Source organism: Acinonyx jubatus, chromosome F2, assembly GCF_027475565.1.
Source record: "Acinonyx jubatus isolate Ajub_Pintada_27869175 chromosome F2, VMU_Ajub_asm_v1.0, whole genome shotgun sequence".
Lineage (NCBI taxonomy): Eukaryota > Metazoa > Chordata > Mammalia > Carnivora > Felidae > Acinonyx > Acinonyx jubatus.
The window spans coordinates 67,956,695-68,100,873 of NC_069394.1; the positions used below are offsets into that span (position 1 = coordinate 67,956,695).

The window sequence follows — 144,179 nt, forward strand, 5'->3', positions numbered from 1 at the left end:
CACAAGAGCAGACACTCAGATCAATGGAACAGAATAAAGAACCCAGAAATGGACCCACAAACGTATGGCCAACTAATCTTTGACAAAGCAGGAAAGAATATCCAATGGAATAAAGACAGTCTCTTCAGCAAGTGATGCTGGGAAAACTGGACAGCAACATGCAGAAGAATGAACCTGGGCCACTTTCTTACACCATACACAAAAATAAAGTCAAAATGCATGAAAGACCTAAATGTAAGACAGGGAGCCATCAAAATCCTCAAGAAGAAAGCAGGCAAAAACCTCTCTGATCTTGGCCATAGCAACTTCTTACTCGACACATCTCTGGAGGCAAGGGAAACAAAAGCAAAAATGAACTACTGGGACCTCATCAAAATAAAAAGCTTCTGCACAGCAAAGGAAACAATCAGCAAAACTAAAAGGCAACCGACAGAATGGGAGAAGGTATTTGCAAGCCACATATCAGATAAAGGGTTAGTATCCAAAATCTATAAAGAACATATCAAGCTCAACACCCCAAAAAACAAATAATCCAGTGAAGAAATGGGCAAAAGACATGAAAAGACACTTCTCCAAAGAAGACATCCAGAGGGCCAACCGACACATGAAAAAATGCTCATCATCAGGGAAATACAAATCAAAACCACAATGAGATTACCACCTTACACCTGTCAGAATGGCTAACGTTAACAACTCAGGCAACAACAGATGTTGGCGAGGATGCGAAGAGAGAGTATCTCTTTTGCATTGTTGGGAATTGAAGTTGGTGCAGCCACTCTGGAAAACAGTATGGAGGTTCCTCAAAAAAACTAAAAATAGAACTACCCTATGGCCCAGCAATTGCACTACTAGGTATTTATCCAAGGGATACAGGTGTGCTGTTTCAAAGGGACATATGCACCCCAATGTGTATAGCAGCACTATCAACAATAGTCAACATATGGAAAGAGCCTAAATGTCCATCGATGGATGAATGGATAAAGAAGATGTGGTATATATACACAATGGAGTATTACTCGGCAATCAAAAAGAATGAAATCTTGCCATTTGCAACTACGTGGATGGAACTGGAGGGTATTATGCTAAGTGAAATTAGTCAGTCAGGGAAAGACAAATATATGACTTCACTCATATGCGGACTTTAAGAGACAAAACAGATGAACATAAGGGAAGGGAAACCAAAATAATATAAAAACAGGGAGGGGGACGAAACATAAGAGACTCTTAAATATGGAGAACAAACAGAGGGTTCCTGGAGGGGGTGGTGGGAGGGGGGATGGGCTAAATGGATAAGGCGCACTAAGGGATCTACTCCTGAAATCACTGTTGCACTAAATGCTAACTAATTTGGTTGTAAATTTAAAGAAAAAATTAAAAAAAAAGAAATGCCTAAACAAACAAAAAAGGAATAGATTCATAACCATGGCCTTAGAAAGAATGGAATAGATTCCATAATTAGTGAGGGGTCAAGAGACGATAATTGATTGGGCAGTTTCTTATGTTTGACTTAAGAATCAGGATACTATCAGGGAACCTGGGTGGCTCAGTCAGTTAAGCGTCCAACTTCGGCTCAGGTCATGGTTTCATGGTTCATGAGTTCAAGACCTGCGTCAGGCTGTGAGCTGACAGCTCAGAGCCTGGAGCCTGCTTCAGATTCTGTGTCTCCCTCCTTCCCTGTTCCTCCCCTACTCCCAGTCTGTGTCTTTCTTTCTCTCTCAAAAATAAACATTAAAAAAAATTAAGAAACAGGGTACTATTCTCAGAGAGAAGGATAACAAGAGGTGCAGCAAATATAAGTGAGAAATCAAGTTGCTTATATCAAATTAGAGATGCCTGTAAAAAATAAATCAGGAAATATTTAGGTAAGAGTCATGATTCTAGCACTCATGAAAAATGAGCCTGCTGTTGAGATTTCGGGAGTCATTCAGTCAACAAGTGGTCATTTGTCACTTACTGTACGTCAAAATACATGCCAGAATGCTTCTGAATGGTCCTGATCCAGTCTATTGCCCTCAAGGAACTTACAGTTCAAGAAATGCAGATGATAGCCAAGCCAGAAAAGTGGGAAACCACTTTTTCCCCCCTCAACTCTTTTCTCATGTTATTTCTTACACAGGTCTTTTGGATACTCTAATGTGCATATGAATCACTTGGGAATTTTGTTCAGATGAAACTTGATTTTGCAGAAGGTCTGAAGTAAGGCCTGAGGTTCTCCATTTCTGACAGACTGTCATACAATGAGGCTGCTCTCTGAACCACATTGTTCTTTCCTTCAGGTCACAGGAGCTAAGGGTCATCGTCGAGTGAAATATGTCAGAAAAGTTAAGTGAGGGAGGGTCTGGCTGCTGGGAAAACAAGTGGAGAGAACCAGTGGCCATAGAAGGGAAACCAGTTCTTGACTGAAGATGACCACTGCGTATTGGCCACCCTGATTTGGCAGGTAATTCTCACCAGACTCCCTGAGCCCACTCAAAGTCACTTTGGATAATGATTCTACTAAGAAGTGGGATGAATTCTAATAACACCTTTTCTTGGTATGAAGTTTTTAAAATTTAATATGAGGAGCCCAACAGAGAGGTCTGCAAAAGGTGCCCTCCACCATGGGAAGCGCCAGAAACAGAGTCAGAGTTTCACTGTGAACCTCAGGCCTGCAGCTTAGTCACGTCACTTGGGTGGTGTTTGTTCTTTCTCTCTGAAACCTGGTTTCTTATTCTGCCAAAATCTGGTAATGCTTCCTTTCTCACAGAGTGCTGCAAAGACAAAGGAGAAGATGCCTACTGAAGGGCCTGAAGGACAGTGTTTGCAGCTTCTCTTTATTTTATTTATTCTTTCCTTTCTTTGGAGAAAGGCTTTTTTTTTTTTTGCTAAACATGATTCCCTGATGCTCTGGGCACATGTGCTCACAATCTGGAAACAGAGTTCTCTCAGAGTGGGATTCTCAGACCAGCAGCACTGATGTCATGGCAAACTTATTGGAAAGGCAATTTCTTGGGCCCAACCTAACCACAGAATTAGGATCTCTGGGGATGGGGCTTAGGAAAATGTGGTACAACAAGTTCTCCAAACGATTCTCATGTATATCGAAGTCCAAGAACCACTGCTCTACACGATCCCAACCTCTTACCCCAGTATTTGGGTAACAGGAGACCTCAGGATATTTCCCTCAGCTAAAAGATCAGAGACCCAAACAGGCCTATGACATAGACCTCATTACATCCTTCCCAGCCTTCACGTCCTGTGATCAAAGGCCAAGGGGACCAGAACTTCGCCAAATTCTGTCACCCAGGTTTATTAAATCAAACTTTATTTTCAGGGAATCTGACAATCACAGTTTACACACTTAGATATAAAAAAGATTTCCCTTCGTATTTGTGAGATTTAATCAGAGGTCTCAGAGAAGAAAAATAACTCTGGTAAGTGGCTGATCTGGGGTTTGAATCAACACTCTGACTCCAGTTTTTTTCCTACTTAGAAAAGATTCTTGATAATGGCTTCCAAGGTTGAACCCCACCCTTTTTTCCCCCAAAGATGTCTCTTAAAAAATCAATACATTTTGTGGACCAGACTGTATATGGTGTTTGTTTTGACAGCCTATACAATTTGGGCTATCTTCAGAAAAATCTCTTAGCTTTATAGAAATTATCGTGCACACATCACATTTTCCCTCTAAATTAGCAAAAGATCTGCTAATGTCTCAGTCACCAAAAACAAACAAACAAACAAAAAAACAATGTATGTCAGAAAAACGAAAAGCTATTGTTCTCCCTTGGCCACGGCAGTATTGCATAATAAGCACAGGGACAATAGAGAATTCTCCAGAAAGTCCTGCAGATTCCTGCATAGAGACAGGCCAAAACCATTACCCAGTATTAAAACTATAATCCTAGGCTACTTTTAAAATATACTTCAACTTCACTGCTGTGATAAACAAAACTCTGTTTTAAACAAGCCACCAAGCTCCTAATGCATAATAAGGAAAGTATTTAAGGAAAGAGTCTGTAAGACATGTGTAAATGGTTCTCTCTGTCTCTCTCTCTCTCACACACACACACACAAACACAATACACTGTCCCTTTCTCTTTCTCTCTCACATACACACACAGTCTCTCTCTCACACGTACTCACCCACACACTCATACGTGCACTCACATACATAGACCATCACTGAAAGGAAAAATTACCACTTATTTTCTCCTCACAAGATTAAATTCACTTCCAGTCTTAAGGCAATAGAAAGGGGTTGAAAACTTCCTCAGAGATCAGTGAAATCTTTCAAGATTCCTTATGATTGAGGAACTGAATGCTTTTAAGGCTAACAAATTCTGTTTTGCAAGCATATGGAAGCAGAAAACACCTGGGTTGGTTTAGATATTTGGTAAAACAGAGGATTGAGATCGTTCAATACCTTGTATCATAGTCATTGAGTATCGTATGCATGTAATATTTTACATTGTTCTTAGCTTTCTAGAAGACAAGTGATAATCTTTACATAATAAAATATAATATTTCAAATTATAAATTTTATCCATGTGTTTTATTAACCAATTTATATATAATCTTGACAATTAAAACAATGAACATATATGTTTTTACTTTGAAAGTACTATATATATATGTATGTGTGTATATATATGTTTATATATGTATATGTATATGTGTGTGTGTGTGTGTGTGTGTATTTCATTTCAAACCTCACCCCTAAGTTACTTTTAGCCAGTCATATTATCACCACTTTATATATGAGCAAATTAAAGCAAAAAGGGATTAGGTGAATTTTCTACATTTAGAAAAGGAGCTAGTGCTACACTAGGGCTATAGCTCAGGTTGCCTGGCTCCCATTTTCAACGTCATTATCCCAACATACCGTCAAATTACATGAAGACTTTTGGTATGCATACTGCTGCACACACCAGTCAGAATTGTGTTCTGTTGTAACTTTAATCATTTCAGACAATCTTTAATTCCTGAGGTCAATTGCATCCTACATTGGTTAAGAGTAAGAATCAAATTCAGAAATTTAGACAAATAAAATATACTTGAAGAAGAAGAAGAAGAAGAAGAGGAAGAAGAGGAAGAAGGAAGAGGAGGAGGAAGAGAAGAATCCTAAGGATGCCTGAATATGACACTCAAACCACATTTGAGAACAAAAACGGAGAGATCACCATCTCTACTATCATGTACTCATTGAAGTTAACTTAAACTAAAAATATGACATATCAGCCACTTCTAGATACTGAAAATGAAATTGTTCCAGACTGTAAGGGGCTTCTAATATGAAGTGGATATTAGATAAAATTAGAGGTGCGGAGTATACATATTTTAAACAAGCTATAATCAATATTCTATGATGACAATTTGTTTTTGTGGTAGTTATCAGTCCATAGTGATAGCAACTAGATGTCGTGAATGTTTTTCTGCTTCAGTTGAAATACACAAATTATTAAGACACTGTAAATCGAAAAGTTTGTAGATAAATCAAGTAGATGTATTTAATATAAAGATTTAAATCATAGAAAAAGTATGTTTGAGCATTTTAATTCTTTTAGGAATCAAAAGATTAAATAACTAAAACCATAAGAAAAATATAATGGGCTTCACACAGCATTCTTTCATACCCAATACGCTGCTGTGCTTTTTATGGGAAATTACAGCTGCCAGAGTTAATTTAATTTAATGTAATTTAATTGTTGAATTTGTATTTTGTACACATCATTGGAGGCCCTAAAGCAAAGATATGTTTTTCTTTAAATAAATAATTTTTCCTAACAGTTTAAAGAAATGATTGGCTTAAAGGACATTGGTAGGCTATAGAGAACAACGAAAATATGCAAAGTATCATGCGGAAAGATTTCTCTGACAGCAATTCACCAATGAAAGCACTGAAATAATTAAGTAGTCTCTTTTTCTCTTTTATAAAAATGTAATTGAATCTTAAATTCTCACCAAATACAAATGCCACAGTTACAGAGCTTGGAACAGATGTTATATGCCCTTCACAACTAGCCTTCTTTTTTAAAAACAATTTTTTTTAAGTTTATTCATTTATTTCAAAAGAGAGAGAGTTCCAAGCAGGCTCCACACTGTCAGTGAAGAGCACACCAGAGCCTGACTTATGGCTTGAACTCATGAACCATGAGATCATGACCTGAGCTGAGATCAATTATATTTAAGATATATTTTAAAAATTATATATTTTTATGTATTTTATATATTTACATATAAAATCATATATTTTTAAGATTCTTACTGTGTTTTGGGAACCATACACTTATTTAATCATCATTACATACTAATATAAGCAACATCATTATTTGCATTTTATCAATGGGAAAACCAAGGCAAGCAAAGTTAATAACTTGCCCAAAGTCACACACAAAGTAAAGGCACGATTTTAATTCCCTCCTTGGTTATGATTAACCATGAACTGATTTTTTTAAGTTGCCATACCTTGGTCTTTGTGCTGAGTTCTATGCAGGCATTTATTGAGCCATCCGTGACCAAACTTGATTATATACACACCTGCATACAAAACTCATGCCAAATTCTGCTCTCATGTTTCCTCTCCTGACATCAAGTTTGCTTTGGTATCCAGACTTTCCCTTTCAGCCAAACGTTCATCCCTTCTCAGAAGCAGAAGGAAACTGAATTTCCTCTCCCCTATGTTTACGACTGAGGTGACTTGGTGGACCTGAATAGACACTTTCCAAAGAAGACATACAAATGAACAACAGGTACGTGAAAAAATTATCAACATCACTAATTATCAGGGAAATGTCAATCAAAGCCACAATAAGATAGTACTTTAAACCTGTTAGAATGGAACTATCAAAAGCAGAAGAGTTGGAGAGAATGTGGACAAAAGGGAACCCTCGCTGAATGTGGGGATGTAAACTGGTGCAGCCACTATGGAAAATAGTATAGAGGTTCCCCCCAAATTAAAAGTGGAACTACCATATGACCCAGAAATCCCATTTCCAGGTATATTTCTGAAGGAAATATAATGATTACCTTCAAGACACAGCTGCACCTCCATGTTCATTGAAGCATTATTCACAATAACTGGGACATGGAATAAACCTGTGTCCACGATAAGAAAAATGTGATATAGACAGAAATTAGAATATTATTTAAAGATAGAGATTCTCCCTTTTGTGGCAACATAAATGGACCTTGAGGGCATCATGCTAGGTGACATACGTCAGACAGAGAAGGACAAATGCTGTATGATCTCACTTATATGTAAAATCTAAAAAACAAACAAATGAACTTATAGTAATGAGGAAAAGACAAGCAGTTGCCAGGAGTGGGAGGACAGGGGAAAGGAGAAGATGTTGGTCAAAGGGTGCAGACTTCCAGCTATACAATAATTTCTGGACATCTAATATACGTTATAATAACTATAGTTAACAATTCTGTAAGGTAAACTTGTATTATATATGCTGTATTGTATACTTATATTGCTTAGAGAGTAGTACTTAAATGTACTCACCACACACACATAAAAGGTAATTATGTAAGATGATAGAACTGTTAACTAACCTTATTGTGATAATCATTTTGCAATATATATATGTGTATATATATGCATCAAATCATCACATTGTACACCTTAAACTTACACAATGTTATATGTCAATTATATTTCAATAAATCTGGAAAAATAAAAACGTGTAAGTAAAACAGATGCCAACATCAAGTTGACAGAGATGTTAGAATAATCTGACAAAACTTAAAAGCAGCAATGATAGGATTGATTCAATGAACAATTACAAAAACACTTGAAAGAGATAAAAAGGAGAGACAAACACATCATTGGATATTTCAACATTTCTCACTCAAAAAGTGCTAGGACAACTAGGCAGAAAATCAGCAAGGATGCTGAACTCAAAAACTGTATCTACCAACAGGAGCTAATTGACATTATTGAGCGCTCCATTCAACAACATTAGAATACTTGCTCTTTTCAAGTGCCCATAGAACATACACCAAGATAAGTCTACTTCTTATGCTATCAAAAAACCTCAACAGTTTAAAATAAATTGAAATCATACACAGCATGTTTTCTGACCCAATGAAATCAAACTAGAAACCTGTAATAGAAAGATAATAAGAAATTCTCCAAACATCTGGAAACTAAACAACTCCTTTTCATTGGTCAAAAGAAATTGGTCCATTGGTCAAAAGAAATTGGTCTAAGGGGAAATAAAAACAAAACAAAAACTTCAAACTGGATGAAACTAAAAACACAGCATATCAAAATCGTTGCAATGCAGAGAAAGCAGTGGCAAGAGACAAATGTATCAAAACAAATGCATACGATAAAAAAAAAGAAAACAAATCAATAGTCTTAGCAGCCACCTCAAAAACTTAAAAAGTAGAGTAAAATACACATGAAGCAAGTAGAAGGAAGAAAGTAATAAATACAAAAGGATAAATCGATGAAATTGAAAGCCAAAGTATAATTGAAAAGATAGATGAAACAAAAAGCTAGTTATTTTAAAAGATCAATAAAATTGATAATTTAGCAAGTCTAAGAAAAAAAAAGAGAAGAGACAAATTATAAATATCACAAATGAAATAGGGGATATCACTATAGACTTGCAGACAGCAAAAGGATAAGAAGGAAACCCCACAATAACTCTATACACATAAATTTGATACCTTAAATGGAATGGACCAATTTCTCAAAAAAAAAAAAAAAATCTACCACAACTCTCCCAACACAAAATACATAGTTTGAATTCATTATTTAAAAACTACAAAAAATGATAATTCTAGGACTTGATGTTTCCCCTGGAGATTTCTACCAAATGCTTAAAGAAGAATCAGCACCACACACAAAAAAACAGATTGATGGTCTCCAGAGATGAAGGTGATGGGGAGGTGGGCACAATGGTGAAGATAATCAAAAGATACAAACTTCCAGTTATACAATAAATAAGTCACAGGGATGTAATATATAGTATGGTGACTGTAATTAATTATACTGTATTATATATTTGAAAGTTGCTGAAAAAAGTACATCTTAAAAGTTCTCATCACAAGAAAAACAGTTTGAAACTATATGGTAAATGATGGTAATTAGATTTATTGTGATGATCGTTTTACGATGTGTAAAATATTGAATCATATGTTGTATACCTAAAACTAATATAATGTTCTAGTTCAATTATATCTTAATTTAAAAAACATAAATTTTACAGAATTTCTTTAAGGAAATAGAAGAGAAGGGAACACTTTGCAACTCTTTTTATGAAGCTATATTACTGTTAGCAAACAGTGTACAAAAATAGAGAACCTCATGAAAACCATAGAAAACCAATATGCTCCATTGAATATTTAACAAAATAGTATCAAACAGAATGCATCAATATATGAAAAGAATTAAACACCGTAACCAAATGGGGTTTATTCCAAGGTTACCAAAATGGGTCAATATAATCCAACAGTCATTTTAACAGCCTGAAGAAGAAAAACGCTATGATCATATCAATCGATAAAGAAAAAAAAAATTTTTGACAAAATACAATACCCATGATAAGAACTCTTAGAAAAATAGAGATAGAGAGAAATTTCCTCAATTTGAAAAGAACATGTATAAAAAATCCCTACAGCTAACATTATACTCAGTGGTAATGACATATTCAATGCTTTCTAAGACCAGGAATAAGGCAAGGATGTGCTTTCTTACCACTCTCTTCCAACATAGTCCTGTGAGTTTTAGCCAGTACAATAAAGCAAGAAAAGGAATAAAAGGTATACAGTTGAAAAGGATGAAAGAAAATTGTCCCTATTTGCAAATGACATGATTGTCTATGTAGAAATCCAAAAGAATCTTTAAAAAACTCCTGGAACCACTAAATAAGTTTTGCAAGTTCAAAGAACACATGATAAAATATAAAATTCAATTGTATTCTCATATACTAACAATGAATGTGTAGATACCAAAATTAAAAAATATTTACAACCACTAAAAAAATAATAAATGGAACGCTTAAGTATAAATCTAACAAAATATTCTCAAACTTATATGCTAAAAACTATACAACATTGGCAAAAGAAAATTTTTAAAGATCTAAGTAAATGGAGAATCGTATGGTGATCATGGATTGAAGGATTCAACACAGTAAATATATCAGTAATTCCTAAATCAATATACCGGTATAAATCACTTCCTATCAAAACCCCAGCAAGACTTTTGTAGATACAAAGCTTTTATAAAATTTATATAGAAGGGTAAAAAAGCTAGAAAAGCAAAACAATTTATAGAAGAAGAAAAAATTGGGAGGAATTAGTCTACCTGATTTCAAGACTTATTTTATAATTACAATAATCAAAACTGCAATGTATTGGTAGAGGGATAGCCATATGGATCAATGGAACTCAGAAATAGACCCACACAGATATGTTCAACTGAGTTTTGACTAAGGTGTAAAAGTAATTCTTTGGAAGATAGCCTTTTTAACAAATTGTGCTAGAGCAATTATACATCCATAGACAAAGAGAAAGAAGAGAAGAGAAGGGTAGAGGAGGGGAGAGAAAAGAGAAGAAAAGAGAAAAAGAAAAGGAGAAAGAAAAGAGGGAAAAAAAAGAGAAAAGAAAAAAAAAGAAAAGAAAAGAAAAGAAAAACTTCAATCTAAGTCTCAGGTCTAATTTTAAAAAATGCAAAATGTTGGGGCACCTGGGTGGCTCAGTCAGTTTAAGCATCTGACTTCGGCTCAGATCCTGATCTCACAGTTGTGGGTTAGAGTCATGCGTTGGGCTCTGTGCTGACAGCTTGGAGCCTGGAGCCTGCTTCGGACTCTGTGTCTCCCTCTGTCTCTGTCCCTCCCCTGTTTGTACTCTGTCTCTCTCTGTCTTCCAAAAATAAACAAACGTTAAAATTGTTTTTGAAACAAAATGCAAAATGTTAACACTATAAACCTTTTTGAGAAAGAACATAGGAGAAAACTCCTCAGGATCCACAACTAAGCACGGAGCTTACGTAACCTTGAAAATCCATAAAAGGAAAAATTGACAAGTTGAAAAATTTTGCTCCATGAAAGACCTTGTTTAGAGGCTGAAAAGACAAGCTACATACTGGGAGAAAACATTTGCAAGCCCTGTATCTGATAAAGGGCTAGCGCCTAGAGTACATTAAAAAAAAAACCTCTCAAAACTGAACGGTAAAAACGAACAATACAATTAGAAACTGAACAAAAAACTTGAACAGACATTTCACTGAAAACAAGCACATGAAAAGATAATCAACATCATTAGCCAGTAATGAAATGCAAATTAAAACCACAATGAGTTATCATTACACACCTATTGGTATGACAAAAACTAAAAACAAACAAAAAAAAAACTAAAAAAAAAAAAATAGTGACAACACCAAAAGCTGGTGAGTATGCACAGAAGCTGGATCACTCACACATTATTGGTAGGAAGGCACGATACAGCCGCTCTGGAAAACAATTTATCAGGTTCTTAAACTCAACATGCAGCTATTAACAACCTGGCTTGTATCCTAGAGGAACAACGATTTAGGTTCACACAAACACCTGTATATGAATGTTTAGAAGCTTAATTCAGAATAGCCAAAAACTGTAAACAACCCAGATGTCCTTCAGTGGGTGAATGATGAAAGAATCTGTGGTATGTTCATATCATGAATATTATTTGGGAATAAGAAGGAACAAACTATTGACATGTGCAACTTGGATGGAATTCCAGAGAATTATGTTGAGGGAAAAAGCCATTCCCCAAAGGTTATATACAGTATGACTCCATTATATAACAGACTTGAAATGACAAAGTTATAGAAACTCTTAGAGGACAGGTTAGTGTCACTAAAGGGTAAGAAAGAGTGAGCAGGGGAGACTGGGTGTAGCTACAAAATGGCAGCCTGAAGCATCTGGTGAGGGTGCATCTTCTGCATCGTGACCACCAATGCCGCTATCTTGGTTGTGGTATTGCATTATAGGTTTGCAAAATGTCATCCCTAGGGGAAGCTGCATAAAAAGCACATGAGCTCTTTCTGTAAAACTTTGTGTGCATTTACAGTTATCTCAAAATGTCAAAGTTTCTTTAAAAGAAAGTCAGATATGGGGCGCCTGGGTGGCTTGGTCGGTTGGGTGTCTGACTTCAGCTCAGGTCGTGATCTCTCGGTTCCTCAGTTTGAACCCTGCGTCAGGTTCTGTGCTGACATTTCGGGGCCTGAAGTCTGCTTTGGATTCTGTGTCTCCTTCTCTCTCTGTTCCTCCCCTGCTTGCACTCTGTCTCTGTCTCTGTCTCTCTCTCTCAAAAATAAAGATTAAAAAAAATAAAAAATATAAAAAAAGAAAGATAGTCAAATTATGAGGACACCCAGGGACTGAGGCACTGCCAGGTCCTGTCAGCCTGCCAATCCCACACCCCGGTGATGCCTTGCAAACACCTCTCTACAGTATCTCTGACACCCTCGTGGTGCTCCAGGCATTTGACTCAGACATCTGGTCACAAAGCCTCTCATCCTATGCTTCCCAGAGCCGCCCAGCTTCTGGCCTTCTGATTTGTCTTTCTGTTTATAACTTCAAATCGTTTCTTTATTCTGCCAATTAAACCCCTTGTCTGTCTTTAGTCATTCGCTGATTTCCTGGAAAAACAAGCTCTTTCTCCTGTTGCCTAACTGTGGCCATTAGGGTCCCCCTGGCCATGGGGAGGGAAAGGTCCCCGGTGCTCCAGCTCATAGGTGAGGCTGTGTGTCCTGGGGGAGGGACTATAGAGCTGAAACTGACTGAGATGCAGTAACGGAAGATTTGAAAGTGAGGTATTTTCTCCCTGCTTGCTCTTCATGAATCTTCCCATTTCTGTGGTTAGAAGGATTTTTGAACAAGACAGTGGCTTACGCTCTGTACCAGATCCGGGCAACCCAGTGTTTCCTTTTCCTCAAATCATCCATGTTCCTTCTCCATCCAAAACCAAAGCTAAAAAAACAAACAATAAGCATAAGGACAGAACCGTGAGATTTTCCAATGTAACCTATGAAGTGTCATACTGTTAAAAACGTGAAAGCCTCTCTTAACACACAAATAAATAAACCCCATATTCTCTCTTTCATTAACCTTCAGTAATAGATACAGATACTCCCTAAATTGACGCCCTGATCTCTGGCCCAATGTGCATCACATTCATTGTGACTGAGGGGAGGCACAGGCATCCCGATTCCGTTGGCTTTATTTAAAACAATAAAAATATACAGAGCAAAAGTACCTGTGCTCTGACATCAGTCATTGCCAACAAAGGTTCTCACTGAGGTTATCCCAACGAATGTCATTTTTTTTTCCAGACGGCCCATGATGTTGCAGAGAGAACAGCGGCACACACTATCCATCTTGGCTGCACTGGAACAGGCTTCTCGGGAAGGAGAATTGGATGCCAGAGCCCTTGAATTGCACGATAGCTGATCTCGGAAGAAGAAGAGGCGGTTGCCTCCACTCAGCCCCGCTCCATCAAGCTCCTCACCTCTGTGCACAAGCCACCAGCCTTCCCTGGCAGGCTCTCACTTCTTCAGCCTGATTGGGAGGCAGGTGCCTGCTCTCTGGGCATGTTTTATTTCCTACCGCTACGGCCAACCCATCACTGAATTTACTCTGGTAAGAAGCAATTGTAAAATCAGCTCATGTGGTACAAACGAAGCATGGGAGAAACGGCGGAGCTCCTTTGAAAACCACCTCTGGGCAGAAAGGTTCAAAGGTCAGGAAAAAGAGCGGACACTCCAATAGTCAATGTCCAAAATACCTTGTTTGGATTTCTGCTGAAATCAGAGGCACTTTTTAAAATAAGTCCAGCGGAAAAAATAAAAAATATAAAAATAAATAAATAAATAAATAATAAAAATAAAATAAAATAAAGTAAGTCCAGCGAGGGGCACCTGGGTGGCTTAGTCGGTTGGGCGTCCGACTTCAGCTCAGGTCATGATCTCGCAGTTTGTGAGTTCGAGCCCCGCGTAAGGCTTTGCGCGGACAGCTTGGACCCTGGATCCTGCTTCAGATTCTGTATCTGCCCCTCCCACGCTCGTGCTCTGTCGCTCTCTGTCTCCCAATAATAACTAAACACTAAAAACACATTTTAAAGTAAGTCCAGCAATTGTCCTGGGCGTTTCTTCCATCCCCTCCCTCCAACGTCTCTCCCGCCGCCTTTAATTGCATCAAATCCCATTCTCCTATTTAATGTGAATTTTATTAAAAAATCTCCAACCATCTATGGGAATGTTTACTTTAAAATTTCTTCCCTTTTTGAGCCGCGGAATCTTTGTCTCAAAGGATCATAAAATATTAATCATTTCCCTAAATCTAAAAAGGGAATGAGATCACACAATATTTCAAAGGTCTAGTCAGCATCTGTCCATGTTCCATAAGAGGACAAGGTACAAGAACACCACGCAGAAATAGTTTAAGAATGGTTGTTTTTCAAAAATGTCAGCTGAGCCATAATTTCTGTGTTCATAAGAATTAACATAGGGCACTCTTTCTGAAAAAAAAAAAAAAAATTCAACCAGTCTCCCTGGTTGTTTTACATCTGTGTTTGGAGTCAGCCACACTTGTGGAGATCTTAACTCCTCTCTCTTACAGCTCCCCCTTGCACCCGCATTCAGTGTTTCCATTTTGTCCCCAGATCTCCCTTTTTACTCAAGAGGTGACTCATTTTGGTGGTAAACGATCAAGAATATACCCAAGGCTTGAAATTTTTTCAAATCAGTGTTAAGTGACTGCAGAAGATGATACTTAAAATACCTGTCACAACTCAGGTGGCATCCATTTCAAGAGCACAAATAATCCAATATTTTGTCGTCCCATCACTCATGTCTTTTTGCAAGAAAACAGAAAGCAGAACAAGTTACAAGTGAAATCAAATAAACAAATTTTGGTTTTGACAAGGGGGCCAAATCAGTCTATTTTAAAACCCAAAAATGTGATCACCTTACTTTGCCTGTGTGGAGTGCACGTATTTGGACAAACTTTTAAAGCCTGCATTTTCTGAATTAATATATTTGTCTAAATACCAGTTGATTTAAAGTGAGAACGAAGCTGGCATAGGTGCTCTGCTGTGCATACAAGCTCTCTGTAAAAAAAAACAAAAACAAAAACAACTACGCATTTACATACACACACATATATAGAAACTTTATAAGTGATCAGATAGGGCTTCTCAAATCTGTATAATTAAAACAACTTTAAGTTTTATGTTAGAGACCAGTCAATGCCTTTAGAGAACTTAAAATAGATTAAATATATATATAAATAGTACATTTTGTATCTTTTGTACTTCATTTTTTATTTGTATAAACAAAATAAAATAGAAATGTATATCTTAAAGGTTGCCATGCAAGTTGCTGAGATGCATGATTCTATATAATTCTATCACTCCCATACTCATATCAATATTTAGAAATTTGCTCTTGAGAGAGATTGATTTACCATATGTGGTGATAACAACCATTACAAACTCCCAATATTTCACAAACCATGATATAAATTGACTTTTCTTCACACTCCTGGATGCCATTAGACTCCTCCCCTACCAGGGAAATTGTTTCCATGGTAACCGAAAGGGAAAAAGCACAGGGAGTGGGAAAAAAGGCACAGAAAGCTAATGAAATGAGATATCTATGGAATAAACAAAATATTTGTTGGCAAGTGTTGGCTGTCATGACACTTTTATTGTTTCTAGATCCACAGACTTCTAGAGACACTACGGCCATACTGTCTGGCAGAGTAGACCGTGCCTGAGGATGGTCTTGTTAAAATGTCCAACAACCCGCTGGGCTGCCTGCTATTAGCCAGTGTAGATGACACCTTGTAAATGGAGCCTGCTGAATCTTTCTAGCCACACCACCTCTACAGGACGCATGTGGGCATGGCTGGACTGATTCAGAGTACAGCAGATAGCCTGAAAGTAGAGCTGTTCACAGGGGCACCGAATCGCCCTTCCTGAGGTAGCTACAGCTCTTTTTCCAGCCACACGCAGAATTTTCCAGTGGGCGTAGAGCACTGAAATCCATTCAGACCATTTGGGGCACTCCGGAAGTTCTCTAGAATGAAACATTAGGTAGCACCTGCTTTTATCTTTTTATTCATGTTGCTGAAGTAAAATATGCAGCTAATGTAATTTAATTTTTATTAGATTCTGCATATATGTGGCTTTTAGAATGAACTCGAGGGAACACACATTACTCATAAACATATACTTTTTAATTAATTTTTCTTTGTAATTCAAAGTAGATGTCTAATGCATTCATGGAATGATATGCCCTCCCTCTGGGGGGTAATTTTAATACCTGCAATTCCCCAGCTTGTTAATCAAAGACTTTTTAGCCTTGTAGATAATTTATATCTGCTTAATGTTCAGAAGGTTGAAATTGCAGCCATATGAAAAAAAATTCTTACCTCTGACAAAATCAGAAAAGATAAAAACCTCATGCAAATTCTACAGAAATGGGAAATGGTGGAAATATCCTTTCTTTCTGAGCTGCTTTTTGTGAAAATATTTTGTGGCTTTATGAAAAAAAAGTGGCTGTTTTCTTTCTTTTTTTTTTTTCTTCCCCCTCCCCCTCTCTGGAAGACACAGTGAAACTGCTTGGCTAAAAATGCAGCAATGGCCAGAAATCTCCATCTCAGAACATGCCTATTTCTAGTAGTTTTATATTTTGAAAGAATACTTTTTTTGCTTCTTAAAAAAATATTACTGGCCAAAAAAATTTACATGGGAAAAATTTAGATTTTGTGGGGGTTCAATTTATGTTTAAGTGCAGTTTTGCTAGCTCCGTGGCTCCAAGTGTTAATCTCCTGTTCTGTTACTGTGTTACCCTGTCATTAAGCTCAGTTTTCTCCCACACGTAGGCAGACAAGGTGAGAAGAATAGTTCCACCGACACCCTGGGCAGTGGCTTTAGATCCAGAACTGTGGACAAGACATGCCATAAGTCAGAGAAGGAACAGGGATGGGAGCACCATGTTCTCTCCCCCTGAGATCCTTCCCCACGGTGTGGCATTGTTCCTTGAGATGTGTGCCTGTTGTGTGTGCATCTGCACATTCACAAATACATCCCCCTGGACTCACACACACACACACACACACACACACACACACACACACTTTGCCTTGTGGGTACGTGGCTACATGTTAACTGATAGTGGCATTTCTACAGTGGGGACAAGGAATAGAATGGTGGGCCCTCAGAGATGGAAGAAAGGGTTGAGAACTCTGCATCTGATCTCCCATGCGGGGGGGAGGGGGGTCGCGGCAGGTAGTTCCCTTGTAGTAACGCTGAATTCAGTTTAGCAGCAGATAATTCAGCTTGGGCTTTCACATTCCAGGGAAGGGACACTCACTACTATGTGAGTGCAGCTAGAGCATCGTGAGGCAGCCGAAAATATTAGAAAGGTGCCTTTTATATAATCTTATATCTACCTTTAAAAAATTTCTACTGGTATCGTACTCTGAAACCAAATAGAAGAAGAAGGGTTTTTGTTTTTTTTTCTTACCACTTAGCAGTCCTCAAACATGTTTAACACAGTTACCCTCCCCTCTTCATGAGCTAAACATTCCCCTTTGCCTCATTTACTCCTCCCATGATATGGCTTTGGGAACCCTATTATCTTGGTTGACCTACTTGAGCCAATTTGGCACCCAAACTGGATACAGTATTCTAGATATGGTTGTTATTTACATAGTTGAGAGTGCAGTCGACTGTTTTCATTTATTAGCAGTTTGCTTTTATTGGTGCCGTAGAAAATCAGATGTGCCCACATTTTCACAGCCAGGTCATGCTGCCAGCTCGCGTCGGACTTACAGTTATCTTTATACTCAGATCTTTATAGCGCTTGAAGTCTGGCCTTCCCATTTTGCACTGGGCAGCTGACTTTCCGAGGCTAACTGCAGAACATTATGTTTATCGCAGTTACAATTTATTTCACCCGTTAAGCCTTCCTTTTAGCCTGTTCATATCATTTTCAATCCTGGCTCTATTATTTTAGTATTTGCTGTTAAACTGGGATTTTGAGTCAGTCACAAAGTTGGACAGGATGTGATTCATGACTCAATCTAAGTCCTCAGTAAAATTTTACACAGGCCCACATGAAGAAAGGATGTCTGGGCTGCTGCTAGAGACTTCTCTTCGAGTAACAAGAATATATGTTCTCTGATGTTTAATCAACTGTGAATCCACCTAGCTGTGCTATCAGACCACATTTCTAAACTTCACTTAGTGATGCAAACTATGAAAGAGTTCATGAATGCCTCTGGAGATTAAGGAGTACTCTGTTTCTCATTTACTGTTTTATGTATGTATCAAAAAAAAAAAAAAAAAAAAAGGAAAGAAAGGCAATGAATTTGATGTGACCAGTACACTTTGTGTTTCTTCCAATATTCTTTGCTTCTGTTTATTCCTTAGCTTTACTGGGCATTTTTTCTTAGTAGTATTTCTCTATGATACAGTTATCTTCCTCTATAGATATCTTTTTAAGTTCATTTGTTTATTTTGAGAAAGAGAGAGAGCGTGTGGGGGGAAGGAGGGAGGCACGGGGGGGGGGGGGCGGGGGGGGGGGGGAGGGAGGGAGGGAGAGAGAAAATCCCAGGCAGGCTCTGCACTGTCAGTGTAAAACCCAGAGTGAGGCTCAAACTTACAAACTGTGAAATCATGACTTGAGCTGAAACCAAGAGTCAGATGCTTAACTGACTGAGCCACCCAGGCGCCCCAGCCCCCATAGAAGCTATTTTAATAGTTATATCTGAACGTTTTTTCTCTTTATTCAGAAGCTTTCCACTGTTGTAAGAAAATCTCTTGCCAGATGCATTTTTCCTGATCATCACCAGCCCCTTATCAAGACCCCAGGCCTCAGTGTCATAACCCTTAGTCCATAAAGCCAAATCCTATCACTAAATATCATCCCTTTAGTCTGCTGAAAAGTCATGATGTTCAGTAAGAATGAACTGATAACATCACCTACAACCCCAAGTCCTTTGAAAAGTGTTTTTGTTGTTGTTGTTGTTGTTGTTGTTGTTGTTTTTGCTTATGTTTTAAATATCTGTATCATTTCTTTATGTGTATGTGCAGAAATGAGAAGGGGCTAATGGATTTGATGACTCTCAATAAGTTGTGTATCCTTGAAGATGCTATTTTCAGGAAAGTCTCATGTCTCCAATACGTTAGGATGCTGGTTGTTTTGTGGCCTCTTCACTCTGCGGTGGGAACTCTGCTCCAGCTGGGCAACCGTGCAACTGGGCTGAAGAGACAAGGGTAGAAGAAAAAGCAGGCTGAGGTAAGAAAGCCAGAGAATAATTCTGGATCCTGACTGAGCTCAGCACTCACCAAGCACTACACAGCCATGCACCAAGGCCACCGGGGCCAAACAAGAGATCTCATGACCCTGCCTCACAGGTTCACAGACCCCTTCTGGGTCCCTATGGCAGCCCTGGATGTCCTAATTCTGAACCCTCGTTTCTGTTCTGGGGTTCCAGTTTCCAGCCCAATACCAAATGCCTCGTCTTGGCCCATCTAATTCCCCACCTTGTATGGAAGCTTTCTTTGAACTATCAGGTTTTAATACCAACCTGACTCTAGAAGTTATTTCCTAGATCTGTCAGATGATATTTTGAGAGGCTATTGATATTTTGATGCTATGGGCATTTTGTGTACATGAGAGATAAGTGAGGGGCAGGTAATAATTACTTGGTAATTATTAGTTTACATTTTACTTTTAGAACCAGGAAATATCCATGATACCAAAGTCTGTATCAAAATAGTTATTTCACTACCTTTCTCCTTGCTCTCTGGTTCAGTTTCTGAACGTCGGAAACCCGAGGCTGAAATGGATTCCACATTGTATCACTCCACTCACCTCACACCCAGACTTGGCCCTAGGAACTTGGCCTTGCATCCTGACCCTTACTTGCCAAGGCAGAGTTCAGATAATTGTGGGCATCAGTTGAGCTAGGTTTACACAATTCTGACCATCCTAGCTTCTTCGTACTTGTTATGTAGAGAGAAGATAAACAAATGTTGTTTTATGCTGCTCACCATTTCTTCACCAACCTACACAAGAAAAGAATTATGCGACAACCAGCAGAGAGTAAAATGACTTGAGAGAGCATAAGACTTCAAGTATGGAACCTGGTCATACAAATATGGTAGTAGCGAGGGTTTGGAGCCCGAGAATGTTCCACAGATTTTATACAGTTATTTTTATACAATACGACAACAAGCTTTTAGATGGGTAAAGAAGGATGTAGAACACTACTAGAAATCAGTGATGAACCATTCCAAGAGGAAAGACTATTTCTGTTAAGGATTGCTGTGAGTTTGGAAGGCAAAGGAAGTGAGGACAATAAAAAGATATTTGATTCAGTTCTTGAGAGACCTTAGAATTTTCCAGTGTCCTGGACTTTTAAAGTCTTCAAGTTGGAGTTCTTCCAAATTGCACAGGAAGCGAAGTGACTGTACTGTCAGGCAAGGTATTTCTGTGCTTTTATCCATGGCCCCTTGATGACACAAACATGTGTGTCCAGCCCTGGCCTCTCCTCTGAGCCACTAGGTGATAAATCCAACTCCCATCAATATCTCAAAGGTATCTATAATTTCAGGTCCAAACCAGGATGCTTGATTTACCTTTTTTCCCAAGTCTGCTCCCTATACCAGTAAATAGGGATTCCCTGCCTTCTCTATTTCAGTAAATAGCACCATCATCCATTTGCACACAAAGTCAAAAACATAGGAGTTGTCCTTATGTCCTTCACGACCCACCCCCCATTCAGTAGGAAGGCCTATTAGCACTTCCTTATAAACATGTTCCAAAGTAGCCACCTTCTTTTAGGTCTACTGCCACCGTCTGAGTCCAACCATCATTCCTTAATTAGGCTACTTCACTAGCTTCCTAACAGGTCTATGTGTTGCCCTCTAGATCAGTATACATTTTTTCTTTGTTCAAAACCCTTCAATGGCTTTTTCTCGTAAAGAAACAAAATATTGTGCAAATTCTTTTGAGGCCCATTCAGTCCCATATGACCTGGCTCCTGCCCACCTCTTTACCTTCATCTCTGCCTAACTACCGCCCACCCTCAAACTCTGCTCTCCCTTCCACTGTTCACTCCTCCTAAAACTTTCCCCACCTCCAGCTCCTTTGCATTGACCCTTTTTGCTGCCCAGAGCTTTCTTCCTTTAGATGTGTGCATGACAAGTTCTTTCTTATTCAGGTTTCAGCTCAAATGTTCTTCCTTGAAGGTGGCTTCCAATCACCTGACTTAACATTTCTGAAGGTCACTCTTGATCTCATTGCTGTGTAGTATTTTCTTCATTCTACTTGCCACCTAAAGTCTAACTTACTGATCTACTTACTTCGCTACTCATTTATTATCAGTTTCTTCTACTAAAATGTAAGTTCTTTGAGAACAGAAACCTAATATGTCTATTTCCCTGCCACATCTCTTGTATCTGAAACATAGCACTCAGTAAATACCTGATGAATGATGTAACACAATGAAAATCCACCTCTCCTTTAATTTCTAAATTATCCTTAATCAGATGACTTCAGCTATACCTTCTGAATATTAACAAAATGTATAAAATCTTAGCTCTCAATGACAGTATAGAAAAATGATTCAAATAAAATTTATTTACCTACTGAACTAACAATTATTTATTTATAACAGGAAAAGGTTTCTAGTGAACATTTTCATTAGAAACCATGAGTAAAAAATTATGATGTGAAGTTGAAACTTGATACAAAGTAGAGTGAATGGCCAGAGAAATAGACTCTTCCTTAGTAGTCTTACCTTATGACTTACAGATATCCTTGAAAACATCATAAGTTATAATTAAAAATCAATAAGAAATATTTCTGAATTATAATCTGTGACTCAGGAGACATGATTTAACTTGGAATGATCTCAGAATCCATATTTGAATAGTAGTGTGCACAAGATTATATAAAAAATTATTCATATATCTCTAAACACATATCTGAGAAAAACTCAGTTTGAACATATGTACCAAATTTGCACACAGACACATCAGTCAGCAGAAGCTCACTCAAATAGAATAAACAGAAGACAAAAAGCCAGAAGGCTTGGATGCTAAGGCCAACTTACTAGGCCTATAAAAAGCAAGACAATTAAAGATATAATAGGTAATGTTTACTGAGCAATTACTATATCCCAGGAACTCCGTTCTAAGCACTTTATAAACAATGACCCCATGTCTTGAACCTCTTTTTCAGTATGACCTAAGCATTAATAAGCATTTTTATAATGGATCTAAATAAGCATTTTTATAATGGACCTAATGAAGAGACACATTAATTTTCCCAACTTAAAAAAACTAAAGGTTAGATAGTTGTGGGGGAAGATGATGTTAGAAAAAAAAACCCAACAAACAAAAAACTTCAGAATCAAGAGTAGAATTTGAGGAGTATGAGGAGTATCATTCAAATATTTCAACCTTATAGTTGGGACCAGGTCAGGTTGAGATCTTGGACCAGGTCAGTAGCTGGTTTTCAGAAACCGAGGATCTATAGGACAAACAACAGAAATAGATATTGAGAAATGAGGAAAATGCCAGGCATAGAGGAAGTCCTTCACAACCTTGCAATGTTCCAGGTCTTTACATGGTCTACGAGCCTCCACATATGCTGGACTGTCATGCCTCTGACTCATTTCTTACTATTCTCAGCCACCTGGCTTTTTGCTGGGTCTCCTCCAGTGTTCCTGGCATGTTCTGTCTCAGAGCCTTTGGGCTTTTCTCATCTCTGCCTGGAATGCCTTCCCCAGCTATCCTCATGATGAACTCCTTCATCTCTCAAGTGTTCATTCATTTGTTACCTTCTCACTGCTTACCCTGACCATCCAATTAATAGGGAAACCCTCTACCTCCAGCACTACTGATCTCCTAACTCTGCTTAACTTTGAAGGTTTTCCACAGCATTTACATCTTCTCCTATATTATAGAATTTATTGTTTTTGTCATGTATATCATCTAAATTTCTCCACTCTGAAACTTAGGGTCCAGATGAGCATGGATTGTTACCTGTTGTCATAGAGTCCCCCAAAATGGTCTCTATTTTTTATCCTTCCCTGTGTTAATTTTCTAGGGTTGCCATAACAAAATGCCATGCAATGGGTGGCTTCAGCAACAGAAATTAATTTTCTTATAGTTCTAGAGGCTAGAAGTCCAAACTCAAGGTATTGGCAGGTTTGGTTTCTTTCAAGGCCTTTCTCCTTGGCTTGCAGATGACGGCCTTTTTATTGTGTTCTCACATGGTCTTCCCTTTGCAAGCACGAATCCCCGGTGTCTCTTTGTGTGTCCAAATTTCCCTTTCTTATAAGGATTCCAGTTAGATTGGATTAAGGCCCACCATAACAGTCCATTTAAAAAAAAAAATTATTTTCCATTCATGAATTTTTGAGAGACAGAGAGAGACAGAGTATGAGCGGGAGAGGGGCCAAGAGAGAGGGAGAGAGAATCTGAAGCAAGCCCTTGGCTCTAAGCTGTCTGCACAGAGCCCTATGCGGGGCTTGAACCCATAAACCATGAAATCCTGACCTGAGTCGAAGTCAGATGCTTAACCAACTAAGCCACCCAGGAACCCCTAACAGTCTTATTTTAAATTCATTACTTCTCTAAAGGCTCTGTCTCCAAATATAGTGGCATCTGAGGAAGTGGAGGTTAGGGCTTCAATATATGTGTGGGGGACACAATTCAGCTCATAACATACTATATATCCATTTACTTTGCACACGACTTTGTAGTGCTCTCCCACTCTGCCTCTGGGCTTGGCCTTGAGATTTGCTTTGGCCAACAGCATGTTAGGAAATAGGACACAAACAAAGGTTTGAAAAGTACGTGTATGACTGGGTTTGTTCACCCTTGATCTGCCATGGCTCTGAGAACACGCCTAGATTGGCCTGTTAAAGAATGAATGAGACCTATAGAACAAAATTTAATTTCCCAGTTGTACCAACTAAGGCCATCTCAGATTGGCCACAGGCAATTGCCCCCCTCGCTGTGTGAGAAAACCCAACCAAGATCAACAGAGCCACCAAATGAACCCACAACTGCCTGCAGACACATGAGTGTCCCAGGCGTGACTAGCCAAGCCTATCTGAGATGAGGTGAGCCCTGCAACTCATGGTGCTCTGATTTTGTGGTTGTAAATGTGTTATTGTGGCAATTGGAAAACTGATACAACTGTTTTGTTCATTGATATATCCTAATTAGAAAGAATAATGCCTGGCACATTGCAAGTGATCAATAAATACTTTTTTTGAATGAGTAAATGAGCAAAATATAGTTACATAAAAACAAGTACCTGCTTACAGAGGGCCCCTCTTAAAAATTTATTACATATCTCTCACGAGGATGACTTCCTCTGGCTTAATATCATTGAGTTTATAAGTGGTTTCATGAGCTAGCTGGTAACGTATGATTCACTGTGGCCTAATACATTTACTACTCTTTGAGGACTTCACATTTCTTCAGGTAATATTGCTTGAAACAGAAGAGTAAACGTGTTAAACCCACACATTAGGGAAACATTAGGAAAAAAACTTTTGAGGGTCTTCCTACAGCATCTCAAATTTTATTAGGTGGAAGTGACCACTAATCCACCCATAGGAGCTGTTATCCTCATGACTCTGGCTTAAAGCTATAGGTTAAAGGAAACTATTTGGAGGTGATGAGGGAGTAATTAAAAAAGAGGGAGACTGAGAGTGATTTTAGTAAAAGTAAATAAAAATGTAGCAAAAACTACTTTTTGGAGCCTATGTGATGCTAAACATTACTTTTCCATGCTGTTTCTCTCATTCTGGATAAATCTTTACCTCCCCACCCCACTTCACCGAGCTCAGCCCTATTTCTTTTTTAGTACAAACATCACCTCCTCTGAGTGTTAGGCAAGAGGGGACTGAGCAAGCCTTCCATGTTCCTTTCAACCTTACCCCCAGGACTTCTTATATCTTTTCATACAACTTGTGTTTCTCTTTATAGCATTTTCCACAGTGTGTGATCACAAATTTGTGTGATTAATACTCAGTGCATGTCTCTTGTGCTAGATTTTGACTCCACAAGGTGCCACATCTAGCTCAGTATTATATTCTTAGAATTCAGGACAATGGCCCCAACACAGGTTAGTATACAATAAATACTTGTTGACCGAGTATTATTCATTATCTGTCCTTCCCATTTATTAATAGATGTCACTGATGGAGAGAAATCACAAATTAAACTAAATACCGCTAAAATAAAACATCCAAAAAAAAAGTCTGGTCATTACCAAAAAGTTTCTGAGCTTCCTTATTTAAGGAAGTTTTTCAATAAATATTTGTTAAATTAAATTGACAGATAGCCTCAAAGAAAACATTCTGAAAAAATGAGATTTACGTTCTGAAACCCAAAGTTTTGGATTGATATGTTATTAAAGCTTTTGCAGCCTTTCTCTATTGAGTAAAATTCCAATAACAACCAGCTCACGTTATTGATCAGCCTTTGGCAATCCTATCATGCCTCTCAGAGCATCAAGCCATGGACTGAAATCTAGAATGAAGAAATTCGGCAGAGAGCATCTATAGTTGTTGACATCATGCTTAGATTCTGAGCCACTTGGGAATGAATACAAGATAGATTATAAAAATGCTGTTTTATGGACTTCAGAAGGCCTCATACACAAGCTTGGAAGGTTTGATTCTAATGGAGAATTCAATGTAGAGGGAACAGCATTTGGAACAGCCCTGCCACACTGGATTAACTGAGAAAAAGTGAGGGTAGCTGGAGGACATTGAAGCTGCTATGAGGCTGCAGTGGTGCACAGAGACCAGATTATGCCCGTCTTGGAGGGGCATAGTAAAGATATCTGCGCTTGTCCTAAGTACAATGGGAAGCTGCCAAATATTTCCCGAGCTCTGATCGCTCTGGCTCGCATGGGGAGGATGGATTGGAAAGCAGAGGGGAGTGAAGCTATTGTGATGATCCGGCTGTACTTGACATAGCTTGTAGGAGAAGAGCCTGGCTACAGCTCAGCTATCTGCTCTTTCGTTTTCATGGGCATAATTGGGAGTGTGTTTTGAAATTAGCAAAGTCTTATTTTAAAGAGAATCATAGACTGGACGTGTTGAGACTTTTGCCCGGGGCTCTAAATATCTATTAGCAGAGTCTCAGCAATGAACTGTAATCCCTATGAAATGAGGTTGTGAGCATCAGCAAGACTCTAGCACCCACCTACTACACCTGGCGATAGCACTGTTAATAGATATTTGCTGCGCAAGTGACCACATGAATCAAGGGTTACAAAAAAGGGTTACAAACAATGAGCGACTCTAAGAAGCATGTTGGAGGTAGCAGAGAAAGCCATTTTCCTCTCTAAACCTCGAGTTTCATTCCTCGCAAGAATCCAATAATTTCTTTCATTTTGAAGCATCTGTACACGCACATGCTGAGCCATCAATTAAAATAAAGTGTACAAAATGCCTACTCTGCAAAGTGTGCCTGCCTCTGGCACATGCTCCGTTTCAACACTGGCATAACCAAAATGACTAATGTGGTTGTTCGATTCTAGGGTCGGCGACTCGTTCTCGCTCAGCTTCTAAATCCCAAGGCAAACAGCTTTGCGATACTAGAATGAGAAGAGCTACAGAGAAATTGCCAGGTCTTTTGTTGCCTTATTAAGTCTGGAGTATTCTATTTAATCATACCTTCCTCTAGGAGAAATCAACTATTTGAAGAAAAATACATTCCTGGTCTCTGAATGCTGTCTTTCAGTAAGGAGCAAAGATCAAAGAGGGTGCACTTTCTAATCTTTGAACATTAACAATGTCCCTTGTACTGCAAAATGGAATTACTTAGGGCGGTTATGGAGACCCCTGTAGTTTTGAGCATATAAATGGAATGTCTTAATACAGCATATGAAATTAATTGTAACATATTTAATATCCTTCAAATAAATTTGAAAGAACAAGGTACTTGGCACTTGGATATTTATTTTAAACATTTCACCAACTGTATGAAGCTCTGTAATAAGTCTGAAATATTTAACACAGATAAGATATCTTACCCCAGCTCAGCATTTTCTCCTGATGTTTGTAATTTTTGCTATAAGAAAATTGGACAGTTTTATCACCAGGTAATATTTGTTAACCAGGGTCTGACAAAAGAAAAGAGATGGATGACCGCTAGATCAGCATGTGGCCTGCGAAGAAAATGAAAGGACATTCATAGTAAGTGATTTTAATCTGTTGGTCAGTGCCCTATTCAGGATGTCAGATTTTTTTTTTATGAAAATGCAAAAGAAACGGTTCGTAACACACAGTGGTGACATATATAACTTCTGTTTCATGATTTGCAATGCGTAGGCACTTCACTGACTGTTGGATTTATTCTCTGCTTTTGAAAGACAGCCCTTGGATTGCCCAAAGAGAACCTTCTTGGTTTTGTAATTGTTTTATCATTCCAAGGGGATTCTGGTTGCATGGCTCATCCTTCCCCTCTTTGTCATGCCCCCTACATTCGGTCTCTTAATCAAAGGACACTTTGCCCAAGAATGCATTTACAGAAAATTGAGATGCACATTGTGTATGGATGAAGGCAACTGTGTCATCTACATTTTCCACGATTCAGCCATGCCCTTTGTTCTTGGACATGATAGAAAATCTGTTTTCACTCTCAATTGGAAAGCCAGCATGAGTTAGACCAGATGGCTGTTGACCTTCAGGCAATAGAGAATGGGAGAGATTCCCAACTGTTCTCATTACTCTGGGCAGTGACCTCCTTTGGAGCAACAGCCACAAGAAGCTGACACCTAGAAAACTTACTTTCTCCTTGAATGCTAGACATGTTACTGGTTGTGTATTGAGAGCTCTAGTTACCTAATCTTCATGGTGTCAATGTCTCGTGTCAGTGTTTATATACATTATTCTTTATTCATTGAAGTCAAGCTGCTGGTGTTCTAAATGTCTTGATAAGAGAAGACGGCTGAGTTCAGATGTCTGCTGATGTTAGAAATGTTTTCCCCCTTTTTATATCCCTGTGCACCACACAGTAAATAGATCATAGTATATACTCAGTGTGCGTGTTTAATTGAATGATGGGAAGATAAATGAATGCTAGTCACCATACTTTACACTATCCATAAGGTGTTTTCAGAAAATGTCCCTATATGGAAACCTAATACATTGCAAGCACTTACCTCAATTGTTTCCCAGCAGTAACAGTAAGATACGTTCTGTTATTATTCTTTTTGGCTAGAGGGAAAATTTGATACTATGTAACTAGTAAGTGGAAGAAAGGGGACTGTATCAACTCTACCCGTTCAACTCTGCTGCTCACACGTTTACTACAATGTTCTCTTATTTCCCTTTCTGTTATCATAGGGAGATGACTATCTAGGGTCCAAATTAAATCCCCAAAAGCCGTTTACCTGTAAATTTTCTTTCAGAGCCCATAGATGCCTATTATTCATTTATTTACACAGTTTAAAACAATAAACGGCTATTTGTGAGATGCATCGGTATACTTGCTATGAGATTGAAAGAGCTGATGAATCCTGGGCAGAGGTTGGGATAAGAGTACTTTTCTCTTCTATTTCTATCAGGTTGCCTTTTAGATCTGATGTGATCTGACATCTCCCCCCAGGACATCTGAGTGTGCCGAGTTATCAGTTCTCTGTCTATTTCCTACCGTCTAGCCAAGGGAAAACTGGCATCTTGCTGGGCTGGGTCTCTCACTGTCTGTATTGCATATATTAAAAAAAACAAAACCGAAAGAACTAGGTCATTGGAGCAAATGTATGCATTTATTAAGCCATAGATGAAGGGATATCTAATCTGCGTCCCTCATTATGGAATGTATCTGAATCCAGTATTATGTCACGTATTGGTTGAAACCACAGACAAAACAGTCCTTGTCACCCACACAGCCATACAAATATAGCTTCCTGGCAAACTGCATTCACACACAAGATGGCAGTAAGTAGAATTTTGTTTTCCTGTTGATCTTAAAATTGTCCCCTTTCTTTACATCCTAGAGCCATAATTCTGCCACCTGGCGCAGCACAAGCAACCATTCCTTGGAAGGTAGAGCAGAGTGGGATGGACCTCTATTATGAAGAAAAAGAAAATCCCATGAGGCCAGGTCTCAGTGGGACTGAGAGAGTGAGGGAGTGGCTTACGGCTGTTGTTCCCCATCGTTCAAAACTATTAATACCACAGATTGCTCACTGGCATATTTGTGTTGGTCTTACAGGAAGGTGGCCCCCAGTCAGAACGGCATGTCCATTTTGTTCCCATCCTCACCTCATCCCCCCATAGCAGCACCTCTGCATAAAGCTAAGAAGTTGCCCCTCACACTGTGTCTCTTTCCCGTGGTACCACTTATCCATTGAAGGAATGTCGGTTTTCAAATACCAACCAGCTTAAAGGAAAGATTTTGTTTTTAATTTTGCAACACATTCAGAGGAACACCATTATAAACCTTTGAGGGCTTAGTTTTTTAATCTTAGGAAAAGTGTAATTGGGCAGAAGGTTATTTACTGAGGACTTTCGAAAAGACCAAATAATAGCTTTTCAGCATATCCTACATTAAGCAGCATCAAAATGATGCATGAAAATAGTATCTGACAATGACTTGATAACTATGTGTATACATGGTTATAGCATTTTAATGCATATGCCTGCCTCCTAGACTCCATTCACAAACTCGTTCTGATATACTTAGGGATATTTTTACTTGAACTTGTATTTATTATTTGGTGTCAGCCTAGTCATTTCATAATCATTATTCTAAAGCTAACACAGTTGGTATGAAGCCACGTTACACATGAAAGAAATTATTCAATCGATATCCGAGATACTAAAAAGTAACCCAATTTTTCAAAGTATTCCTCTTGTCGTATTGCTAAGAAAACCCACTTCACAATTCATACATCTCATATTCTCATTCCTAAAAATGTGTAAAGACTGAGCTTTTCTTCTCTGAATTAAAATAGTTGCTTGCAGTGATGCCTTGAAGGAAGAAAAATATCGTCTGCCCTCTTGTAGCTCGCATCCAATCAGAATAATAATAGATTTCAAGGGTCAACTCTTAAGTATTGGTTTTAGCCGCTTGGAAGGTTGAGAAAAATTTAAGGCTCCATCCAGGCACAGAGGAAAAAGTGCTGTTACCAATTAGTGATGTCTGTCTTGGGAACACAAGTGAGGAATTAGGTCCCATATGCTATGTATTCATCATCTGTGCTTTAAGGCTTTCTTAAATATAATCACTTTTATTGAGTTGAACTGTATGAAAAGATAGTTGCACACAGTGAGATTAAATGATCTGGGGTTTGGGGGTATCACATTTTGAGGATATTTACATTTTGTTTTTGCTACATGGTATAAAATATAAGACCTGACAGGAATCTTAGCTTAATAACAGCTTTTGGATTACACTTTCCAGGTTACAAAGCACAGGCACTTTTCACAGCTATGATCTCATATTGTGCCAACAAACCTGTGAAGTAGGTATCACATTTCCCCTATTTGTGTATATTTTCACTGAGACACAAAGAGTTTCATTAACTTTCCCAAATTAAACCCAGGTTGAAAATGCCTCAAAAAAAAAAGCGGCATAGGGAGGTTTTGGGGGGAATATCCAAATAATTCTGAGAGGGGTATATTCTCTCGTCATGAGGGTTCTAAAATCAGTCTGAAAGGAGGAACTCCAGGCCACCCAGGACACAGTTGATATATGATTGCTCCACTATCTGGTCAAGCCAAATCAAACTGCTTCTAATTCCACAGTAAAAAAGAATGGGTAATTTTCTACATCTGTCCCTTTGCTCCTAAATATCCCTGCTCATTTGGATCATCGGGTTAGGTCCTACTCCTCTTTCAAGACAACTCAAGCACTAACTTCTTTTGACTGTCTTACCCTTCCTTCCCAGACTGGAATAAGTGGCCATTTTCTATACATCCATCAAATAAGGAAGGTTCTATCACAAACTCACACCGGGAAGTTTTGACTCTCAGTCTTTTTTTGAAGGATAAAAAGGAGTTTTTACTTAATTATTCTGAATTCCAGAGCATTCATTGGTCCACACCGTCTCATCATGTCTTAAAACACACAAAGATATACCTGATACCCTCTTTTTAACCTCTCTTAAAAATTCCTCTTTTCCTACCCGTATATGGTAAGTGGGATGGGGTTTTAGACAAAAAGTATTTTTTTCCTCTTTCTTTTCTTCCCCCTTACTCCTTCTGTGCTTCCAGAGATTAGCTCCAAGACTCAGACTATGGAGATAAAATGTCTTTTCTAAGAATACCCCTATAAATCAGGCTCAAGAAACACCCTCCACGCCAATTTTCATGGAAACTCTGTTAAATTTTTGTATGCACACAAAACTATGGAAAGTTACCTTGATTCTTATTCTGTTGTGTTTCTTGTCGGGGTAATTCCTCTAAGGATTATTGACCTGGAGACATTTAGGCATTCCAGATTCCTTGGCTAAAATAGCATCTGATTACAATAAATCCCACCACGATAGTACCTCTTACATAGATTTTATTAACACATTTACAAATTAATACAAAATAAAATATTCCTTGTAACTCAAAACCCACTAAATACTTTTGCTTCAGTAGTATTTTTCAGAATCTCAGTCATTCTTTTGATTAAATCAATTATTTGATTCAGTAATTTACTATATGCCACCTCTCTCCACACAATTTTTTAAAGTCATATCAAAGTCTTTGAACCCATTTATTGAAATGGATAAACATAGTTCCCCTGTAGTTTTTGAAGCAGTAAATTAATAATCACATGTTTATTGGAAGGATCACTATGGACAACTACTACTAGTTATTGTCATGAGTTTTGTTTTACTGCATTATTATCATGATTATATAAAACATTGGTGCTTACATTAGGTCCACAGGGCCAAGATATCAAGTCAGTCCTATCATTATATCCTTTCCTTCTATTAAATATCTTCAGAATCATCTGCTTTTGCAATGTGTGTGTGTGTGTGTACACATATATATGGGTACATGTGTATGTGTGTGTATATATAGATATATAAATATATAATATATAAATTATAATATATATTTTTATATATACATGTATAAAGAGAAAGAGAGAGAGAAACTAGATAGGATTCACCACACTTTTACCCTGCTTGTTTCCAGATTCTTTTTAAATGACTAAAAAAGCAAGGAAGAATAATATTGTGAGGGATAAATCAAGATTGAGAACATTTAAGTGTCTGTGGTAATACATGACAAATATAGTTCACTATAGGTAAATGCAAAATAATGAGCTTTCAAGTAAAGAATATAAAATTGGAAATATCTGTTTAATGGAAAGGTGCTGTAGCATACTGATTAGAAACACATTTGAGTAGTTGCTGCAAAATTGTATCCATTTAGCCTTTAGCCCAACATGGAATTGCAGAGAAATACTGAGTAGAATTACTAAAAAAAGAAAGTATTATAAATCAAAAGTAGAATTACTGTAATAAAAAGTAAGTATACATTTGCTCATAGAAAATACAGAGCACAAGTCACCTTGTTTTTAAATCAAGACACCAAAAGAGTTGCAATGGGCCACGTGCTAGGTCCAAATAACTCTGAAGTTCAACACAAGTTCTATGAAACTGAAAGATCAAGTTAGCTCTAGGAATGGTAAAATAATTATTATGGAAACAAATTGAAAAGTAAAGAGACTTTGTGTTTAAATATTAGAAAAAGAGAAGAGAAATGCAAAATTTGTTTTAGAAAATTATGTAAATATGAATGCTGTAAAAATATTTTGAACCCAAATAGTCAGTGAAACAAAGATACAATGAAATAGTTTCTGAGCAAGGGCTACAGAATCCTGAATGAAATAATTCAGACTGCAATGGGAAAATCAGTAGGATCAAATTAACTATCAGTTTTTCCATTTTTTTAGTGAAAATATTTAATGATATAATTTCTGTATATTTATGTGATTTACATTGTAATTAATATCAGTTAACTCCATACATGAAGAAGGCTATCTTGCTAACCTCAAGACTACCGGTTACGTAAGCAAGGATTTATTGAGAAAATCCTTACTCAAAGTACAAACACATTGCCTCAAGTAGAGGGCTTAACATATCGCAAATTTTACTTAATTTGTTCTCCCAGTAATGAGAATATGAGTTTTATAAGACTTCTGTCTCAAAGAGAAAAGCCTAAAGTCTTACTATGTGGTCAGAAGCATTGAGCAAAATTGCTTTTTGATTCACAGAAAAAGAAAAAGCTTCCTAAGCAAAAGTGTCCATCACAAGAGCCCCTTGTTGTGCCTAGATAGTTACTGTATTTTCTTACTTTCAGGAAAAAGATGGGTGACTGAATTAATATGTTCCAATGTAAAAACAAACAAACACAAATCTTTATCAATAAATTAAGAGATTTTTTTTCATTTTCTAAATTATTTTTGTAATTTCCTGAAATCTCACCAGAATTCTCATTCTATCCATTAGTCTTTATACCTAGATAAGAATACTTCACATATACTATACCTATGGAAGCTTATCTAACTACTTAGTGGGCTATTAAACTTCACCTCCCCCAAAACATTTTCTACAACCAGTAGATTTTTCTTTGATGCCCTTGCTGTTCTTTAGATAAATGTCCATTGTTTGCCACCATTGAGTAACACAGTATAACAGTATGGACATTAACAAACACCCCCAAATACATATCTATATACAGTGTGAGAAAAGAGCACCCAACATGTCTGGATATTTGAAGAAGATACAAGACCTCAGTTCAGTTTTATTTGAAAAATTTTTAATGTTTATTTATTTTTGAGAGAGAGAGGGAGACAGAAAGCGAGCAAAGGAAGGGCAGAGAGAAGGAGACACAGAGTCCGAAGCAGGCTCCAGGCTCTAAGCCGTCAGCACAGAGCTCTATGAGGGACTTGAACTCATGGACCATCAGATCACGACCTGAGCTGAAGTCGGATGCTTAACCGACTGAGCCACCCAGGCACCCCAATTTGAATTGATTCAGTGATTTGTTTCCAACATCTATTCTGTACAAAGCTCTCTGATTTCTAAAATGTGCCCCTAACAGTTCACACAGTGGATAATCCTAACTCAGATCATCAAAAGTGAGCAGCTTCATGTCCTTTGCTATGGGGTTATCATGGCCTCTTCAGTGCAACGGAAGTGTCTCCAGAGGAGCTTCCGGGGCTGCTTATCTGGCTCCTGCGACTGTTGAGGTCTAGGGCAGCTGGGGCTCAGGAAGTCATTGGCTGGAATACAAAATGATATGGTAGGTTTGGCCTGAAAATAAAGTCCCAGAGCCTGTACCCCACTTCTTCCATCTGCCCTTCAGAGTCTGCACATTCAGAACGTGGTCTGGAGAGAAGGAGCATTTGCAGAGCATATCCCTCTGCTTCTCAGACTGAATCCTAAAGCAGCTGTTCAGTGCTCTTTTATGTTTATCATCTCTCTGAGCTCCTTAATCCTCCCATCATCTCTATGAGACAGGCTATACTATTATCCTCGGCGTACAAATGGGTAAAGTTTGAGAAAATGAATCATCTGTCCCTGAAAAGCTGTGCTTATCTTCTCACGGGCTTCATCAAGGCCACCTGGTATTTGGTTTAATCTTAGGGGTGGGCTAGCCAATGCCCTGGGGAGAAGGAAGAGATAGGAAACTAAATCTATGTTTTGCTGAAAGGGAAGACTGGCAGGGACTTCACTCCAGAGTTATCTCTTTTCCCTACGAGTGTATGACCTTGACTAACTCTCAAGGCATCTCTCTAACCTTAGATAGAGGGGTAGAATGAGAATCCCCAGTGATTCTCCCCCTGACATTTTTTCTAAATGCCCTCTACAAAGGGAATATTGTATTCACTTTCTAAACCTCCAAATAACTAACTAGGGATCTGACAAACTCAACCTGGTCAGTATCAATCCCCCCAAAGAATCTATCTTAATGTATGTGTTTGGTTAATGTCTATTGCCTTTATTCCTTCATTCAGCAAATGTTTACCCAGCACCCAGTGTTTCCTACACTAAGTTTGACATCAAGGATCTATAAAAGGGATAAACTTCTGCACATAAAATGTTTATTTCCTATTAGATAAAATAACAAATAAATGTGATATGAGGAGATAAATTTCATGATCAAGATAAGCACATGACATAATGGGAATGTAGAGGAATGAAACTTACTCAAACAGAAAAAGGTCAGGGAAGGACTTCCAGTAGTTTGAAGGGTGAGGAAGGGTCGGTAGAGAGAGAAGCATGTGTAAAGGAACAAAGCTGTGGATAAGTTGCTGGTATGCTATTATGAGTGGAGGGACATTAATAGAATCCCAAGAGAAGATGAAAGTAGAAAGGAAGACAGGAGCCCTGATATGAAATATGAATTTTATCCTGCGGGCAGTGGAAAGCCATTGAAGGATTTTAAAAAGGGGATACATTTGATAAAGATCACTCTGACAAGCAGCTTGGAGAATGGGTGGGAAGAAGGGCGACCTCACACATTAAGGAGTAACTGACACAGCTATGATGGAATTAGAAACTTGCAGTCTCCACCCCTGCCCATGAAAATTATTTGTAAGCTGGAGAAAAGGTGATTTTCCTGTCTCTTTTAGAACCGTGCAAACCAGTCTTGATAACTGAGTTATGTATTAGTCATATCTGATTATACTTCGTGTCATATCTTTCCTTCAGGTCAAATGTTAGTTCAAAGTTAAAGTGTGTTATGGCTTCTGAATGTCCTTGTGTCCAAATTCTAATAGTATTTATATGTTTACCAAGAAGAAATATGTTTCCTTTAAAAAAATTACTTGTAACTAGAGACAAAAACCATCAACGTCTTAAGGAGAGAAATCTGATAAGGAGGTCATTATATACTTTGTGCATATTCAGGCAGATATTGTACATTGATTTGCATATAATTGCACATTTAAAAAAATACCTAGTGGCCATAGCATTCCAGCACAATTTGATATGAGTGAAAATGTGTTTTAGTCTGTAAGAAAGCCCAAGGCACTGTGCAAGACATCTTGTTCCTTGCTCTCTAGGTTAAAATTTATCATTTATAAATGGAAAAATAGATTCTACACATGGTCTGATATTTCGGTCTCCGGTTTATTAAGACAATGTCTGACATAATGTGTTCTCTGCATCTTGCAGATGAGCAATTAAGATTCAGAGACATTAAGTAATTTGCTAAGGGTATCACAGTAAGGACATGTGGGTTAAGGATGATCGCACTCTGTATGTAGTCTATGTGCTTTTGTTTGTATCACTTTATTTGCAAATCGCTTTATATCTAACAAAATGCTTTCAACACATATTATGTGATCCATCTTATAGATGTGAAAACTGAGCACAAGGGCTAGAAAGCTTTTACATCCCTTACAGGTATAAGGCTAAGAAATACTCAACACAGACTGAAACCCATCTTCATAATAGAGATTTTGCCTCCTTCCCCCATATCTTGTTCCTCTGGAATATATCCCATAGAAAATAAAGCTGGGAAATTACATGAAAGTGTGCTTAGAAAAAGGCAAGGACAGAGATCTCAAGCCTTTTGACTTTTCTCCCTTTGGGATTCATTCTTGAGACTTGAACCCACACATAAAATCTTTCTTCTAGAAGTAGCTAGTGAAAAGCCCTCTTACATTAAACTCTAGAGAAAAAATGAGGATTGAGACATCAAAGACAGATAGAAAAATTTAGCATTGGTTCTTGATATTTGTGTTTTATATAAAGAAATAGAATCCTGTGTATGTATGGATGAGAATTCAATCATACACACACATACACATGCACCAAGTATGTATGATGTTATTATTGCCAAAAATCCAAAAAGGTGAAAAGCACCAAGATTCCCATAAATCCTATTAGTTAACTATTTATATACTGAAAACAAGCTGTGCAACACTAAGCAAAAGGAAGTCTTAATCTTCCTGGGTTTTTTTGCTAATGACAAAACAAATTTAATTATCTATTTGATGACTTCGACTAACTAAATTTTCCAGGGAGCATTAATGGGAAAATGCATGCGAAGTGAAAATTATAATTATAAAGCAACAACAAAAAAAAACCTGAAGCAACATTAAATGCATCCCCAGTAACTTTATCAATTTATAAAGAGTCTAAAATATTAAGAATAAAATAGAGGTACATGGGTGTTAGTGCCACTTCTGGCACTTATTAACTTATTACCTTGGGCTAGTCTCCTCATGCTCTTTATCTATTAAAAGTAGATGATAATCTCTTCCCATTTCTATCTCATGAGTTGTTTTAATATGTGGTATGATTTATGTAAAAAGTATTTTGAAAACTATGGAATGCCACGGTATGATATGTTGTTATTATATCTATCATTTATTTATTTAGACTGAACTACTCTGCACAATGTGATCTTTTCAAGGGATAAAAGTTTGATTAAAAAGAAGGATAGAAAACGGGAAGAATTTTCATCAAATTGAGGATGACCGTGAGTCAGGGTGTAGGGGCATTAATGCAATCAATGGCAGACAGACTCCATTTAAAAGAAAAGGAGAAACAATCTCTTGTTTCTGATATTTATAGATGGAGATGTGTTTATGTCACACATGTAGCGTCCCTTGCTTTATGATTCCTTAATCTCAATTCTAAAGACCTTCAACTACTCCTTTGTGGTAACCTCCTGAAATATCATCATTACCCCCAAACAACTTAGTTTCTGAGATCTTAATCTCCAAAAGTTTCCTCTTTTACCATAACTTCCCTTCATCCCTACTCACCTGTTTCTTAATGTCACCAAGGCCACCAGTTACTTGGCGCTTTCATTCCTAGTCAATCAGCTTCTTCCTGCTTCGCTATTAAGCAATGAACCCATGGTCGACCTCCAAAATCACTCACCATTGTTCTCAATCCTTTCATTTGCTTTTCTTTCTGTTTTAATGATCCAGCAAACTCCTAATGTTGGATGAAAGCAGTTCTCTAGCTACAGGTGAACAACACTATACCTATATAGCTGCTGGACAACACATATCATAAATTATATTGACCTAATAAGTAGTTCACTAAATGAGCCAAGGCTTTTGTTCAGTCGCTGGAGCTGATTGAACCGCATTTTCTAGACATGGCATAATAATCTGGTATAACATTTGTCATATTATGATCCACACCAACATAGCACTTTTATATATTCCCCCTGTGCTACTACCAGAAGCTTCGTTTCCAGGGCAGCTCTCTTCATGTGCTTCCAAGAGCTGCTACAAGCCCTCTCTTCATGATCCTCTTCCAAAACTTCCCACTGCCCACTAATTTCCCCATCTTTGTCCTTTTGGCTTTGTACCTCTCCTTCTGCTTAATTCTGTTGATAAACCGTTGAACAGCTTTCCTGCTTAGTAAGACAATGGGTTGACCCAACAAACAAAAGGTCAATATTTCACACTTGACTCAGACTGTAGACCCTCATAAGGATGGGAACTTCAGGCCTCCGCTTGCCTGGGAGAGATGATCGGACATATGTATTATGATTACTTCTTTGTACATCTGTCTTATCTAGTAAACAGTGAGGCACCTAAGACCAAAAATGTATTTGAAGGAGTTCCAGACATAGCAGGTAAAGAAATACCCTAAAATAGTGTCCTCCATGAACAACTTGCATTAGAGTCACCTGGGATTTTTAAAAACATATCCTTTCCTGGATCTGACCCAGTACCCCTCATATTGCCAGGTGATTCTTTTGCACCATTTGAGAAGCTCTGCTTTAAAAAGACATGTAAACAGTAATGAAATTTGAACAGAAATTCAAGCGCCCTAGGGGAACAAGGAGGCTGTAAAAAGTAAAATGATGTGTGGGTCCTGCGTTAGGCTAAAAAACTCCTACTCTACACTTCTGGAAAATTGTTATCCCCTCAACAAAGTGCATCCAGAGGTAACAAAATTTAAAATTTTTTGATGCCAGAAGCCTGGATTTTTTTGTAAAATCTGCTGGTTTTTATACAATGGCAAATAACTCTCATTTTGCTAAAAAATGCTTTGAACTACAGAACGTGGGTCTATAATCAGTTTGTAACTTTTACTTTTGAGCAGCCTGAACAAGTATACGTAGAAGACAATTTGAGAGCCAAAAAACTAGAAAACTAGTATTTGAGGGCCAGGTAAGGAAAGGGGAGACACAACTGAAATGGTCTACAGAGAAAGAGAAGAATGAAGAAGAGGTCAAGAGAAGAGAGAATTACAAATGAAGACTGGTCAGCAGTGTCACAAGGCACGGGGAGGCCAAGCGGAAGGAGACTAATGACAGACAATGGACAATTAGGAGGTCATTGGTGACTTTGGTGAAAGCACTTTCAGAGTGGTAGGGCAGAAACCAGACTGTAATTAGCTGAGAATGAGTGGGATTCAAAGAGGGAGAGGGAAAGGGAGAGAGAGGGAAGGGGGGAAAGGGAAAAGGAAAGGGAGAAAGGGTTAAGGTAAGAGGGGGAAGGGGAGGGGGAGAGGGAGAGATATCAAGTGTAGATTATTCTTTCCAGATATTTAATGATGAAGTTAAGGAGGGAGATAACATAGTATATCAAGAGAGGAAGGTGATTCAAAGAAAGTTGCTTTGATAACATTTTTATTGAAATACACATACAGAAACATGCACCAATCCTAAGTGAATTGTCCCAAAGCACACACTTCTGTGGCCATCACCAAGGTTTAGACACAGAACATTAGAATATTACCAGCCACACAGAATCCCTCCCTCTGCCCTCTCAATCTTGTCTTTTTCTTCAGCACCAAAAGTAAGTGCTATCCTGACCTCTGACACCACAAGTTAGTGTTGCCTTTTGTGAATTTTATAGAAATGGAATCTTAGAGTATAACCTTAAGCATTCGCTTATTCATTAAAAAATAATGTTGATAGAATTCATCTTCGTTAATGCATATACCTAGTGTTCATTTATTTTCTTTGCTGTATAGTGTGGATAAATGACAATGTATTTGGTATCCAGTTTTGGCAATTGTGAATAATGTTGCTATAAATACTTTGTATATGTTCTTACGTGCATATGCACGTTGGTTATGTGTCCATGAGTGGAATTGCTCAAATTAATAAATGCTATTCCATTGTTCAAAGCAGTTGTACTATTCATATTTATGTTTTACGTTGTCGCCATCAACATGAGAGCTATTGCTCTGTATCCTTATAGCAGTTAGTATGGTGTGTTTAATTTTAGGTATTTGGTGTTTGTGGTGGTATCCCACTATGACTTCAATTCACATTTCCTTGATAATTAATAAAGCTGGCCACTTTTCATATGTTCGATGGCCATTTGGATATCCCTCTCTTTGTCGAAGTATCTAATCAAATTTGCCCCTTTTTTCCTGTTGAGTGATCCCAATTTGCTTATTGTTGACCTGAAGGAGATCCTTTATATATTTCATACAGTAGCCTCTGTTTAGTTATATGTGTTCAAATATTTTCTCCCACCGAGGCTATCACTTTCACTTTCTTTTTGGTGTTTTTCGATGACCAGAAGATCATGATTTTACACAGTCAAATTTATCAACTTTTTCCCTTTATGGTAGTGCCTTAAAATCCTGTTAGTAAGTCTTGATATCTAGTGGAGTATGGCCTTCCACCTGGCTTTTCTTTTGCAAATATGTCTCAACCATTCTTAGCCATTGAACATCCATGTAAATTTTAGAACTAGGTTGTCAATTTACACATGCACATGCATGAGGCATACACAAATAAAACCTGCTATTATTTTGATGAGAATTTCACAGAATTTATAGGTCAGTTTGAAAATTCACCTCTCTTTAATGCAGTTTTCCAATTTATACACATAACATGTTTCTCCATCTATTTAGGTCTCTTTTGCTTTTTCTCAGTGAAGTTTTATAGTTGTCTGTGTAGAGCTCTTTTAAAGTTTTTGCTAGATTTACCCACAAATTTACTGTATTTTGATGGTCGTATAAATTGTATGATTTTTCAAATGCTATTTTCTAATTATTTGTTAATGAAGACCTTCCTAATGTCACATATTCTAATAATTTATCTACGTATATTAAAAATTTCTACATAAAAATCAAGTTGTTTCAGAATCAGAAGAATATTATTTCTTTGTTCCGAATCCTTATCTTAATAAGTCTTTTCTTGCTTCTTCAAACTAAAACTTCCACACAATGTTGAAAAGAAGGATGATAATGGTCATTCTTTTTGTTTGTTTGTTTTTAATTTTTTTATGTTTAGTTATTTTTGAGAGACAGAGAGGCTGGAGGAGGAGTAGAGTGAGGGAGACAGAAGATCTGAAGCGGGCTCTGGATAGACAGCAGCGAGCCTGACTCGGGCTCCAACCCAGGAACCGTGAGATCATGACCTGAGCTGAAGTTGGACGTTCAACCCACTGAGCCACCCAGGTTCCCCAATAATGGTCATTCTTTTTTAAAAAAAATTTTTAACGTTTTATTTATTTTTGAGACAGGGAGAGACAGAGCATGAACGGGGGAGGGGCAGAGAGAGAGGGAGACACAGAATCCGAAGCAGGCTCCAGGCTCTGAGACGTCAGTCCAGAGCCCGACGCGGGGCTCAAACTCACCGACTGCGAGATCGTGACCTGAGCTGAAGTCGGATGCCTAACCGACTGAGCCACCCAGGCGCCCCCAATAATGGTCATTCTTAATGTTGGTTCTGATTTTGCAGGGAAAACGTTCAACATTTCATTATTAATTATGCTTGGATTATTGATTTTTACTTTTCCCTTCTTTTCTTTTTTTAAAAAAATTTTAAATGTTTATTTATTCTTGAGAGAGACAGAGCATGAGCAGGGGAGGGGCAGAGAGAGAGGGAGACACAGAATCGGTCAGAGAGCATATTATTACAATCTTTGAAATATATTGAGGTTTACTTTATGGTTCAGCATATGGTTAATTTTTGTAAACTTTTTATGTACACTTGGAAAAGAAGAAATGCTTCAGTTTTAGGATGCAATATCCTATATATATCATATTATGTCAACTTTTTTAATCATGTTATTTAAATATATATATACATAGAGCATTTGTGTGATTATTTTATGAGTTATAAAAAGAAGTATATTAAAATCTCCCTCTGTGATTATAAATATGTTTACTTCTTTTTGTAGTTCTCTTAATTTGGGACTCATATAACTTAAAGCCACATTATTAGCTATGTGTGAATTTAGAATTGTTATATATTTCCAAAGAATCAAATCTCTTGGTATCATAAAGGTTTATAAGACACTATTATTTATACTATAAATATTCATTTATATTGTCCAAATAGTTTTTAGTCTGTCCTTTATTTCTTCTTGCATCTCCAAATATTCATCTTAATTTATTTTCTTTTTGCCTGAAGAATTGTCTTTAGATTGCATAAACTGGTGAAAAATTCTCTTAGGTTTTCTTCATCTGAAAAGGTTTTTATATCACCTTTATATTTTAAGGACATATATACATTATGTATAGAATTTGATGCTAGAAATTATTGTCTTTGAGTACATTGGTATTGCTTTCTTTAGCTTTGTTTTTTCATGTTGAGAAATGGACTATCTGTCTGATTGTGGCTCCTTTTATAATTAATGCATCGTTTTACATTTGGATGTTGTTAAGGTACGTGTCCTTGTATTTGGTTGCCAGAAATTGTTCTGTTGTGTACCTAATTGGAATTCTCTTTGCCTTGATCAAGTTTGAATCAGTAGAATTCATGGTGCTTCTTGAATTTATTAGCTTGAATTCAGCTGCTGAATTAGCTTCTTTCCCTAGCTTTAGAAAATTTTCAGTCATTATCCTTGAAATAGCTTTTCCATGTGGAGATTCTGTTATATGCATGTAAGTCATTTTTCTCTATGTCTATGCCTTTTATGTTTTGTGTGTGTGTGTGTGTTCTCCATCCTTTTGTCACTCTGTATTCCATTGTGGCTATGTTCCTTTTTGTTTTTTTAATGTTTATTTATTTATTTTGAGACAGAGAGCGTGTGTGTGCAAGGGAGGGGCAGAGAGAGGAGAGAGAGAAAATCCTAAGCAAGCCCCATGCTGTCAGTGTGGAGCCCAATGTGGGGCTCAAACCCATGAACCATGAGATCATGACCTGAGCCAAAACCAAGAGTTGGTCGCTTAACAGACTGAGCCACCCAGGAGCCCCACATTGTGCCTATTTTCTTCTGTCCTATCTTCTAACTCACTAATTCCCTCCTCAGATACGTCTTTTCTGCTGTTATTCCTAACTCTTGAATCCTTAATTTTGATTACAGAATTTTTCAGTTTGAGAATTTCAGTTTGTTTCCTATTTATCATTTTCAGTTCTATGTAAAATTCTCAAAGTTGTATTCATTTCCGTGATCATAGTAGGCATGTAATTAGCTTAAAGTCATTGTCCAATAATTTTATCATTAGAATGTCCTGTGGGGTTTTTTTCCTGTTATTTGGGGTTTTTTTCTTTTATTTTTTCATCAACTGTTTTGGTTTCTTCACTTGCTTGGTTATTTTTAATTGAGTGCCAGTCATGCTAGAGATAATTTAAAGCCCAAACTTATTTTATCATCCACCAAAGCAGATTCACCTGTATTTCTAGCAGGTGGCCAGGAACATTAGCAAACTCAGATCATCTTAAAACAATCAGGGTATTAGATGGTTCAAAGCTGGATTTTGGTTCCTGTAAGAGCAGATTTATTTCTAGCTTAGCCTTACTCCTAGAATATTAATCTTTGGTTTTGGTTTTCAATCGAAAGCCTAGGTGATATTGCAATAATTCAAGAAAAAAATAATGGTAGTTTGGACAAGGGTGATAACAGTAGAATTTGTTAATAGTGGTCAGCTTCAATATATCTTTTTTTAGATTGAGACAATAGGATTTTCTGGTGGTTTAGATAAGGGAAGAGATGAAAAATAACCCTAAGTCTCTGACATGAGCAATCAAGCATAATGTACTGAGATAAATAAGAATGACAAAAGGTTTTTGGTGGATAAATATAAAGAACTTTATTTCCACACAGACAGCACGTGGTCTTTTCCTCTGCAAGCTACCTCTGGAGCACAAGTCTAGAATACCATTCAAATGGTGGCTGCAGGATTGGCTGCAGTTGTGAAGTTTGAAAACTCACCCAGAAGTCATAATATTGTCTTTTCTGCTTAAAATTCCTGCTAATTCAATTGAGTTTGTTGACAAAGGGTAGAGACATGCCATTTTGTATACTCACTATGTACCAGGTCACAACTCTATAGAAGTTTACCATGCATTATTTCACTATGAGTTGGCTTGTAGTATTCTCAGAATAATACACAATCACCCCATTTTAGGGGATGGATAAATGGCAAAGGCACAGAAAGGTGAAGTGACTTGTCCGAATATCAGTGGGAGAGGTAGATTTGCAGCTAGGTCCATGGGGCTCCAAAGCTCATGCACCTTTTCAGTTCATTACACCAACTCTGATATTCTGTAAATCAAGGCTAATATTAGCTAAAGAGCCTTAAAAAACGATGAGGAAGGAATATGGAAAATGGTTAATTCTGCATTCTTTGAAATCTAAGAGAGTTCTTTCCTGGGATAATTCTTTCGTATTTCTATTTGTATGGCTGGAACCATCTTGGAGATTGGTGATCTGAACCTAAACTAATGTGTTCCTGATGAATGGCAGAGCCCCAGGTCTCCGTGACATCTCTCTCCTGTAATCACCTGATGGCCAAGTTTAGATTTGCCCTAGGACCACATATAGTTCTAGGCACAGAGATGGCACCAAGGGAATATTTGCAGATGGATATAAAAAACAAACAAGCAAACAAAAACATAGTCTTCAGTGTGGCTTTGAAGGCCTACCCCCTCTCCAGCCTTCATCCATCTTCTTGACCTTCTCAACTACTCCACTCCAACCCCTCTCTTACATGGAAAAAAAAGTATTTCATTTTGAACATGTTAAGTTTGAGGCTTTTATTACTTATCATGCAAATACACGAAGACAATAGCATGTCTTTATCATCATATCTACTCCAGGGCATATCTGTTCACAATCATCATGAGAGAATCATCGTTAGCTTGGATTTCCAAGTCTTCTTCTTGCTCTGATGATCACTAAGACTCAAATCATGACAGTACTGGCATGACCTGATGCATATATATGTCTTTCTGAGAAGACCATTCACTCATATCTTCTCAGTGTAACTTCTATCACATTAATTGTTTTTACTATGAATACCTTAGAAGGGGCAGAAATGGAGTTGACTCTTGAACCACCCAGGTTTAAACTACATGGGTCCACTTACGCATGAATTTTTTCCCCATAAATGCAGTACAGTACTGTAAGTGTATTTTCTTCTCCTTATGATTTTCTTCATAACATTTTCTTTTCTCTAGCTTACTTTATTGTAAAAATACAGTATATAATACATAGAACATACAATATACATAATCGACTATTTATGTTATCAGTATGTCTTCTGGTCAACAGTAGGTGATTGGTAGTTAAGTTTTTGGAGACCTAAAAGTTATATGTGGATTTTTGACTGCACAGGAGTTAGCACACCTATCTTGGATTGTTCGAGTCAACTCTACATTCAAGACTGGGAATAGAAAGAGAAAGATTGTGACGTAGACTTTGGCCTATAGGTGCCCAAAACATACGATAGAAGGTGAAAGAGTGCCAAACTGGAGATCCAAGTGCTATCTAACATTAAGCCCTGGAAACGTACCTGGCCAAAGGTACCATCTCACAGAGCATTAAAGGGTAATGAATGACTGCAAATTTGAATTGATGGAACTGTGAAGTCATTTGTATGTTTTTATTTTTACAGACACAAATCCACAGGGTCTTGTATAACATTTCCTCTTAGAGTAACCTTTGAAAAGGTTATATTATTCCATTGTGGAGAATTATCTGAGTAGACTTTTACCTGCCTTTAGGGACTGAGAGGAATATCTCGTCCGAGTTAAATCAGTAGTACAAGTGTATGAATTACATCTTGAGATACATTTCTCACCTGCAATTAGTTCAGACAACCAGAGGGTTCAAAATACACAATGGTTAGCCTTTTCCAAAGCATTTGGAATATTCCTAGCATGGTCAAGAAAAAATCCTGCTAAAGTTCCACACTGAGTACTGATTAACATTTAGAGGGTGTGTGCATGGCTCAGTTGGTTAAGTATTGGACTTTGGCTCAGGTCATGACCTCAAGGTTCATGAGTTCAAGCCCTGCATCGGGCTTCATGCTGACGGCTCTGAACGTGGAGCCTGCTTCAGATTCTGCGTCTCTCTCTCTTTCTCTGCCCCTCACCTGCTCACACTCTGTCTCTCTCTCTCTCTCAAAAGTAAATAAACACTGAAAACAAAGACCATTTAGGGTAACAATATCTTTCAGTATTTCAGGTCCTATAGACATCTTTAAGAAAATTAACTGTTTGAAAGACTAGAAAAATAGCACTCAATCTCTTCATTACTATTATGCTCCTTTTTCAAAAACTATGGAGCTAAGAGGACAACTGATACTTATAGGAGAACCTGATACAATGGAGTCTTAAAAAGGAATAATAGAAAAATATCATGACTTTGACCGACTTTATGAGATTTGCTTGTAAATTCATTCAAATTATAAAATAGTCATTTTAAATATTTCTTTGAGAAAGAGAGACAAAGGGAGAGAAAGAGAAAGAGCATAAGCAGGGGAGGGCAGAGACAGAGGAAAAGAGAGACTCTTAAACAAGTTCCATGCTCAATGTGGAGTCCCACACAGGGCTTCATTGCATGACCTTGAGATCATGACCTGAGCCAAAATCAACTGAGCCACCCAGGGACTTCAAAATAGCTGTTTTAAAATGTCCTGTTATGCCATATATTTTCCATATTTTAATGGGAATATTTGTAATTATATTGGATTAAAACATTATGAATTCAATTATAATGCTATTTGTAACAACATATGACAAACCCACAGAGCTAAACTTTCTGGGGTTGCCTCTCCTCTGCTCACTTCTGACTACTCAGTAGAACTGAATTTAGTGTTCTTCGTATAGGGTCAAATATCATATTTTCTATTTTGCTGTCTTCTGCTTATTGTTTTTTTTTTGCTTTAAAAAGTTTGAAGTTATATATTTATTGGATGACCGTATAAGGTTTAACTTAAAAAATCATGGGGGGATTGGGTTTTCATGGGACTTGCAAACAAAAAAATAAACTTGACTACTGTTCAGATTTGATCAATGTTGGGAAAAATCTCAAAAACCATTGATATTTAATTGCTTGTAGGCGGATGAGTTAAGATTCTTAACTCAGCATTAATAGGCATTTATCTGTGACATAGAATAATCATAAATATTTAGTATATTCTTAGAAAAAAAATCTCCTTCCACTTTACCACCATCTTTAATTTAGGAAAGAGGGTAACAAAGGGTGGAATAGGGATGATAAATCTTTCCTAACCAAGTTCTATCTGTTTAAATTAAGAAATAAACTAAAACAATAAGTGAATTACTCCCTGAGAAATAAGTTCACTGGAGCAGAAAGCAGATAAACAAGTATTTGTACTTTTTACCACAATCTCCAATGTTATAGATATACAACTCATATTTAAAAGAGATACTACAGTAGCAATTAGGTTTAGAAATCCTTCACTAGCATGATCAACTCCATACTAAAATTCTGTAAGGATTCTAATGAATGTGGTTTGAGTTATGATTTAATTAAACCTATTGCTATCAAATCTATTATTGAAAATGTTAAGTCACTGTCGAACATCTCCGCTAGTTGTACACTTTAAAATTGTGCCCTTTCCTGTCAACAATACAGCAAATTTCCATGTTGAATAAAAAAGGGAGAAGAAATATTAACTTTGTTCTTTTTAAAGAAATCATAAAGAAATTATAGTGAAATTAGAAAGATCATAATTATTCCTGTCCCAAAGATCATATTATAGGACATTTATAAAGTAGCTTTCAATTCCTTCTTTCATGATCTTCTCTATGCTAGTGAGAACATATTAGAACAAGAGACAATCTGACATAAGGCAATACAGGCAATAGAATGAAACAATGGCTTTTGTCAAGGACATCTGGAATGAAAGGGTAAAGAAGTTATATGAGATGAAATGAATTTTACCCATGCTGTAACATTCAATCTGAATCTTCTCTGGATGTTTTGATGAGAAAGAGTAAAAAGTATCGGATTATTTTACTACATAAATGTAATTTAAAGGAGAGAGGAAGGGCAACAGACTAACAATCATACTTCTATCATGTGCTGGAGATGTTGTATAATTTAACTCCCAGGCTTATTAAATGAACAATTTTCTCCCTGCGATACGCTTGGAACAATTATTTCCTCCTTCCATTGGTCGAAAGCCAGAAGAAAATTTTGTTGCAGTAATTTGGGTTCATTTTTCTTAAAAGAATGCACACAAATTTGGGGGAAAACCAAGAAAAAGCAGCGTTGTACATATAAAGTATAAGAAGAAGATAGCAGATTTCATGTCTATACATGGGTACCATACATGCATGGGCTCATTTACGTGCATACACCCTGTGCTTGGTGCAGATATGGCACAGAACCCTCACCTGTTCACCGTAAGAATTTTCTGGGTAGCACAGAACTCATCCCTCCTTCCCAGAGGCACAAAATACGTAACTGTTACCCTGTAGGGCAAATTTTATATTGTGTTTTTACAGCTATTCAATTAACCAAAATGCACTTCTAAGATTTTTTTTAAATACCTCACTCAAAATAAGAAGTGAAGGAGAATCAAATAGAATAGAAGACTATCAATTATTTTCCTGTCAATAAAATAGCACAGCTTCCGAACAGAAATATAATGCAGACCACATGTCATTTTAACTTCTAGTAGTTACATTAACAAAACCCACAAACTAAAAACAAACAAGTGGACCATATTAATAATATATTTTATGTAACCCAAAATAGCCAAAATATTTTCATTTCGACATATTGTCAATATAAAAATTATTGAGATATTTTTCCTCATTAAATCTTCAAAATTCACTGTGGATATTATGCTTACAGGGCCTGCACTTTGGACCTGCTCCATTTCAAATGCTCTGTAGTCACATGAAGTTATATGAAGATGGTTGCTGATTCCCAGTCTCTTTCCTAAACTCCTAACACTTATCTCCAATTGCTACCATTCATTTCCAGCTCTACGTACTATACCATGTCTGACAGTAATATTTTTGTCCTCTTCTTCTAATTTCATGGCTTCACTACTTAGATTCTCTATTTTGGGGGATAGCTTCATTAGCCACACTCCTGTCATTGTTCAAATGAGAAATCTGAAGGATATACTCTATGTTTCCCTCTTCCTCCATTCATCTTCCATTGTATAAGGTCAAAAACAGCCTGAGTTTGCACTCTTGTTTCCCCAATGTCTCAACATCATTCAAAGCCTGAAATATCATGTGCCTGGATTATTAAGGACTTCCTAACTCGTCTCTCTACCATCCATCAATCCCCACTACTTCAATCCACCCTCTACACTGAAGGGAAACTGGTCTCTCGAGCACATATGCCTTTAATTAGCTTTTTAAAAAATTAAAATTGAATTACATTGCTCTTTTAAATAAAGATATCATAGAGATTCTTTTGGCTATATTTTTATTAAAAAACACTTGTTGCATTTTCTGTATGTACTAATTATTAGAAATACAGCAGCAAACCAGACAAATTATCTTCCTGTTTTCAAAGAGCTCAAGTGTCGTGACCATGAGATACCCACCGGGACAAAAGGGAAGTTTCTAAAAATATGACCCCATGCCGCATGGCCAGTTTTCCCTGAGCTAGTAAATATGTAACTAGGAGAACTACAAGCCCCTCCCCCTCCAAATCTTTAGTGATTCAACATTTTCAAAATATAGTTTCATCAGAATTATTGGAAGGCTATTCAAACTTTATTTTTTCTTAGGTAACTAATGAGTGCACTAGTTTATCAAAAGCTGAAATTTTATATAAACCTTTCAAGGGAAGAGGAACGGTTCTAACTTACAAGAGTGTTATATACCATTTTCTGATTATATTTTGCCTATGAATTATAATAGTATCGATCTGTGATCTCTTTTACTTCACTTGTTTCAATTCCCTCCTTTCTGCCTAATTCTGATCCCTATTCATTGAACTGTTTCTTGCCTGTTTTCATTCCTATGGATATCTACTAAAAATTACTTTTGGATAATGAGAAATAAGGCACCCTTGAAGGGACATATTCCACTCTATAAAAGCCATACTATAAAGTTGGGTATCATTAAGACACTGAGTTATAGACCTTTGAGTTCCTACCTTGGATCCTTTGGTTCTGGCTAGAGCACAAGGAAATTAGAGCATGAAGGATTGTGCAGAAAGTTTGATGGGCCAGGCATGAAAATGGCAAACTTCATTTCTGCCAAACACTTCATTGGCCAGAACACAGTCACATGGTCTGGGAAATAGTAGTCTTCTTGGATGCCAAGGAGAAAAAAGAAAGGGCTTTTGCCTATTTGCATATATTTGTTACATTTCTTTTCTGTGAGAAAGTGAATATTTCTATCCTCACTTTATAAATGAAGATAGGATGTACTAAGTAGCTTACGTAAGATGGCATGCCAAACAAGAGGGAGAGATAAAATTCATATCTCAGTAGTCTGACTCTGAAACCACTTATCTTTCTACAATTTGTTTCAGGCTGATTGTTCCTTTCTTGGGCCTTTCCAGCATAATGGAGAAGCGGTGGTTGCCCTATTTTCACTTCATTATTCTTTTTAGTAATGCATTTGATTGATACATTTGAAAGAAGCACCCAAGCATGCCCGACTCAGTCCCCCTAATCGCTATAGAGTACCCTGTCTTCAGAAAGCTCCTGTTCATCTTCCTGCTGTATTTAAAGTGCCTGCCTAGTCAGGGACACTTTAAGGCTCTGCCTGAGACTAGTGTTGGGGAGCAGAGAGAAGATTATTTAGGACATGAATCTTAGAGGGACTTGGCCATGGATCCAAAGCACTTCCCCAATAAAACTTTTCACTGATGTAGCTGCTATCTTGACATTTCTCCATCTCCATCCTTTCTTCCTGATGGCTCCAAATTTGTCAGAAAGAATGGAGAGTTGCTGGTCTTATAATAATCTACTATTTTATTTGTTTTCCTAGAGTAGTAATTTATTAGAATACAGAAGAAAGAAAAAAATCAGTGGAGCCTAAAGTGACTAACACTCCCAGAAGGACATGTGGCCATTGGAAAGTATAAGACAATTAAAGCGGTAACAGCTTTTTTGTACTGCATGATACTAGACACTTTTGTTTTTAATCATGCTATTTAACTAATATTGGTTATAACCAGTAATGCAGCAGTACCTTGAAATGGGTGGCTAATAACATAAATGATCCCAAGGATACCTTTGTGTTTCTTTAGAATGCATAGAAGCTTAACATCTCTGGATGACCTGATGACTAATGCAGATATTCACGAGGGGGAAACTGAGCTCAGAGAGATGACACGAGGCAAAAAGTTTATGGCAAAAGAGTAATGAAGATAAAGGACTCCTGGGACTTGATCTAGTTTTCAGTATTTAATTTTCAAGAGCAAATATATTCTTTATTGTGAGTAACTTAATTCATTTGTAGTGAAGGAAAGTATCCTAACATATGCTCAATAGGAGAAGGTTAATATTTCACTTCAGTTAATCCATGAAGTGAATCTAACTGCAATTAATGAGGACTGCGTTTTAGATTATATTTTCTAATAGGATTTTTTAATGAATATCTCTTTTTCCACAGTGGAAAACACATATGAAGGAAACTCTAGTAAACATACTCTAAGTCATAACATAAGTGCATAGCCAAGCTAGAAAATAAGCTAAAAGTCCCTCTCTACTACTTAGAAGTACAACATAATAAAATTCATTATAATAGCATTCTAGTTTTGTCATAAAACCATAACAAACCGTAGTTATTACATGAAAAATAGAGTAGCTAATATTTTGCCTAGTAAAACGATAGTAAATTGGTTCTAGTAATAGCAACACTATAATAATTATACTGAAAAGTAGCTGCAAGTTACGATCTGTATATTTACTATGCTATTATAATAATTATAGTTCTACCATAGATTTCTTCCATACAAAAGCTAAATTTACTCTAGTAATTGCATTCTCTTTTCTCTTCCACATAATTATAAGAATATAAAAGTGTAACTTTTGATTTGAAGTATGAAACCTTCAAATTTTTTTTTACCATTATTAGATGATTGGGAATTAGGGAAGATTATTTAAAGAAGAAAAACGCAAAATGTTTGCAAGAAAAAATATATCTACTTGTATGAGACCAGTGAAGAGTCAGTAAGATATCAAAAGGTAAGTTATTACCAAACTGTAGGCATAAAAAAAGGTTGTCTTAATATATAGAATACACACTAACCCAAAATAACTCAGCCAAAAAGAAACTCTTTATTTTATGTCATCTCCAAGGAAAGTCTCTCCCCCATTTCCTTGAGTGGTGACATGGACCAATGCACCTGGACTTCTCCTGCAACTCCAGCCCTCAGACAAGGGCAAGGGCTCATCACCCCTGAAAGGTAAGGAGTTTCTAAGGAACAATGACCAAAAAGGGCTCGCTGACATTCATCAAGAAATGCAATATACCACTGAATGGTAAAGAGCCTAGGAAGAAATCTAAACAGTTTCTTGGCCATAGCCATTCTTTAATGGATGTGGACATTTTTATTATGAGGATGCCAGTCAAAAAATTTTAATAAGCGACACTTCCACTTCTATAGACAATAAAGCTCTCCTTCCCCATCATTTGCTTCTATTTGTCCTTACACTGGAGTGATCATACTGTAACAGACTGGCTAGCTGTTCACCAAATCTGTTTCCATTTTCAGGACATCGAGTTAAACTATGTTTCCAAGACAGTTTTTAATTAGGTGGGGGCCATATGACTCTGTTTTGGACAAGAGGACATTTGCCACTTCCAGGACTCCCCTTGTGAGATCCTCACTGTACCATCCCTCCTACAGCTTGTAGAGATGAGAAAAACACAATGAAAAGAACACAAGTCCTTGTGTCTCCTGTTCATAGCAGGGCTCCCTGACCCACATAGGCTATAATGTGGGCAAGTAATTTATCTTTATGGTATTAAGCCATTGAGAATTGTTCCTTATAGCACTTAACCTTCCCTGATACAAGCTCAAGTTCCACTGGCCTCTACATTCTGCTTTAACATGATTTTAGAAGCAATCACAGAAAGCAACTTGAACTGTGTTGTTTTCTCTTTCTCTTCCCTCCACTTGCTCCCTCCTGGCTTGCCCGTCCATCCTTCCTTCTTTCCTTCCTTCCTTCCTTCCTTCCTTCCTTCCTTCCTTCCTTCCCTTCCATCCTTCCTTCCCTCCCTCCCCGCCTTCTTTCTTTCCTTCTTTCCTTCCTTCTTCTCTTCCCACTTTTTCTTTGGGCTGATGGAGATTAGTAGGTCGAATACTGTAATTCTCCCTTACCCCTTATTTCCTGGTTTTCCTTTCTTTCATCCCTCAGTACCATCTCTTTGCTGGTGTTTTGAATTCTATTTAGAATAATATTGTAAACTCAAATGTGTAATGTTTTGACTGTAACCTCCTAAGAACCTCTGCTGAATATCTATACAAATCCAGCACTGAGATTTAAACAGTAAAAGGTTTATGTACAAACTGTCTAAATAGCTTGAGGATGTACTGCAACAGTGAATTTCCTGTTATTTAACACTACTTAAAGTAAGGCAGAAAAACACCAATAATTTTAATTTTGAGCTCTATAATTCCTAAGGCAGAAAAAGAATTACGTTTTATTATGTTTAAAGGTGTTTTTTTTCCGTGCTTTCCTGCCAATTGTCTGTTTCCAGAACTTGCATTGTGTTGTCTCCTTCAACCCAGCTTCTTGTGCACATCTCTGCTGTGAGGTTCCAGACAATTGTTTGCACTTCTTGCAAGAGAAGCTGCATTTCCAGCTTCCTAACCCCACAATAATTGCCATATCTTCTAAGAATTGTCTCAGGATATTTCCCAAATTGAAATGGATCACCTCACTGTGTTCCCATTGCCTTCGTTTTCCTAAAAGGAATTCATCTGACTGTATCCCTTACAGCCTATTACAAGATATTACCCAAAACACACAAATATCTGTCTGGGTCTTTCTGCATTTAGCAAATTTTCCTCACAACAAAAAAATGCAAGAAAAGAAAAAGCAGGAAAGCTTCAAGTGCAATGTATGTCCGTGTATTAGATAGGGCTTATTATTTTTTAATTGCCTAGAAGTGAGTGCATTTTTAATAGAAATTGTCAAAAGCAAGTTTTGCTCTAAATGACATTTGGATTGCATTTTTTATACCTTGCTGACATGAGATAATCTGGTTAATTTGTTTGGAAGACAGCCAGCATGGGAACATTTTGCTGCTACTGATCTGTTGGTTTGGGTTGGAAAGTCTCCAACAGCACTGCTGAGGAGATGTCCAGGGCAAGTACTTCTACTCTCCTCCCTGGTCTATGGCAAACATCCGGGGTCATCCTGGAAGTGGCCTCTGAGAGTGACACCAGAATCCTTAACACAGTGTTAAATGCAGTTTTCTGTCAATCGATCAGAATTAAACCTTGAGTTAGAACCTACTTGCTGTCGCTTTATTACATTACCGAACCTGGGTGTTAAGATCAGAAAGGCCTACATTCACAAAGGCTGCCACTAACTTGTTATTAATCAAAAGGGTGATTAATACCACTAAAAGTGAGGCTGGCCCCCAAGTTTCTTCTTGTTTTGCACAGCCCTCTTTGGGCAGGTAAACCGTCAGAGGGTAAAGCCATAGCTGAGTCAGGCACCTGTCATCTCATGGATCCAGAGTCCTGGCAACATCCCTTTACCAAACTCTGGATTTGCTGGCTTTCTTGAAATGCAAAAGGTCTGACTTCCCCCTCTTAATCAGAGCACACTAGTTGAAGGGTGGCTACATTTATGTCCGGGGCATTTACACCTGCCTTTCCTACAGTAGCAACCACTCCTTTCTGGGGCACTTCTCTTGCTGTAGCAAAAGCATATCTACATGTGTTCTTATGTGCATGCATATACACACTTCAGAGCTGGGTAGGGAATCTTGCTAGCTATGTCAGTCGCCCAAAACAATGTCCTGCACATCATTAGGTATGAGATACATGTTAGCTCACTTGTCTTTTGGGGTGGCTGTATTATTTGTTGCTCTTGTAATTATTTCCTACTTTATCAAAGAGACTTGGGGGTGGAGGGTTGTCATATTCAAATAGAAATCAAATGAATTATTAATTGAAATGCTAAGTCTTCTTAGGTTTTATGCATGGAAATTTCTGATCACTAGGAACAGGCCTATTAGAGAGAGTTTTCTTAAAAGTTTTTTTCTCGATGTAATTATAAGGGGTGAATAGCTACGCCTGATATTGAGAGGACAATGGAAAAAGAATGTTCAAGAATGTGTTTGTTTTTTTTAGAATTCCATACCAAAATGTCCATATCCCCTTTGATACACAGAGAATGGAAACTATGAGCAATTTACAAAAGATGCTCAGAATCTTCAGATAGAAGGAGATCACTAGGGTGAATGTGGATGCTCCATTTAAGGTCCAATGGCAAGGAAGAGCAATAATGGTCCTAAAATTCAATTACCAGGAGACAAGGAAGAATCTAGGTTAATGTTCTGCTCTCGCAACAAGGGATTAAGTGTTCATTAGACAGAGTTTGTGCATGTTTGTTCATTTGCTACTGTTAATGCCAGATTCTGGAAGCTTCTACTGACCCAGTGACTCTGGCACGGTCATTGGAGCTTGGGGAACGATGGCCAAGCCTGTGTGTGAATTAGAGAGAGCTGGAACGTGGCAGTCTTGCAACACTGGCAGAGATCTGTGCATGGCAGGCAACTTGGCTGAGTAGAATAGCGTCTCTCAGACACTGCAGTCTACAAAAATGACCCCACGTGGCAGCAGACAACAATGACGGTGCTGCAGTTCAGGCCCTCCTAGACCAGGTAGGTGTTCAAGTTAAGACAGGTTCTGCTTCAGAAGGAGCCACCAGCTCCACCCACGGGGATTCTTAGGCCTTTGGTGCTGGAGGAATTCAAGAGGAACAACCAGGATTTCACTGCTTATATGATTTCCTTGCTCAAGTGACTAATTGAAAACAGTTAAAATGGATGTTTATGAACTGAACTAGAAAAGCAAGATGTTGGATAAGTTTACATGTGCAAGGTCATCTCTTCCCTATCCTGCTTCTTGCTCGATACATAGGAAAGAGGAGAAGCTAACCTATGCTTCCATAAATGGCAAGTCTTATTTACTATTGCCAGCAAAAAAAGAGGCTAGAAAAATCCATCCAAACTCAAATATGTAAATGACGATTCAGAACTATGCATAGAAGGACCTTCAGAATTTATCACTACAGGTAGTGATACTCTTTGTAATAATGTGGATAATTAGATCCAATCCACTGCTGTTAAGCAGCAATTCTACACAAGGCACTATGTTTGAGACTTTAACCTTGAGACACGGTATGGAATCATGAAAAGTATTGATTCAAGAGTCTGACTGCCAAGTTGCTATTGCAGCTTTCACCTGCTAGCTTTGTGCCTTAACTTCTCAGACCCTCGGTGCCTACAGTACAAAGTTGGGGATAGGACCTATCTTAGAGATTGGATGTCAGAGTTGAATGACTATGTGATTTAAAATTCTTAAAGGAGTGCCTGACACATCATAATAATCACACTTTGTTATAGTTGTTATTGTCGCAGTATTACTAGTAGTAATGGCACTAGTATTATCTTACTTGACTTGAATGGGAAGGACTGTTAGACCCTTCCAGGATAAAAGGCATTGAAAAATAAAAGGAAAATAAAGAAAGAGAAAGGAAAAAAAAAATCAAAACGGGACAAATAGTTAAAAGTAAAAAAAATACTGGGGCACCTGGGTGGCTCAGTCAGTTAAGTGTCTGACTCTCGATCTTGGCTCAGGGCATGATCTCAGGGTTCGTGAGTTGGAACCCCACATTGGGCTCTGCTCTGACAGCGGAGAGCTTGCTTGGGATTCTTCCTCTCCCTCTGTCTCTCTGCCCCTACCCCACTCATGCGCTCTCTGTTCTCACAATAAATAAATAAGCTTAAAATTTTTTTAAATGTAAAAAAATACTAATTTGAGACAATTGGGAAGAGAAACCTTATCAAAAAGTTTTAGTCAGTATGCAAAATAAATTCCTGAATCAATACGTGAAACAAACGAACAGACAAAAACTTTGTAAAGTAGAAGTCTAACATCCATTTTGTCTCTATTGGATTCCCCTCCCAGTGTATTAATGTCTTTTTTGGGATCCAAATATGAAATATCCACCAAATAGCATACTCCTTCCCCTTCTACAGCCACAGGGTTGGTGGGAGGCAGGAGCATAGCTTATAGCTACCAGTTGTTGATGGCTGAGCAAGATGATAATTGGTAATAATTACCAGACCTCCAAGACATTAAACAGAGTACAGTTTGCTATCTCATTATATTAAGGAGGCGTGGCCTCTGTTCTGAGCACAAGTGGGAGCTACAGTCACAGAAATAACTTGCAAAGCCGAAAGCAGCAGTGACGTTTTGGTGGCTCGCCATTCACTTCCTCTTTGGACTCATTCTCCTTCTCCATACAATGACTTGTGTCAAAAGTTACAGTTAAAAAGAGGGCAGGCGAAAATATTAGTTTTGTCATTTAAGGGGAAAACAGGGAGAAGATTAGCTTTTGTATAAGATAGAGACACATATAGTTCTTAGAGAAAGATTATTTTTAAGTTGTGTCTACACTAAGAGTCAATACGTATGCTAACTTAATTGTTTTTGTGATTATTACCAAACAATAAGTTAAATTTGGTAGTTCTTTTCTCTCAAGTGGTTTCTTTATTCTTTCTTTCTTTATTTTTTCCTTTTTGATCTATGAGAGGCGGTCCGAGTATCAAAACAATTGCTGATTCAAAAAAACAAACTCATTACTTAATCTTTATTTTTTTATACCATATCAAGAACTCATACAAAGAGTTAGTGTATCCCAACTCAGAAACCAAATGATGACTAATGGTCTGACCACATTCAGAATACAGGAGTTAGTTAATGAATCGTTATGCTCTGGCTTGCGTGGCCTACAACTGGGCCCGTTTTCCTTTCTTTACTTTTCAATCATCTCCGTCAGCTAATTTTAAGTTTTTACACTTTATTGTGTGTAGGGGGGGGAATGGTTTTCATATAGCATTTCAATGACACAAAGGAGTAACTGGAGTTTGTAGTTTAGAAAGTGTTTCAAATTAGTAACTGTGCCTAACATCAGTGGCTACGATTAGAAGCAATCTCCTGCCAACATGACTGATGCCACCAGCAAAGGGGAAAGAGAAGCAGAGGCACCAGTGAAGAGAAAGCCCCCGTGGTAGGGAAGAGGAAAGTCCCAACAGTGTTGGAGAACATGATATCCTATGAGTATCATAGGGTCTTCTACGGGGGGGGGGGGGGGGGGGGGGGGAGGAGGAGGGTTCATTAGTTGGGTCATCATATTCTGGGACCTAGAGGGGGACAAATTGCTTAGACCATTAGACAATATGCCATTTTTCCTTTGTTTTTTTGAATAATTTGTTTATTCTCATTACAAAAGTCAGGTATTGGAGAAAACCTAGAGCTGACAGGAAAGAATAAAGAAACCAAGCGTAATCTCACAATCCAGACATAACCTTTGTTAATATTTTACTTTTTTATCGCACATGTATGTGTGTGCATATGTTGATGTTACAATATAGAAAAACATTTTTGGTTGCTTTGAAAACTGTATTTTAATATAAAAATAGTAAGGGTCACCTGGGTGGTTCAGTTGGTTAAGTGTCTGACATCAGATCAGGTCACAGTCTCATGGTTTGTGAGTTCAGGCTCCACATTGGGCTGTCTACTGTCAACACAGAGTCTGCTTCAGATCCTCTGTCTCCCTCTCTGCCCCTCCCCTGCTCTCTCTCTCTCTCTCTCTCAAAAATAAATAAACATTTATTATTATTTTTTAACGTTTATTTATTTTTGAGACAGGGAGAGACAGAGCATGAACGGGGAAGGGTCAGAGAGAGAGGGAGACACAGAATCCGAAACAGGCTCCAGGCTCTGAGCTGTCAGCACAGAGCCTGATGCGGGGCTTGAACCCATGGACCATGAGATCATGACCTGAGCTGAAGTTGGATGGTTAACCGACTGAGCCACCCAAGAGCCCCTAAATAAACATTTAAAAACTAATAGATGCTTATAATGGGAAATTTAGAAAATTTGGGGGAAATTTCAAAAAAAATTCTTAATTCTACTTTCCATATATTTGTGTTTGTTTGTCCAAGTTATTATTTTTTCTTTATATGCATATGTGCTAATTCTCTACATCCTATTTTAATCTACTCTTTGAACAACAGGACATGTACATCTTGCCAAGTCATCAAACAATGTTTCTGTAATATGTCTCTTCACATTCCACTGAATGGCTATATCAGTGTTTAGTTAACATATTATAGGATATTTGAATTATATGAATGGTCATTTTCTTTTTTCTTTTTAACTTTTTTAATGTTTATTTATTTTTGAGAGAAAGAGACAGAGCATGAGGTGGAGAGGGCAGAGAGAGTGATACACAGAATCGGAAGCAGGCTCCAGGCTCTGAGCTGTCAGCACAGAGCCCGACACGGGGCTCGGACTCACAAACTGTGAGATCATGACCTGAGCTGAAGTTGGACGCTCAACTGACTGAGCCACCCAACACCCCATGAATGGTCATTTTCTAACATTTGTTCAATAATAGGTTTTTGGAAATTGAGAGCCGTGTTCGTATGCGTTTAAGAGTAGTGTCAGATACTAACAACTAACTCATCTTCAACTAGAGAACCAAGAGATCCATGACAGTGTTTGCATCTAACAGTATCAACAATTCTAAACCAGCCCAGCTGCCATTGACTGAATTATTGAAAGTAGAACTTACTGAAAAAAGCGTGACAAAATAGCAGCAGTTTTGACCCAGAGTAGCCAACCTTGGCCAAAACAGGATGGTCTGTATATCTTCTTTCCTACACAACACTGCTGTTATTACTAATTTACCAAACAGAATAATATGAGGGATACTTGGCATTTTATAATCAAACATCATTTCAGAAATGTCCATATGCAAATTCATAGTAATCATTGGAATTAATTGCTATTTACAGCAACTGTATGAAAAAGCTTTTTGTTCGTAAGTTCTGTAAATGGAAATATAAAAAGATATAAGACAATGTGACTTTCATACTACAACAGAGGAAATAACAAGTAAACAAGGCAGAAATCCTTACTTTCCCCCTTGCTTAGTCATTTAGAAAAGAATTAAAACTCAAAGCAGGAAATTCATGTTAAGAATGTTTTCTTGAATAAGATTTATTTATTCCTTATACACATCTGAGGCTACCCATTTTTATAAAAAAGTCTATGCTTTTATAAAGCATCTAGATGGCCAGGGTATCAAACTAAACAGCATATTTAGTCAAGTTTATCAAAACATTAGTTAATTTTAAGTGTATCATCATACTGGCCATTAGTGATGATTAGATGAAACTTCAAAAGAAAGAGGATGTTTATGTAGGTAAATGCTCCACAATTTTTACATTTTACTGCATTTTTTAATTAAACCATTCAATGTTTTTTAATCATGTAAACCAAAAATATCAGTTAAATCTCACATATTATCATAGGTCACAGGTGTTGATCAGATAAAGTCCCCAGGGATGAGGATTACTGTGTCCAAAGATGAATATGTGCTGTATGAATATAGTATAATTGCTTTATTCATTTTAAATGCACATATATCTTCACGTTTGGAAGAAAAATGCTGATCTATCTATAGTGTTGCAGCAGACTATCCTCTCTCCTTTCCAGAATCCTTATGAACAAACTTCAGGCTCTTCTCCATAAAAATCTTGCTAAACAATATTGCTAATACTGACCATTCAACTAAACCAGACAACTATTCAACTAAACAAATAGTAAATACATTCAGAAAGATCAAACTCCTTTTCTTTGGTCAAAATCATTGGTAAGTTCAATTGAATCAGTGGAGCCAGGATACTCAAATAGACAAGACTCTAGAAGTCTTCATAGGTTTTACAGGATGGAAACAATTTTGTTTTAAAAGCGTAATACACAGTGTAACAAAAAATGAAAAGTATATTCACCACAACAGTACCCAACTAAAAACAAGCTGCAGAGATTCAACCATGTGGAAGAGTTTCTACCTTACAAATTCTCGAGGGCTTGAATAAGAAAGCTTAGGATAAGAGGTGTGTGTGGTGTGGTGGGAGAAAGCAACCCTTCGTGAAACAGTGTGTGGTTGGGTTAGAATGTACTCAGTGAAGTTATTATTCCCTTCTTCTCTCAGAGAAATAGAATTCTTGAGCTATAAAAAGAATAAAGAAAGCTAGATAAATATCTGTGCAGTGCTGAAAATGCTAATTATTCTTTGTTCTTAATATACAGAGGCACGGTGCTTCTAATAGAGCATGGGCTTTGGGATGAGATGCTCTGGGTTTAAATCCCAGCATGTCAGCTGTGTGACCTTAGGCTAGCAACTGAATTTCCTCTTCCTCCTTCCTTGTAAATTATAGATAGTAATACTTGCCTACTTTTCAGGGCAGATATAAGCAGAAAATGGCCCACGGCGGGAGGAGTGGGGGGGGTGGGGAGAACAACCTAGGATAGTACCAAGCACCTGCTAGATATTCAACAAATGTTAGTTTTTACCTCTTCCTTTTTTTAAATACTAACACTAGGGTATCTATTTAAAATATACTTTAGCATCTGGGCATTTTCAGTTTTACAAGGCAAGTTCAAAGTCTTCCTTTGGTTCGTCTGTTTCCCATAGTTTTCCCTGTTTTATTTTACTTTATAGCATTTATCATCACTTGGTAAATATTTGCCTATTTTTTTTCTATTTTCTGCTATGAGAATACCAGCTACAAAAGGATGGGAGTTTTGTTCATGTGTGAATCTCCACCACCAAAATGTATTCCTTATATAGTGGACATTTCATACATATTTGGTGAAATAAAAAATAAATGACTTATAAACTTGCTTTATTTGAAGCTGTTTCCAGCTTTTCTTATTGAAAGAGTTGGCAACAGTGCACCAAACTATTTGTAAATTAATATGTACATGAATAGATGGCATCATAATGTATACTTTTGCAGCTCCCCATAAGATTAATAGTGCCCTGACTATAATCAACATTTAATCAATATTTGTTAAGTGCACTAATGTGAGTTTCTTATTCAGCCCATATATATGCATGAGTATGTCTTCAGATAGCAGAAAAATACAATTTCTTATTTTGGTACAGAGAAATTAATGGGGTTTTTCCGGAGATAAAATACCATAATGATATATTTCATAGTAATGTATATTCATGATTTACCATAGCAAGTACTTCAGGAGGCTTGTAAAAACGAAAACAAACAAACAAAAAAAAAACCCCACAAAAAAAAAAAACCAATAATCTGGAATTTGTTAAAAAAAGAAGCAACAGTCTCAAAATAGAGTCACTTGTGCCAAGCTCCATGTGAGCAAACAAAGACTTAACACCTTACCTAACTGCAGTTTCAACCTCTTGGAGGAATGCCACCTTTAACCAATCTACCTGGAATTGCCTGGTCAGCACTAGTGAGGTGATCTGCCGTATAGACCTTTGCCTTCCTCCAAAGGAAAGTGGCCTTGCCTGAAACAATCCACTCTCTGTTAGAAACTTCTTAAACCGTTTGCTGTCCCACTTTTGCCTACAAAAGTCTTCCATTTTTTACAGCCCGTCAGAGCTCCTTTCTACTCAGCAATGGGATGCTGCCTGATTCATGAATCAGTAAAAAAAAGACAATTAGATCCGCACATTTACTCAGTTGACTTTTGTTTTTTAACAGAACTTGGTGGCAGTAGCAGGACCAAATGAGACTTCTAATAGCTTTGGGGATCATGAAAAACACAGGCATGGTATCTGCAAAACTTTTCTCACTGTTTCCGAGGGCCTTGAGGAAATCCCTCTCAGTCCTGAGCTCTTTGTCAAGGCTCCCAATCTGATTGACTTTCCTGTCCCAGGCAGGTCAGCTTGAGCTGACACACAGAACCCAAGCCTCTAGCTGGTAGTTTAGGCCACAACTCCCATTTGATTGGAAACCCCACCCCCTCCTCCTGTCCCCAGATTTCACCCTGGAGATAGCTAGTGGTTCAGTCTTTAGTTTGCACATCCTCATTTGTTTGTAATCAGTCCATACTACCCATTCTTTGGGGTCTCCTGGTTCAATCTTTTTCCCAACCCCCAGTTCTGTGTTAGGAATTGCTGGTAATGCATGTAAGGCCTTCTATTAGCCAGTCTCCAATAATGTCTCTTTGGTTGCTGCTGATATACACAATCCCATGTCTTTACTCACTATTGGTTTCTGTGAATGTACACATGAGGTAAAGGCTATTGCCAATGGGAATCTCAGAAGCCAAAAGCCACGAAAGGTGGTGGGCGTGAATTGAGCATTTAAGAGCTGTTAGAATGCCTGACATCTAACCCAAAATCTCCCCTATAAGAATAAGCTGGTCATAGAATGGATTAGATTGACACTAGGTCACACTGACCAAGGTCAAGAAAATTTCCTTGCAGTGAGATACACTGTAAAACATCACTCAATTCCCAACCCAGTTGCAAATACCTTTTGGGTATTAGTTTGGCTCTGAGAAACCCAAAGTCTTAGCATACAAACAAATAAATAAATATCCTTAAATCCCAAAAAGTTGAATATGCCACACCTTCTGGCTCACCTGCTTTTTAAAATTTGTTTTAAATGTTTATTCATTTTTAAGAGACTGAGTGTGAGCAGGGGAGGGGCAGAGAGAGAGGGAGACACAGAATCTGAAGCAGGGTCCAGGCTCTGAGCTGTTGGCACAGAGCCCAATGCGAGGCTCGAACTCACAAACCATGAGATCATGACCTGAACTGAAATCAGATGCTTACCAACTGAGCCACTCAGGCAGCCCCCAGCTTATTTTATGAGCTGTAGTACCAGAAACTGTAGATATCTACAAAAATGGCAAAGTCTTACTAAAAACTTAGAATTACAATGGCCATTATGGAGAATGTTCCAATTAGACAAGATCACTTATTAAAGAATTGCATTTGAAAGCAAGTGTTCCCAAGTGAAACAAACCAGATGGGACACATACTTTTATTGGTATACAGAAACTTCCAAAAGTTTTCAAAATTCCAAAGTAGCTAAATTTAAAAACTTGTTACAATAGGCTAACGAAAATTTAAATACACAAACTTGTAAACAAAAGTCAGTCAAACTGGATAGCTCCAAAGACTAGGCACTTAAGATAACAGCTGCTCCCCCCCCAGGGGTCCACCATAAAACACTGATTGTTGGTTGATATCTCAGTTATAATAAACTGGGACACTGGAAAAGATTGTCCTCAAAGGGCTTATACAAAATTTTCAACATTAACATGAATGCCCTCATATCTGCACCCAAGTGAGAGCCCCCGTATAGGCCCTGCCCAGAGTTGATGGGACTCTAAAGGCTTCTCCAGGAAACTGCTACCAGTTACTCCCTTAAAACAGCAAAGGAAAAACTAAAATCAAACTTAGTTATAAAACAAAATCGACCAAATTCTAGTAGATACTAATGATAAAATAAAAACTGGCCAAATTCTGGTAGATACCACAGCTGCACTTTTTAACTTCAACCTCACTCGGAACCTACAGATGAAAGATCCTAGGAAAAACCATCAGAAGCTAGCTGAAGGTGACTTCTCACCAGAGTCAGCTTCCCCAGATCTCTGTCTACAGTACCTGCTTGGTCGAGAGAGAAAAATAAAATTTCACATTGTCCATTCTTTTCCAAATCCAGGCCATTGGTTATTGATCTTTGGGAGGACCTCTAGATATTATGAAGACAGTAGATTTTCCACCCTCTTTGCAAATCCATCTTGGGTCCATGGGGTTGTTTAATACTGAAGAAAATATTTACTGTGTTCTCAGCTGAACCCTAAGAAGATATTTGAAAGGGTTAATCAGATATTTGGCCAAATTGGAAGCTGATATTCAGAGCCTAATATGAAATTTTATGAAACCTTCTCCCCTAAGCTAAATGTACTCAGAGGGAAAGAAAAAGTATTCCAACATAATTATATGGGTGTGTCAGCCCTTTGATATCATCCAGGTTACAACCCAATTCTTTGAGGAATTAGAACCACTTATCCTCATCCTAGAGATCTTTGTAAGAACACAAATGCAGCCCTAGAAACAAGTCAAAACCTGTCTATCCTTTTTCATGATTAACTTCACTTATTCATCTCAAAAGGCTTGTGGTATTATAAAACTTCTGGCCTTAGGGAACAAAAGTCCCTGTTGGAGGAATTTGTATTCTTTCCCTATGCCTTTAAGATGTAAATGTTCTACCTGGTCTTCCCAAGGAACTCTTATCTTCTCATCTAGGTCATCTCCTTAAAAAGTAAGCTTTAGGTAGGCAATTACTAAGGAAGAAAAAAAAAGGCAGGAGGTAAGAGGCCTTTTAAAAATAACACTTCTGGGAAAGTTGAAACTGAATTACATAAGATGACTGAGCAAGCCACTTGGCTTAAAAAAGTGAGTTCTTCAAGATGGTTTTTCTTTGACTTACATGATTTTGATTCGTTAGGTCATAACTTCAAAGTGCACTCCCGACATTGGGAATTATCTCACCTATAATCATAGTAATCTCCCAGGTGCACTATAGTTTTTCATAAGCTTTAAATGGATGTTCACCATAACTGCCCACTAAGCAAATGATTCCCTTAAGTCAAAAAGGAATTAAGAGAATGATTAACTCCAAAAAAAAAAAAAAATGTAAACTTGAAGTCATGACCCGTGAATATGACAGATATTCAGCAAAAAATGTCATGACCTAACCTATGATTATCACACAGAGGATCAGTAAAAGCTACAAGAACTACAGCTGGGAGTGGTGCAAATTCCTTAAATTTTGATCACATCTCTCAGTTAAGCTGAGAGTCTGATCAAAAGGGAAAGATTGTTAAAAAAAAAACAAAACAGGTCCAAATGGAGTCACTTGTGCTAAGCCCTATGTCAAAGACTTAATACCTAATGTAACTGCAATTTCAACCTTTCCCAGGAATGTCACTTTTCAGGAATGTAACCTTTAACCCATCAATCTGGAATTACTTGGTCAGCACTAGTGAGGTGATCTGCCTAATAGACCCCTGACTTCCTCCAAAAGAAGGTGACTTTGCCTGAAACAACCCACACTCCACTTGAAACTTCTTAAACTTTCTCCCTCACCCCACTACTTTCAAAAGTCTTCTATTTTGTACAGCTTCTTGGAGCTCCTTTCTATCTCCTACGATGGGATGCTGCCCGATTCATGAATCATTAAATAAAGCCAATTAGGTCTTCAAATTTACTTCATTGAATTTTTTTTTAACAGATTGAGTTGTCATTCATACATGCACAACCCCACAAATATAATGTCATAAATGTTTAGGTGTGTTATGTATGCATATGTGTATGTGCTTGGTAAGTAGATCCTGGCTGTCTATTTGTTGAATAATTCATTAATATATTCACATATGTGTATATAAAACAAGCTATAAAAAATGTTTAGACATTGTGGAATGATACCATAAATGTTGGGATAAATGGTAATTGCCAAATGTCACTAGATTGAATTGTGAAGGAGGAGGAATGTTGAAATTTGATTAAAATAAAAGATAAATGGTGTGAAATGAACTTAAGAGAAGAAAGGTTATATAGCATGTTTTTATTCACCATCCTACTAATATGTATATATATTTTTGCCATAGGTGAGAGAGAGAGAGAAATTAAAATGCTTTCCAGGGGTCTTTGGAAGAGGATACTGGAAATAAGGGGGTGAAAGTTAAGCTTATAGAGAGAATGTGGCCAACCTCCCTCCCCCACACCCTCCACACTTCAATTCCAGCCAGGCAGGAACTGGAATCTTTTGTAGAGCACCATTATAGTATCAGAAAGTAACACAATCACAAAGGAGAGAAGAAAAGCTTGATGTGCACGCCAGGACTCTAAAAGGCCCCCCTGTGAAGACGACTGTGGCAGCACTAAGTCAGAAGAAAAGACCTACCCAGCTAAACTGTCATGTCTAAGAGAAGCTCTGAAGCTGGCGAGGAAAAACATTTCTCCCCCGAAACGCCTTTCATTTATTTTATTTTTTAAAGTTAGTACAAGAGATAATGTAGCACATTTGTGTAATTTCATCCTGAAGCTCGGCTCTTGAGGAAAGGGCTCTCAGATCTCATGCACGCATGTCTGGCTTCTCATCCCACCCACTTCAGGGGAAACTCTCAGGCTTCTCTTGTGAAATATGCTTGAGAGGTGATCCTGAGCATTGGCAGAGGAAGGCAATATTGATAATCTAGACCTGTGTGTGCGCATGCAAACACACACACGCGTACACACACACACACACACACACAGCTTGGAAGCTTCTCTGTTCATTTTCATTTGCTTCATGGGTCAGAATATTCTGATATTGTTCTCATCCCACATCACCTTATCCCATCTCTTTTATTCCTCCAAGAATAGTCTGAGGTCTTCCAAGTTGGTGTGTTACCTTCTCAGGAAGCAAACAGGAAAAATCCGCTAAAATACAGACATCCTCTAACACTGCCTCCCCCGCCCCTGTCGCCCCTGCACAAGCACATGCGCAATGCACACATAATTATCTGCCCCACCTTACAACGGAATTGAGGCGGTTTCATGGGCCTTTGCTGGTGCTAAGGCCCAGCAGGTTTGGAATCTGGAAGCTGAAGGAAAAATAAAAGCTGGGTATGCAGAGGAGCCAGAAGGAATTATTGCCTTTTCCTGGATCGGACCTAGAGAGAACATTCACTTACGTGATTTCCTCGCTCCAGGGTTGTAAAAAGTACCCCTAAACAGGGGAGGTAGGAGAAGGGAAAGAAAAGGTTAAAGAAAATGGACAACCATAAAAAGATTTATAATTTACTTTTGAAATAAATCAGCAAAGGGAGGCCCAATCTGCCATTTGCTCTGAGGGCTCTGGGATCCCACACTGAATAATGTGCCATGGCCCATTTTGATCGGCACTGAAATTAACAATCAGCCAGCCACTTTATGAAATATTATCTTTGTTAGCTTTACCACTAACAAAAATACACTTCCAATTTTTCACATCCACACACTACATCTATTAAAGCAATCTGGGAAATTAGTTTGAGATAAACTGTACAGCAATTTTATTCATAGCTTCCCTGTATCTCACACTGTTAATCTGCATCACAGCTCACTAAATAGTGCCTAATGTTTATTGCATTTAACTGAATGTATACGATTCTGAGGGTACGCCAGGGACCGATTATCATAATTATACATGTTTCTATGGTAACCCACAAGTCTATCAGTTTTGATTCATTATATTGTTATACCTTCTAGCACTTTCTAATTATTAGGTGCCCATAAAAAGTCTCAGTCTTGCTGTTACTATAGAAATGAGCTATAGACAGGCCTCAATTGTTAACCCTTAAAGGACCAAAATATATAGACTCAGACAGCTGGTAGCTATTCACATAACTGAATAGCTAACAATTTTATCTATAACTTAAATTCATAATTGTTTTGCCGTTATTAATTTCTGAAAATATTTCACTTAGACAACTCTTGAATAATGATCTCAGATTTTATAAAATTGTCCTGAGTTTCCCTATCCATGATGTATACCTTCAGGTGTGGTAAAAGATACAAAAACACTAATGCAACACTGAACTGGTAGCACAAAGTGCAAAATCAAGTCTTTCAAGACGGATTTCTTATTTCGTAGGTAAAGAACGCAGTTGTTGGTGTAAACATAGAATTATATGTTAAGGAATAACATGGATAAATCAGAATATAATGGCAAAAACTCAAATGCACTGAGAGTCTTTAAATCAAGCATCTAAAATTGCTTCCCAGCAATATGGCTATTTAGGTATAATTTAATATTGCTACTTAAATTGCAATTTGTAATTTAATATTTTCATTTTACTTTTTCTTCTATAGTCACTAACAGAATCCTGTGAAAATTGAAAGGGACTGAGCAGTTTCATTGTCTCTCTAACCCTCCTGCTATTATAGTTTTCAATTAGAAGTGCCTTTTAATTTAGATCAGGAAAGCTCTCCTAAAGTGACAGCTCGCCCTTCACACTGCATATCTATTTATTTCGGAAGTCAACACACCATTCAATAACCTGAGAACAGCCCTGATTGCTATGCTAATAGTATTCAGAAATATGTCGACACCGATCGAAACAAGTAAACTAAGGCTAATTCATAAAGTGAATAATAAAAGGCAGAGGGAAGCCTTTCATACCTTCTACTACTTCAGCTGGAATCCTAAGCTTACAAATTTAATTTTTTCCCCTCCCTTAGGGAAATGAACACTATATGATAACCAAACTGAAATTAGATTTTACCTAATATTACAGCCTTGCCTATTTGACGCGGCTTGTTTTATTATATAAAGCTGCAGTGGGAAGCAGCGGAGACAATGACCGTGGATGTTAATGCTTGTGTGATCTAGGAGATGCTTGCTTCAGCTGCAGCTTTCTTCAGCTAAGAGCTAAATGCATTTTGCTTTTTGAGGTGGGGGGAGGAGAGGGAAAGCCATAAGAATTTTAAATGTATGCCCACATTAAAAAACAACAGCACATGTTGGGTAACCATTTTCTTCATATTACAAGCCCAAACCACCAATGTCCATAGGAGCTCCTCACCAATTAGGCATAAATCAGATTGTATAAGCAACAAAAGATATGGTCATTTGCATGTTGAAGTTCGAACTCTTTTCATAAAACAGAGAACCAACCAAAGCCTTTTGTTCCCAATTCTTGCATTGCCATTAGCATCAGAGAATAATAGATTTACCACTAAACAGAAAATTAAAGTAGATTAAGAGTAAATTAAATCAGATAGTTTAAAAACTCCATTCATCAGTACATGCATATATTACCACATGTATGTATATAGTCTGAAATTGATTATATCTAATTCACATTAAAATACGTCTCCTCCTACATCTGGATATTGATTATCCAGAATAATTGAACTGTATCTGAGTAATATTTTCACTTGCCATAGAAACTAAACTAACCTTTGATAATAAATATCTTATTTTTCATTTTGTTCATGCTTTCATTCCCATGATAATCAATTAGTTACTCCATCTAATTCACTAGTGCACTCCCAAAATCTACAGATCTTTTTCATGCATTTTAAACTAAGCAAATATATACATACCTTGAAAAAATCTAACAAAATATATAAATATAATGTGACTCTTTCTAGATGAGTCAAAGGAATCTATGAGAAAAACATGATACAAAGGCCAAGATTTCATATACTTGATTAATAAGATTTAAGAGCAACAATAAAACTTCTGAAAGTGACCATAATCTGGTGTGTGCTTTTTGAGAATAACTAAAGATCACTGCTAAGTTTGTGAATCCTGGGGGGGGGGGGGGGGGGGGGCGGTGAGATGGGGGTCAGATACCGAGGTCACCAGGGTGATTAGGCAAAGAACACAGAGAAAGTAAGTCGTTCAAGCAGCAAGCACATTACCACCTGGGATGTCATTTATTTCCCAGAGATAGAGTTGAGTTAGGTCGCTGCATGGTAAAACCATGAATTAATTATATTCTGCCCACCCCCAGTGAGCATAAAGTGCTCAAATTTTCTTTTTGGGTGATAGGGAGAAAGATGACTTATCATTCACGGTTGGATGTTAAAATCCCAGAGGAGAGAGCCAATAAAAGCAGCTCCTAGTGACAAAAATCCAGGAGCTGTACCGTCACTATCCATCAAACTGAAATGTTTTAGGATTCATATTTATTTGCACCACTTTGCCACAGAGGAAAATGTCTAGTCAACTAGAGATTGTATAAATTCTTGAGTTTTTGATGCTTAACAGAAAAGTGAAAAGACATTAGTGGGTTGTGATTTCCTTCAGCAGAGAACGGGTTCATTTGGAGAAGGCTGGCCAGTGGTGAAGGGAGGCTCGCAGCCCCACACAGTGGGCCTCAGGCATTGTTCCCAGCCCCAAGTGTCAGCTCCCTAGTACAGCACCCGCCACGCTCTTGACAGAGGGCCGGGCCAGGCTCCCCTCCTTGAAGTGTCAAGGGTGAAGCAGAAAGATAACGTTGCTTTTGTGGGGTTTTATTCAGGGGCCCTGGGGCAGTGGATTGTTTTCCAGTTTAATTATGAAAAATCAGAAAAGGAAATAGATGGCTTGCTCCCAGATTAGGAAATAGCCAGGAAGAGTAACAGAGTGGGGTTAGATAAAAGAAAATGAATTCCGATCCAAGGGAAGGAAGACGTTCTGGAGAGAAAAGTGTACGAAGAGAAAGAAGAACAGGAGAGACTCTGCTAAGCAGCTGCCACAGGCAAACAGTACTCACCCACCTTATTCAGTCTAATACGCTTCTTTGCTGATTTTCTTTTATGTGCACTTAACTTGGGTAAATGTGTGGCTTGTAACTGTCAATTGCCTACAGAAGCACTACGGTATATAATTGTCAATGCCTATAATGCCTATAGAAGCACCACAGTTCCAGGCAGGACTGGGCTACAAAAATAAAGTGATAAGGGAGTTTCTCCTACAGTATATAAAATGTGATCTCTACAGAAGAGAAAATCAAAGTATTTTAATGTTTATTTTTCTCTGGGCCTGTGTGTTATTTGAGTAAAATACTATATTGCTTATATTTGAGGAACGCAAAAAAAATTCAAATACTTTAGCTTCTCCTATTTAAGCCATGTAAAGAAAGAATATCGTTCTCTCTCTCTCTCTCTCTCTCTCTCTCTCATTTTCTCTTGTTTTTCTCTCTTTCCCTGTCTCCCTCTCTCTAGCTCTCTCACTCTTTCTTTTACTTTATCAGTGCACCAGCAGAACACTCATTATTATTCACTCAGGAAAACAGTTATTTCAAGAGGCTAATCAGCAATACTCACCATTTATGTTTAGTTGTTACGCTACTTGGAGTTTAAAAATGAAAAATCACCAGGATCAACAAATATTTGTTTGATTCTCACTGTCTGGCTAATAGAGAGAACCCCTTGGATAATCTACCTAGAGCATATCTGGGCTCACATGTGTTCCCCACCAACAAGCGATTTACATTTCATTCCACGGGCAAGATACATATACTAAACCATTAAATATATCAGGTGCCTCCGGAAAACCAGCGTGTCAGTGAGTAAGTGCTCTGTGACTCAGGTAAGGCTGGGGTGGTTAGTGAGGATTGGGACTACCAGGGACTTGAACCTGGACTACAGTGAAGGGTGGCTATGGATCATGGATGGGAGACGCAGAAATATAGTTGACAAAGCTGGAAAATAGGATCTCTTGAAGTGGGTACTCTATGAAGGTGAAGAAAAAGCAGAGAGAGTAGAGAATATTAAGTGATTGGTTAATCAGTATGAGTATTTGTGTTGTAATAGAAAATCATTAACAATGGTTTTGAATGGAAGATAATAGATTGTGTTCTCAGGAAGAATAACTTGAAAATCACGTCCCAGAAGACTAAAATGAGCAAAGGTTTTGGCTAAAAAAAAAAAAACAATTAGACGCTCTTATCCTTCTACAAACAGGAGTTTTACAAAAAAGTATTCATTGGAAGATGAAAAAGAAATGAACATTATGAAAGAGATATAAGATATACACATTATGTGAGGAGAGGAAGAGATAAAGGGTGAGTCCAAGCAACCAAAGCAAAGAAACCAAGAGAACGTTGATGCACTGGTGAGCATAGGTTTAGGGGTAAGAGAGCCAGCTTGGTGGTTCACACATTGTTAGACGCCATGATGAAGCCCCGCAGGCAGTAGGATTTTGGTTCAGAAAATTATAGTAAGAAAGAGGTCATTAATTTTCACTCTCATGATCATGCATAGAGTTACTGTTTTGTGTTTCAAATAGACCAGTAGGCAAACTGATATGGATGAAAAGAAGAAACTGAACAGCACATGTGATACAAAATTTAACATCATAGGAATGAATAAAAGCTATAAGAAGATGTGGAGAGAGAAAAGTAAATAAATAAGAATTGAATCTTATGATTTCAGTATCTGTGAACAAAGAAATAAAGAAATAAAATAAGGGAAGAGAGGAAGTAGGAGGAGTCACAAAGAAAAAGGAAAACAAAGACAATAAGACATCAAGAAGAGTGAAAAATACAAGAACTTAAGGTGGTGTCAAGACCGGGAGAAGTTTTAGTGACATCAAATGTGTGTGTGTGTGTGTGTGTGTGTGTGTGTGTGTGTGTGTGTAAAATAAGAGAAAACCAAATATATCTGAAGGCACAACAGGGGGCACTCATGAAAACGGATAAATTAAATGTTCCACAGCAAGAAGCATTAGTCGATGCCCCCAGAAGCGAAGGCATAAGAGGCAATGTTTAGAGAGTCCCAGGAGGACTTTAGACCTGGAAAAGCTGGTGTGTGTGTGTGTGTGTGTGTGTGTGTGTGTGTGTGTGTGGCGAAGGGTCAAGGGAGAGGGTATATTCTTCTGAAAAGGAAAGAAGAGAAAATAGGTGATGGTCCAGGGATATTCTGAGGTTTAAAGAGAATATATACATGGGGATGTAAGTAGGGAAGAAGAAATATATGCCATATGGTCTCAAACTAGAAACAAATGGGTGGGTAAACCAGGCAGGGTTAATAGAACCAACTGAAAGAGGTCAAAAAGTACAATTAATATTGAAGAGCAAAGGGGCAGGGACCCAGTGTTGCTATTGTGAACAATAGCCACCTGGATTTTTACTGCTAAGCAGAGCTTTCATCTGAAACTCTTGGAAGCCTACCAAGTGGGAACAGTGAGACAAACAAAACTGTCAGCAAAAAAGGACCATCTCAGTTCAATTAGACATATATTTCTTGAGTATTGATTACATGCCAGGCGTGGTATTAACTATTAGCAGGAAAAATTTTTAATGGTGTTCTAGGACCTAGAAGCTTGCAAAAAAAAAAAAAAAGGAAAATAAAATGTGTGCTAGTTTCCTAAAACTGTAAAAATGAGCGTCCTCTGACCAAGATGACTCAGGATGACATGCAGCTAGATTCAGATGATACCTCCATTCTTTTCCATATTTGCTGATATGAAGTCCGCGTTTCCAGCAAAGAAAATGAAACAAAATTGAACATTGAGGATTAGACAAACTAAGACGATACTACTAATAATACTGTGGCACCACTACAAGCCAAGAAGAAGACAAGTGGGCCCGTTATTGCCCAACTTCCCTCCCTTATCAATTCCAAAGCTGTCGGTGTCCTTGAGATCTGCACCAGGCACGAACAGGGAACACAGCGAAACGATGCCCGACAATAGTTACATACTAAATGACCACTCTAGGAGGAATGTCATCTTATTTAAACTTCACATCTTTGTGAAGCAGGTGTTATCATCCCATTTTATAGGTAGGGACACTAAAGCTAAAAGACAATATGTAACTGCCAAGCCAAGGAGACTAAAAGAGTAGGTGAGCAATCACTGATTCAAACATAGCTGCATCTTTTGTCAAAGCCTGTTTTTTTCCCCTTTGCTAATGACACTCAGTGATGTGAAGAACATGTCAATGCCTGGGCCTCATCACGTAAGAATTGAATCAGAATGTCTGTGTGCTGCACAGCCTTCCTGGGTGATACTAACCAGCCGTCACCTCTGAAAACCACTTTTCTCCATCGAGATGCACGCCTCAGGAGTCTCCCCATAGATGCGGAAAGTGCAGGTCTCTTCACCCCACTCAATGGCCGTCACCCCAGGTACTTTTCAGGCCTGCTGGATGTTGGCACCGTGAGTCCCCATCACCAGTCCCATTACGTCCTCTCGCACCGTGAACTGGAAGGCTGCCACCAGCTGCTTACTTGTCTCTAGGTGTTTGGTAGCTTCTTTGTTGCAGGACATGAGTAGCAGTTAAGTCCGCAGGCTTAGAAGATGCATGTCACCCAGCAGGGACGACGGCTTCACCAGGGCCTCTGTGGTTGAGAGAATGAAGAGCGCACTATTTGTGATGTTGAGAAAGATGCAGTTCCGTCCCAGTGCTGTCTTGAACTCTTTATGGACGTTTTCATTTGAGCAGGCCTCTCTGAGATCCTCAGGCACGGCCATGGTCACCTTGAAGAAGCTGCCTTTGGTTGCAAGAGGATTGGGATTGACTGGCCGGAGCCGCTCCAGGGTGACAATCTCATTGTAAGTGGCACCACAGGCAGCATATTCGATGACATAGAAATCTCCCTTCATCATCCCTACTCTGGCCAGCCACCAGCCCCAAGGTTCCTGCTCCTTGGGTGGAGAATAAACCTCAACCTCATCCACTTCTGTGATCTCTTTATTATAGTCAGTTGGAGGCAGTAGCCAGACATCCCCAAAGGGAATCTGTCTCTCACTCTGCCAGTTTTCAAAGAAGATGGTGACAGAAGCTTCGTGGACATCGTTCACAAAGCCCTTGTAGAAGGCCCCGTTGGACCGCGCACATTGATGGGCAGTCCCGGCTCCATGTTCCCCCCCGGAGGCCAGTCCACCCATGGGGCACCCCGTCTCCTCCAACTGCCCCGGCTTCGGTTGCAGCAGTGGTCTAAGTCCAGGCCAGGGCCTGGCCCCGGGCATCTCCGGGGGGGGTGGGGGGGGGAGGGGGGCAGGAGCCAGAGGGGGAGCCGCGGGGTCAGGAGCCAGGCAGGCACCACGGCAGCCTTGCCACATCCAACCAGCAGGGGGCGGGGGCCAGTCTGCTCACCTTCCACCAGCACAACCTTGGTCTCCCCCACTGTGAGGGAAAAAGCTGCCCTTGCCGCGGCCTTCATCACCTCAGTTACTGCTGAATATATATATCTGAATATATATCTGAATATATATCTGAATATATGAGTATATATATGAATATATAGGAATATATATGAACATTTATGAGTATATATGTGAACATAAATATGAATATATATGAAAATATATACATGAATATATATACATGAATATATATGTGTATATATATACATGAATACATACACATGAATATAACACATGAATATATACACATGAATATACATATGAATATATATACATAAATATATATATGAATACATATGAACATATATATGAATATATATGAATAATACATGAATAATATATAAATCTATATATGAATCTATATATGAATGTGTATATATGAATATATATATGAATACACATATTCATATATATATGAATATATGAATAAACATATATAAATATATATGAATATATATGAAAATATATATGTATATATGTAGGAGTATATATATGAATATATATATAAAAATATGTAGGGGTATATATATGAATATATATGAACTATATGAAAATATGAATATATATGTGAATATATATGAATACATATGGATATATATGAACATATATGAAATATATGAATATATATGAATATATATGTATATATATAAATACATATGAACACATATATTCATATATATGCATATATATGTTCATGTATATGCATATATATGAATATATATGTATATATGAATATATATATGAATATATATGTGAATATATATGTATATATATGAATACATATATGAACATATATGTATATGTATGTATATATATGAATATATATGAATATATGTATATATGAATACATATATGAGAATATATATATGAATGTATATGAGTGTAAAATGAAAAAGACATGTAAAAGACATGAATATATATATATGAGTATATATATAGTAAGATGAATATATATACTAAGAAAAAGGTAACAGATGTTAATAAGTAGAGCCAAGATTTGAATCCAGCCATTCAATTCTGGGTTCGGTTTTCTTTCTGCTCCTTATAGTCATATCTCTGTATCTATACACACTATTTATGTATCTTCAAAACCAAGGAAAGCGGGTGTTTTTAGACAAGAGGAGGTCGAATGCCAATGATAGCTCTCTGCATCTGGAAACACCAAAAGGGGCTAAGGATTTCAGCCCTGGTGATGGGGAATAGGGAAGACAGCTGCTCATAAACAATGGAGCTCCAAAGAAGAGGTCTATTTTATGTGAGAGTTGGCCCTCTCTCGGTGTAAACTGATTCTAATATTGTAAAAGTCATTTCATTTTCAACTCCTTTATTGATATATAATTTTAATATCATATAATTCACACATTTAAAATGTACATTTCAATGGTTTTAGTATATTCATAGATATGTGGAAACATCACCACAGCCAATTTTGGAACACTTCCATCCTCTCCAAAGAAATGCTATAACAATACCTGTCTATCCTCCAACCCCTCCAGCCCTAAGCAAACACTAATCTACTTTGTATCTCTATAGAGATGGTTATTCTGGACATTTCATTTAAATGGAATCGTAAGATGTAGCCTTTTGTGACTGCCTTCTTTCACTTAGCACAATAGTTTCAACGCTCATCCATGCTGTGGAAGACATCAGGTAGCCCTTCTTTTTTTATGACGGAATAATATTCCAATGCACGGATATACTACATTTTGTTTATTTGTTCATTAGTTGATGGACATCTGGATTGTTTCCATCTTTAGGCTACTACTGAATAAGGTTGCCATAAACATTTGTGTACAAGTTTTTGTGCAGACAGATATTTCCTTTTCTCTTAGGAATATACCTGGGAGTAGAATTTCTAGGTCATATGATAACTCTTTATTAACCCTTTTATGAATTGCCAGAATGTCTTCCAAAGTGTTTGCATCATTTTAAATTTCTATAAACAACATATGTAGGTTCTGATTTCTACACATCCTCACCAACACTTGTTATCTGACATTTTTTTTTTAAGTCTAACCATCTTGGTGGGTGTGAAGTGATATCTCATTGCCATTTTGACTTGTAATTCCCTTGTTACTAATGCTGTCAAGCATCTCTTTATGTGTTTATTGGCCATTTTTGTACCTTCTTTGGAGAAATATCTAGTCAAGTCCTTCGCCCACTATTAATTGGGCTATTTTTTTTTACTGAGTTGTAGAGTTGTTTATCTATTCTACATACAAGTCTAGTATTAGATGTATGATTTGCAAATATTTTCTCCCATTTTTTGGATTGCCTTTGCATTTTGTTGATAGTGTCCTTTGAAACACAAATTTTTTTCACTTGGGTGTTGTCCAATTTATCTTTTTGTTTTCTGTTGTTGTTCATGGTCTTAGTGTCATATCTAGGAGTTCATCAACAAATCCAAAGTCATGAATATTCTAAGATTTTTATAGTTTTGGCTCTTACATTTGACTTTTTGATCTATTGTGAATTAATTTTTGTATATGGTGTGAGGTAAGGGTCCAATTTCATTCTTTCTCATGCGGCTATCCATTTGTTCAAAAAATTATTTTTGGTCACTCAATGGTTTTCGTGTCTTTGTTGAAAATCAGTTGACCATGGACACATGGGTTATTTCTGTACTCTCTCAACTCTTCCATTGATTTATGTGTCTGGCCTTGTAACAGCACTATCTTGATTAATGTTGCTTTGTAGTCAAGTTTTGAAATCAGAAAGTGAGAGTCCTTTAATTGTACTCATTTTCAAGATTGTTATAGCTGCTTTGAATGTCTTATAATTCTACATACATTTTAGAATCAGCTTGCCAATTTCTACAAAGAAGCCAGTTGGGATTCTAACAGAGATTGCACTGTATCTATAAATCAATTTAGGGAGCATTGCCATCTTAACAATATTAAATTTTCTGATCCATAAGCCGCCTCTAATGCCATAAAAGACATTTCTTACTATTGCTTTGTTTGCCTTTGTTCAGTGTATTTTCACTTCATTGGTCATGTGTAAAGGGGCCATATACGAGGGAAATAGAGAATCAAAGCACATTGGTATGGACAAGGAACCATAATTAAGGAATAGAACATGGTTCCTCTGAATATATCCAGGTAGAACAGTTCCCTGCAAGGTCAATCTTTTGTGTTTAAGGGGAAATCTTAGAGGCATTCCATCCCAGAGCCTCATTTGGGGTCATCTCTTTCTTCCACATGCTGCAGCCCCTGGGCTCCCTTCCTTTTTATTGCTGTGGCTGCCATGGCAACAGTTCATATGGGCTGAAAAAGAAAAGATGAGGCCTCTCTGGAGCCATCATTAGTGCTACTCTGGCCAGCAGGGGGTGCCAGGAAGAGCAGCCACTCCCACCTTCTATTTGTAACTATCCACACCCACCCCCAAGGAGGCTGAGGAACCGGGACTAACTGAAAGGTGGCGCGTATACTTAAAGAGATCGTGAACTCACAGGAGAGGTTTTTAAGAGTTTGGGAGGATTTCACTAAGAATTCGTGTCAGAACAAAATTAATGAGTGATTACCTAGATAGGAAAATTGAAACTTTCTAATTCTCACTGCACAATATGATCTTTCCAGAAATCAGAGATCTTCTTATTTTTATTTACAGATTTTTGCCACACAGGTTTAATCTTTACCTTTCCTGCTCTTGAAAGATTCACACACGTTAGCTTCTCTTCTCTTTATGCACAGTGCACTGAACATCCTAGGGAACCAATAAATGTTTATTAAGTTGAATTCAAATGCCTGGTCTCTAGACGCTGAAGCAAATTCTATTTCCAGTTAGCATATAGCAGTGGGTCACCCACCAACGCTTTCCTAGCACCGTAGTATGAATTTCAAGGGAACACGGAGTTGTTATTTTACAATTCCATTTCATGTATGCACCAGAATATTTTAGCTCACACACATGGGCAGGCGAGCAGCTATTAAATTAAAACGTGCTGCCAAATACACTTTAAAAGAACTGTGGAGAACAAGGTAATGGCCTCCTCTCACCTTCCCAGAATAGCATCGTGTGGATAGTCACGGATTTATATTTCTGGATTTGTATTATGTAGAATAATTTGCAAGTCTCTGGCTTGTGAGCTTGAAATCTCCAGATCTTTGATGCCTATGACCAGCAGTTTTTACCTTGCAAATCCTTTGGTATGCGACCAATGCTGCATGATACACATAGTTGACTAAATATTTATCAAATATTCATACAGTTACTCAGCGGATTAATTATTGAACAAGCTTCCACTGAACTATCTTTCTTTTTGCTACAGCTAATTCTCTGTTGCTTAGTTGACATATGTTCTGGGGAAGCAGGGAAATAGCCAACTCAGCAAGTTTTATTTCTTTCAAGGTTATGCATTTAAGTGTGGGAAAGCAAGACACACATGAAAGCCCACATCACTGATTTGGCTTGCTTAAAAGATTGTTTAAAGATATGCATGAACTTCCTAATGGGTTTGTTGTTTTTTTTTCTTTTTCAACAAATTTAATTTTTAAAGTAATCTTTAATTACCTACTAACTGACACAGAAAGGGAATTCTTTAAGTAGGTAAAAATAATTATCAATTTCATGGTGACTTATTACAAAATATCATCCTGTGCATTTTCATTTATTTTTCCACAGGAAACCCAACACAGCTTCTGTATTCCCATTTTACAGAGGAGACAGATGAGGTCCTGAGTCATCCATTGATTTTTCCAAATTCACACAGCTAATAAGTGGCCAAATAGTAACTGGAACTTGTGTTCTGTTTGATCCAGTGGATCATGGTTATGTATATCAAAGGGAAAAACTAGAAATAGTTGCCACTTTGATAAATAGGTCTTTAATTTACTTTAATGTTAGCAATCCTTTTCATCATTCTCTGTATTCAGAATTGGAATTATACTATGCACAATTCTTCTCTTGTTCTTGATAGGCTATAGCAGAAAGAATTACTGTTTCCTTAAACTAGAGATGAAAGAAGGGAGGCGAGAGCCCTGAGATCTTTGGCTGCTCACAGAGCAGCTGCACTAGAGCGTCAGGAAAGGTAGAAACATGATGAGCAGGTCGTTGGTGATGAAGTGTCCACGTCATCTCCGCCAATCAGTCATCAAAACATTGGTAACGTTAGTGAGGATTATTGAAATAAGAAGGCAGGTGGGGAACCAACTTGGGTCACCAGCCAAGTATCGCTTAGTATTAAATAAGACTCTTTGTTGTATCTTTAACCTCGAATTTGCACTCCTTGGGAGAATTATCAATTCCTTTATGGAGTTTGATTTCCATTTTCAGTAAGATCTAGGTAATTTATCTCCTTCAGGGAAAAGTAGATCTCAAGCTACCATGTATCATGAATCTCAGTATTTCTATATTCAGATCCAATGTAGTATTCTCATTTCCACTCCTTTTAATTAGGTCATCAAGTTTTGTTTTTGTTTTTGTTTTCCATTTAACATTCTCAACAAAACACTATAGTGTACTTGTAAGTGTTACATTTCTTGATTTGTCTCTGACATTATCCTAATCTACCCATTTTGGCAGTCTGCTTAAAATCTTAAAATTGGAATTTAAACAACATTCTTGACATCATAGAAAAAAATGTATTGAAATAAAACACTTGAACATGCTTTTAAATTATCTTTAGGTGAAGAAATGTTTAAAAGCAAACTATTTTCTATACATGTGATAATTCACATCTATTACAAATAAGTCAGGACTTCAAGGGTACTGACCAATCACTGATTTCTAATGTATTATTTCACATAAATAATAATACAAGTTACAGCATTATCAGCAGATGCATTCATGTTGTAAAACGCGGATGGTATATTTAATTAGTTGTAAGTAATACAAATGCTTGACATAAACTCTTCAGACTTCAGATGTGGAGATGTTTTGTGATAAGCTTTGAAATCCACTGGCATACGCCATTCTTTCATTCAAGACAAATATGTGGGCGAATCAGCAGGAGTCCATTCTGGCTTCCAGAGAGTGCCCTGGAGCTGTCCACAGGAAGGTGCTGGAAAAGGCAGCCGCAGATGGTCCAGGTACACAATTATTTCAGCCCGAAATGCAGGAGAATAATCACTCATGTTAGAGTATTGCTACAGTGTACATGACCTGGAAACCGCCTCATGAAGGTTGCAGGGCCACTTCCAATTTCCTTTGATAATTATTTTTAAAAAGATGACTTCTCCAAAGAATAAGGAGAAAATTCAAATAAAGACAGGAATCATTTATGTAGTATCACAGATACACATGACATCCCTAAAAGGTACCTGGCTGAATTGCTAAATAACTGGTATTTTATCCAAGAATCTTTAAAGTTCTTTATGAAAGGATGCAAGTTCAGACTCCATGGATTTTCCTAGTATTTCCAACTCCATATTGGAAAATCAAACGTCATTTTAAAAATCAGTTATTTACCCCCAGTAGAATTGCCCTCCTAGTAAACTGAAAGGGAAGGGGACAAAAGGATTTGTAGTTTTAGCAATATACAAGGACTGACTTTCAGATCCATGGTAAAGGTCAGGTGTAATATTCAAAAACAAATTAAAAGGCAGCCATTCTATTGGACTCAGAAGATTCCAGCAAGCGTTGGGCACCCATGGGCATTGGTTCAAAATGCGTTTATTGTGATCACACCCCAGATGATGCTGCAAGCACTATTAAGGACCCTATTCACCACCATCCTTCTTGCATTATGTATGCAGTTATTGTTTTGCATTATGCACTATCTAAAATGATACAAAAACATTTTGCTGAAAAATAAACCACTGGTTTTATGCTTAACACCAGGATTACAAAATGTGATGTCATGAATTATTCATATCATTCGATTTAATGTAATCATTTTCTCCCTAGCGCTAAGCCTCTGTGAATGGTGCCCTATGCAGCCACTGTTTTGAAGAACTTAATACTAGGGGGAGAAACACCTGGCATTAACTGACAGTGAATTAGGCTCATTGTCACTTTGGAAAAAAAATTGCAATTTAATCTTTGATCTTCTGTACATCCTAATTCCAAGGAGCATTTATCAACACCACAAAATAAACCAAGCTTAGGAATTTATAGAAATATTGACCTCGGCATTTAGGCATAGACATATATAAAAGTACACACATACGTTTGGAATTTGAACTATAGAGTGGCATTCATCTTTGTTTCTTTCAAAGCAATGATGGAGTATATTTTGAATGTGTTTACACTAATATCAAATAGATTTTAATACACATTTATAATTTATTTAGATCAAATCTTTCAAAGAAGTACTGACCTTAGGACAAAGCATGTTGAGAAAGATAAATACATCGATGCAACTTAGCCTACAGATTAAAGTAATTTATCTTCAAGGCAGTCTTCCCCCACCCCCCAAAAAAAACCAAAAACAAGAGTAAACCAAGAGTACAGAGTGCTTCTGAATGCTTGAAACTCCCTAGAGAAAGGACAGACATTGGCTTAAAACTGGTAGGAACAACTTTTGAAAATCAGAATCCCCTTCTGGTAGCTTATCTTTGACTTTTAATCCATGCTTTAATATGGTAAAGTTATTCCAAATGTTTCCATTACCCTTAAATTAGAAGATGCTTCATTCTGGGGTTGAATATAGAATCGTGTTACAGTGAGAAGAGTAGAGATCCAACAAACCTGATTCCTAACTCCAGCCTCTTTTCCTGTCCAACTCCTGAGCTTCTATACGTGATATCACTGGCCCTACCACTCAGAATGGGGTAGGGACACCCAAATGACATAATATGAGGGAAAACACATGAGATGATTCACAGATATGAGGAGTTACTATTTAAAACCAAAAATGTCTATAATTTGTACATATTTGCAATCTACAGAAGTGTTCAGGTGCACGAGTAAAGGTATTTTATAGGTATCAAAAATAAAGTAAGAAAGGTTTGTAACAAAGCAATTCACGTACTAAGAAAAAAGAATGCCATAGCAATTTAAGGACTAAATAGTACACAAATCTATATGGAATAACTTACCCATATAATTAGCAAAAGGAAGAAAAGTTTGTATGTAGTGTCAGGAAAGATCTCAATTACTATTCCAGAACAATTGTTATCTCTCACGGCACCTAGCATAGCATCTTGCACAGTTGGTACTCGGCCACTGTTGGCCTGATTGATAATGAAGACAGTCACCGTGGTCAATCCAACAGTAATTGAACGTCCGTTTTTTTATAAGGTCAGTGTAAAATCTGTCAACTGCTCCACTGTGATAACAAATGCCTGGAAAACTTAAAACTCAGCCTTTACCAAATAAGAACAAATCGGCAATGTTCACTACTGCCCCAAACAGCAATGGGGTGTTTCAGGGGTGCGGGGAGGTAGTAAGGGAGGCAGAACAGTGAATGGCAAACATTCCTTAAGCTAATGGCTTGTTTGAGTTGCTTCCACAATATAGTCTTTTTTCTACCTAATAGCCTAGGTAAAGAAAAAATTCCCCTTTCCCCTAAATACAAATTTTTAGGCTTTTTGCCTATTAATCTTAGAAGCCTACTTCAACTAGTCTCATTAACACCGCGAACTGGGCCAGAAGAAACCATGTCACATTTTAAGAGCTGCCTTCCTTTCATTTCAAGAGCACCTTGACCTTCTCCAGGAGTCACATCATATACTCCTATCATGGTTCTCACTGCTCCCCGGGGCGGCTGCCTGGTCTCCCGAGAGCCCGTCTCGGCACAGGGTGGTCTTCAGTGACAGTCTGCACAGGAAGCCTCTGGGGTCGGCTTTTCATTTGCTCACTCACACACTCACTCACAGTTTTGAAAAAAATTACCATGTATTCAAATCCAAAAAATGTTTGTGCTTAAAAAAAAAATCTGGAGAACTGAGAACCAAGCCAGTGCTTTAAGCCTCTCGGTGCAGCTACAGCCTAATTACTGCCTGCTGCGTGGCGCAGTTAAACACAATCAGTCAGAAAGCCTTAAAGATACAATATCCCTTTTCACAAACTGTCTGCTTGTCAATTCCAAGTCACCCCCCTGCTTTAAATCAACCAACCACAGAGCTGTTATGAACAGCAACTGATTTTCCATGCAGTGCTGCAAAACAAAATCACACCGTATCCTATTTTTAATGGCCACAGTTTTTCAACTGCATAACAAGAGTTAGCTGGCACTGCTGAGCTGAACAGTATCCAAAAAATGGGTTCAAGTAGAAATAGCATGGAACCCTTGAAGTGAACAAGTACAGACCCAATTACAAGTGCATTGTGATGCTCAGTACCAATTACATCCAAATAACAGTGGAGCAAATTTCCCCTTAATAGTTATACTGTAGACATCAACTTCTTTTATTTTTGTTCCTCCAGGATATAGCTTGATACTTAAAAAGTGGGGGGGGGGGCTCGGGAGGCTGAATCATAAATATTGTTTTACTAGCATACAGTTTATTTATGCACAAAGGCTTTTCTATGGTGTCAGCTTCTAGGGACATGGTACCTCAGTCATCACAGAGAGATGTTCTTCTTTCCACAGAGTTCATGGTTTGTCAGAAATTTCACCTGGGAAAATCAGGTTTTCTTCCTTGTGTATTGCGCATTAGAAACCATCTTTCATCAAACAATATCCTTTTTAATTATTTGAGCCTTAGGGATAGAAACAGGCAGTACCAGGGATTTTTTTTTTCTTTTTAAAGGAAACCTAGCCCCTTCTCCAAAGAGGCGGGTAAAATTAGGCATTCCATGAATTGAGGGAGCTGCCACTTGGGCCCCTGGGGGCTGACATATGACAGGTTCCTTAATAGCTAGAAGAAGAAAGAAAGAGAAATGGGAAAACAAATGAGCTGAATGGAAGTTGAAGAGATGGGAAAGAAGGTACATACAACAAATTGATCCTTAAAGCCCGGAGCCAAGATAAGGGAAAAGGAGAGGCAAGGGAGACCACATTAAACAAAGCAAACAACAAAATGTAGCTATAAAATATGTGTTGTGCTTTGTTGACTATCAGAGAGTCACAGAAACAAGGGCTCTTCAATGTTAGCCTGTTCTAACCTTGGACCACATACTATCCCAGCAGTCACCCTTGCTCTGCTGGAACATTCTGCCGCAGACGGGCAGCTTTCATTTGTTCCTTGGGTATTAACTTCACTTTCAATTTCTTCCAGGCCAGTATGGGCACTATAGTAGTAACAGAATGCCACATCTTTTCAAGGCTGGCCACTGAGGCTTGAGGAAACTAGCAAGAGAAATTAATGATGTCTCTAGGGCTTTATCAACATGCTTCAGAGGATGGGAGTACAATGTGAGCAAATGGATCTTTCTTTATTTGCCCCTTGATTCTACCCACTTTCTCTTTATCTGGAACCATGAGCTAGAGCACGTGGTCCAATATTTCCCGCCAGCTTGGTATCCTTTGCTATTTCCTCTTTTCCAGTCCAGCGTGAGCTTCATCCTGAAACAAAATCAAGCAAACTATATTTTTTGTGGTGTCCAGTAATATTTAAGTTCCTTAAAAGTTTTCAGTTGGAATAAAAGATAAACAAGAGACATGCCACAAATTATAAGTAAGTGCTAGGAAACTACCAAGCCATCTGACCCTCTCATTTTAGAGATGAGGAAACTGAGAACTCAGAGGAAGGTGATTCTAGAATACATTTATCGTCAGCAGGCAGGGAGTCAATAGCCACGACACCTGGCACTGATTCCGAGACTCGTGGTAGCAGTGGGAATGCTATTTATTGTACATAGTGACTCACAAATCTAGGTTATGTGAACTATAAAAAGCCTGACTCAGAGCTCCAGAGAGTAAGGAGCTAATACTACTGAAATATAGGACACAGATTGCAGTATTAGGATGCTTGTAGGATTATTTTTCAAGACAGCATTATCCAAAGCAGCACTGAATATAGTTATACACCCACTAATGAATATGTGTCAAATTTCATAACATAAACCAAGATAACATTTAATGACAATCAGCATATATACTTCACGGGCATTTTTGGCGAGAGGGAGGGGGCTGAGACAGGGGTGGCGGGGAGCCAGGTTCAGGGAAAGGAGGCTGGGCCATCAGAGGGAGCGGGCCTGGAGGAGGCCAGTGAAGGCAGGAGCACCTGAGGTCCCACGCCCACTGGCAACCTAGGACGAGGATCAGGTCTTTGTCAATCTCTGCCTACTGTCTCCTTTTACCCCAAGGGAATTGGAAGACTACCCGAGGAAAAAGGGTATCAACCTTTCCACTGCCCAACGCAGACATCACCCAAAAATGTTAAGTCAGGTTTACCTTCAGGATCTTTGAATGATTTCAGTCCTTCCTACCTTGGCTCAGATTTCCCCAACCTCAGTCAATAGCTGACATTCCTTTAGCCACTGAGAACTAACATGACCTAAAATGCAAATGCTTGGCTGAGGTAATGGTTAATCAGTGAAGTAAAAAAATAGACCGATCCATCCAATGGAAAAGACTGATGTGTGATCTTTTCCCGTTTCGACTGAGGAGAGAATCTGCAAACAGAAGGAGGATACTGGCAACCTCAGGCGAAGGAAAGAAGAAATAAGTTTTAAAGAAGAGGGAGCTGAAGACACAGAAAGAAAACTTCAGCGACATCGCAACACACAGCGGGGGCGTGGAAAGAGGCTTAGCATCAAGTGTATTTTAATCTGCAGCTAAGAAAATGGAGTTTTATCCTCAAATGATTTAGGAAGATTTTTGCGGGGGTGTTTGGTAGATGTTATTGGGAGTTTTATTGTTTGTTGCTTCTGTTGTTTTTAACATCGCTTGCTTCCTATAAAGAAATTTTTCCCCCAGGGAATCTTATCCCTGTAACTATATTGACTTAATTCTGAACCACCAGTGCAATTAAAAGACGGTTCTAATTAATAGGCAATAGAATGGTTGTATGTAAAAGATTTAAGCAGTTTATGCTTGGTGCACTAAACGAATCCGAACAAAGTCACAAAAGGCATCAGAGCCCCATTAGAATTTATCAACTGAGATGCTTGGAATATTTTTCACACTGGATAGTCACTGAGCCACCCAGTGACTCTTTGCAATCGGGATTGTACTAAGAGGGAAAAAAAGAAAAAAAGGTCACCGTGTTTTTCTGTACCCGTGGCAATAAAATGGCTTCTCATTTCAGCCGAGACGTGGGAACCACCACAGCCAAGCACCCTTACTGCGGGAAAACTACTTCTGACCCGCCATAGAGAAACCTGACAGAATCACTGTGTCCAATTTTCTCACAGGCAGCTGGGCTAAGTGGGTCAGACTTTGGCCTTTGGGGTCAGTCTCCCTGGCCTTCAGCCTGGTTCTGACCGCGTCTGAAACGTGGAAACGTGGGTGGGTAGCTACTCTCCCTGCTTCAATGTCCTCAAATGTAAAGCGAGCCCTCCTTCTAAGGCTGTGGTGAAGATTGCTTGAGTTAATTCAGATAAAGCACCCAGAATGTTGCCTTGAAGTCCAGGGAGCACCAGATGAATTCTGTATATGGCTATTATCTAGGTCCCTCGTTGCAAATCCGTGATGGTCAGGGTGCCTGGGTGGCTCGGTCGGTTAAGCGACTCTTGATTTCTGCTCAGGTCATGATCTCATGGTTCATGGGCTCAAGCTTCGTGTTGAGCTCTGTGCTGACAGCATGGAGTCTGCTTGGGATTTGATCTCTCTCTCTCTCCCTGCCCTCTCTCTCTCTCCCTGCCCCTCCCTTGCTCAAGCTCTCTCTCTCAAAAATAAATAAACATTTAAAAAAAATAATAATAATCTCTCAGGGTTCTTGGGTGGCTCAGTCAGTTAGGCGTCTGACTTTGGCTCAGGTCATGGTCTCTTGGTTCATGGGTTCGAGCCCCACGTCTGTCTCTGTGCTGAAAGCTCAGAGCCTGGAACCTTCTCTGGATTCTGTGTATCCCTCTCTCTCTGCCCCTTGGCTTGCTAATACTCTGTCTCTGTCTTTCTCTCAAAACTAAATACACATAAAGAGAAGAAAAAAAAACACGAATCCGTGATGGTATTGTAGAGAAACTGCAAAACCAAGTATATCCCATATTTCTTATGATTATTTTGTCCAGTGGATCTCATAATGCATGGTCAGGGGTTGAAGGGAAGAAGTCTGGAACTCTTGTCTCCCAAATAAATACTGTTCTGCAATGTAATGTTGTACAAACCATCATGATTCCACATTCTCTTTCGTTAATGCCAAGATTTCTGAGCACTGGAAACCAAAGGATGACCTCTGGTTATTCACAGAGGCTAAACACTGTAAATATTGTGCTGTTGTTGTCACTTACTTTTTTTGAAAATTATGTTCTTGATATTCTTACTCCCCCATACGAGAAAAAGTATTACCTAGGAATGAAACCATTTAACTCCCTACCTATCATAGAACATCTTGGAAAAGTAGCAGATTGGGAGTTCTGGGCCTTGCTTGAGACTAAGAGTAAGAAGTTAAGGAGTAAGGAGTTAAGATGGGTGGTCACTTTGCTAGTCTTGTTGACTGCCTGGCTTCTGAGCTCTATGCTTATGTTTAGAGAATCCTCCATTATTTAGCACAATGTGGAATTCTCCAAGCCGCAGAATGCATGGCATACTGGCCACACCCACAGCTTGAATGGGGAGGGATCGGGTAGCTGCCATGCAGTATCCAGGCAGTGGTGGCTGTTTCTGGGGGGCAGCTCCACGTTCCCAGTTCTGTGCTATCAGAAGTAAAGCTCAGCGTCCAGTGCCCAGTGGCAGTGGTCTCTCCACCAATCTCCACCTTGAAATATGACTTTGACCTCCATTCCCGACTGTATAAATTCTAAGCCTAGTTCTCTGACTGCCGAAGATTTTGTAAGCTGCCTTATATCTTTTTAATAAATTTCTTTTTTCCATACATCAGGCACAGTGGCTAAGAACACTGACTGACTGATACAGTGGTCACATTGGGGTTTTGATGAACCAGACATTTTCATACATCTTAAAAAGTATGATTGAAGTAAAATAACCTAAACGAAGTTCCCTGGACTCTTCCTGATCAGGGCACATCTGGAAATTGCATTAATTTCTGAGTACCAGGTAGTAGAATAGATATTATCAAAGTAGAACTTGACCCCAGTGTGGCAATGCTAGGATAACAGTGCTGGAAAATCTACAGATAAGCAAGGTACTGAAGCTACTTCTCCAGACTGCTGCTTCTAGGCTGAAATAACACAAAATAACTGGAGGTTTCCACAATCCAGTATGATCCTCATAAGTGCTACCTTTCCTGAAGTAACTGTGCTCGGGGATTTCAGCATGGTTTAACAGTTTAGATTAGATTACATCTAAGATCCCTTCCCTCTATAAGATGTTATTCATGCATTGGAAGACCTAAGTTGCAAAACACTGTCTATTGTCCATCAACAATGACTTGTAATCAAAAGTACCGCTGACAGAGAATATTTTTGACACCACAGGTAAAACGTCATATGCGTTCACCAATTTTTCTTTCTTTGTTTTGCAAAGTTATGGATGGACTACATTCAACACCTAGTAAGAACTCAATCAATGCTTCACTCCACTGAACTGAACTATGTCCACGGCTCCATTCAGCTAAGGACACCTTTTCCAATTTCTCAGCTTAGCACCCTCACTGGATCCGGGACTGTGTTCACCTTCTTCCTAACCCTAAGTTCATTGGCATTGCTTTAATCACTCAGTCTTCTTGTTCTCTTCCCTGCAGACAAGCTCATTTCAGCTTCATTCTGACCCTAGATCACCAGTTTTGTCTTTGCCAATTTTGTTTTCTTCCTTTTCAATCCATCTGTTCCAACAAGCCGGTAGTCTCCTATGGCTGCCCAATTACCTTTCTCAGGATAGAGGCTCAGGAAATGTTTGAGGGAATAAATGAATAATTCACTACGTCATAATGACTTTTTAAAAAACCCATTGGCTTAAGAAAAAAAAAAAAGTTTGTCATATTTCCTGTAAGCCCGTACTTTAAACTCTTCTTTAAAAAGAAAAAAAGACTCTTAATGGAGCACCTGAGCGGCTCAGTTGGTTAAACATCTGACTTTGGCTCAGGTCATGATCTCACAGTTTGTGAGTTTAAGCCCCTCATTGAGGCCCCATCGAGCCCCAAGTCAATGTGTTGGTCTCTGTGATGACAGTATGGAGCCTTGAGATTCTCTCTCTCTCCCTTTCTCTCTGACCCTTCCCCACTCATGCTTTCTCTCTCTCTCTCTCTCTCTCTCTCTCTCTCTCTCAAAATAAATAAATACATTTTTTAAAAATTAAAAATTAAGAGCCTTCAAACATTATTTACATGTGTACATATTTTTATTCTTGGTCAAAGAACTTTTTTACAAATAAGGCTTGAGAGGCTGTGGTAAACATTTTATAAACTTTGAAAACGATAGCTCATTTTCAAAGCTGTTGCTCATATTGGAATATTCCTAAAATTATGTGATATAATAGCGATAATTAGCGTGGCTGTATGCAAAGCTCACAAATAAATGCCTCTTTTTATAACACTAAATAAATGTTGAGGACCGTGCCCTTTATTTAGCAAAATAGGGACACTTGGACCTCATATACAAAGGTACTGGTAATAAGTGATTTGATTTGAGACTTTCCCCGTTTTCTCTGGCCTCCTGGAAGGACTGGTTACGTGATGCGTAAATCTTTCATTTTAAACATTCCGTCACAACATTTGCAAAAATGATGCTACTTCTGCTTTTCTCACAACCGCCCAGTTGTTTGATAGGATGCAAACAGCAGAATTCATCAAAAAGATGACAGCAGGTAGCCATTAAAAATTTCAGCCACTAAAAAAGCATTTCTATTAATTTTTATCTTCCTTTAAATATTAATGAATAGTTCCAGTGATAATTAGCAATTTTCTCTAATTACAGAAAATTGGCACTTCACAAATAACAAACTCTGATATTATCTAGTATTGTGCCAGTTTTCCTATTAATTTGGAAATTCAGCAATTATCACCAGAACTATGTAGGTTAAAGTGTGTCAGATTCTAGATAAACAACTTAAAATACGCAGCAATATGAGGTTCAATGTCAAGGAAGTTCAATGTTGGCATTTAAAGAAAAAATAATGTTAGTGACCACCACTTGCTATGGCAGCATAATGGAAAGGCTTTACTAGTTTTGTTTCATTTCAACCTGGCCTCTGCGGATGACACTGGTTGCAGGACCTGGATAGCTTGCCTCATTATCAAGTTGGAGAAGATAAAACAAAAATGCAAATTCTCAAATCGGAAAACAGTACATACAAAATGTGAGCAAAGTCACACAAGGCATCAGAGCCCCATTAGAATTTTAGATGTTAAGCGGATGCTATTATTAATTTTCTCCTAAACCCAACAACATTTAGGAAGACAGAAAATCTTCAGTACCTTTGCTGGGCGAGAAACTGACACATTCATGTATTTATCGATTCCTCACATGCAAACACCTCACATAACACAAACCAATCTGTATATGAATTGTGTTCGTAAGGACCACCTTGATGTTAAGAAGTCAGGAGTTGGAGGAATGCGTTATATCTCAGTTCACTTTGGAAGAGCTCATTTAATGCTGACCAGTCACAAGCCCATAATGAACTGTGATAACAGCAGGAATCATAAGATTGACTATTATTTTTTCATCTTCATGTGTGTCAGGATTACTCCGAACACATTGTCACTTAGTTTTATCGAAACAGATCCTCATACAAGTTCAACAGCAAAAAGCAAATGCTTGACTAGGCCTTTCAGAAGTCTTTCCCGAACTCAGCAGTTCTGAGACCAAAATTCAGGCTGCATTTGCATGTCACCAAAATAACTGGTTTCTGAAATGTAGAAAATTCAGTCAACTGAATCAATCCACAGGAAGCGTAATCAGTTTGACAGATATTTTTTCATTACGTTGATATGTGGTATGTTGGTTGCTCAATTTCTTCAAAAAGGAAAAGGAGGTAAGGTGACAAGGATGGTAAGATTTCTCTTATGAGATAAATAAGACTAGTTTCCAATGATGTCATCCAGAAATTAAGAACAGATTGAAAAATTAAACTATGCCTATATTGAAAAATATTGTAATTGATTCTCCACCATCATGGAGGGCAGACAACAGAGGAAATGGACTCAAATTCCAATAAAAGACCTTGGAGTCGAATGAAAACAAAATCTTCCTGCCTTTGGGGGTTAGGAAACAAATGTATTAGGGTGAGATTGTAGAAAATGCACTCTTCTGTGATATTGTTTGCAGCCCACCAGAATTTAGAGGTGTGGGAGATGATTTTGTCTACCATTCTTGTAGGAGTAAAAGGAAACCACAGTGGTTCTCCATTTTCCTCAGGCCAAGTCCAAACCAAGGTTGTAACACCACCTAACCCATTCAATGTCCCTCCCACAGCTCCTGCAGCCCCTCCCACACTTCCTACCACTCCACGGATGCCCTAGTCATTCCTACTATTACACCTTCAGCGGAAGGATGGCCCTCATCTCTCTTCTCTACTTCAGCAAATCTTGCCACGCTTCAGCCTCCCTGCTAAAGTTATATAGGATACATAAAGCAATGCTTTATTCAGTTGCACAGTCCAGCTGAACATTATTTCCTCTGTTTATCTGCATCCTATCAGTATGTATAGTTCTATTTCAAACCCCACATCTTTCTCAAAACTTTTTTCTAATAACTGCAGACAACTGTGACTTTTCCTCTTTGATAATCTCGTAATAGCACGTGCACTGTACCATATACTTTGACACATGAATTTCATGTTGGAATTTTATTATTTCACTAACTAGTGCCATTTTCTAATTAAGGTAGTCCATGAAACACGTGTCCCTGATAAGATTACAATGTCCTTGAGAGCAAGAACATATCTCACCTTTTTTGTGTGTGTCATCCACAGAGACTAACAAGCACTTAACAGAAGCTTATGGTTCAGACCAAGGCTCTCATCTCTGACTAGCTGCAATTCCAGGCCTTTATCACCGACCAGCTAGGTTGGATTACACAAGTTACTAAGTCTCATCTACAAAAGGGATATTATAATTTCTACCTCACTTATTTGTTAAGAGGACCGAATAAAATAATCTTTGGAAATTTTTATGCTCACTGGAATATGGTGTATGTCAGAAAGCTATTATTATTTTAAAATATATACGTTATCACTTACATTTACACTATAAATATTTATGGTCTTAGCTGAAAGCAGAGGACTCACCTGAAGCCTTTTTTTTGTGAGTAAATACCAGAAATTCTATTCTATTGTATTTTTAAAAATAAACATTTGAGGGGCACCTGGGCAGCTCAGTTGGTTGAGCATCTGACTCTTGATTTTGGCTCAAGTCATGATCTCATGGTTCATGGGATCAAGCCCCACATCAGTCTCTGAACTGACAGTGTGCAGCTTGCTTGGGCTTCTCTCTCTCCCCTTCTCTCTGCCCATGCCCCACTCACACTCTCTGTCTTTCAAATAAATAAGTTAACTCTAAAAAAAACCTCAAAAACAAAAAACACTTGACTCTGGTCTTTGCCTGTGAACCACTTTATTCCTCCATTCAATCTCTGGTTTTGTTACCCCAAGGCTGTCTGATCACCCTGCTTTGCATGCAGTAGTGGGATATGTCAACACAATTAACAGCTTTGATCTAACTATACTCAACAAGTAAGTAATTCAAATTTTCTCGAGAAAAATCTGACACATTTACAACAATTATCATTAAGACTATAAACAAATATTAAAAAATATCAAAGAATTGTTAACACCCTAATCATATATTCTGATTCTATTAAGTCAATAACAAAAAGATAAATTGTGAAATGCCATATATTTAGAAATTTAGAAAAACAAATGCTGTATTAAATAGCTCAGGGGTCAAAAAAAATAATGATGAAATACAAATTAAATTATAATAAATTTCATAACTGAAAGGTAATGGCTTTTGACATATAGTAAATATATATTTATATATTTTGTATACTACATAGATATAGATATATATATACATATATACGTATACATATGTATATGTACATATACATATATATAGATATATACATATATACATATGTATATGTACATATACATATATATAGATATATACATATATATATATACTGTATGTTATGCCATACAGTAAAAGCAGTTAAGAGTTTTCAAATTCTTACATTAGAAAAGACAAAAGACCGAAAATTAATGATATAAGTACCTAATATTAGAAGTTTAAGTATTATAAAACAAGCTCAGATAAAAGAAGGAAAAAATAATGTTGAAAATATCGATATAAGAAAACAAAGATCCAAGAGAGAAGATCAACCAAAACAAACAAACAAAAAAATGAAACAAAACAAACAAGTAAACAATCTTTAGTGAGTTGTTCAAGAGGAAAAAAAGAAAAAATAAACTAAATCAGGGTTGCAATAGTACAGATAGAGCAGGAATTACAAAACTAGTAATCCATAAGAGAAAATACAGACTTTTTTTTTTTTTTGCCAATAAATTGGAAACTTTTGGTACAAAGAGCAGAGTTCTAGACATACATAATGTGTAACCGATTTAGGAAGAATGAGAAAGCCTGAAAAGTCCCATAACTATTAAAGAAGTTGAAATAGATGTTTCAAATCTTCACACAAAAAAGTAAAGACAGTTTTATAAATTAATTCTACCAAAGTTTAAAGGTGAATAGCTTTCATATTATGTTTGTTCTCCCAGAACACAGGAAATGGGAATATGTCTCACCCCATTAATGAAGTGAGTGTAACCCTAACATCAGTATAGAAATGCAAATTACCTGCCAATCTCACTGCTATCTAGGTAATTTATGTTTAATCTTTATCTTGCATAGTGCAGCATCATAGAACAGTGTAGTATTTAAGCTCAAAATATAAAAGCAGAATAATATTATTTAAGATTATAAACATAACTTGGGTTCCCAGGTGGCTCAGTCGGTTAAGCTCTGACTTCAGTTCAGGTCACGATCTCACAGTCCTTGAGTTTGAGCCCCACATCGGGCTCTCTTCTGTCAGCACAGAGTCTGCTTTGGATTCTCTGTCCCCATCTCTCTGCCTCTCCCCCACTTGGGTTCTCTCTCTCTCTCAAAAATAAACTAACATTTATAAAAAATAAAATAAATAAAATAAAATAAAATAAAATTATAAACATAACCAATAAAATTATCAACAGACACAAAAGAAGCTCACCTTTGGGAATAAGAAAGTTCATGGGTGGAAAATTTCTTCAGAACCATTTTTGAACTGTTGGACTTGTAACTACGTGATAAATTAAAATGTTCGTTTTACCAAAAACGAAAGAGCAACATGTGTGGTTTAGAAGTAAAAATAAGCAGTTGGAATATAACAAATGTTCAAGAAAAGGAACAGGTCAAGAAGCACTGAAAGTTGAAATCTTATTTTCTTTCTCCTTCACCAGGCTGCCTGCTTCCCGGTAGGTGGGGACTAGGCTGACCGTAAAAACAGGATCTATAGTCACAAGCGTCACGTTGGTCAGTGTTCAGATCTATCATCTGTGTTTCAAAATAGCTATCAAGACTTTGTCATCACTTGCATTATCTCTTTTCCTCCTGTTGTTTTGTGATTCTTGAGTTACTAGAATTTTTTTGGATTAATGCACACACTTCCCTCATTGGCTTTTATACTGATAAATATAAATATAAATGCCTTAATATATGTAAATACCCAGAACATGGTAGACATTCAATGAAATACAAATTTTCTTCTCTCTGCTTGGGCTCCTGAACCCACACACTACTTCTTAATGGAAGATTTAAAGAAGCAATTATGATCAAATTGAGTTTTGTAGACTATAATTAAGTGCTGCCATTTTCTGCAAACTGACGTCCTTTTATTAATTCAGCTCAAGACAGAAATTTGTCATTCCAGAATTTTCATTAATACATAGTAAGTATTCTACTTTTATTTATATATCCTGAAAGAACTAGTATGTTGAAATCACTTTAGTGTATAAGATTCTGGAAAGGGAATTTAACAGTTCCTGTGGAGTATTTAAGTGGATACTGAGATTGAGGAACATGTAAATAGTTTTCATCCACCAAGAATCAAAGTCACCATCAGCATTTTAGGAACAATTTGAGAAAATAAAGAGTAAGAATTCAGAGTTCATCAAAACTTCATTCGATTGTTCTTACTGTATGCAGGAAAAAAATATGCTCTTGTGGTTCAGACATTAATAAAACATTCTAGATAGCTTTCAATATCTTTAGTTATGTATATTACTGAAAATATTAAGTTATTGTAGCTATTTTCTTAGCTATAGGCAGCTTATCCTTAGCTATCATAGCTAACAACACTTCCCCCCCAGGAGAAAAGGTAAGTCCAAATGGCTCCTAGGGCCTAAATGATTTCTGCAAATATTTCCTGACATCAGAAATATATCTCTCTTGCTCATTTATCTTTGTAGTACCAAAATGATCTTAATTTCCTTTCCTTTGCTTCAGAAAGGAAGAAAGAGAGAGAAGGAAGAAAGGAAGGAAGGAAGGAAAGAAGGAGAAAGATAAAGAAAGAAAGAAAGAAAGAAAGAAAGAAAGAAAGAAAGAAAAAGAAAGAAAAAGGGAAAGAAAGAAAAGAAAAGAAAAGAAGAAGAGAAAAGAAAAGAAAAGAAAAAAGAAAAGAAAAGAAACGAAAAGTCTCCCGAGGCATTAGCATTATACTTGGTGTCATATGTCATAATTTATAATGTGGAGTATCTCTGCTTACACAGAGCTATTTCAATAAAGTTGTTGAAATTCAGACTGTGAACCTCACTAGTGACTACCTTGTGGAATTTTTATATTTATGTATTCCTCCACAAAGGAGCTTTATCTGTGGATTGAGTGAGCGCTGCCTATTTGTAAAGTCCCAAATGGGTCTTCCTGTGCCAGTGCCTATTATGCTACCATTATGGTTGCATGTCTTTGAGTCCTGAAAATTTTTCTTATTCAGAAGTTCCCTATTATACTTGGACACACAGCTCCTCAAGCTTGTGTTTCTAAAACTGTGGTAGATGTACCACCTGGCACATGCAGAATTTTGTCGAGGGAATGAGAAACTATCTGACCACTATGGCATCTCTTCCTGGAAAATAAATTTTACTTGAAAATTTTGAGGCAGAAATTTAAGTAATTTAAATAAAACTTTAAACATGTTTTCTATTTTTAAATTATGTATTTATATCATGGAATAGAATGTAAAGTGCATGTGAATCGTTAGGCTAACACCAAAAACTTCAAATAATTTTAAGGAAGTAGGGTTTGTGTTAGTAAATCAGTAAGGGTTTTTTTATTTGTTTCAAATGGCAGAAAGTACCCCATGTGGCTTTAACACAAAAGGCAGGTATTTGCCTGTATAAATGAAAAGACCATGGGCGGGACTGGCTTTGCACATAGACCGCCCAGAAGCTCGAAAGATATCTCCTAGACTTTGTTTTTTAAGCCATCTTACAATCTCTCTTGCATTTTGACTTCACTCTTATAACCAAAAGATGTGTGCCAAAGCTTCAGATTTTATATACCCTTTATTTCAGATCTCAGGGGAAAGAGAGGTAGTTTCTTTCCTAAAATGTCCCGGGAAAAAAAGTCTGATGGCTACAGCTATGTCACTAATGAATCACCATAGCCAGCTATAGAATGTTCTGATTGGCCAAACTTTACACCCATCCAAGGAACTTCAACAGAAGTCTATAGACTGACAATGGAGGAATCCCCTCCTCACCATGTAAATTGTGGTATGTTTCCTAGTATAAAAGTGAATGTTGCCAGATGATGTGTTTTACAAACACACATGCTACTGCCCAACAAAGCCTACCTGCTTCACCCCAAATCTATACACTTCTTCCCGGGTTTAGTTCCATGTATCAGGAGTGGTGGCAAAAAATCTGAGAAATGCTGGTTTCACTTATGCACTAGAACTTGACTAGGGATTTAAAGTTAATAGAATCTAGGAATGCTCACTGGCAAGAAGGATGAGGTACCTGGATGAGAGGCTTCAGAGGTGCACAAGTGCTTCAAGGATGATAGCAGGCATACCAGAGATTCCTGTCTATATTTACCCAGATTCCTGATTTCATCTGGAACCTGCCTCACCTAATGAGTTGCTGTTTGGAGGTAAACCTGACTTAATCAGTATAGGCAGAACTGGAGAAGCGTTGGCAGGATGAGAGGGTTTTTGAACCCATCTTCAAGGTTGGCCAAGACAGTTGCAAACAGTACAATGAACCATAATAATGGCACTGCAGAGACCCATAAAAGGCAGGATGATCGGTGCTAAGCTCTGAAAGCATCTGATCTTCTGGGCAAACCACACAACTGGGAACTTCCTTGGCAACGGGAGGAACTTTGTTGCTCTTTCAACTTCAACAGCAATGGATTTTGTTCCACGTGCTATAGCATTGCATTTTTCCCCGTACTCCCATTTTCCCAAACAGCTGAAATCCTGTCCTACCTCAAGAGATAATTTTGAGAATATATTTATGCAATTCATTAGTTATTAGGTCTTGGCCAGGTGGTAGCTTTTGCCAGTTGCCTATCCATTCTCCTCTTCTTCTTTAAGGTTTTGTTTAAGGTGGCAACGTGCCCAGAAAAATAAACCCTTAATATCCCAACCTTGACTTTTGGTGGCTTTGGGCCACTGTCTGGATAATGATATATATAACTAGAAGGCTTCTGTGGATTTGTAGAACTATCTTTGATTTTTTTTTAATAGTTCAAGCCCTTTGTTTCTCCATGTCTTGTGACTCTGACACACCAAAATGAAGGTGAGCCGAAAGGGCCATTCTGTGACCATGTGGTGATAAGTATGACGCTGGTATAGAGCTCAGTGGGGGGAGAGACTGGGACAATAACTGAATGTGCTGAACCCCCCTAGATTCAAGGTGCCCTCAAGGAAGCCAAACACACTCTTAACCAATAAAGAAATAGTTTTCAATATTCTGCCAACTCTACCGATTTCTCATAACAATAGCAGAAAATTAGCCCGAAATAATTTATGCCCCTGGAAGGTAAGCCTGTAAAAATTCTATGCATTTTCAAGGTCATATTAACAATGGTATCTTGAATAAGTCACTTAACCTTCCTAAAACTCACTTTCTCCATCTCTAAAGTTGGATTAACATATCACCTACTTCATAAAATTGTTATAAGGATTAACTGAGATCTCCTGTAAATATTTCTTTGCAAAAGATAAGCACTAAAAGTTGGATCTGTTATTACTGATTATAATTTAAATTTTACAATCTTGACTAGAAAGGAACATATCAAAAAACCACAGTAAAAATCCTACTAGATATTAGTTAACAGTGGTTGTCTAGTTGTCGGGAGTAAGAGTTGGTGATTTTTTTTCTGTGGTTCAGAGTAAGTAGTTAACTTTGTTTTAACAACTTCTCTACAGCAAACGTTGACCTGTTTCTCTTCCCGGCAACAATTCTACAAGAAAACTGCCGAGGTGCCTCTTACCGCTGCACCACAATAAAGCTGCGGAGTTGAGTTGCTGAGGTCTTCACAGCTCTTTGTTCTGCCCTCCATTAGCATCTTTAGCCTTTCTTGCTTTGTCACTCCTTTCACTTAGGCTGCCTCTCTGCACCGCTTGGCCGAGTAGGTGGAGCTTGTGAGGTGTAATATCAAAGATGCTGAGAATCAAGTTTTCGTCCCTCTCTCCCTCTCCTCTCAACCTCTCCTCCCTCTCTCTGTCTCATCTCACAGCACCTAATAATAGTTCTTTTCTCTGACATAGTGTCTAAAATTTCACACCCTTGTTTAAAAAGCTTTACCTACTTTAAACTTAATTCAGAAATATCCTACTTTAAGCTGTTTGTGGCACTTGGCCAACAGCTAATTGAGAGCGTAGGTATTAGAGAAATGGTTAACCACTGGGGCTTTGGTAGAAGGGCAAGAACCTCCCCAAATTGAAAATTTACCACTAGAAATATTTACTGCTGTTCTCTGCCACCTATCTTCCCTACTCAAGTGAAGGCATTTCTTTTCACTTGTCAATTTAATGAAGAGACATTGAGCATCACTTTTATTTTTTTCCATCTCCTGTAGACAGAGAGTGGTATTTCTAGATATATATTTACTTCATTACACACCTATTTTTCTTATGCATATGAATGGCCATGCATCTAATTATTAGTATAAACATCCATTTTTAAGATTATTGAATTCTTAACTATGATCCTTGAAAATTTCTTATAGTTCAATCTTCTTTTTCAAACCATTTCAGTATTTGTAGAAAAAAAAATCAAAGTTAATGCTGGTGCGGATCATGATGGCATGAGACCATTTGTTCCCTCCTCTTACGCTATTGGTGAGAAAGCAAACTGGTGCAGACATTCTGGAAAACAGCATGGAATTTCCTCAAAAAGTTAAAAACAGAATTACCCAACAACTCAGCAATTGCACTACTAGGTATTTAACCAAAGGATACAAAAATACTGATTTGAAGGGACACATGCACCCCGATGTTTATGGTAGCATTATCAACGATAGTCAAATTATAGAAAGATCCCAAATGTCCATCAACTAATGAATAGATAAAGAAGATATGGTATATGTATACAATGGAATATTACTCAGCCATCACAAAGAATGAAATCTCACCATTTGCAACGACATGGATGGAGCTAGAGTGTATTAAGCTAAGCAAAACAAGTCAGCCAAAAAAAGACAAATACCATATGATTTCACTTATATGTGGAACTTAAGAAACAAAACAAGTGAACATAGGGGAAGGAGGGAAAGAAAGAGAGGGAGGCAAACCATATCAGCTTCTTAACTATAGAGAACAAACTGAGTGTTGATGGAGGAGAAGTGGGAGCGGATGGGATAAGTGGGTGATGGGTGTTAAAAGGGCACTTGTGATGACCACTGGGTGTCATGTGCAAGTGATGACTCATTAAATTCTACTCCTGAAACCAATATTGCATTATATGTTAACTGAATAGAATTTAAATAAAAACTTGAAACAAAATAAAGCAAAAAGACCATTTGTTCACTGCTACTTTCACTTTAAATCCCTAATAACCAAAATTATACCTACATATAAAACATATAAGTATTTAAAGTATAAATTTATACCAGACTTGGGTCTCTATTTAAAAGAATGAGCAGGACACTTGGGAGGCAAATTTGGTTAAGTATCTGACTCTTGATTTAGGCTCAGGTCATGATCCTAGGGTTGTGAGATCAAGTCCACATCAGGCTCTGTGCTGAGCATGGAGCTTGCTTAAGAATCTCCCTCTCTCTCTCTCTCTCTCTCTCTCTGCCATTTTGTCTCTCTCCCTCTGCTTCTCCTCACTTGTGCTCTCTGTCTCTCTCTAAAATATAAATAATAAATAAATAAATAAATAAATAAAACTGACTGAGCATGTTGCAATGAGAGGAAAATACAATAATGTCTATGTGGATACAAACACATACGCACACAGTGGCATACAGAATTTTAATGATAAGCCATTTGAAAAAGGCACACCTAAACCATAACACCAAAAGTTTAAATATAAATATATATTCTATAAATAAAGCAAGTATAACAATAGTATTATCTGTCCTGTCATAGAAAATTCAAGGTGACAGCATTGAACAGGAAAAAGAGGAATATCTCATAAAGCCAAATTTTATCATCCATTATAAATAAATAACAGTTTTGAACTTTTGTGAACCTAACAGCCCAGCTTTGAAATAGAAAATAGAAAAAAAAAATAAAACAGTAATAGAGGGGTGCCTGGGTGGCTCAATCAGTTAGGCATCCAACTTCAGCTCAGGTCATGATCTCATGGTTCATGGGTTCAAGCCCCGCATCGGGCTCTGTGCTGACAGCTCAGAGCCTAGAGCCTGCTTTGGATTCTGTGTGTCCCTCTCTGCCCCTTCCCTCCTCTCTCAAAGATAAATAAACATTAAAGAAATGTTTTTAAAGAGTAATGGAAAAAATCTACAATCATAACTAAAGATTTATTGCACCTCTTTCAAAACTTAACAAATCAAGTAAGGATACAAAATATTTGAATTATATAATTAATAATATGATACATTTTATACAATAGAATCTAAAACATGTAATTGTGGTGTTGTAAGGAACTGAGAATTTTAGTGTATGAAAATAAGGTACAAAAATTAAATGTAACAGCAAACACTTGTAATGTTAAATTGGAATTGTGAATAGTACTAAGTTATGACCTTTTCTTCTAAAAATATGGATTTCCCAGTTATGTCCACTTAAAGGGCCTAAAATCGATGAGGACTCAACAGCAGTGAGTGCTCTTGAATGAAGACTGTAGTCCAGAAGTACCAAGGTTTATTAAAGAATGTCTGATTACAAGTCCAAAGCATAAAATATAGATGTGCCTGGGACATCATATTCCAGAAGTCAAGGACCCTATCACAAACTAATGGAGTTAGGTCCAAATGACAGGAGCCAACATGCAGAAAAACAGAACACATAAATACCAAAGAGAATGAAGTCTACAATTTATTGAAATCTATTGAATGGTAAAACTCAGTAGTTTAAAAAAAAAGGAAAAGAAAATGAAAACAGGAATTTATAATGATATTTAATAAAGAGAAAGCTAAAAATTTTTTAAAAAGTCAAATTCAGGGGCGCCTGGGTGGCTCAGTCGGTTGAGTGTCCAACTTCGGCTCAGGTCACGATCTCGCAGCTCGTGAGTTCAAGCCCAGTGTCGGGTTCTGTGCTGACAGCTTGGAGCCTGCTTCCAATTCTGTGTCTCCCTCTCTCTCTGCCCCTAACCCACTCACATTCTGTCTCTGTCTCTCTCAAAAATAAATAAACATTAAAAAGAAGTCAAATTTTGAAATTGAAAATAACTATTACAACAAAATAAAACTAGTTAATAAATGTGAAAGAGAGGATAGAATTTAAAAAATAAGTGGATTTCTCACTTCCAGTTTTATACGTACAAAGCTGGAAATCCATCCTAACAACAGACAAAATGCTGAATAGACTGAAAAACCAGCAATTCTTCATGAATTTATCCAAGAAGTGAGGACACAGGACAAATCACTCCCTTGATATTGAAGAAGCAGACAGATGAATACAGGGAGCCACAGCATACTGAAACAGAAAGTCAGGAACAGAAACTGCCACAGGAACCAGGCAGGGGAGGAAAATGTAAGCTATAATTAACGATTTGTGGGAAGTTCAGTGTGAACAAGTGTGAGAGCTAAAAACTCCAGAGTGGCCCAGTCCTAGAGGAACCCCCACACTTCTGTGACTTTTACACCCAGGAGCTTGACCAGGGTCTCACAGTAGATATCAGAGAAGAATCCCCTCATGCTTCTAGCAGGCAGAAGAAAGCAAAAACCAATTGAAGATACACCACAGAACTCTTCTTTTTAATAAGGCCTGCTTTCAGGAGAAACTACTTAACCAGAGCTTAACCTACTGAGATATTACCAGAGTCTAGATGACCTGGGAAGGGAAATAATCACCTCCAGTGATTTCAGCCTTCCATGGGGGAGAAGAGAAATACCCAAATCCAGCATGTTCTAGCCATCCTGTCCTGCTTTAGGAGAGAGAAAAACGGAGAAACGCTTATGAAGTGCACAGCCTAGAGGAGGCTCACCTAAAAACTGAGACCTAATCATAGGACTGTAAAACTCTTCCCTTCCTCCCACACACTGCCACCACATTACTAAAGACCTATTTATGGCAGTTACTTGTACCTAATACATGTCTAGCTATCAAGAAAAAAATATATATATAAGGCATACTAAAAGACAAAACACAAAAATTGAAGATAAAAGCAAGCATTAGTAGCAGACATGACAGGGATGCTGAAATTATCAAACCAGGAATTTAAAAACAATTATAATTAATATACTAAGTGTTCTAATGAATAAAGTAAACAGCATGCAGGAAGAGATAGGCAATGAAAACAGAGAGCTAGAAATCCTAAGAAAAAAACAAAAAAATGCTACAGACAAAAAATACTGTGATAGAAATAAAGAATATATTTGATGAGCTTATCATAGACTGGACACAGTTAAGGAAAGAATCCCTGAGCTTGAGAATATTTCCACAGAAACCTCCATTATTGAAAAGTCAAAGAGAACAAAAACTAAAAGAAAAAAAAACAGTAAATCTAATGACTGTGAGACAAGTACAAGAGATGTAACACACATACAATGGAAATACCAGAAGAAGAAAGAAACAGGAACAGAAAAACACACTTAAAACATAAGGACTGAGAGTTTTCCCAAATTAATGTCAAACACCAAAGCATAGATCCAGGAAGCCCAGAGAACACCAAACAGGATAAATGTCCAAAAAAAAAAACAAAAACAAAAACCTCTCAACCTAGATATATCATTATCAAATTGCCCAAAATCAAAGACAAAGAAAAAACTATGAAAGAAACCAGAGGGAAAAAATACTTTACCTGTAGAAACACTAAAGAAAAGAATTATATTAGATTTCTACTCAGAACACATGCACGCAAGAAGAGAGTGAAATGAAATATTTAAAGTGTTAAGAAGAAAAAAAAAACCCACCAACCGAGAATTCTGTACCCTGGAAAATTATTTCTCAAAAGTTAAAGAGAAATAAAGACTTGGTCAGACAAATGAAAAATAGAGAATTTTTTGACAGTAGACCTGCCTTGCAAGAAATGTCAAAAGAAGCTCTTTACAAGGAAGGAAAATAGTACAGACAATAAAATTCAGACTACATATAAAAGGAAGAATACTGAAGAAGGGATAGGTGAAGGTAAAATAAACACTTTTATTTTTCTTTTTCATTGATCTAATCAATGGCATCTTTCAAAATAATAACAGCAATGATGTATTCAATTATGCATGTTTATATATATACACACATATATAATTATATGTAAGTGAAATGAATGACAACAATAAAACAGGGGTGAGAGGGAGGAGGAATTAAGGTTTTTTTGTTATTATAAGGTCTAACAATCCCAGAAAAAGGGTATAGTGTCATTTGAAAGTGAACTTGGATTAGTTGTCAATGTATATTGCAAACTCTAGGCCAAGAACTAAAATACGAAAAGATGAATTATAACTGGCATGCTAAAAAAGGATAGAAAATGGAATGCTCAGTTCAAATTAAGGGCAGAAAAAGAATAGAAGACAAAAATAGAAACAAAAAATAAAGGTAACAAATAAAAAACTAACAAATATGGTAAATATTAATCCAAATACATCAAGAATCACTTTGAACATAAATGGTTTAAAGGCACCAATTAGAAGACAGAAATTATGAAAATGGATAAAATAATTAGGATTCAATATTGTCTAAAAGGAACACCCTGTGCCTAGACAGAAACATATAGATTAAAAGTACGTGGATGGAGAAAAATATACCACGCTAAGAGCAATCGAAAGGAAGCAGGAGTGTCTATATTAATTTCTAACAAAGCAAACTTCAAAGAAAGGAAAGTTATAAGGGATAAAGAAGGCCATTACATAATGATAAAAGGGCCGATTCTCCAAGAAGACATAACAATCCTTAATGCATATGTACCCAATAGCAGAGCATCCAAGTATGTGAGGAAAAATAGACATATTGCAAGGAGAAATAGAAGAATCTACTATCACAGTTGGAGACTTCAACACCCCTCTATTACAAATGGAAAGATTTAGCAGGCAAAAAATCAATAAGGACTTAGTTGAACTCAACAACACCATCAATCAACTGGATATAATTGACATCTATTGACTACTTCATCCAACAACAGCAGAATACACATTATTCTCAAGTTCATATAGAACAATCACCAAGAGGAGCCACATTATAAGCCAAAAAATACACTTTGACAAATTAAAAAAAAAAAAAGAAATCATACAGTGTCTGCTCTCAGACCACAATGAAATTAAGGTAGAAATCAGTAACAGAAAAATAACTGGAAAATCCCAAAATATGTGGAGATTAAATAACATACTTTTAAATAACATATGGATCAAAGAAGAAATCTCAGGAGAAATTAAAAAACCACTTTGAACTAAATGAAAATGAAAACATGACATATCAAAATTAATGGGATGCAGTGAAAGCAGTGCTTAGAGGAAGTTTTATAGTATTGAATGCATATATTGGAAAGGAAGACGTGGGAGGTGGGGGAGTGGGAATTGGAGGAAGGTGGTCAAAGATACAAACATCCACTTATAAGATAAACAAGTACTGGAGATGTGATATACAATATGATGACTATAGTTACTGCTGCATGTGATATATCAGGAAACTGTTAACAGTATATCCTAAGAGTTCTCACTACAAGGAGAAAATTTTTTTTTAATTTTTCCATTTATTTTTATTGTTTCTGAATGTGCTGCTGGATGTTTACTATATTTATTCTGATAATCATTTCACAATATATGTAAGTCAAGTCATTATGCTGTACACCTTAAACTTATACAATGCTTGGGGTGCCTGGGTGGCTCAGTCAGTTAAGCATCCAACTTTGGCTCAGGTCATGATCTCATGGTCCATGGGTTCGAGCCCTGCATTGGGCTCTGTGCTGACAGCATGGAGTCTGGAGCCTGCTTTGGATTCTATGACTCCCTCTCTCTCTGCCCCTCCCCTGCTCACACTCTGTCTCTCTCACTCTCAAAAATAAAATAATCATTAAAAAAAACTTATACAATGCTTTATTGCCAATCATTTCTCTGTAAAACTAGAAAAAAAAAGATGAAAGATCTAATACCAATCATCTAAGTTTCCACCTTAGAAAACTATAAAAAGAAGAGCAAATTAAACTCCAGGTAAGCAGAAGAAAAGAAATAATAAGAATTAGGTCAGAAATCAACAAAATTGAAAACAGGTAGTTAATAAAGAAGAATCAACAGAACCAAAAGTTGGTTCTTTGAAAAGATCTTTAAAATATGTAAACCTCTAACCAGGATGCTTAAGAAAAAAGATTGGATACAAATTACTAATATCAGAAATTAAAGAAAAAATATCATTACAGAGCCTTTCAATGGATATTATAAGGTAAATAAAAGAATACCCTGAACAACTCTATACCCACAAATATGATAACCTAGATAAAATGGACCAATTCTTTAAAAGATATATTCTGACAAAACTGACGTAAGAAGAAATAAGCAATTTGAACAGGCATGTATCTAATAAAGAAATTGAGTCAACAATTAACAAAGCACCAAGCCCAAATAGGTTCATTGGTGAATTCTACTAAGTATTTAAGGAAGAAATTATAAGAATTCTCCACAATTTCTTTGTGGAGTATGGATGCAGAGAGAATACTTCCTAACTCATTCTATGACTATGAGGTCAGTATTACCCTAATAACAAATTCAGGCAGAGATATTACAAGGAAACAATACTACAGTCCAATATCTCTAATGGACATAGATGCAAAATTCCTCAACAAAATATTATTGAATTGAGTCTAATAATTTATTTTTAAAAAACTATATACATAGTAAAAAATTATACACCATACTTGGGATTTCCCAAGGTATGCAAGGTTGGTTCAATATTTGAATGCAATTAATGCAATCCATTGTATTAGCAGTCTAAAATTTTTTAGGTTTATTGTATTGACTTTGAAATAGAGAAATAAAGCACGAGTGGCAAAGTGGAAGAGAAAGAGAGAATCTGAAGCAGGCTTTGCACTGTCAGCACAGAGCTCAACACAGAGCTCGATCTCACCAACAGTGAAATCACGACTTGAGCTGAAATCAAGAGCAGACACTTAGCTGACTGAGCCACCCAGGCACCCCTAAAGAATTTTATATAGAGAGGCAAAATACCCAGACTTGCCAACACAATGTTTTTCTTAAGTTTATTTATTTGTTTTGAGAGAGAGTGAATGCCAACCAGTCTCTGAACCGTCAGCGTAGAGCCCGATGCGGAGCTCAAACTCACAGACCATGAGATCATGACCTGGGCCAAAATCAAGAGTCAGACACTTAAACGACGGAGCCACCCGGGTGCCCCGCCAACACAATATTGAAGGAGAAGAGCAAAGTTACAGAACCGACATTCCCTGACTTCAAGACTTGCTATAAAGCTAAATTCACAGTAATCAAGACTGTGAATTAGGAAATAGATGAATAGATCAATGAAACAGAAATAGATCAATAGAGGGGTGCCTGGGTGTCTCAGTCAGTTAAGCACCCAATTCTTCATTTCAGTTCAGGTCATGATCTCATGGTGGTGAGATTGAGTCCCACCTCGGGCTCTACACTGACAACGTGGAGCCTGCTTGGCATTCTCTCTCTCTTTCTCTCTGCCCCTTACCCTGCTCACATGCACATGCACACTCTCTTCAAAAATAAATAAACTTTAAAAATAAAGAAATAAATCAATAGAACAGGGCCCAGAAATAGACCTACATAAATATAGTTAACTGATCTTTGACAAAGGAACAAAAATAACACAGTGGAACAAAGCATTAATTGTGTTAAACGAGATGTCACTGCAGCTATGTAAAAAAAAATATATATCCCTATATTTTAGAGATAATCTCTGAAGAATGTGGAAGTTAAATAACATGACATATTATTTGCTTTTTAAAAAATTCAGCAAAAGAATGGATGAAATAGAATGGAAGGATGGAAGAAAGGAAAAAGGAATACATGAGACAAGTTTGGCAAATTTATTCAGAAAATTGCCTCCAGGTGATGACTTTACTGGGGTTCATTTTACTGTCTTTTTGGCGTATAACTGAACGTGTTCACAGGAAAAGAAAAGAAGCTTCTCAGCTTCTCTAGCACCCATCTAGTGTGTGCTTGTATTAGGGACTCTGGTGGTCCAGGCAGTTGGCTGACATCTGAGGCATCTGTTTTTGTTCTATGTAGCCCCTTCTCCTCTATTAAGTTAACTTATATTTGGCTAAATACTTTAGAAGTGTGATGCAATTTGCATCGGGATGAAGGATGCAGTAGAGAGGTTCATGACTATCACTTAATCTAGGAAACATTCAAAACACTGTGAAAATCTAATAAATCTGGACACAATTATGTCTTTACATGCCCACATTAGAAGCCAAGCAAGAGTGAACATAAATGACCCACATGTACAACTTGAGAACCTATTTTGTTTAATTAACAAATAAAGTTAAAAATACAAATTCTTGCAAGTCTGATCAAGAAAAAATGGAAAGAGAATATAAACAGGCAACATTAAAAAGTTAAAAGAGGACATGAGACACAGGAATTTTTTTAATTATAAAAGAATACTATAAATATATGCCAAATTTTGAAATGTAGAAAAAAATTGATAAATTTACATTATAAAGGGGCGCCTGGGTGGCTTGGTCGGTTAAGTGTCTGACTCTTGGTTTCGGTTCAGGTCATGATGTCATGGTTTTGTGAATTTGAGCCCTGCATCAGGGTCTGTGCTAAAAGCCCAGAGCCTGCTTGGGATTCTCTCTCTCCCTGGCTCCCTGCCCCTCCCCCCGCTTATGCTGTCTCTGTCTCTTTCAAAATAAATAAACTTAAACACTTATTTATTTATTTATATATCTGTTTATTTATCTATTATAAAGTTGACAGAGAGAACGTCAGAATATTCCAATGACATTAGAACAATTTTGAAAGCTAGTATAACACTTTACTTTTAAAAACAGTGGCTAATGTATTTCTACATAATGACCAGGTATAATTTAGCTAAGAACACAGGGTTGTTTTACGAATTGCTTAGCTGGAGCTGCCTTATATCAGCACATGAAAACAAAATGTTACATAATCAGTAATTCTGTGAGTCAACTGATAGCTTGAAATCAGCTATCCGGGAAGTATGTACAACTTGGAAATTGGCAAATGCTACAAGTCAAGGCATTTTTTTTTTCCTACAGAGGCTCAGTTTACTAACACACCAGTGGTGTGTCAAAAAAAAAAACCTGTCAAAGGCATTCACTTCATAGAAAAAAGAAAATATTTATTATCTCGATAGATGCCAAGAAAAAAGGATGACGAAGATCAATACTCACCCTTCTCAAAGGTTCTTGGTAAAAGTAAATTAGAAAAACTTACTTAACTTTTTAAAAGATTTATTTCAAAAACTTTCAGAAAAATTGTGTTCAATAAATCTTACTAAAAATAGGAATAAGACTGGGGTGCCTGGGTGGCTCAGTTGGTTAGGTGTCCGACTTCAGCTCAGGCCATGATCTCGCAGTTTGTAAGTTCGAGCCCCATGTAGGGCTCTGTGCTGACAGCTCAGAGCCTGGAGCCTGCTTCGGATTCTGTGTCTCCCCCTCTCTCTGCCCTTCCCATGCTCATGCTCTGTCTCTTGATAATAAATAAACATTAAAAAAAAAAAGGCATAAGACAATATGTTTATCTATTACCACTACTCTCTAATATTTTTTGGCAGTCCTAGACAATTCTTTCAGGAAAGTAAAGAATGAAGATAGAGAAAAGAGCATCTATAATCTTCAGACAATTAGGAAGATTAACTGATAACACATTAATACAATTGGTGGAATTCAGCAACGTGGCAAATACAAAATTATCACAGATGTATTTTAGTTAGAAAATGCATTTGAAAAAAGTTTCAGTAAAATTTTAATAATGAAATGCTATAAATAAACTTAATAAAATTATTCAAGACCCAAGTAAAGAAATTCTAACATTTTCTGAATCTGAATAAATGAAGATACATGCTATGTTCTGAGCGAGAAGACAATATTGTAAAATTGTATTATATTCTTTATATATGCATATGAGACACCAAGATAGACCATAGTCTAGATCATAAAACAAGACACAATATATTTAAGAGAATTAAAATCATACAAAGAATTTCCATGAACATAACGGAATTAACCTAGAAATAAGTAATAATGAGATATCTGATAAACTTCCAAATATTTGGAAATTAAACAACGTGATCTAAATAACACATAAATTGAAGAACAAGAAATTAGAAAATATTTTGAACTGGTTGAAAATGAAAATATCACCTATAAAATTCTTGCAGATGTACCTAAAACACTGTTAACTGGTTAATTTATAGAATTAAGCTTTCATGTTAGAAATGAAAAAATATCTCGAATCGATGACCTAAGATTCCACCTTAAGGTGTTGAATAAAAAATAAGTAGATCTGAGTAAACATTTTTCTAAAGAAGACATACAAATTTCCCGCAGGTACACGAAAAGATGCTCAACATCCTTAATCATTAGGGAAAATCAAGTCAATCACAACGAGACATTGGCTCACTCCTCTCAGAATTGCTATTATCAAAAAGACAAAAAATACCAAGTATTGGCAAGGTAGTCGGAATAAAGGAACCCTTATGCAGTGATGGTGGGAATGTAAATTGATGCCACCACTATGGAAAACGATATGGAGGTCCCTCAAAAAATTAAAAATAGAACTACCATATGACCCAGCAATTCCATTTTTGAGTATTTATTGTTAAAAATGAAAATCTTAATTCAAAAAGATATATGCACCCCCATGTTTATTTCAGCACTACTTAACATTGCCACAATATGGAAACAGACCTAAGTCTGTTTGATGGAAAAATGGATAAATGGAATACTTTTCAGTCATAAAAAAAGGATGAAATCCTGTCATTTGCAGCAACATAGTTGGACCTTGAGGGAATTATGCTAGGTGAAGTAAGTCATACAGAGAAAGACAAAAACCATATGATTTCTTATATGTGGAATAAATAATAATAATAATAAAACTCATAGATACAAAAAAAAAAAAACAGATTGGTGGTTGCCAGAGGTGGGGTGGGAGACAATAGAAGGAGATAAACTATTTTTTTTTGTTTAGATAAATTGAGTAAAATAAATTTGAAAAAGGAACCCAGGAAGTAGGAGAATGAAGGGCCTCTCATGTTTAGCCCAAGTACACTCTCTCCTCCTTGTCCAACATTTCACAAACCCTTGATTTATGTGCTGTTACTGCTTCCTTGGGGTCCAAGAATCTTTGCTCAAGAGCTAGTGTTCAGGGTCAGGCATGCCCAATGCACAGTGTAGTCATTTCCCTATAAGATGCCAAGGCAAGGGTCTTGAAACCTCATAAGCCCATAAGAAAGCTTGCTCACAGAGGCCTCTCTTCTTCCTGGTGCAGGCTACATCTCTCCCCACTCTCCCTGTTTTCCTTCCTCTCTTCAATAGTACCTCAGAAATACTTGATATCATCTTTTCAGTGAACTAAGCCATTTATAAAACAACGTAAAGAAAGAGAAGAAAGAGAATAGAGGAAAGAAAGAAAGAAAGAAAGAAAGAAAGAAAGAAAGAAAGAAAGGTTAAGGAAGGAAAGGAAGGAAAGAAAGAGGAAAGAAAGAAAGAAAGAAAGAAAGAAAGAAAGAAAGAAAGAAGAAAGAAAGAAAAGAAAGAAAGGGAGAGAAGGAGAAGGAAGATGCAATGAAATTATGCTGTGCCAAGAGTAAATCCAATACTCTTGACTCCTCATCCAGTGCTGTTTCTAATAAAGAGATTTCTGCCAGAGCAGAAAATGTAGGTTACTGGCTATGAGTCAGAAGTTTTCAGTACCATGGTCTCTGGTGGCTGGATCTTGGGTCTGCTCCTTCGCTATGGCCTTTGTACATCATTATAAAATCTATAGGGTATCCAGTCTTCCTGTATGTATAGGACATGCTCTGTATTTAATACTATTTGTCCTTCATACTGTATTGACTTTGTCAAGATGCCCTAAATGTCTGTATTCAGTTTTCTCTTTTTTTTAATAAATTATAAAAATTACAAAAATAAAACTAATGATACTGATCAAGAAAAAAGAACATGCAAATTGGCAATTTCAGGAATGAAGGAGGAGATAGCAGTACATATCAGTCACACATTAAAGATATAATATGGAAATATTATGAATAACTATAACGCAATAGATTTCAGCATTTGGGTGAAATGGACAAACTTGTTGAAAGACATGAATTACAGAAGCTAACTCAGGAAGTAATAGATCATCTGAATAGCCTTTTATGTTTTAAGGAAATTGAATTTGAAGCTAAAAAAATCCTTTTCCACAAGAAAAACTCCATACTCAGAAGACTTTACTACTGAATTCTACCAAATATTAAAAGCAGAAATGATATTAATTCTATACCAACACCTCCAAAATATAGAAAAGAAAGAGACACATCCCAACTCATCTTATGAGGTCAGTATTTCCATGATGCAAAAACCAAACATTAAAACAAAACAAAACACGAACACAGGGCCATATCTTCTTGTTACATATGCAAATACCCTTAACAAAAATTATAAAAATTACACTTAGCAATATAGATATACAAACAATAAAATACTAGGATCTAGTTGAGTTTAACCAAGGAATGCAAAGTTGGTTTTACATCCCAAACTCAGTCAATGTAACTCATTATATTAATATACTAAAACAAGATAAAACAAATCATATAATAATCTCAATATGTGCTTAGAAAGCATTTGACAGAATTCAGCAACAATTCATGGTAAAAGCTCACAGCAAAGCAGGAATAGAAAAGAAATTCCTCAAACTGACAGAGGGTATTTATAAAAAAAACCTACTGCCAACAACAAATTTAACGGTGAAAACCTGAAAGGTTTGCTAAGATTGAGAGCAAGGCAAAAATGTTTATCCTTACCATCTCTATTAATCATTATCCTGGAGGTCCTAGACAGTGCAATAAAGAAAAATAAATAAAAGGCATAAAGATTAGACAGGAAGAGGCACAACTGTCTTTATGTGCATATGACATGGCCATCTACGCAGGAAATCCTCAGGAATCTAAAAAAAGCAAGTAGACAAACAAGTGGATAAGGAATAATAATAATACGGAATGTAGTAGAGTTCTCTAGAGAAACACAACCAGTGGAATATGTATAGATTTATAGAAGGTGGATAGATAAAGGGTGATATACAAAAATCACTTCTATTTCTATTTGCTAGCACACACAACTGAAAATTGAGGTATAAATAAGAATACAATTTAAAATAGAATTTAGAGACATCAGACATTTAGGGGAAAATTTAACAAAGGATGTGCAAAGCTTGTACTGAAAATTACAAGTTATTCCTGAGAAAAACTAGAGAACATCTGAATAAATGGGGGGAGAGTAGCATATCCATGGATTGGAGGATTCCACGTTGTTAAAACTTTCAAATTCATATTGTGATTCAACAAAATCTAAATCAAAATCTCAGCAGACTTTTGGAACAGAAATGATAAAGTGATTCTAAAATTTATTAAATTACAAAGGCTTAGACTACTTGAAAAGAATTTTTGAAGAACAAAATTAGATGACTTACACTGCCTGACTTCAGGATTTACAATAAAACTAATATAAAAAAGATAAGAAGGTGTTGGCAAAGACATATGGATCAATTTAGAACAGAGAGTCTAGCCTTGGACCCACACATAACCAACTGATTTTTTACAATGTGCCAAGGAAATCCAATAAGGATAAAGTAATAATTTTAGTAATATTAAACAATTCCATATACACTTGGGAACAAATTAGTCTTGTTGTTATTCAACATCAAACCCAGAAATTAACTCAAATAGATTATAAATCAAAATGCAAAAACCATAGAAAAGATCTTTGTAACTTTGGGGCAAAAAACACAAAAAAACACAAACCATTAAAATTGATGAATTTATCCAAATTAAAAATGTTTGCTCTTCAAATAAACATTAAAGATAAAAAAGGCAAACCATAGACTGGAAGAAAATATTTCAAAAACATATATCTGATAAAGAACTTGTAACCAGAATACAAAACATATGTGAGAATATATAAGGAATATTTAAGGACACAGATCAATTATTAAAGATGAGCAAAACAGTCGAACAGATACTTCACTAAAGACAGTATATGAATGGCAAATAAGGACATGACAAAGATATTTAACAATATTAGTCATTAGAGAAGTACAAGTTCAAGCCATAATGAGATACCACTGCACACTCACTCACTATAATAGCTAAAATTTAAAAGATTGACAATACCAAGTATTAGAAAGGATGAGGAACGTGTCAGAGTTCTCCAGAGAAAGATAACCAGTAGGTTATATGTAGATATACAGAAAAAGAGATTATGCATCATTGGGTCTCTAAATTATGGAGAATAAATCCCACAATCTGTCATCTGCTGGCTGGAGGCTCAGGAAAGACCTGGTGTAGTTCTGGTCCAAGTCTGAAGGCCTAAGAACCAAGAATACTGATATCAGTAGAAGGTGGATATCCCAGCTCAGAGGGTAAATTTACCCTTCTTCTCCCTTTTTCTATTCAGGCCCTCAATGGATGATACTCACCAGCCTTGGTGAGGGTGATTTTCCTTACTTAGTCTACTGATTCACATGTAAATCTCCTCCAGAAACCCCCTCACAGACACACTTCAAAATAATAGTTTACCAGCTATCTGGGTATCCTTAGCCCAGTCAAGTTGACACGTAACATTAAATATCACATGGAACAACTAAAACTCTCATATGTTGCCGGTGGAAATGAAAAATGCTACAGCCTCTTTAGGAATGTGTTTGGCAATTTTTTACAGTTAAACCTACACTTAGCATTCAATTCATAAACTCCACCACTAGAAATTTAAAGAAGAGAAATGAAAACATATGTCCACAAAAAGACTTGCCAGATGTCGATTCATTAGTGAATGCATTTGCAATTGTGGTATATCCATACAATGGATTAGTCCCCAGCCTTGAAAAGAAAAGAAAAGAAAAGAAAAGAAAAGAAAAGAAAAGAAAAGAAAAGAAAAGAAAAGAAAAGAAAAGAAAAATAAAGGAATTAGTGCTACATGTGACAATATGGATAAATGTCCAAAGCATTATTCTAGTCAGACACAAAACACTACATATTTTATGATACCATTTGTATGACATTCTGTAACAATAACACTTATTCCACTTATTCCCCAAGCACCTTTCCAATCCTCACTAGGCAATGCACCAATTTTTTCTAGACCTTGCAAATTCTACTCATTATTCATTGTACAAGACTCCACCAAAGTGTATCAATCATTCGTTTCCTATGCAACTTTTCCAAAGCCTTAGTTACAGGAATTACTTTGTTTTAGAGGTGTCTTCCCCACCTGTTCTCCCTAGTAAATGGGAATTCTTCAAGGACAAATCCCTATCCCTTTTTGTGACCCCAGTATTTGGCAATGACTGATATTTGGTAAGACATGTTGAACAATATGTTCAGTTTTCTGTGTCCTGGATCTCCTTTAGCTAGCATTTCTATAATGAAAAATAATTTGACTACAATTAACCTATTTCTATTTTAATTTACTGGTATTGTCTAATTATATAGAGTAATCAAAAGAACCAGAGACTATCTTAGCTTAAGGATATACACTAGAGTTGTATTATAGCCAAATGTTATTTTTCATGCAAAATGTCATTTTCATATAACCGAATGTTATTTTTCATATTTTTCATTATTCTAGTTTTTAGTAGATTTTTCTCTTGGCCATTTATTTGATAGGAGAAATGAACAGTCCTCTCTTCCTCTCCCTCTTTCTTGCCTTCCTTTTTTTCCTTTGTCAGTTTTTCCAGCTAAGGAAATGAAATGAAGTCACATTTAAATAGAGATGGGAAAGATACAGAAATCATTTTAGTGGACACTGAGAAGATTCTACTATATGATGAGACTGTTGATAATTATATTTTCACAGACACATTGCCACTGATATTTGAGCAGACTACACTGAGAGGAAATGCATATAGAAACATGGCATTTCATTTCCATTTTCAAGCAAATTACAAATTCCAAAAACCTCCAAAAAAGACCAACATGAATTCTCATTCATTTGTTAGGTTTGATTGCTCCTGAGAAAACAGTTAAAGGTTTTTGGCTTTATTTTTTAAGATATAAACATGTATCTACCTATACAGACATAATTAAGAGAAGCGTGCATAGTTAAAATGACTTTTATATAGCTTAAAAAAAGATATTTTTATTTAAGGGCCTTAAGGTAGAAGTACAATAAAATATAGAACAAATGACAACATTTAAAATAACCAAAAGCAACAACAGCAAAAAAAAAAAGAAAAGAAAGAAAAAGAACACAAAGAAGATCAAATAAATATGCAAGCAATACACATACACACACACACACACACACACACACACGCACACACACACATACACACACAGAGAGATAGACACTTTCAGGGGAACTCTATTTTAAAGGGGAATTTTAATACTACATAGCACACATTTAACAAAATAACATTTTCACGATGAGAATAAGGAAGGAGATTCTAAAATATGGGCTCTCCATAAATTTTGCTTCACTGAAACTAGTCTCCATGCCATTCATTTGCAGATAGTCTTGGACTGCAGTCTCATGGGAAGAGGAGAGTAACACTATGTAACATGCATATAGTCCAAAGCAACTGACAATCCTGCTCACTGCTCCTACCTGCCCAGGATTATCATCTAAAACCTTCTCAGGGGCTTTCCACTTGCCTCCCAAGACATTTGGGAGCCTTTCCTAGCAGTGTCTCCAGGAGCCACCAACCCCAGTTCATCAGTTCGGTGTTGCTATTCTTTTGCCTGGACTCTCCCTGTTTTCAAGGACCTGCTTCTTCAGATCGCTCCTTTCTTCCTGCCCCCCACACATCTAAAATATCTTCGGGGTTTTTTCCTATGCTCTATAATGGGCTAGTTTTATCCATTTTATAACTCAGCCCCAAATCCTGGAATCCCAGTGTGGGACAACCTTGAAGGAAAATCAGACTGAAAGCTTGTGATACTTTACTCAACAGCAAGAGTTAGACTTTACACTAGGAAGTAGAAAGGGCAAATAACCTACTTTATATACCCAGCTTCCTCAGGAAGGAACCCTAAGATGTCCCAAAAATCAACACACTCGGAGTTCTATTGGAAGGCTGAGAAAAGCAAAATAAGTGGCAAACATAACTAATAGGAAAAAATACAAAGGAAGTAGAAATCTGGCAGGGCTAGTCACAGATATCCCTGCATGTCTTAGAACATTCTCTTTCTCCACCTTAACTTCCTGCAAAATAAAATATCTGTAGGTGTGAAGAAATTTCAACGTAACCGAAAGGGGCCCTTGAGATGTTTGTGTTCTTGAAAGATTCGAACTCCAAAGGCTTATGGAAGGAATTTCTACTCTTGAGTCCCCTGAGTCTTCTGAGATCATTGTGTTAAGGGGATGGGGAGGCTTTTCTATCGCATTGGGTTCCAGTGAAGATAGTCCATCTCAGAAAAGGAAAAGCTGGGGCTAACTGCTTTTTTTTTAATGCTGTTCCTGCTTATCAGGAGGCAGAATTTCAAGGCAAAAGTCATGTCTATAAATTAAGAAGGTGATTTGCCGAGGAGCATTTACCATATTCTTCTAAATTTGGTAAATGCTGGCACATAAAGAATGCTAGCTAAATGGTTTTTGTTTTTCTATTCATGTCTCTTCTCCATCATCCTGACTTCTCCTTTATGCACATGCTGCACTAAGTTCCCCCCTGCCCCGCCAAACTCTTGTTCCCGTCACAAACCAATGTCAGAAAGACCCACCACTGGGGCATTAGAGATGGTGGCCTCTACATTGCCCTTAATGTTGTGGACATAAGATATAGATCAGCTGCGGTTACATTTAATAGAAATGGAGATTCAGAGCACAGATTTTATAGCAAGTCAAAGAATGTGTATAAGAGCAGTTCGCTAATTACATGTACCAAACACTATAATAACATAGCATCTATCCATCCAGGAAACATTCCTTTACTTGTTATTTGAAAGCAATGATTTCCATAGTTGACTTGTGTACAATTATTCTTTCAGTGACTGAATGTCTGCTTAAAGTAGTTCAAGAGCTCAAAGGATTCTCTCTGATGTGACTATAATGCAATCATAGTACTTAGGATATTATAAAATTGCCTCCAGAATTTAGGTTAGCAAACATTTAACAAGTGCCCTATACAGTATCAAGCACCTGGGTGTTAAGAAAATAAAGATAAATAACTAAGACAGGGTTGAGTCCTCCTTCAGGGAGCTCAGTGAGACAGACAAATAGGCAGATGACTTCAGTACCATGGGAAATCAAGTGTTATGATAGAGAAAGGACACCTGCACCAGCCATCCTGGAGGTGAAAGACTGGAGAGATGGCTGCCTACAGGAGGTGATGTATGAGGAGACACTTAGTCAGTGACATGAGCCCGGCAGAACAGTCTGGAGTGGAGTGGAGCATCTGGAACGAGACTGGAGCAGACAGTGGAAATCAGCGGGGTCACAGAGTGAGTGTCAGGGCATGGAGAACCTTGCTTACATATTATGTGAAAGAACTTAGAACTCACACTAGGATGGCAGGGAGCTGTTGAGAAGCTCATCCAGGGCAATGTTATGGTTAAACTTGTCTTGTAGATAAATGACTGGTAATCCATCTAAACAGATTTGGCACTGCGGATAGGAGGTTATTGCAGTGGCCCAGACAAAGGATAATGAAGATCAAATCTAGGATAGCAGCTGTAGGCTTGGAGGAGAGAACTTGGGCTAAAAATATAGGGGTTCCTGGGTGGCTCAGTTAGTGAAGCATCCGACTCTTGATTTTGGCTCAGGCCATGATCTCATGGTCATGATATCAATCCCCTTGTCGAGCTCCAGGCTGAGTGCACAGCCTGCTTAAGATTATCTCTCCCTCTCTCTCTGCCTGTGCCCTGCGCGTTCTCTCTCAAAATAAATAAACAAATAAACATTTTTTTAAAAAACATATAGGAAGTAAAATCTACGAGACTGGGCTATACATTATACATGGAAGGTAAGGTAGAGAATGAGTCAGGTTCTTCACTTGAGTGAATAATGACACCAACAAGCATGATGGAAGTGGAAGGTAATTCTCTTAACCAATAGCAGCCTCATAGCAGTGAACGGAACTACAAGTTGATGAGGAGCATGAGCTATTGAGCCAGAGTGGCTGGGTTCAAATTCTCCATTTTTTTAAATTTAGATTAACTCAGGAAGGCGCCTCAATCTTTCTATGCCAGTTTTCTTATCTGTAGAAAGAAGATGCTAATTATGGTACCTATTGCATAACACTATTATGAGGATTATATAAGTAATTATATTTAATTTGCTTAGAATAGTTTCCAGGTCACAGCAAGCAAGGTCAACTATATACATGTATGTGTGTATATACACATGTATGGGTATATATTGGAATAACCACTCAAGGTGAGGAATTATGTAGTACAGAACCCAAACTGCAGGAACACCAACCCCGAAGGAATAGAGTGTAAATGGAACATGAGGTAGATCAAGGAGAAAAGAAAGATAAGTAGTGTGGCATCAGAAAGTCCAAAGGAGTAGTGAGCAAATGTTAGATGCAGTTGAGAGATCAAGCAAAATAAAGGTAAAGAAGGATTTTTAAGGTAGCAGGTAGGTGTGCAGTGAAAGATAGCGTCTCATACTCTTCTTTAGGTGAGGCTCTACTGTGTTTGAAAGCAAAAATTATGACTACTTATCTCTCAAATGTTGTCAGTTGCACTTTACCAAATCAGTAAAAGGCATAAGAGAAAACATAACTAAACTGGAATCCTACAGAATAAATCAGAATAAATCCCAGATGTGTCAAAGATTAATATGTAAAATAGGAGGCCAAAATATACAAGAGCTAATTTCATGAACGGTTTGTAATCTAGGGGTAAAAAAGTACCATCTTTAGACATGACAGAATATTCACACACTATAGAGAAAATAATTTACGACTTCTCTATGGAAAAAAAAAACACTAAAGAAACTAAAAAAAAACCCACTATGATATATTCATTAAGAATTATTCGAGCATTCATAAGGCCAAGATCTCTAATATGTGAAAAATTTAACAAATATCCTAGTAGAAAAATGGACAGAGGACATGAGTTATCAACTCACAAGAAGTGAAAAACAAATGAAGAATAACTCTTGGAAAATATTCTCAATATAAATGTCAATTAAATCCATGAAACAATTCTATTTATCACCAGCCAGGTAGATAAAGTTTCATGAGAGATAAATAACTTCTAATGTTAAGGTTATCAGAAAAAAATAGTCACTAACATTCATTAGTATTGTAAGACATAGATTATTAAAACATTTGGGGGGTTAATTAGCAACAACTATTAAATTTTAAGTGCAAATATCAATCAGCCCCTCCTACAAAATACCTGGCCAGTACTCTTTAGAACTGTCAGAGTGATGGGAAGCAAGTGAGGAGTGAGAATAGTCACAGCCCTGAAGAAACAGGAAACGTGATGACTGAATATAATTATTCTGGATTTGATTCTGGAAGAACCACAATGAAACACATCAGTGCAAACATCCTGAAATCTGGAGTCCAGTGAATACTAATGGTTTCTTAGTTTTCACAATTAAACATGGTTTCTGATATTACTATGGTAATATAAGGCGTTAATTTTAGAGGGAAATGGGTGAGGGATGTCTTACTTTTGCAACTTGGCTGTAAATCTAAAATAATTTCCAAATAAAAGGCTTGTTAAAAAAAATTCATTCAAACTACTGGTTAATTCCATTTTTGAGAAATGTATTCTCTAGAAATGTTTTAACAAGTATGAAAAATGCATATGAGGATATTCATTATATATTAATTGTAATTGGAAAAAACCCAAATGTTGTATAAAAGGAGATTGAATAATTAAGTGAGGCTATAACTATAAGATGGAATGTTTTGTATCCATTAGAAAGGATGTTTGGTAGACTTATAAATACTGGCCAGAAAGTTGTCTACGGTATATGGTTTTTTTTAAAGGCAAATTGCTATACACAGATATAGATAGAGAAATAGAAATAATATACTTAGTAGAAATCTGGGGAAAATACATAATATGGTTTTTGAGAGAGAGGAAAATGGAGGACTTTTACTTTCCAAGTTTTTTGAAATCTGTTTTTAAAAACTTTTTCCCTTGAACATTATTACTTTAGCTATTGGGATTGTACAATAGATATGTTTCTTTTCAAATATTGTATTGCAATGAAAAGAATAATAGACAACAAAGAATCGGAACATAAAAGAAAGCTCAAGTCTTACCATTGGCTAGCCCCAGGATATTGTGCATATGGCTTAATTTATTTGGCCTCTGTCTTTTCTTGATGAACAGCAGGTAGTGGGATTTGACCACTTAACATCTTTCTCCAACCTAAAATTCTTCTAGTTGATGGTCTTGAAGATTGGGTAATCCTTCAAGTCTAACATCCTTAGAAATGTGTGGATTTGGTCTCATAACATCTCTGTTAGGAGGTAATAAAAATTAGCTGAAAGAGGAGGACCTATGGGGTAAAAAATGGGATATATTAACTCATTTGCTCAAGGAAATATATGAAAGCAACATGGGACTCTTGTGTCCAATTCACAGTGAACACAGCTGGTTTGTTGGAAATACATTAGGCTACTTGGTACATTCATCTTTTAGAAACTGGTTTTGACCAAATTACTGGACAACATCAGCCTGAGACTGTATATGCTCTCGGAGGTTAATGGACGTTTCAAAGGCACCATGATTTCAAACTTTTCTTTAAACTCTTTTATGCACTTTAATGAGTTGCTCCTAGTCAACCCTGGGCGCACTCATTACTAAAAGAATTCAAACACAGTCTTTCCATTCCTAACAATTATATATTTTTCTAAAATCTATTCAGTTATTGTAGGCAGTGTAGGTTTATCAATTACCTCTCCAAGCTGTCCATTATCTATTTTGAGAGTATAATTTGTTTCCCGCATAGAGTATGTGTTAACAGCATGATGCGTTTTACATTTGTAATTAATTTTGAACTGACAAAGAAGGTAGGAAAACTTCTCCCATAAATAAAAGTAATGAATGCAAGTATTTAAACAAAAGGTCCTAGTAATTTCCAGCAACTTAAAAAAAAGAAAGATAAAACACAATTTGCTCTATCTTTTAAACTAAAAATACCAAGATATCCTGTCCCTTCTTCATGATACGCCAGAGATCTTGAGTTTCTAATACTAAAGTGGATAATAAATAACAGGTAGGCACACTACACTGCAACTGTGAATGAGAAATTGTTTACTTCTCAATAATATTAATGACATCAGTTTTACTGTACATGACTAATTGGCTAGTCCACACAAAGTTTTATCAAAAAATCGTTGTTGTAGACATAAATTCCTACCCGTGATGGAACTAAATATTTTGCTACTCATAGCACTTTTAAAATGATAGAGAGCCTGAAATTAAATTACACTAAATGCCTTTATATTTATTCGGCATTAAACCTTATTTTCCTTACTGTCATTCTGCCAGCGTGATATCATCGGAGTTGAAGAGGGATGCTAATGCTATTTATATTACACTGCACTGTCCTCTAATTGACCTTGTTTGTGCAATGGAATGGCTGCTTTTCTCAAGCTGCCAGCCCTTTATTGCAGCATTTTGACCATGCACTAGTGGCTCTTTGTGCTGCTGCTGAGTTCAAGAATCAATACTGCATTCCCCACAGCCAATAAAGGCAGCTGACAGCATGAATTAACTGAGTGTGGCCAGTTGCATGGAGGGCCATTGTCTTTAAGGAAAATCTGGACGTGATTACCAGCCTCCATCTCTGAGTGAAGGTTTTAATGCAAAGTGCGAGGTTGCTGTAATTTAATTTTGGCCTGCTGCTCTGACACACTCCCCTTTGCCACTGCTTCAAGGAATCTAAGCCATTAATGGCTGCAAACTAAAACACATACGGAGACAAAGGCAAATACTCACAGTCATACGATAGCGGCCTCACCTGACTTGGCCATTCTTTTCTGATAGCACTTCTCGAACAGACTCTATTTCTTCGAGCCAGGCCTTTTGCCATAGTAATAAGTGAAGTCGGAGTTAAAAATCAAACTTGTGATGATCTCTGTACCTAAATGAAATTTTCATATGTGGCAGGGTTAAAAAGTCTGCATGAAGAATTCACTGCCTTTGATTCAACTGTCAAAATTATGGAAGAATTTGTCTATGCTCCTCACCTCCCACCCATCGCAAGACGATTTCCATCCCCTCTCTTGCACTGAACCTATTTTCCCTTACAACAAAATCAAATAGATTCTTTTCCATCTTTACCTTCTCAGTAGAATTTACTATTAACTACCTCCTCCTTCATAAAATATCCTCATCTCTTGGATTCTGTTCCCTTCGATCCTGTCTTCTCCGTGTGGGTGCTCCTCTCATTTTATCCCGGGCTGCATTCTCTTCTTTTTGTGGGCCCTCCACAAAAGTCCTCACCTTTCTTTTACACCCACAATTGCTTTTAATTTCAACGTATTGACTCCCAAATTTTTATCTCCACCCTCGTCCTCTAAATAAATTTGGTTGTCCCAGCTGTCTTTTGAAATCCGAATACCTCAAACTGAATGGGTCATCGCCAGTTGGGTTTTCCCAGTAAATGACCGTTCGTTACATATGCAAGAACGTGGACCTCATCTTTGAATCCTTTCTTTCCTTCACCCCTTACAACCAATCAGTTATTAAGTTCTCCTAATCAACTCCTTAATTTCTCCACGTAGCCACCCCTTAATCTGGCATTTCCATTATCCCTCCATCAGTCAGGCTCTCCAAGGCTTTCCTAACCATTCTCCCTGACCCCAAGCTGGTCCCCTCCCCCCAGCTGAAATCCCCACTCTGCAACTAATCTTATCTTCTCAAAAATCAAATCTGTGCATATCACTTCTCCATTTAAACCATTTCAAAGACTTCCCAGTAAGACTTTATCTCTTTAGCTTTAAGTTTTACAGTGTTTTGTCTTTGGCTCCTCCCCAATGGCATATACCGTGGCTCCACAGCTACTAAATCAGTGATTTAAATACAAGGACATGGACCATGGCAGAGACTTAGCTTGTAACCAGAACAAAGGAAAACATCTATTAGACACTTGACTGCAATCATTATGCTCCATGGCTGCAGGTACTGCCTAAGCTTCTACAAGTATGTTAGACAAAGGGAAAATCCACAGAATAACAAAGTGGGATTTATGTAAGCCTTTAAAAGGGGAAATGACATGTCATTTCTTGCTTTATCAAAAGACCTATATTTCTGAGAGAATTTTGGTATTGAAAACATCAGTTCTGTTTATAACAGGCAATGCTCTTGGTTGAAATTAATTCAAGCAGAGTTATTCAAGGGACAGTGTATTATATACAAACCATTTAACTTGAGCTTTAAAACGATTTTTCATGTCTGAGAATTATCAAGAAGATACCAGTTTGGATCAACACTTTCCATAAACTGGAATAAAACCTGTGTTTTCAAAGGCTTTTATTTTAAATGCAAACATTCGTGAGACTCTTAAAGGCACAGTGTCTGCTCTACTCCTACTCAAAACTTCTGCTGCTAGCATTAATTTTTTCAGGCGCCTTTCAGTTTACCTGCCTTGTCCCCAAACCTCTGAACCATTAAAAAACACATTAATGTATATAAATCTTACATACACTCTTTCAGAAAGGCTGAAATGAAGAAGGTGATGCTATAGTTACCTTTGCTGCCTCATTCTCTCTGAATAGGTAGCCATAAAGCAAGACATAGGTGTGTTCAACGTCAGATCAGCGTGTGATGCTCTGCCCAGGATATCTGAAGGAGGGATGTTTGTTGTCTCCCTACCCTTCCTCATACCAGCTTTCATCTTTTGTATTATGCACTTCCCTGGCCAGGGAAACTTCAAGGGCTTGTGGGTTGACATCTCAACACCATTTGAACGTGTGAGAGAGCAAGAGGCAGATAAAAGGAAGGCATGAAGAACTCTCTGCCCTTCTCCCCATCTCTCAAGGTTATAGCATGGAAGGAGACGCATGCTACCTTCACAGAGACAAGGTCGCTGCTCTTTGTAATATATGATGAGCTCTTGGGCAGGAGTGGGAGGGGTGTTTCATAATACAGAGATACATTCGCTCTGCCATTAGAAGAGGAAACTTGGGCCAAAGAGCCCAAACAGGAGCTAACAAGTACACATCTCTTGTTCATCCCCCCTTATTATGTCAGGAGCTTCCTAGCATGGAAGCGTGGATACTAGAAGAAGGAGAAACATTCTCTCCTTCTATACTCGGGAAGGTACACTTGTGTGGTAGCTGCTCCCAAGACTTCAAGGTGACTAATTAAACCCATTAAGTATCTTTGCTCTTGATTTATTTTACCTAAAATGATTTTTCTGAGTAGCAAGATGATTTTTTACCAAGTTTCCTTAATCAAAGGCGTCATTCTCCAGATTAGATCTGTCTAAAAATATATTTCATAGGATTTAGCATACTTTACACCTTCCTGAAATAACCCTACATTTTTAACGACAATTGTGGTTGCCTGGCCTCTGGGCCGTTAGAAGAATGATAGCAATCCAGTTCTTCAACAGCGTGCAAACCTGGATGGGGAGAGGAGAGCTATCCATCAAAGTCCTCGCTACGGCCATGTCCATGAGAATGGCTGTGTGTCAAAGCCAGAAAATATATAGGCTCTTGCTCTTTCTTTGGGAATGTGCAAAAGCCATGTTTATCTGTTATTCTCTTCTCTACACCTCATCCAAAAAGTTATGTTTCCATTAATAGGGAAATTGGACTGCTTTTTGTCTTTCAACCCAAGCGTCTGAGTGAATTATCTGGCCAAAGCAAAAGGCCAGGAGGCCTTGTGGATGCTCTTGATGATATACGGGAAGGCTATATGGCATCAGCTGGGAAAACCACAGCCAGCATTGGAATAATCAAAAGTGACCTACATGCAATAATAGCCTGTGTGACAGTCAAGAGGGGACACCAGGAAGCAGGTGGTCTATATGACAGAGGATCAATACTCCCGTAGCAGGGATAAAATAGATTCCAAATGGAAAATAAACTCGTGGAGAATATGTACAGGAAGACACGAGAAGGGGAGGGAAAACAGGCCAAACCTGCAGGAAACAACACAACAAAGAGAACGTGAGTGTGAGTGCAGGGCCCACAGCCGATGCGGTGCTGAAAACCGAAAGAGAAAGGGGAGAAGACAGTCAATACGAATTTGCTTCCACAGCAAAGAAAGGGCGCAATGTGAGCCCTCCGAAGCTGGAGCTACCCAAATTAGCCAGGATCTTCTCTATTCTAATTTAACATGCTCACAGAAGATGTCATCATTTGTAAGAAGTGTTGACAGCCTCAAAAAACTTGGTTTTGTTTAGAGAGGCCTAGTTTTTAGTAAGAAAACAAGGACAACCCATATTTCACTTCTTTGAAAATACATTCCAATGAAAAGGGAGACGGGTAGAGGTAAACCCAATTTGCATTATTTAGTTCGAAAGCAATGTTGCTTGGATGCCACTGTGTATATCTGCAATGCTCCCTTGCTCTCTTGGGAGCCAGTGTGTATTAACATTCCGTTCCTCTTTTTCATTATTGCGATCACATATATTAAAACGTGCGGGCGCACACATACACGTGCAGTATTAGCTGACAAAACTGTAACAGCAACCTCCAATATGAGAACTTTCTCCAGAATTCAATCGCAAACATCAATAAAGCTAAATATTCTGACACATGTTAATAAAATTTCATGACGTTAAAAAAACAACAACATTGGAATTTCATGACTCCGTGTTCCTATTGTGGGTTGCGTGAATATGTGCTTTTAGGCAGTCACACTCTTCTATAGTCGGGCCTGAAGAATATTTCAAATCTCATTCAAATGGTGGAACATTGCATTATCTATGGCATCATCTTGATTTCTTCCTTTTATTTATTTATTTTTTTTATAAGCGAGACTCGCAATGCATTCTTGCTCCTATGCTAGGGGAGGAGTGGGGCATCTCATTTCCTGACTGCTTGCTGACGCAAAGGGAAGATTTTGCTGAAAGCCTAGGTGGAAATCAGAAGTCTCAACGACTGTGATCTTCCTAAAGAAATAGCTTTAAAAATCTCCGGCTCTCCCCGCAATGCGGCAGATGTGCTGGCTCCTGCCAAGCTCCGGCTAGCTCGCAAAAATGCTGACACCAAGCCTGAGACTCTGCAAGGGACCGGAGCAGTGTCTACACAGAGCTGCCAGGGTCCATGAGCCGCCCTCCTCAGAGGGCCCTTGGAGGGCACCTTCAGGTTCCTGCACCCCTACGTGGCTTAAACTGGTCTCGCTCTCCCCGCGTCGCTGCTCACTCTGCCCGGGCTGGAACCTCCTTGCGGGCAGCTCTGTGCCCCTCTCCCTCCAGGGCGCTGAGCCTGCCTGGCACACCGCAGGTGCTCCACAGTTACCTGCCGGGTGAATAAACAGAAAGTGCGACCTTGAACAAGCCTCCTAAAGGCTCAGTCACTTCCTGAATCGGGCAGGTGGCTCTGTGTTCCTAAAGGAAGATAGGTAATTGAGGCCTGCCGACTTCCCTCCGCCCAGAAGGGAAGAGAATCCTGATGTGCCCCCCCCCCCCCCCGAGCCGCGTGACACGTTTCTTCTTTCCCTTTTTGCGAAGTGGCTGGGGAGCCCAGCCAGTGTTTCTCAACACAGCCCTCAGAAATACGCTGCCCTGGGCGGGTCTTTGTGTCCTGGCTAAGATCACTCTCCGCGGTGGCCGGAGCCCCTTGCCTGCGTCTAACCCCACGCGCGAGTGAGACGCTGCTTACGGAGTCCAGACCAGGCAGGGCTGAGCTTTTCCCTCCAGACTCTAGTATTGTCATTTGGGGTGAGTGATAAAAAGCAGAGATGATACCTGGATTGTGACAACCCCCTCCCCCCCCCAGCTCCAGCTCCAACTGCAAGCGTATTGCGGGGTGAACCTCCACCACGCCCGATTACAAAACCAAAAAACCAAAAAAGGCCTGGAGAGAGAGCCCCTCCTTCCACTGCCTCCTTCCCTCCCGAGTGCCCAGCCCTGCTGGCCACGCCGCCCTGCTGAAATGTGACAGTGCGTGGTGATTCATGGCCGGCTGCGTTCGAGCGAGCAGGGCTTTCGATGTAGTCTACATGGCTGGCTGCCGTGTCCTAAGAAGAGCCCACGTTGCGTCGAGTCTTTCCCCGAGGAAGATCACAAGCCACTTTGCGCGCCCTCCTCTCCTCCTCCAGCCCCGTCACTTGAGAAGTGAAGACTCCCGGGAGCCTTGGATAAAGAGGCTGTAACAACTCGAGCTAAAATTCGGCTGGTATGTGGAGGGTTACTCCGTCCTCCAACCGAACGCGCCATATGTTCTTCCGTAAGCACAAGCGACTGACTCCTTGAATTTATTCTTTATCCGAAGGATAGTTAAAATGAGTTGTCAAACACTCCAGCTCAGGACCACATTTGAGACTTTTTTTTTTTTTTCAGATGGCTCTTTGGGTGCTCAGGACATTCTTAAACATATATTAAAAAAGACCTGTAGTCTATTCACCTTAGTGAATAATTTTCAAATTTATAATTTTCAATAATTTTCAAATTTGACTCCCAGAGCCAATCCCAGAAGACATTTAATATAGAAATGGCTTCTATATTATTAAACCATGCATTTAATCTCCAGCACATTTAGGTAAAAATAAAGATTTGGGTCTGGAGTGGGTGGACAATGATAGCAGGCCTCCCCACAGAGCACAAACATCCGTGCCTATGTCCATATATGTGCACACGGGTACCTGCACACGCACACCCTTATCTTCCCGAAAATTGCTACAATCTCTTTCATGCCACAGGTATATAAAAGTGAGAATTGAAGTCTTTTGTGGTTTAATAATGAGTTAAATGAAAAGAATCGGAGTTTTCCTTTTGCTCAAACCCAACCTCTGTTTGTTCATCCTATTTGAGTCTGGAATGACCCCACTTCCCTAAGACTTAATTACGTTACCTCATTCTCTGTGAACCCCCTGTGGGGACCTCACTGTGGGGACTCGAAGACTTTGTGGGAAGTGTCAAACGTGTTTTATGAGGAAAACTATTTTTTTACACTTTAAAGGCTAGCAAAGATAGAAAGGAGTGCTTTTCTGCGTCGTTTTCATGTATGAACCTCGGGATAATTCACCTAGCCAAATAAGGGAGCTTTTCTGACTTGATATCTATGCACGTTTGATGTTCACTTGAACCCATCCACCTGCTGCTATATACAAATGAGTAATTTGGGAAATTTTTTCTGCCCCTTACTTTGTCACACTCCAACCTGAATCCTGAAAAACATAAATATTCTAAGGCAAAATTTTGGAAGATATCTGCTTGTCTCTCCTTCTTATAGAGAGACCAACAAAAGCCTTAGCATGAACAAGGGACTTGCAAAATTAAAATGTGCCTTTATAAAAGTTACTCACAGTCTGAGTAACAAAATTCATCCCAGGTGAAATCTGTTCTTGGAGAAGTGGATGATTTCACTGATGCCCTGAACTCAAATTGCATGAAAACGTTCAGGCTCTTTGTCTAGACACCTGGCCTGGCTTTTGAATTCTGCAAAATTCACTTTTTCTTTGCTCTTAAAATATCATTTTTCTCCTCTAGATATTTTTTTTTAATTTTTTTAACGTTTATTTATTTTTGAGACAGAGACAGAGCATGAATGGGGGAGGGGCAGAGACAGAGGGAGACACAGAATCTGAAATAGGCTCCAGGCTCTGAGCGGTCAGCACAGAGCCCGACGCGAGGCTCGAACTCATAGACCGCGAGATGGTGACCTGAGCCGAAGTCGGACGCTTAACCGACTGAGCCACCCAGGCGCCCCTCTCCTCTAGATATTTAAATGGAAAAAGAAACAGATAAAAATAAAAATTACTGAAGAGGGAACATAACAAATCATTCCCTAAACAGTGGTGGTTGTGGAAAAAGCAGCCTTTCACATCCACTAACTTTTCATTCTCTGAGTGAAAAACAAAAACAAATTGGAGGCACTTTCCCTTGAAAGCTACTAAATGATTTGTCTTCTCAGAATTATCAAAGTGATTTTGTGTTCTCAGAAGTATCCAACAATTCGGGAAAAGCCATAGTGGGAAAAACCATAACTACTAACCTATTAGTAATGATAGCTTAAAAAGTGAAGTTAGAGACAACCAAGGAAAGAGTTTTTCTAAAAATGTCAGTGTAAGAAAAGCAGGAGACTCAAAAATGACCTGTCAATCTTAGAGCAAGATTTTTGAAATAATAACTTAGTAACCCTAATCTCTAGAGTTCTGCCTTTTTAATGGTAAATGTATTGTATCTATTTTCACTTAATCTTCCATTTTTATAAGGTTTAAAAGATAAATTTTCTGATATAAAACTACTGAATTAGACAAATGCCATTTGTTTGATTAATGTCTCTCATAAGCAAGAACTCCATGACCTCTGCACGTTTCTGTCAGGTGTCATTTAGGCTACATTTAAATTTGAGCAGGATCAAGAAAGGCTTGATTTCACTGTGATGATGTGCCTTTCGTGTTTGCAGGTAATTAGCATGAAAAAAATTTTCATATATATGGGATACAATGGTAAAAAGAAGGGAGAAGGAACAGTGTCAGCTCAGAGCATATTTTATTTAAAAAAATAGAAGAGACTAAATTTGAAATAAGTTCCCCAAGACTTGGAAGTAGCTTTCACTCACCTAGTTGGCCTCTATTTACTTGCATGTATTTATTATATTTTTATTACTACGTGACCCATATTAAACCAATTTAGATTGTTGTCGGGGAAGGTTCCACTGATCACTTAGATTAGCACAAATATTATTTCCCGAATGTAGTATTTTTAATCACTTGTTAATTTAAATGGCTGTAGTTGATATTTTAGGTATAATCTCTTTTTTACCAGTTAGGAACGTACTTAGCTACGAGTACCGAAATACAGTATCTTAACAAAACAGTGTTGACTTTTTCCCATGAGACAAACAAACAAACACAACCGAGAGGTTGAAAGGCAGGCTTTTCCTGATGTGTGTGCAACAGCTCCATGATGGCAGGCTGGACGTTTCTGTCCTTTCTCTTGTAGGTCAAGACGCCTGCACGTCTGCATTCAAAACAGGAGCAGAGGTGAAAAGTGGGGCCAACTCTGTCTGTTCTTTTTATAAGAAAGGGAAAACCTTCCCAGGAATAGTCTGAACAGACTTCTCAGAGTCCACTGGCAGAGCTGACTCTCTTGGCCAGCCCTGATGCTGTGGACACTGAGACACCAAGGAAGATGACGGTGGTGAGTGGCTTTGACCCATTACGGCCTACATCAGATTCAGGGTGGCAAAGTCCATCGCCATCCTGAACAAACGTGGAGTTCTGGGAGAAAGGAAGGAAGGAAAACGGATGTTAAGCAGGCAATAGCGTTGTGTGCCTTAACCCATAAATATAAATCCGTGGTCCTCTTGCCTGTTGCCAAAATCTGCGACATGCTATGTGAACTTTGATCTTCAAACTCAAAGTCCTTGTCACACTGCGACAGTCAATCGCATCACCTGGGTATGGAAAGAAGCATTCTTCCTACTGGTTTCCACAGGGTCCTTAATCTCTATCACTAGAACTGAGGCTACGTGACAGTAGAACTTAACTGAAGTACAGATAAAATTCTTTATTTCCCTACCATCATTTGGAAAGGGCCTCACGCCGGCCCATCTGTTTTCAGCCTCCATTTTCTCCACATTTGCTCTCTCAGGCAGTAAGGAGTAGGTCGTTTGGTTTATTGTATGGCACCCAGACTATCACCAATGGTTATTAAATTGAGCTGACAGAGCTTAAGGGACAGTTCACAGACATCGTATCTGACAGACCTGGGTTTGCATCCCCGGTTTTTCTCTTACTTGCCACTGGGGCTTTAGAAAGTTACACACTCTTTCTGGACCTCATTTTCCTCATCTGTGCGTGAGCGTAACGATTCCTAGCTCACAGGCAGCCACAGGGATGTGATGGGTTACGTAGACAAATGTATGGGACACATCCTGTTGTGCCTCTGTCTCTCTCCCTTGAAAGTGAAGCCTAGCGTGGGAGTCAACCCAGTACTGGGGAAAACTCCCTCAAGGCTTCAGTGTTGGTTCTCAACGTTGTCTTTAAGTGCACACAGAAGATCTTTCCGTGAGTCCTAGAAAGTAGAGAACAGACACTAATTCTCAGGAGTCGGAGTTTGGAGGCTTATGAAAACAGATATCCGAGTTGGCAGAAATGAGGGAAGAGAAGTGAGCTTCCTCAAGACAGTGAGCGGGTTCTGGAGTTCCAATCGCCCTTCCAGGCTTGCTTAAAACCTCTCCCTTCTGACATCTTGAACCCTCCTTAAAGAAGTTGCTCCTCCCCTTGTCTAATCTCTTTCTTTCTCTGAGTTTATCGGCTATCCAATCTAACTTATCAGTTGTATAATGATTTCACGCATGTGATCTGCCCTCTCAGCCGTAAAGATAGGATAATAATGACAATACCTTTTCCAGGGGAATTATGTGGGAATTAAATGAGATACTGTAGGTGAAAGTGCCTCGCACAATACTTGCCTCCTTTCAGTCCTTCAAGTACACACATTGTGTGTGCGTGTGTCTGGGTGTGTTTTCTAACTACTTTACTCATCAGAACTTAACAGAGTATTTTTCATCACTCTTGGAATAGTTTGGGGGTTTCCATAAATTTCCAACTTTGTCCGTTTTATTCATTGTAGTCTTTCAGAAATCTTCCCGAGGGATAGAAGGTACTAACAGATGTTCTGCCTACACTGAATAAACATCTCCAAATCATTATATTTATATGAAAAATCCTTTCTCGTCTATCTGTAAGATTTTGTCTACAGGAAAGACTGCTAAAGTTACATCACTGGTGACTGGACTTGATGTGACTGTTGTCTGGAAATCTTCCCTAAAAATAGCAACAGCTACTTCTCTCAAGGAAAATTTTGATGAAGACGATTGTGGGGCCAAAACTGATTCTCCTATTAAAAAACTAACACCCTGCATGCACCAGTAATTCCTTCCCAAACATTCACTTTATGATGGGTAGACACAGCCTTAATGGAAGTTAAAACTGTATTTGAGGGATTGTTTGTGAAAATTGGAGGCACATTAGGCATGAATCTCATTTACGTAGAACTAGAGAGAGCAGCCATGCTACTTACAAAGCATTAGAACAAAATCCTTGTTATAAATAAAATAAAAAGTCAGGCGTAGTGTTTTATAGCTACATTGATTATGCTGATTTTGGTACCTTTCCCTTCCTGGTCCCAAAACTATTTAAGTAATAAAGTTTTAATTGCTCTATGTAGCAATTAAGAGTCCTTGGCAAAATGTTTGCAAGCAAATAATAAATGATTCAAACCTATAAATAAAATGAAAATACGCTAAAATAGTAATGATAGACTGTACATACAAATGAGCACACTGGGGGCTTCCCTGAAGGAGAAAAGAAAAGCCTCCCTCTTGTCAGCATTGCCATTTTTTTATGTAGCAAGGGAAAAGGCAACGTTAGCAAACAGAAATTGCCTTTCACTTTGCCAACAAGATAAATAGAATGAAATTTCAATGAAAATGACTGGAAAATGTACATGATTGATGCCAAATTTGCAAAAATTCCAAAGATATGGGTACGGTTTGTCATAAGAAGTGATGTAGAAATCTTTTTGTTTTGTCAGAAAAATTATGCAAAGAAAAAATTGCCAATTTTCCTCCTCCAGCTCTTGTCCTTGCCTATTCTAGAATCTGTTTGCTTTTTGAAGAAAAGAGACAGGAATATTTTTACTTTTAAATCTTTTATTTTGCTAATCACTAAGAATACGTGGCAGACATGTTTCCATGGGAGCTTTCGTGAAGATAATGGGCCTGCATCTGTCCCTCAGCGTCAGAGGAGGACGAAAGGAGGAGCCGTACATGAAAGCCCTTTGTAAACTTCAAAATGCCCCCAAAATGTTCATTTTCCTTATTAGCTAAATGCCAACTTAGATACACTTACATACTGTTTGTGGAAAAGAAAATGAGATTCTAAACTCTAAATCAAAGGGAAATTAGATAGCCTTAAAAGTGGCTAAGAAAAGATAAGAAAAGAGCCAAACATGCTTTTACTAAGATTTACAGATCAGTCCTCTACTCAATCCTCATCTTCTACAACAGCAGCAACTAACTTCTTTCCCCCCACAGATCTAAAGAGCACAGACTTGTTTAACAGAGTCTTCTCTGAATGTCCAGCGCTTAAAACATAGGAGGTCTATAAACACATATTCAATGAGTGAATGAATGGTCACTAATGAATTAGGTACAATTCTTTTGCTTACTTGCTTACTTACTTATTTAATCTTTATATCAAACATATGAAATAGGCTTATCTTCTCTTTTTGCTAAGAAAACAGAAACTTGGAAAGGTACTTGTTATGTGTTATATCCTGTTATAAGCACTTCCCATAATTACTTGTTTAAACTTCGTTGCAGCCCTGAGGGGTGAGCTCTATTATCCCCATTTAAAGATAAGAAAACTGACACAGAAAGAAATAAAATTACTTGTCTGACAAAGGGGCCGCACTAAGCAGGAGTCTAATCCTGGAAGTCTGACCCCAGACAGATACTTTTAATGGGCATGTTTTTCTGGTGCATGCTGAGCGCAGGCAGTAAGAATGTGGTACAGCCCAGATTTTGTATCGAACCCTGCTTGGCTCCAAAACATAATTTCTTTCCATCCCATATCCAGAAGGGTATTTCCAAAGTTGCCAAAACAGAGGATTGGAGCAAAAAGGCGTCGGAGGATTGGGAAATTTTGGTAGGAAAAACCTGAGGTTGATTTTTAGCAGTTTTGCTGAAGGTGTTCAGGAGCTGAAGAGGAAAGGAAGCGTTAACCTGAAGGCAGCTCACCAGACCCAGGAGAGAGTCTGAATTCCACCACTTATAAGTGGATGACATCGAACTCTTTCATTCGACTCACCTAAGACTCAGTTCCTCAAATGAGAAAACCGAGTGGAATAGTGGAACAGGTGCTATGCAGCTCAGATTTTATACCAATGTAACTAGATGTATGACCTTAGAAAATGTCACTGTTAGAAAGTGGCAGTATGGTTTCACTATTTTATGGGGATTATTGGCTGAATTTGGAAAGAATAGACCATATTTGGTTTGGTGGGAAGGAGAATGTGCTGTTCAATTTTGTTTCATTTGAAGACTTCTGAAAATCAACGATAATCTTCAGTTAGACCATAGGGTCAGCTTCTTATATTTGTTTAAAATAAATGCAGACTCTTCTAGAGTAAAGAGCATTAAAAATTCAAACTTTTGGTTTCTAAAGCAGATACAAGGAATTGTTTAAAGAACCAAAGGAGTATAACAATGAAAGAGATTTCAAAACATGTCTCATCCAGTCCTGCGTCTTTTCTCTAAATGTGTTTGAACTGGTTCAACCATGAATCCTTTCCATCAACTAGAATACTGAATACTCATTGTGTACCAATAACATTTAGTGATCAGTGCTATGTGTCGTGTACAGTGCTAAACTTAATTTGGAGGATCTCATTAAATCTACATAGTAACCCTTTGAAAAGATGCTCTTTTATTACCATTTCACAGATAAAGAGACTGGAGCATAAAGGGGTTAAGGGACTATCCAAGAACACAAAAGTTATAAGTAGCCAGGCCACACTTAGAACCAGGTGTGTGCAACTCCAGAGCCCATGAGGCTAATCCCAAGCCATAGAGAAACTGTACCTGGTGCTATGTTAATTTGTAAAAATTCATTATTTGGATATAATATTAGATTCACAGAAAGCTTGAAAGAATAATAATAGTACAAAGAACACCATCATACCATGTATATGATTCACTTATTATAATTTTACTCAATTTCTTTGTCATTTGCACAATTGGCAGAAAGAAAGAAAGAAAGAAAGAAAGAAAGAAAGAAGAAAGAAAGAGAGAAATATGATAGATGACATATTGATGTATCAGTAGATCATTGGGTCTATAGATTGATCAAAATAGATACAATGGGTAAGGAGATAAGTAAGTAGGTAAATGGATAGATGGGTGGGTGGGTGGATGGATGGATGGATGCATAGATGGATATAAATTTATAGATACAGATCTATATCATTTTTTCTGACTCTAGAGGATGAGCAGCATACATTAGGGTCCATTGTCACCATATACTTCAGTGTCTAATTCTTAAGAAGAGGCTATTTTCTAACATAAACTACAGCACAGTTATGAACCTCTGTAAAATTAACATTGATAGGATACTTTTTTCTAATCCTCTGTCTGTACTCCAATTTTGTCAAGTGACCCAATAATGTCCTTCAGAGTATTTTCTCCCCTCCAGTGCAAGGTTCAGTATAGAGTCAAGTAATGCATTTTATTATTATTTCTCTTTAGCCTACTTCAATCTAAAACATTTCCACAACCATTCTTTGTCTTTTATGACATTGACAAGTTTGAAGAAAACAGTCCTTTTTTACATGGAGATATTCTTCCTTTTGGGTTTATGTGAGGTTTCCTTATTACTAAATTCAGCTAATGCATTCCAGGCTGGAATAATACATAAGTGATGCTGTGTCCTCCTCAAGTCATCACATCTGGAGGCACATGATGGAGTTATTACATCTGGAGGCCCTTCCTTGATATTAATTGGGAATACACAGTCAAGGTTTGTCTGATTTCACCATTATACATTCCTATTATATAGTTGTTACTTAATCTATGGAAACCAAATTGCATATATATATATATATATATATATATATATATATATATATATTAGCAACATGGATGGAACTGGAGAGTGTTATGCTAAATAAAATAAGTCATACAGAGAAAGACAGATACCATATGTTTTCACTCTTATGTGGATCCTGAGAAACTTAACAGAAGACCATGGGGGAGGGGAAGGAGGAAAAAAACAGAGAGGGAGGGAACCAAACCATAAGAGACTCTTAAAAACTGAGAATAAACTGAGGGTTGATGGGGGGGTGGGAGAGAGGGGAGGGTGGGTGATGGGCATTGAGGAGGGCACCTGTTGGGATGAGCACTGGGTGTTGTATGGAACCCAATTTGACAATAGATCTCATATTAATATATATATATATATAATACTCAAAATATATCTATAATATAGTTAGTATTGTGTTTGTACTGTTTTCCCCCCTTAAAACTAGAAGCAATCTGTGCAGGGGCACTTAATATCATACAAATACATTGCTTCATCAAAATTTTCCTCTGGATCAACGATTCTTGTCTGATCCAATCTTTTGCAAGATGGTTACAAAACAGTGATTTTCTAACTCCACTACTCCCTCCATTTTTACCAGTAATGCACTTGAGATTCTACTGTAAGCAAGAACCCTGTCTTTTCCTCTGTTTGTTTATTGATCTCTATTTTTGATGTGGACTCATACATTTTTTTTAATTTTTCAATAGTTTATTGCTATACTAATTATTTTGGTGCTCAGATTATCTTGGATGTGGCTGGCAGAGGTCACTTGGAGTTGTTCCCATGTCTTTGCAATATGCTCCACCAGTTTATTTATTTGGAGCAGGGAGTGAGCACTTTCTTATTGTGTACATAACAAAACAATCCCAATTCATCTTGTAACTACAGCGCCCCAGTCCTGAAATCAGTCATTTTTTCAAGGAATCTTAATTCTTTTTCATGGGGAATGGTTCAAGAGACAAGATGCTAGAATGATAGGCTTTATTTTTAATCTTTTATCATTCCTTCATGTAGAATTTCTAAAAATTTTCTAAAGCTATCAGGCATCTTCCACTTGTTAGACCATGAACTTGTTCTCACGTATGTGGGACTTAAGTCAAGTCTTAAAGGTGTCATAGGATGATGAGGGAAGAAGTATGAGAAAAGAAAATAATGAAGAGCTTTTTCAATTCCATTCCTAAAATTTTCAAGTGGGAAATCCTCAGCCCTGAACATCAAGATATTGCTTTTTAGAGCTTTTAAGCTAAATGTATCATGGAGAAATTTCAAAATATGTTCAGGGGAAACTAACTTTGTTAAGTTCCTGTTTGAAAAAGGCACCGTGGTCAAGTTTAGGCAAGGCTGCTTACCAGCCTCCCCACCCCACATAACTTAACAGCACAGACCAGTGAGTTAAAGACTCTGTTAAGCCCTGCATTAGAGACAACCAGTTAATTTTAACCCATTATTGCCACATTTATTCCCCCCCCCCAGTAACATTTGTTATCATCATTCAGAGCATTATTAGAAAATGTTAATTTGCATATTTGAAGTGGATAGTAAGTTGCCTTTAAGGTCGGTCCTCTTCTGTCCTTCTCCTCCTTGGCCCTCTATATAGTCGTTAGAAATTGCTTTCCGAACAGTTATTTGCTTATCAAACAGTTCCATTTGACAGAAAGGTCCTGAAGGACGGAAATTTGTTGTTTTCAATATTTGTCATTTCTGCGGCAGTACCTGGCACTTAACAGGCATTCAAAAAATGTTAAATTGAAGCAGTGAATTGCCTGAGAGATACCAAATTCACTTGAAATTTTATCTTACTTCAGAAACTGCTCCTCCTTCACCTCTATCCCCATTCCACGAATTATTGTTAAATTAATTTTACCTTGGAACCATTAAAATGACTCTCCTTTATCCTTAAAGAATAGATGCCCCGTTGAAAACCAAAGCAGAACACATGCAATGAGTGTTGAGAGCTCTTTGGTCACTTGGAGCAGTGAAGTTTGAAGTAAGGGGTGTGGCCCCCAGCTGCCGTCTCCCCCCACGACTAGGTTGAGCCCATGTGCAGAGCAATTTGTCCATCACGTCAGAGTCCTTCCACCTGCTGCTGGGTGCTGGCGTGTCGCGGTAAGTAAGACAGGCAAGCCCCCTTCTCTCCTGGAGCTAGTATTCTAGTGGATGAAGACAAATGAAAACAAAGTGAGCAAATAAACAAATAAGAAAACTCCCAGAGCCTTAAGCACTTTGAAGACAATAAAACAACATAATAAGATAGAGGGTAAAGCGAGTGGGCCTAAATTTCAAGGGTGAGAAGAAGGCAACCTTGTGAAAAGCTGGGAGCTGAGAATCTTAGAAGGAGGGACCAGCAAGTGCAAAGGCCTTGATTCGGGAAGCGGCTTGGAGGGCTGAGCACCAGAAGGGGCCCGGTGACAATGAAGCTTAGGCGTCAGGTGACATTCCGCGGCGGAGGCAGGAGACTATTCTTAGCAGCATCTTGTGAAGGAGGAGTGTGATGAGGGAGTGAATGATAAAGAAAGGTCTGAGGGCTGTGAACAGCAATAAAGGAGGCAAGGTTTTAAAGTTAAGTGATCGATGATAATGTACAGAATCTAAGTGAGCAGCACGATGGGAAAATAGTGGACCTGCCTTAGCTGCTTACACCTCAAACTTCCTTGCTTCCTCTCCTTTGGCTTCTGGCTTTCTTTGTCTTCTGCTGTCAACGCCTTCCCTTCTGTGTCTGTCTCCCCAGCCCGTCGGCTGATCAGGTCTCTCTCTCTCTTCTAGTTTGGCTCTCCCTCTTCTCCCTTCACCTTTGCTTCTCCCTCCTGTGTGTCAAAGCTTCCCCTCAGCTTGCACATCTCATTCGTACTAATTTATTTGACAAACCTTCACCAAATCACTTCTATAGGCAGTCACTCTCCTTGGTACCTGGAGGAGATACTAAGATGAATTAGCCTTAGTGCTCCCTGCCCTCAGGGAACTTGTGGGCTTCTCAGGGAGGCAGACGAACACATTATTCCAATGCAGTGTGTGCTATATAAAGGAACAGACATGTCGATGGCCCTTCCCTGCCATACAACATCCTCTCTCTGCCTTAAGCAATGGTAATACGGCAAGAGTCTCCTGACATTCCTGCTGTTAGCTCTCTGCCCTAAAATCTATTCCACGCGCTGCCTTAAAATGAATCCTCCCCGAAACACTGCTCTTGCGAATTTTGGAGTAAGACAGAAATGGGTTCAAAGTATGTCCCCCCAGATAAAAACTAAGTGCACGCTGTGGGATCCTGGATAAGATCCAGGAACAAGAAAAGAACATAAATGAAGAAACTGATGATAATCAAAAAGATCCACAGATTAGTTAGTAATAACTTACCGATGTGAATTTCCCGGTTGGTAATTGTACGGTGAAGTAAGATACTAATGTGAGAAGCGAGATGAGAGGTCTGCAGGAACTCTGTATGATTTTTGTAATTATCCTGTAAGCCTAATGCTTATGAAAAATATTAGAGATTGACTAATATTAGTTAAATATTAGTTAACATTAGTTAACTAATGCTAGTTAATATTAGAACACACATTACTGAAAGTGCTCAGGGACAGGAGAAAAATAGAGCATTTCTAGTGACTTTGCCTTAATATCCACTAGACAGTGACCACAAAAATCAGGGCGTACTGTCTCTGATGAAGAAAGAGGGAAACAAGATGAGAGAGAAGCCATGCCTTTTGCCTGCTGGTGCACACATGTGTGTTCGTCTCATGACAATCCTTAAATTGTGCGTGTACATTCTGTTATCCTCCTGAATGAGTATTGTGCCTGATAGTGTGGAGTGAAAACGCAGATTGTGTGTCATTCAGAAATAAACCTATGCTCCAACACTAGCAAGCAGTATGACTCTGGGCAAATTACTTTGTCACTCGTTGGCTGTCACAAGGATTCAATGAAATGATGTGTGAACTATTTAACGTGAGCTTGGCCAGTAATGAGCAATAAATGCTAGCTTACAAATAAAGATATATACAGATATAAATTTTATTACGTAACAAATAGTAATAAAACTAACAATAAAGAGAGAAGAAATGGTCTTCTCAAACCACTTTATCATCATCATTATTGCTATTATTGTTTTATGGTGTTAAAGTAATAATAGCTAAGAATTATTAAACTAATGCTATGTTTCAGAAGCTGAGCTAGTTCTGGGGGGTCCCAGGAGTCAGGGTGTTTAATTTTTTAAGTGATTCTCCACATTTTTTAAGTGATCAGTGGGTCACACTTGGCAATAGAGCTCTAGCAGCACTGGTTTTTTTGTTTGTTGATTTGGTGTTTGTTTTTTTAATTTTTTTGTAAGTTTATTTGTGTACTTTTGAGAGAGAGTGAGAGGACTAGCGAGGGAGGGGCAGAGAGCAGGAAAGAGAGAATCACAAGCAGGCTCGGTGCTATCAGCGTGGAGCCCCACACGGGGCTTGAACTCACAAACTGTGAGATCATGACCTGAGCCAAATCCAAGAGTCTGACGCTCGACCGACTGAGCCACCCAGGCTCGCCTATGCAAGTGCTTTTGTGTGTAGGTTTTATTATTATTCAAGCATGGCAAAGCCAACAAGTAGGAAAATGACCATCCTTGAAAATGTCATTTGTCATAGTCACAGATCCCAGGAGGATGGGGCATGCCATGCCATGGGGGACCACCTGTGGAAGTACCGAGTCGGGAGGCCCAGTGAAGGGGGCAAAATGTGGGCAAGAGCCTCTACTGTGGTTTGCACAGGGAGGAGTAGAAGAAGCAGGGGAATCAGTCTTCAGTGTGGCTAGTTTGAATCATTTCACTGGGCTCTGGGGCATGGGCTTTATGCCTAGTTGTCTAGCACGTGGCCCTGGAAAGATGACGGCAGGCGGATAGTGTCCTGGAGTGTGAGAGCCCAATAAAAAAGGTGGCTGGGGGTATGGGCTCTGATTTGGTTGCCTTGCATACAGAAGGTGTTCTCATCTGTAAGTCCTTTGCTATCTCTAAAAATTGGCTAGCCCTGGAAGAGGCAACCCTCTTTAGGGTCAGCAAAGTGCAGATATCAAGCATCAAATACAGAAACTAGAAAGTGTAATTATTAAAGCAAGCCATAGATGTAGTTTAAAATTTCCTAGTAGCCATTTCAAAAGAGTAAAAAAAAATAATAATAAGGAAGAAATATCTTAAACAGTATCATTTCAGCATATAATTGATGTACAAATTATTAATGATATTTTGTTTTTAATAGTTTTCAACATTAAATCTTTGAAAACCAGTATGCATTCTGTACTTAAAGCATGCGTCAGTTTTGACTAGCCACATTTCAAGTGCTCAGTAGCCACACAGGGTTAGTGGCTACTCTATTGGACGGTGCAGCGCTAGAAAGCCATAGAAGAATTCGTTGGGGTTGATGGAGACTTAGGAGAATTTCTCAGCATCTGTTTGGTTGTGGCAGCCATGTGGATCATTAAAGTGATCGCTATCCTCTCACCCCCAACCCCGCCTCAGCATCTTATCAACACTGCTCTTGTCTTTTGCCAGCCCACTACCCTGCCCTCCCTCTCATTACCATGTCCCCCATCCCTGCTGTCACCTCCTCATTTCCTGTCTTTCCTTATTAGTGGTCTGTACGGGGTTAGACAAAGGAGAAATGCTACTCTTGCTTTTTTTTTTTTTTTCCGGTTACTATCATAGAAATCACTGTTCCTGAGGAAGGGGCCGGGAGCGAACTTGGTGGAGGGCGGGATGCCACAAGAACTTCCTAAACAGGCTTAAGGTACCAAAAAAATAAAAATAAAGAAAAGAGAACCATGGGCCGTGTATTAGCTGTTGTGAACACAAACAGCACTTACCCAACAAGAAAACTGCTTTCCTGGTGAATTGGATAGAAAGAAAGAAAACGGGGTGGGGAGGGTTGATTTTGTTAAAGTCTATAGGTCAAAGGATCACAGGAGGAAAAAACTGAAAAATAACAATTTATGTTATTTTCAAAGGTAAAGAATTTTAAAAGCCACCAAGTAGCTTGGTAGTCTAAAAAGACCTAACGATAATTTATCAGCATGTCCACTTCTTATTTTGATGAGATA

At 37.8% G+C, this 144,179-nt stretch overlaps 2 long non-coding RNA genes across 2 annotated transcripts; both read left to right on the plus strand.

Annotated features, from left to right (window-relative positions):
* The first annotated feature begins 2,268 nt into the window (after positions 1-2,268).
* LOC128312854 (uncharacterized) lies at positions 2,269-51,529 on the plus strand. The gene is made up of 4 exons (XR_008292689.1): positions 2,269-2,440; positions 13,310-13,616; positions 19,078-19,282; positions 51,349-51,529. It is a non-coding gene; the product is annotated as an uncharacterized LOC128312854 (long non-coding RNA).
* Positions 51,530-52,176: 647 nt separating this feature from the next.
* LOC113594760 (uncharacterized) lies at positions 52,177-68,487 on the plus strand. Its single transcript, XR_003415204.2, has 5 exons — positions 52,177-52,288; positions 52,403-52,509; positions 55,698-55,946; positions 61,921-61,978; positions 66,808-68,487. It is a non-coding gene; the product is annotated as an uncharacterized LOC113594760 (long non-coding RNA).
* The last annotated feature ends 75,692 nt before the right edge of the window (positions 68,488-144,179 follow it).